At 40.5% G+C, this 144,179-nt stretch overlaps 2 protein-coding genes across 5 annotated transcripts in view; one reads left to right on the forward strand and one right to left on the reverse strand.

Annotated features, from left to right (window-relative positions):
- Positions 1–23,490: 23,490 nt before the first annotated feature.
- On the reverse strand, positions 23,491–90,525 carry IRS1 (insulin receptor substrate 1). Its single transcript, XM_007166732.2, has 2 exons — positions 86,231–90,525; positions 23,491–28,054 (listed from the first exon to the last, which is right to left on the reverse strand). Exon 1 carries the CDS (start codon positions 89,987–89,989, stop codon positions 86,252–86,254), a length of 3,738 nt encoding a protein of 1,245 aa, XP_007166794.2. The 5' UTR covers positions 89,990–90,525; the 3' UTR covers positions 23,491–28,054; positions 86,231–86,251.
- A 32,767-nt stretch (positions 90,526–123,292) lies between these two features.
- Positions 123,293–144,179, forward strand: part of RHBDD1 (rhomboid domain containing 1) — a 115,493-nt gene continuing 94,606 nt past the window's right edge. Inside the window, exon 1 of one of the 4 annotated variants that reach the window (XM_057551687.1) lies at positions 123,293–123,426. The gene's annotated coding sequence lies outside the window, so the exon portion shown is untranslated. Of the gene's footprint in view, positions 123,427–123,582; positions 123,649–144,179 lie in introns of those variants that run through there. The other 3 variants (XM_007166729.3, XM_007166730.2, XM_057551688.1) reach the window with 3 other exon arrangements.

The following is a 144,179-nucleotide window of genomic DNA, read 5'->3' on the forward strand; positions in this document are numbered from 1 at the left end:
GTCTTCTCTGATTGCTGTGGCTAGGACTTCCAGAACTATGTTGAATAATAGTGGTGAGAGTGGGCAACCTTGTCTTGTTCCTGATCTTAGTGGAAATGGTTTCAGTTTTTCACCATTGAGGACAATGTTGGCTGTGGGTTTGTCATATATGGCCTTTATTATGTTGAGGAAAGTTCCCTCTATGCCTACTTTCTGCAGGGCTTTTATCATAAATGGGTGTTGAATTTTGTCAAAAGCTTTCTCTGCATCTATTGAGATGATCATATGGTTTTTCTCCTTCAATTTGTTAATATGGTGTATCACATTGATTGATTTGCGTATATTGAAGAATCCTTGCATTCCTGGGATAAACCCCACCTGATCATGGTGTATGATCCTTTTAATGTGCTGTTGGATTCTGTTTGCTAGTATTTTGTTGAGGATTTTTGCATCTATGTTCATCAGTGATATTGGCCTGTAGTTTTCTTTCTTTGTGACATCTTTGTCTGGTTTTGGTATCAGGGTGATGGTGGCCTCGTAGAATGAGTTTGGGAGTGTTCCTCCCTCTGCAATATTTTGGAAGAGTTTGAGAAGGATAGGTGTTAGCTCTTCTCTAAATGTTTGATAGAATTCGCCTGTGAAGCCATCTGGTCCTGGGCTTTTGTTTGTTGGAAGGTTTTTAATCACAGTTTCAATTTCAGTGCTTGTGATTGGTCTGTTCATATTTTCTATTTCTTCCTGGTTCAGTCTCGGCAGTTTGTGCATTTCTAAGAATCTGTCCATTTCTTCCAGGTTGTCCATTTTATTGGCATAGAGTTGCTTGTAGTAATCTCTCATGATCTTTTGTATTTCTGCAGTGTCAGTGGTTACTTCTCCTTTTTCATTTCTAATTCTATTGATCTGAGTCTTCTCCCTTTTTCTCTTGATGAGTCTGGCTAATGGTTTATCAATTTTGTTTATCTTCTCAAAGAACCAGCTTTTAGTTTCATTGATTTTTGCTATTGTTTCCTTCATTTCTTTTTCATTTATTTATGACCTGATCTTTATAATTTCTTTCCTTCTGCTGGCTTTGGGGTTTTTTTGTTCTTCTTTCTCTAATTGCTTTAGGTGCAAGGTTAGGTTGTTTATTCGAGATGTTTCCTGTTTCTTGAGGTAGGCTTGTATTGCTATAAACTTCCCTCTTAGCACTGCTTTTGCTGTGTCCCATAGGTTTTGGGTCGTCGTGTCTCCATTGTCATTTGTTTCTAGGTATTTTTTGATTTCCCCTTTGATTTCTTCAGTAATCACTTCGTTATTAAGTAATGTATTGTGTAGCCTCCATGTGTTTGTATTTTTTACAGATCTTTTCCTGTAATTGATATCTAGTCTCATAGCGTTGTGGTCGGAAAAGATACTTGATACGATTTCAATTTTCTTAAATTTACCAAGGCTTGATTTGTGACCCAAGATATGATCTATCCTGGAGAATGTTCCATGAGCACTTGAGAAAAATGTGTATTCTGTTGTTTTTGGGTGGAATGTCCTATAAATATCAATTAAGTCCATATTGTTTAATGTATCATTTAAAGCTTGTGTTTCCTTATTTATTTTCATTTTGGATGATCTGTCCATTGGTGAAAGTGGGGTGTTAAAGTCCCCTACTATGATTGTGTTGCTGTCAATTTCCCCTTTCATGGCTGTTAGTATTTGCCTTATGTATTGAGGTGCTCCTATGTTGGGTGCATAAATATTTACAATTGTTATACCTTCCTCTTGGATCGATCCCTTGATCATTATATAGTGTCCTTCTTTGTCTCTTGTAATAGTCTTTATTTTAAAGTCTATTTTGTCTGATATGAGAATTGCTACTCCAGCTTTCTTTTGATTTCCATTTGCATGGAATATCTTTTTCCATCCCCTCACTTTCAGTCTGTATGTGTCCCTAGGTCTGAAGTGGGTCTCTTGTAGACAGCATATGTATGGGTCTTGTTTTTGTATCCATTCAGCCAGCCTGTGTCTTTTGGTGGGAGCATTTAATCCATTTACATTCAAGGTAATTATCGATATGTATGTTCCTATTCCCATTTTCTTAAATGTATTGGGTTTGTTATTGTAGATGTTTTCCTTCTCTTGTGTTTCTTGCCTAGAGAATTTCCTTTAGCATTTGTTGTAAAGCTGGTTTGGTGGTGCTGAACTCTCTCAGCTTTTGCTTGTCTGTAAAGGTTTTAATTTCTCCATCGAATCTGAATGAGATCCTTGCTGGGTAGAGTAACCTTGGTTGTAGGTTTTTCTCCTTCATGACTTTAAGTATATCCTGCCACTCCCTTCTGGCTTGCAGAGTTTCTGCTGAGAGATCAGATGTTAACCTTATGGGGATTCCCTTGTGTGTTATTTGTTTTTTTTCCCTTGCTGCCTTTAATATGTTTTCCTTATATTTAATTTTTGACAGTTTGATTAATATGTGTCTTGGCGTGTTCCTCCTTGGGTTTATCCTGTATGGGACTCTCTGTGCTTCCAGGACTTGATTAACTATTTCCTTTCCCATATTAGGGAAGTTTTCAACTATAATCTCTTCAAAAATTTTCTCAGTCCCTTTCTTTTTCTCTTCTTCTTCTGGTACCCCTATAATTCGAATGTTGGCACGTTTAATGTTGTCCCAGAGGTCCCTGAGACTGTCCTCAGTTCTTTTCATTCTTTTTTCTTTATCCTGCTCTGTAGTAGTTATTTCCACCATTTTATCTTCCAGGTCACTTATCCTTTCTTCTGCCTCAGTTATTCTACTATTGATCCCATCTAGAGTATTTTTAATTTCATTTATTGTGTTTTTCATCATTGCTTGGTTCCTCTTTAGTTCTTCTACATCCTTGTTAAATGTTTCTTGCATTTTGTCTATTCTATTTCCAAGATTTTGGATCATCCTTACTATCATTATTCTGAATTCTTTTTCGGGTAGACTACCTATTTCCTCTTCATTTGTTAAGTCCAGTGTGTTTTGAGCCTGCTCCTTCATCTGCTGTGTGTTTTTCTGTCGTCTCATTTTGCCTATCTTACTGTGTTTGGGGTCTCCTTTTCACAGGCTGCAGGTTCGTAGTTCCCGTTGTTTTTGGTATCTGTCCCCAGCGGCTAAGGTTGGTTCAGTGGGTTGTGTAGGCTTCCTGGTGGAGGGAACTAGTGCCTGAGTTCTGGTGGATGAAGCTAGATCTTGTCTTTCTGGTGGGCACGTCCACGTCTGGTGGTGTATTTTGGGGTGTCTGTGGCCTTATTTTGATTTTAGGCAGCCTCTCTGCTAATGGATGGGGTTGTGTTCCTGTCTAGCTAGTTGTTTGGCATAGGGTGTCCAGCACTGTAGCTTGCTGGTCGTTGAGTGAAGCTGGGTCTTGATGTTGAGATGGAGATCTCTGGGAGATTTTTGCCGTTTGGTATTACGTGGAGCTGGGAGGTCTCTTGTGGACCAGTGTTCTGAAGTTGGCTCTCCCACCTCAGAGGCACGGCCCTGATGCCTGGCTGGAGCACCAAGAGCCTTTCATCCACACGGCTCAGAGTAAAAGGGAGAAAAAGAGAAAGAAAGAAAGAAAGAAAGAGGCTATAATATAGTGAAGTAAAATAAAGCTATTGTAAAGCAAAGCTATACAGACAAAATCTCACCCAGAAGCATATACATATACACTCACAAAAAAAAGGAAAAGGGGAAGAATTAATATCTCCTGCTCCCAGAGTCCCCCTCCTGAACTTGGGATGATTCGTTGTCTGTTCAGGTATTCAGCAGATGCAGGCACATCAAGTTGTCTGTGGAGCTTTAATCCGCTGCTCCCGAGGCTGCTGGGAGAGATTTCCCCTTCTCTTCCCTGTTCGCACAGCTCCTGGGGTTCAGCTTTGGATTTGGACCCTCCTCTGCGTGTAGGTCGCCTGAGGGCGTCTGTTCCCCGCCCAGACAGGACGGGGTTAAAGGAGCAGCTGCTTCGGGGGCTCTGGCTCACCCAGGCCGCGGGGAGGGAGCGGTACGGAGGAGGCGGGGCGAGCCTGCGGCGGCCGAGGCCGGCGTGACGTTGCACCAGCTCGAGGCGCGCAGTGCGTTCTCCCAGGGATGTTGTCCCCGGATCCCGGGACCCTGGCAGTGGCGGGCTGCACAGGCTCCCGGGAGGGGAGGTGTGGAGAGTGACCTGTGCTCACACACAGGCTTTTTGGAGGCGGCAGCAGCAGCCCCAGCGTCTCACGCCCGTCTCTGGGGTCCGCGCTGATCGCCGTGGCTTGCGCCCTTCTCTGGAGTTCGTTTAGGCGGCGCTCTGAATCCCCTCTCCTTGCGCGCAGCGAAACAAAGAGGCAAGAAAAAGTCTCTTGCCTCTTCGGCAGCTGCAGACCTTTTCCCGGTCTCCCTCCCGGCTAGCTGTGGTGCGCCAACCCCTTCAGGCTGTGTTCACGCCGCCAGCCCCAGTCCTCTCCCTGCGATCCGACCGCAGCCCGAGCCTCAGCTCCCAGCCCCGCCCGCCCCGGCGGGGGAGCAGACAAGCCTCTCGGGCTGGTGAGCGCCGCTCGGCGCCGAGCCTCTGTGCGGGAGTCTCTCCGATTTTCCCTCTGCGCCCCTGTTGCTGTGGGATCCGCGCTGATAGCCGCGGCTCGCGCCCTTCTCTGGAGTTCGTTTAGGCGGCGCTCTGAATCCCCTCTCCTTGCCCGCCGCGAAACAAAGAGGCAAGAAAAAGTCTCTTGCCTCTTCGGCAGCTGCAGACTTTTTCCCGGACTCCCTCCCGGCTAGCTGTGGTGCGCTAACCCCTTCAGGCTGTGTTCATGCTGCCAGCCCCAGTCCTCTCCCTGCGATCCGACCGAAGCCCGAGCCTCAGCTCCCAGCCCCGCCCGCCCCGGCGGCTAAGCAGACAAGCCTCTCGGGCTGGTGAGTGCTGCTCGGCGCCGAGCCTCTGTGCGGGAACCTCTCCGCTTTGCCCTCCGCACCTCTGTGGCTGCGCTCTCCTCCGTGGCTCTGAAGCTTCCCCCCTCTGCCCCCCGCAGTCTCCGCCCGCGAAGGGGCTCCTAGTGCGTGGAAACCTTTCCTCCTTCACGGCTCCCTCCCACTGGTGCAGGTGCCGTCCCTATTCTTTTGTCTCTGTTATTTCTTTTTTCTTTTGCCCTACCCAAGTACGGGGGGAGTTTCTTGCCTTTTTGGAGGTCGGACGTTTTCTGCCAGCGTTCAGTGGGTGTTCTGTAGGAGCAGTTCCACGTGTAGATGTATTTCTACTGTATCTGTGGGAAGGAATGTGATCTCCGCGTCTTACTCTTCCGCCATCTTCTCTATCATCTCTCTCCTTTGCCTATGTTTTAATTGGGTAATTTGTATTTTTATTGTTGACTTGTAAGAGTTCTTTACTCTCAATATCAGAGTCTTATCAGATATACGATTTGCAAATATTTTCTCCCATTCGGTGGGCTGTCTTTTCACTTTCTTATTAGTGTTCTTTGAGGCATAAAGGTTTTTAATTTTGACGTGGTCCAATTTATCTATTTTTTTCTTTTGTTGACTTGTGCTTTAGGTGTCATAGCTAAGAAATCATTGCCTAATCCAAGGAAGATTTACACCTATGTTTCCTCTTAAGAGTTTTGTTATTTTATCTGTTACATTAATTTGGTCCATTTTGTATTAATTTTTTTATATGGTGTCAGCATTTGTTGTATCTTGACACTAAAACCTCCAACTCAGCATCCTGTTACATAAGTAAATCAATTATATTTTTGTAAATAGAGGTGGCTAAAAACATCTAAGCCATTAAAGAAAAATATTTTAAGCACTTTAAAATATTTATGTGTTATAAAAATTAAAGTAGTTATTGGTGTATACATTATAAATCATCCTTATGTATTAAAAGAGATCCCCTAAGGTCCTTATTAGGCAACAGATTATTGACTTTATTTGACTTGTTATTTTTACTTAAAAGCAATGCAAGCAGCATTTCTTTAAAAGTCATAATGCATACCTTTTAATGCATTTGAGTTATTTTAACACTCAATAACTAACTTCTTTAAGGAAAAAAATCATTACAAATTAACATATTACTCTTATGGCTATAACCTATCAATACCTTAGGCACACGTTAACAAAATATTATCACTCAAAATTGTTCTTGCTAAAGTGTAGGTGCCTGACAAAAAGAAATAACCTTGTAACATTCTGATTTCTTCTTAAATGAAGTCTTGGATAAGATGAAATGTTAACAAATAGAACTATTGGTAGACTGCCATTGGAACTCACAGCATTCAGAAATTTATGAAAACATAAGTAGAATACCTGTCTAATTCAGTGGATGTGAGAGGAGAAATGGGGAAGGAAACTAGAGACAGAGACATATTTTTTTAAGAAAAACCTTAGGACAGAGGCACCCGAAAAACAATAAAGGATGTAATTTTGGTGTTAGACTTCCTATGTCTGCAACTCAGTTCCACTACTGACCAGTTGTGTGAACTTGAGTGAGTTAACCTTTGTAAAGCCTCTGTTTCTTCCTCTGTAAAATGGGTTTCATGACAGTATCTGTCTTGTAGGATTGCTATGAAGATTGAATTAATGAATGCAGGTATGGCACTTAACTCAGTTCCTTGTTTGTAGAGAGAACCCAATAAATGTTAGTTTTATTATTTGTTATTGTTTTTGTTTTAAAAAATTTTGTACAGGTCCCCAAATTTCTGAAAATTCTTGGCTTCCAGAATTAAATTCCTTTTCGTTGGAGTTGCCATATGATACATAACTTCAGAATAGGACCCCAAGCAAAACATTTCTGTATACAGGTGAGTTTAGTTGTCCTTTAGTCTTTGGCCATGAATTTGAGCGAACTAATTCCCCACTGGGAGAAAACAAGCTTGGAAGGAACATGAAGTAGTTATTACACAATAAATATGAGGAAAGGCCACCTAAGTAAGAACAGGGGAGACAAAATAGCCTAAAATGAATCCTATAAATGATAACTAAAGTTGCCAGAGAATCAATAGGAAAACGCAAGGTGCCTTAGTTTTAGCTTAACTCTCACAGTGGGTAAAACAGACCACTTAACTTCTCTGGGTTTCACTTTTCTCACTTGGCAAACGAGGTTTTGGATTTTATCTGATGATTGTTAAAGTTCACTCCAGGGCTTCCCTGGTGGCGCAGCGGTTGAGAATCCGCCTGCCAATGCAGGGAACAGGGGTTTGAGCCCTGGTCTGGAAAGATCCCCCATGCTGCGGAGCAACTAGGCCCGTGAGCCACAACTACTGAGCCTGCGCATCTGGAGCCTGTGCTCCGCAACAAGAGAGGCCACGATAGTGAGAGGCCCGCGCACCGCGATGAAGAGTGGCCCCCACTTGCCGCAACTAGAGAAAGCCCTCGCACAGAAACGAAGACCCAACACAGCCAAAAATAAATAAACTTATTTATAAAAAAAAAAAAAAGTTCACTCCAGATTAAAAAATCCAATGGTTACACTTCCAAAATAGTTGTGACCATTCATTTATTTTCAGTTTAATCCAAGACTATGTCAGAAAGCATCATTGGAGGGATTCACTCTTATAGTGAGAGCACATATAATCATAGTAACACAAATTTTTCATTTCTTTTTCAAGTTATCTATCTAATATTTTGAATAGGTAATAGATTCATTTAACTCAGACAACAAAAAGTGCAGAAAGGTATACAATAAAAAGCCTTCCTTACCCATTTGGTTCCAATCCTTCCCCTCCAACACACACACATGTGCACACACACCAGTAACCATGATTTCACTTTCTTATTATCCTTCTGGATATTGTTTGTAAATTTATATATGCAAGGCAACACAAACATATGTTTTTTTCTCCTCTTCTACATACCAATAATACATAATACTCTCTTTTACAGGCACCGAACATTTCATCGTGTATATGCATCATAATTTACGTAACTAGTCCCACTGATGACTCTACACTTTTCCAGTCCTTTCTATTTTGTTAAGGAACCTTTTTTCAATTAAAAAAAAAATGAGTATTAAATGTTATCAAATGCCTTTTCCACATATATTGGGACAAATGACCTTCATAGTTTCAGCTACTGCTTTGCTAAATTATGTTAAACTTCCTATCTGAAAATCATCCTTTGTCCCTAAAGTAAACCCTTCATTGGGATGAGTTATTTTGTAATGTGTTGTTGGAGTCTGTCTGCCAATATTTTATTCAGGCTTTTTGTCTTGATAGCTGTGTCATACTATTCATGGCTTTCTTGTCGTGCTATCTTTGTTGCGTTGTGAGGACAATACTATCCTGGTTTCATAAAGTTCATTTTGAAGCTTTCCCCTTTTCTGCTCTGAAACAGCCATTGGAGTTATCTGTTCTTGAACGATTTGGTAGAACCTCTCTGAGAAACCATCTGGGCCTGGGGCTTTCCAAGGTTTCGCTTTCACAAACTTCTCTATTTTGTTTGTATCATATGTCTAGTTTATATTTCAGTTTTGTTTTGCTTTTTAAGCCTCAGGAACAGAAAGTTAGATTTATCAGACTCTGCTGTTCTGATAATAATGTTCATGGCACATTATTATCACTGGTTTCACAAGGCCCCTCTTATTTATTCTCTCAAAGTATCTCTTCCTTTTCATCCCCACATTCCCTCCCCTTCCCTTCTCCCTCATAGGAGACCATTCTAACATGTTTTATGTATTTCTTTTTTTTTTACTATAATACTGTTTATCAAAGTATTAGATTTTATACATTTAAACCTTTTTACCACTTCATATATATTATTATATTATACACTCAGAATTGTCGATCTTTTATCTTAAGACACACATTTTTCTTTTACCTTCTTTTTTTAGTACTCTTATTTTTATCTATTTATTTAATTTTTTTTTTACATTAGATCCTTGTTGGTTATCTATTTTAAATACAGCAGTGTGTACGTGTCAATCCCAAACTCCCAATCTATCCCTCTCCCCTAACCCTTCCCCCCACCCCCCGCAACCATAAGTTCATTGTCTAAGTCTGCGAGTCTGTTTCTGTTTTGTAAATAAGTTCTTTTTTTTTAGATTCCACATATAAGCGATATCATATGATATTTGTCTTTCTCTGTCTGACTTACTTCACTTAGTATGACAACCTCTTATGTATTTCTTTATAAAAAAATATATCCTTGCAAACTGTGCATTGTTTTTCTGTGTGCGTGCATTCTTTGATTTACATAAATGCTATTGGGCTACAGTCATCCCACCGGATCCACAGGGTATTGGTTTCAGGACCCCCATGGATACCAAGATCCGATGATGCTCAAGTCCTTTGCATAAAACGGCACAGTACAGTCAGCCTTGCACATCCACGGATTCAGAACCCATGGATACAGAGGGCTGACTTCTATGTTTCATTCCATTTGTTACCTTTTTTCTCAAGCACTGTGTTTAAGACCCATCCATGTCACTGTGCAAACATGGAACCCACTGCTTCTAACTGGTGCAATAAACTCCAAGGTGTGCACCCACTAATTGTACATCTCTACTCTTCCAGTGATGGGCACCCAGGACCCCTGCCACCACAAGAGGCTCAGGAATTAATATCATTGTACCTAGCCCCTTAGGAACCTATGTGAGAATTCATCTGGTGAAATTAAGTTAAACTAAAATATTAGTCCTTGGCTTAGCCATTGCAAATATCTTCTCTCATGCTGTCATTGATTTAGTCATGACAAACATCATGTTTAGTCAAACATCATCACTTTAGTCATGATGATGTTTGTTAAACAGAAATCCTTATTTCTGATGTAATTAAATATCTCAGATTTTTAGTTTATGCTCTCACTTTTGATGAATAATTTTAAAAATCTTTCTCTGTTCTAGGTAACAAAAATATTCTTCTGTATTTTTTCTATTAAATTTTTCTTTGAAATTTAATTATCTAATTAAATCCATTTAATATTCACCTTTATTTGAGATGCCTGGAATGGATCTACATGTATTTTTCTCCAAGATTTTCTAAAAACACCTTAACTGGATGTGTAGTGGTGAGGGTTAACTTTATGTTTCAGTTTGGCTGGCCATGATGCTCAGATATGTGGTCAGACATTATCCTGGATATTTTTGTGAGGGTGTTTTAGCACGAGATTAACATTTAAATTGGTGGATTTGAGGAAAGCAGACTACCCTCCATCTTGTGGGTGGGCCTCATCCAATCAGGTGAAGGCTCAAGTAGAACTAAAGATGGACCCCTGCTGAGCGAGAGGGAATTCTGCAGCAAATAGTTTTCAGGCTTAAACTACAGCACAGGAAGCTCTTTTGTGATCTCCAGTTTACCAGCTCGCCCTGCAGAGTTTGGATATGCCAGCCTCTGTAATCATGTGTTATGACTGTTAAATTAACTTTTGTTAACTAGAGCCCCAGGGTGCTGGATGGTGAGCCACAATTCAACAAAAGACCAGGAGAAATTGAAATAGAGATGTTTATTACTCATAGGTCCTGGAGGAAGTACACAGCAGACCCCACAGGGCCACATAGAGAGGTCAAGGCAGGGTAAAATATTCTGTAATTTTGGTTTTGTATTCCTCTTTGACTCAAGTGTTAACTAAGAAACTTTTTAAAAAAATTTTCCAGGTGAGTAGTCCTTTTATTGTTGGGTTTTTTTCTTCTAATTTTTTTTTCCATTACAATCAGGACATGATTTTTGTACAGATGCTACTTTTCAGACTTCACTTAGTTTTCTCTGTGTCCTAATATATAGTTATTTTTTGGTGAACATTCCATGTCCACTTGGGGGAAAATGTATGCTTTGTATTCATGGGACAGTGTATAATATATATCAATTGACTTTCTCTTGTTAATTCTGTTATTTATATCTTCTACTGCCTTTATTACTTTTTATTCACTTGATGTGTCATGGACTAAAAGAATGCAGAAAAGTCTCTTCCTATAAAGTATTTCTGCCTACATATTATATTGAAATATTTTTCTTTGTGCATGTTGATACTCTGTTCTTAGGCTTATGTAGACTCAAAACTATTAGATCCTCATTCCTAATTGCACTCTTTGTCATGTTAAACTGTGATATGGTTGTAGTTATAAAGGCAACCAGTAGATCACAATTATTATAGTTGCTTCCTCCCTGTTATTCAATTTTATGTTTATCTTTATACTTTTACTTTAAATATACTTTTACTTCTACTGTTTGCTTTATCAGCTATAAATTATAAATTTTGTGTCTTCACCTGAAAGATCAGGAAATCAGTGGTGTACAATGACCTCCATTTCATCATACTATCACTATCACCTTGACATTATCAGGATTGATGACTTTCACACTCAGTTCCATAACAACATATTGGTATCAATCTAAATGGAATCTATTATGATGCCAGTCCTTTCACTGTGCTTTCGATTCTTATTCCCAGCCCTCCCCCACAGGTCTTAGCCCTCAGAAGAGAGGAGGCCTTTGTCCCTGTCCTGTGAGGCTCCACTGCAAGGAGGACTGAAAGGAATGCAGCCAGTTTGGAAACTAGGGACTCTGGGTTTGGAGTCCTAAGCAGGAAACTTGGTCCAAAACACAGAGTCCAAGAGCCTGTGGAGACTTCAGCATCGAGCAGCAGAGAGAAGGCAAAGCAGTGCCAGCAAGGAGGACTTGTGTGAGCACAGCTGATGTGCCTTCCTGAGGACTCAAGGAAAATCTGGGCAGAGACTTCGCAGGGGACATAAATCCTGCTAGAATAGACGGAGACACTGGATCACAAAAATTCGGATTTAAGTGGTAAAGTGGTCACATGTGACCCCCCGAGACTAGATAGGCCTGGGAACATTCAGCCTACATCTGACATTGAAATGTGACTCAGTAGGAAAATACATTTTTTTGGTAGATAAATAGCAAGGTCTGCTTAAACAGAAATGGGGGATCATAGATGTTTATATGAAGCTCTTACTCTAATAGATACAGATGTGTACTTTTGCCTTGAAAGAAGAATCGAAGTTAGAACTGGATAAAAGAAGGAAATATGCCCTCCTACAGCTACTTACAAGCTTTCTCAGAATAGAATTTAAACTCATATTGTCAGTCTCACCTTTTTACTCTCTGCTGTAATACACACACACACACACACACAGTAGCCTTCTGGTATTTTCCTTCAGCACACTCCAGGATTTCACATTCCACCTCCAACTGTCCAAATCCTCCTACCTCCCTCTCTTGAGTCCTCAGAGGCCGAGGTCCCGAAAAGCAAAACCACCATGTTACAATCCTTTCCTGTTGCCCTCATCCAGAGGCCACGTCTTCCTTCTCTGAATTCCCGTGATAGTTTATCTGTACCTCTCATGGAGCTTATCTCTTTCTGGCTTGTATTATAGTTGTTTACGTGTATGAGACATCATGGTCAAGAGGAAAGAACCACTGCTGGCTTGAGAGTCAGACCTGTCTGAGGATGGATACCAGGTCCTTCACTCACAAGGTGGGTGGCCTTGGGAAAATACCAACTCTTGGGAGCCTCCTTTTTTTTGGCAAAATATAAAAGTAATACTCTCTCTCTCATAATTGTTTTGAAGATTGGAGATAGTATACATAAAACATAGTGCTTGGTAAAATACCAAAAAGGTCAATGATTATTTCATTATTTTCATTATTTATGATGTTATTTTTGTATTTCTTATGTCCTGTTACTAGAGTGTCTATCTATTTATCCATTCATTCAACAGATATTTATTGAAAACAGACTAACATGTCAGGCACTGGGGGCCACATGGAGAAAAAGATAGAGAGTTTGGGAGTGGGTAAAGGCAGAAAGTAAACAAGCAAACAAATAAACACAGAGATAGTTTCAGATGAAGATTAGTTCTGTGAAAAAACTTAAAAAAGTATGCAAGAGAGCGATAGAGGCTTTGGGAGACAAAGGCTTCTCTGGGAAGGGAGCGTTTGGGCTAAAACCAGGATAAGAGGAAAGCACCTATGAGAAGTGCTAAAGCCAGAGCATTTCAGGAGGAGGGGTCGAATCGGTGTGGAGGCTCTGGGTGAGAATGAGCTGACAGCGGGGTGACCCAAGGAAGGCATGGTGGGGGGTGAATGGGAAGAGATGGCAGGGGCTGGTCCCCTAGGGTCATTGCTGGCTCTGATGAAGAGCAAGGATTTTTTATTTTTCTTCATTATACCCATTTTTATTTTTGCACTATTGATACACTTTGTGAATTTTTTTAAAAAATTTTTGGGGTATAGTTGATTTATTACAATGTAGTGTCAGTTTCAGGTGTACAGCAAAGTGAATCTGTTATACATCTATATTTATTCACTCTTTTTTAGCTTCTTTTCCCATATTACAAAGCACATGAAAAGATGCTCAACATCACTAATTATTAGAGCAACGCAAATCAAAACTACAATGAGGTATCACCTCATACCCATCAGAACGGCCATCATCAAAAAATCTACAAACAATAAATGCTGGAGAGGGTGTGGAGAAAAGGAAACCCTCCTATGCTGTTGGTGGGAAAGAGCATGGATTTTATTCTCATTGTGGCTGGGCGCCTTCTTGAAGGCATGGGCCACTGGCTTGTACTCAGTGTTATATCTGCCATTGTGTTTGCCTACTGGAGAGACATTACCCCACAGGCATCCCGAAGACTTTTGTGGCAGAGATAAAGGGAGGGAAGGATGATGGGAGGGGAGACAGAGGAGAGAGCTGGAAGGAGGGAGGGAGATCAGAGTACAGACTTCCATACAGACGACTCTGATGGTTCTCCCCTTTGTCGGGGGCTCAAGGAGAGACCGAGGCCGGCCTTGGTGGGTGGAGAAATCTTCATCCTCCCGTGAACATTTGGTGTCACACTGGTCCCCTTCCTCGGGTCGTCCCAGATGATGGCGGGGGCTGGGGAGGTGGGCGGTCGGTGAGAGGCACCGCCCATCGCTGCCTCTGGCTCCCAATGCTGGCAGTTCTGTCTCTCAGGTGACAGATAACAATTGTCAGATGGTCTCCCTGTGAAGCAATAAGCTTCCCCAAAACAAAGCGGCCGGCCAAGCTCCAGAAAACTGCAGTCTGGACAAAACACACAAGCCAGGAAAAAACTAAAAGCTCGTGAGCAACTGAACAAAGGACCTCGGGGAAATGCAAGGGGTTAAACATCAGCACACAATGTTCCCGACGCCCTTGAACGTACAAGGAGAAAAATCATCTCACATCCCCGGTCAAGGGAAAAAGAAACCATGGGAGAAACAAGTCAGTGTTTTGGTAGGAGAACTAAAAATAATGCCATGAGAGGTTGGCCCAGCCCAGAAATGAAGGGAAAGAGAAATGATAGGCAGTAGGTGAAGGCTAGAAACGAGACGGGGGGAGGGGGCCAGAGCCCGGCCCTTGCGTCTTCCAGAGAGTGTTCCTTTCACAGCCTCAGTGACAGGTCCCCCTGGACACCCTCCTCTGTAAGAACACTGTGGTGAGGAGAATCTAGACTATATATGAAGCAGAAACAACAGTCTTATCTTAAATATTTTTCTTCATTAATTTTGGTCTTAAATATAAAAAGAAGTGAACTCAACCCCAGGGGCCAAGTGGTGCAGGGGGTATTTGCTACGAGACAAACATCTCCAATAGAAGGCTTATGGAGCAGAACGAAATAGCAGTGTTTGGATGAACAAGAAGTGTGAGAGTGGGAGACTCAGGGACCATATTTGAATCCAACTTAAAGGTGAGCACACCTGGATGGGATGACCATTTCTAACCTCAGCTCAGATCTTAAAGAAAGTAATGCAATAGTTGGAATTAAAGGCAGAACTAGCTAATATGTTCATCATTCATAATGTCCAGTTTCCTCATTGGTGTCAGTTTTGGGCTCAGGAAGCTGCATGAGTGCATTTCCGACAAGGGGCGCCATGATGGCAATATTCCATCTATGGTTTCATCATAAACCTCCTTGCACCACAGGCCTTTTTCACCAGAAAGGTAGGCTGCAGACTTCAAGCAAGGAAGACTCCTTGTGCCTAAGGCCTTTTAAACTTCACAGTTATAAAAAGGTAGACCCAACTGTTTTGGCATGAAGGAAGAGATTTTGTCCAAAAGTTGTAAAAATGTTTAGAATTAAAATTATTCTACAAGGTTTCCAATGTATGGGGTACCAGTTATGGGTGAAGCACTATTTCAAGTGCTCTGCGTATGGTGAGAATGCCTTGAACGCTCTCCAAACCTCTGCAAAGTAAATGTCATCATCCCTACGTTACAGATGGTAAAACTATGGCTCCTAGAAGTTGACCATTTTCCCACAGTCTCCCAGCTAGTCAATGGGATTTCCAGGTTGGCCTAGGACTGTCTGGTTCCAACACTACAGCCTTTTTCTAGAACAAAAACTCATCACTCCTCAACCACATAGAAAAAATTAAATGGCAGATTTCAACTGCATGGTCATCTTTGGTGAAAGTCTTTGATAATCGATTATGTTCTCATTGGAGGCTCAACATTTTAACAGAACACACTCAGTGGGTATAGTCTTCTTACCTGAAATACTGTAGTGTAGTTTCCTAGAGAAGATACTTTGAGTTTATAATTTCCAAAGAGAAATGCTCTTTTTAAATTTTTGGCTGAGGGTTTCTTTGTGTCATGAAGATCAACTCCACTGCTAGGGCACAGAAGAGTAAAAATAGATTTCCCATTAGTAACAACAAGTAGGAGTTGTTGGTCAGCCCGAAGGAAATTCTTTCATTCTTTTCCTGCTTTCGTTCTTTTTCTGCTAACAACTAAGCAATGCTCATCAGAGGGTGGGCCAGAGCCAACTTCATGTACGGGTAGAGTAGGTGGTTACCTACAAGAGGTGACTTCAGAGATGTGAGGACGGGGTGTTAATCCCAGGCAAGTCTTGAGAGCAACAGCCAACCAGGAACCCCATCTCCCAAAAAGAAAGGAGAAAAAGTTTAGCTTTGATGAATGTATCCAGAATTAAAATTTTTCAGAAAATCTAGAAATAAGCTTTCTTCATTGCAAACATGCAAGTTTCATGTCATTGTCAAAGTAAAGTTTTATTTTAATTACATAAAGGGACAAGGGACCAGTTCACCATTTTCCTTTTCAAGACTCAGTGCCTATAAAGCACTAAATCTGCTCCAAGTAAACTAAACATCTCCGACTAAACTTCTCTCCATATGGATACCTAAAACCCCACTATTAGCAATTAGTGTTGTCTCCACTCCAGAGAGACCCTGGGTCCCAAGAAAACATTTGGCAAAGGGGGAATACCCAACCTCAACCCACGTGTAGAGCTGAGGGGAGAAAGAAGTAGGGACAAACTTTACTGACCTACTCTTTTGCCCTAGGCCAGTCCCTAATTCTATAAAATTTGCTAGGGCATCATAAACATTATGAAATTCTGTGATTCTAAGAAACCATCTCTCTGTTTTGAATCTTTAAAGAATCCACTGGAAGTCACAGTGCCCCCTCCCCAGGAATAAAAAATACACACAGCTATACACGGGAAAAACAGTACATTCAATTTTAGAGTGTTGACAAATTTCTGAACCCCAGGGTAAGATCAGATAATTCTCCTATTTTATAAACAAAGAAGGAGCGAGCCAGAGAGAAGTGCTTTGCTCAAAGTCACTCAGTCAGTGGCAAAGCAAAGATGAGAGCTGAAGTATTCCACAGTCACTAAAAGAAACATCCCCTTCGGGTTCCCATCTGTCAAACATTTCAGCAAACACAAATAGTAAGGTTACTCTATTCAGGAAGAAGTTTGTTTAGCTCAGCCAAACTTATTTTCTTTTTCAACAGATGAAGTAAACCAGATTCAGAACTCTACTTTTTTTTTTTTTTTACATATGGGGCATGGGACCCTGCTAACTGGAATAGTTGGTGTGTGGTAGTGATGAAAGGGGGATGTAAAATTAAAGGAACAATTTGAATTTAAACCAGAAACATGCTGCTGATGTAAAAAAACAAGTTAGCTATTTTAGATGCATCATTAACTTTTCCTCCTTGGATTTTATGATGGGATGGGGAAGGAGGGGGGCTGTGGTGTGTGTGTGTGTGTATGAGTGGTATGATACGGTATGTGTGTGTGTGTGTGTGTGTGTGTGAGTGGTATGATATGGGGTGTGTGTGTGTTTGTGTGTGTGTGTGTGTGTGTATTTGGCTGCCATCTTCTGTGAAAAGCAAATGGGAAGCTCTATTTAGTTGAGCTTCAAGAGGTTAATGAGAGAAAGCTGAGGAGCACTTGCATCCCAACTTAACCAGAAACCCCCAAAAGCAAAAGTGTAGAGAAGAAAGTTAGACTGGGGAGGTGGGAGTAGGAGAGGGCTACAGGTTGTGTCCAGCAATGGAACTGCGCCTTGAGAACTTTCCCCGTGGCTGCATAATTAAACATCTAATAATAGCAATGGGAATATGTGGAAGCCAAAAACTTATTTTTAAATAGATTTATCATTCATCTATTAGCACCTGAAGGCCGAATAAAGGGAAGTCAGCAATTTAAAATAAACAAAACAAACAAAAAAAAATACAAAACAAAAAAAAAGAGAGAATTTTCCACATGGCATTTCTGACAACCCAGTGTCACAAAAGTATATCAGGATTTCAATGAACATGGATTTTTAATTTTTCCAATTTCCATGTCTTTGAACTGTTAAACTCTGGAAGTAAAGGTTTGAAGTTGGAGGGAACTGAGTTGGAACCTCAACACTACACTTACCCACTGAGTGACTTAGACAGGTTCCCTTCTAGACCTTAGATTATTTTACTCTCTAAAATGGGGTTATATATAATAGCTACAAACCTTTGGGACAAAGGCACACGAGCTGATCCGTGACCAGCGACAGGCGTGTGGGGAAATGCTTGATAAATGTGAGCCATGAGTGTTACTCGGGTTTTCACTCTACCTGATCCAGGAGGCGTTCTCAATTCATGGGCAGGAGACGGGGGACCTAAGATCCTTGACTTTACGTGAGAACAACGAGTTGTACCATTGATAAGTAAAAGATTCCGGCCAGCAGTAACCCTCTGAGATTCTCTGATGCTCTCTGGTCTCTTTGAAAGCTGGGTACGGGAGACTTTCCACCTGGCCGCTCTGATTCCCTCATTCCAGCTTTCCGGTCCTTACAGCTGTCCCATTTCAACACTGTCCCTGTCTCCTACTCGCCACCTTGTTGACTCTCAAGTCGACCTCAGCAACCCTCCAGGACAGGACTTCCCAATCTGCGCGCACACTTCTCACACTGCATGCTGGGCCACGAGCGCACCTCAAACCTCGCCAGGAGAGGGGGCGTTAAAGCCCTTTTAGAATCTGTTTTAATCAATCTGGTACAGATATAGTTCTAAAATAAAGTCACATTAAATGCGGGTGGAACAGAAATCCAGTTTTCTTACCCATAAAACAAGTGGTCCAGACACACTGAGATCAGCGATCACTTCCAGAACTAATACGGGAGTGCCAAGAACTGGGTCCTTGTTCCACATCATAGCATATAATAGTTCTCAAATAATATCACGGGTGTGGTGAATGAATAAGTAGTGGGATTTTATAATTTAAAAATACCAAGAAATTGTGTTCCTATCTAATGACAATTTATAACAAAGTTTTTTTTTTTTAATCCAACAGTTCTCAGATATGTTATCTTCATCTCATAGGTTATCAGGTATTATCTTCCTGACCTGAATTCATGCTCTTGGCACTGTTTTCATTCTTAGCACTGCAGCTGATGACGAGTTGGAGAAAGACTGGAAGAGGATGCCTGTTTACTGCCTCTCCTATTGGTCGAGGTCCTGCCTGCTGTTCTGGAGACCGACCACAGTCTACTTTGAACTTCTTTTGGAGTCTCTTAGGGAAACCCAACTTCTATTTGAAAACGATAACTTTTAACTAATGATTTCTCCTTTTTTTTTTTTTGGCTGTTAATCTAGAAAAACTGAGGCACCAAAAGGAAAAAGTATCATCCGAGATTTACTCTGCTTCAGCTCTGCGTGCCTAACAGTAAAAGTAGTTTAGTGTTGGTAGACGACACTTAAAGAAGTCCTTTTAGCACTTCAAGGATCAGCTCCACAGGGATTAAGAGACAGTAATAAACTCTGTCCAGAGTGAAGTAAGTAAGTTAGAAAGAGAAAAACAAATACAGTATGCTAACACGTATATATGGAATCCAAGGGGGAAAAAAAAAAAGGTCATGAAGAACCTAGTGGCAAGATGGGAATAAAGACACAGACCTACTAGAGAATGGACTTGAGGATATGGGGAGGGGGAAGGGTAAGCTGTGACAAAGTGAGAGATTGGCATGGACATATATACACTACCAAACGTAAAATAGATAGCTAGTGGGAAGCAGCTGCATAGCACAGGGAGATCAGCTCTGTGCTTTGTGACCACCTAGAGGGGTAGGATAGGGAGGGTGGGAGGGAGGGAGATGCAAGAGGGAAGAGATATGGGAACATATGTATATGTATGACTGATTCACTTTGTTATAAAGCAGAAACTAACACACCATTGTAAAGCAATTATACTCCAATAAAGATGTTAAAAAACAACAACAACAAAAAAAAAACTCTGTCCAACAGCACTGTAATTGTGGCAGGAGCACTCCAGAAAGCCCCTTGTACAGATCCAGGAGAATTTCAGAAGTCCAGGGCAAGGGTCTTTGCCTCATCCCAATTCTCTCTCTTAAAAAACATCTCTTATAGGGCTGGGCAAACATTTTTATAAAGGATCAGATAGGAAGTGTATTACTTTGGGGGCCATTTGGTTTTTGTCACAGTTACTCAGCTCTGCTGTTGTAGTGCCATAGGCAATACATAAATGAATGAGCAGAGCTATGTTCCAATAAAACTTTATTTACAAAAACAGGCAGCTGGATTGGATTTCACTCACAGGCCATAGCTGGCTGACCCCTGACTGATTGATCACAGAGTGTTGAGATGTATGGTAATACCAGCATGTGGGGATTCACTAAGATTCTCACCCAACCTCTCCCTACCCTTTTTTTTCTTTGGCTGCACCGTGCAGCATGTGGGATCTTAGTTCCCCGACCAGGGATGGAAACTGTGCCCCCTGCATTGGGAGTGCTGGTTCCTAACCATTGGAGTGCCAGGGAAGTCCCAGACCCCCTTTTTTTTAACAATATTTTGTTTTCTTTCTCATTATGAAAATGAGACATGATCGTTGTAAAAACTTACAGAAAAATAGAAAAGATAAAATAAAAATGATGCAAGAGGGAGGAGATATGGGGATGTATGTATATGTATAGCTGATTCACTTTGTTATACAGCAGAAACTAACACACCATTGTAAAGCAGTTATACTCCAATAAAGATGTTTAAAAAAAATCATCCATCAAACATACCACTTTTTAATATTTTGAGATATTTTGTTTTGTTTGGGATTTTGTTTGGTAGAGTCAAGATAATGCTGTATTTACGGTAAGTGCAAATTTACCTAATTCTTGCATTTTTATGCTAATTCCTACATAAGTTTAGACTAATTTTACTAATTTCTACTTTATAAATTTTTTTTCAGGAGCCATGAGAAACTCTAGCAATATCACTTCTCTCACATTTACAGTTAGAGGTTGTGGTGCTTGAGATTTGGAGCAACTTACACAGAGAAGGGAGTGGAAAGGATACTGCCTAGTGACTGCCAATAACACATTCCAGCAAGGTCAGGGTGTAGAACAGCCTCGGAGAGAAGGAGTGTGTGTGTGTGTGTGTGTGTGTGTGCGCGCGCGCACACGCGGGCGCGTGCGTGTGTTGCGGAAACAGCTTGTTACTAATATAGTTTCCTGAGGCCCTATTAAAATCTCTATGTTATAATAAGCCTGTCAGGAAATTCTGTATAGGTAGTGTGCAGTCCAAGCTTTGAGAAGCACTGTGGGTTCACGGGTTTCAGGACATGCCACCCCCAAATACAGCCCTTTGGCACACTGAATATTTTAAGCTGAAGGAGTTTGAGAAAACAGCAGCAGCAGGAAGGTCACTCTGACCTTCTCTCGCCGTCTGCCCCTGAGACAGGTCATAAAACCCTCATGTGAGAAGTGCCCTCCCTACACTCAGGAAAGGACCATCCTTATCTCCAAAGACAAAGAGACGCCAAGAAGAATGCAGACAGGCCTTGCAAATTTTCCCCCAGTTCAGCATGCTAACCTCACGCTCCTTAACCTATCATATCCCTCCACGAGGGTCCACGCTCCATCAAACCCAGCACAAAAATACTCAGCTAGCTGTTTCTTCGGGTCCTTAGGAAGGCTCCATGTCATGTAAAAATGCGTACGTATAAATTTGTATGTTTTTCTCTTGTTAATTCGTCTTTGTCAGTTTAATTTTCAGACCCAGCCAGGGACCTTAAGAGAGTCAAGGAAAACCTTTCCCTCCCCTGCAGGGAGGGGATGAGAGAGGGGATTCCTATATTGAGGAAGCTTTGACCATTCTATCACTTCAGGTCAGAACTCTCTCCAGCTCAGATGACCCCACTTTTTTCCTATTGCCCATCTTGGTCATTTATCTAATCATCAGTATCCACACTAGGGAAGGTAAGGAGTTCTGATTTAACGAGTTTACAGGAGGCAATATGTAAAAGCTGATGCCTAAAAACACAGGTGCTTGGATTTTTTTGTGGCTTTCACATCTCACCTACTGTCCTGCTATGTTCCTAAAATAAAGTTATCTCTATTGTGTTGCTGAAGAGGGGTGAACTTCTTGAGGGAACAAATGGGGAAGCACAAAAAGGCTTTGGACAGGAATGAACTAAGCTAGACACAAAGATAAAGAATGGAAATAAGTGTAATAAGGGTCTGTTACTTTGTAGCGTAAAAATTATAAGTTGGAGAGAGGTTTCCTCTCTGGCTTGTGTGAGATCATATTTGCTCAGTAAGTTAGTAATACAAGGAAGCTGTAGTGATAGTGTTTTTAATGTAGAGAATTTAAATTTTTAAAGAATTTGGAAACCAGAGACTTGCAGTGGCATTGATGAGAATACAAGCTTTGCCATCAAGCAGTCCACGGTTGAGAGTCTGCTCCATCCCATAGTATCCCTTGACCATAGTCATGCCCCTTCTCTCTTCTGCTTGCCTGTCTGGGGAATAGAGAAATGATAGATGATAGTACCTACCTCTGGGTTGCTGAAAGGATAAAATGAGATAACCGCTGTACATCCTGGTGGCTAATCTAGAATAAATGCAGAATAAATGCTGCTATTGTTTATAATAGAATCAGTGAGGTAATTACAAATTCTCCTGGCCTGTTCATTCTTGCAGGCATTTTATTGACACTTTACTTGCCATAGTTTGTTTCTGTATATGTGTAAAGGTAATAAGACAATTATGCTATAAATTGCACCATTAATTCACTCCAACTAGACTTCCCTCAAATTAATACTAATTAGTGATGTTTACTTGTAATATCATTAGAAGTTAGAGTGATGTTTGCTTTGCAATACCACTAGCAGGGAAAAAATCAGTTTTTTTGTTTTTGTTTTTTTAAAGAATAAATGGAGAAAGCTAATATAAAGTGAAGATGAAATAATGACTTCAAGCATTTATTCAATCATGTTGCATGCTGCTTCTTAACAATAAAAATTTCATTTACTATGCGTGCCAGGCAGAAGGAAGACTCCTCTGGCCTGGTGCACCAAATAAGGATAGAAAAGACAGAAAAGTCAGCCTTGTTACTCTCATGGAGCGCCATGCTCGTTAAAAGTAAATAAATTAAAAAAATTAATCTCGAATCTGTTTCCAAAATGTTCAATAATTTGAGTCTACCCTAACAACATAAGACATGCCAATCATCTATTTAAATTGTTTAAGCAAGAAAGCTCAATTTGGGAGGAGTGGGGGAGTTGGCTGTTTGTATATTGGCAACATGGTTTATTATTTTCAAAAACCATTGGTGTTCTATCCATTCTAGTGGTGAAACAATCCAAAAGGCTCCCTTTGTACAGAAATCAGGATTTTCCAGACGTGCCAACCACAAGAGTCACCTGTTTATACATACTTTCCCAGACAGCTCCAGGGAATCAGCATGTCGAGTAAGTGGCTCTAGTCATCAGACAAGTTTGGGCAACACTTCCCTGCAGCGGTTCTCAGCCCTGACCTGTACTGGAGTCTCCTGGAGAAGATAAAAAGCAGGCGCAGCAGCAACTGACGCCTAGCCCCCATCCCAGACAAAGTAAATCAGCATCTCTGGAGTTGGCCTGGCCATTGATGAAAATTTTTCAAATGCTACCCAGATGATCCTAACCATCTCAGACCCCGTCCCGAGGTCCCCTCCAAGGCAACCTGCATCAGAACAAGAGCTTCATTGAAGGTTGACAAGGTTGGTCTAGTGCCTCTCAACAGAACACATACCTTTCCACCCCAGGGAGTATAGATTTTTGCTCCCCTCTCTCTCTTCCCATCACACCACCACCAACAAAAGCAACTCACAATCTTTTCAGAGGTCTTTTCTTTATATTCTTGGCCACTGGAAGCCAAGTGAAGAGGGACAGGGTGAGGTAAACCTATCCATTCCAAAATCATTTATTAAAGTATGTTAAACAGTGTCACACTGCTCTTACCCAATCAAATGCCGCAGAAAACTTTAATTGGCAGTTTCTGTTTCATGTCCCATAATCAAAAACATGAAGGATCACTAGCATTCACATCCGTGAATTCATTTAGACAGTTTTCTTTAATTAACGATGAAGACACTACAGTTCTAAGTACCAGACAGAATCAGGGGGGGAAAAAAAAACTGAAAATAAGCATAACACTATAAAGAAAACTTGGAAAAAGTGAATCTAAATAAAAATATATACCTGGCCTGGTATCCATTACATATATACATAATACATATGTTATACACATATATACAATAAATGTTTTGGTAGCAATATAGACCATGCATTGGTCCTCTTGAACACAGATGAAGTAGCACCATAAGCAGCACCACCATCTTAAGATGATAAACCAAACTGCACATACATTAAATGAAAAAATATATATGTATTTAATTTGGCCCACCCTGTAGCCAAGACGTGTAAGGAAAGAACTTTGTAAGAAAAATGGTTCCGGGAACTACATTCTTAAGCCAATAACAAAGTTCTAAAAAGAAAAAAAAAAAAGCACTAAAGATGTCTATACAAATACAGACAAGTTTTCCTGTTTACTGAATTTGTCCTATCATGTGGCATATTGGTTAACACTGGGGAAATCAACAACAAAAACAAAGAGAGAGATTTAAATGCCAGGTGAATAGCCAAAGTCTATAATACCAGATCTCTTGGTGTATACATCGCAGATGCCATAATCAATGAACTAGGAAAGGAAGACAACTCTCCAGCTATGCCCTATGTTTTTCGAATCGTATTAGCTAATTCTAAGCTCTTGATTACTGATAAATTTCATTAAGAGTAGGGTCAAACACCTCCAACATCATTCCACCACTTCCCAGCACCTAATTTGATGCTCTGGTTACAAGTAGGGAAGGAATCCAGTATGCCATCTGACCCACACCTTCTCTATCCATCCTTAGGAGACTGATTTACAGAGCTATAGAAGGACCCTCGTGATCTTCTCTGACTTGGCTTTGGAAATGACCAATGGCACCAAGTGTTTCACCCCTTGATGGTCTACTGACCACAAGGCTCTATTTGCCCTCCATGACCAAGCTCACAGAGTGGAGGTCGTTCTCTTACATCTGGCAAGGTCACATTTCCTCACATCCCTAGAAGTGTATGCTTCTTCCTTTCGAATTTCTCAGCAGCCTATATAAATGCAGCATTCATACTGCAACTAACATACATGAGGTCCTAGGAACACTTACTCCCCTGTCAAGTCCTTGCAAAGGAGCAAGTTTCTATCTGGTCTCTATCCATTCTCCTTCCCATGCCTTCCAGAGGGTCCTGTCTCTCCCCAGTCAAGGTCTTAATTCCTGCAGTGTTTCTGGTTTCCGTGCCTCCTTGTGTGACGGACTGACCTACAGAGCCCTGACAAAGCAGTTGGAACATTGCACATTAATCTCATTTTTCGTGGCTCTGTTATCAATAGATGATGAGCTCCCCTCCCCCATTTTGAAACCATCCGCAGTGAGTAAAAATGAAAGTTTTCAACTACGCGGTGTATTGCATTCAGGATGCAAGATTGAACAAAACAGGGCCTCAGTATTGTCAAATACTGTTTCCTATAGTTTAGTAAAGCTGTTTAATACTTTAAATGTCTCAGATTTAAAAGACAGCTAGGAGGCAAGCGTCAGTGCAAGAAAAGTTAAAAATCTCTACTTCTGGCTAGATGATTTTTAGAAAATCCATTTTTGCAGTCAACGTAGATTAGTCAAGAGAGTCCCTGACCTTTGAAAGTTAGCAAGAAACAGCCACAAATGTAACATCAGTACTGAATTGTCCTTATTGACTCAGGTGGTTGATCATTAATGGATTCTCTTCACTTTTAGCTGGTTCTAGGACTTTTATTTTCTTTTGCTCAGAATAAAGATATCATCAAAGTCATGGAACATATTTGTTCTTTCCACAAAGCAGAATTTCAAAACTCTGCCTAAGTCTCTAAGAAAGAACACTGTAACAGGTTGGTCTCATGAAGAAAAGCCACTAACTTACAGGTTAACCAGAGGCCACTAGAAGTCCCATTAATGTAAGCCTTTGGCTGGCCTACAAATACTTTGAAATGGATAAAAGCCAAGTCTCCTGAATAGGAACTGAACACAAGGACTTAGCAGCTAAAGGTCAACCCCTCATGTAGACAGAGTAAGAGTTTTTGCCTTAAATATCAGCAACTTCCAGTTTTAAATGGGTGAAGTTTGATACCACCAGAAAACCCAGCTCGGGGACCACTAGAAGCAGCTTAAATAAGAATGCCTACCTTGATACTGTTTGACTCAACAAAACGTCGGTGAAACAGAAACCAAGAGATGGCTTTTTCCAGTCTGGTTCATTTCTTGTTCTCACCCAGAATATGTTGATAACCCCACATGCAGAGGTATCTTGGTAATACATAGTCAAAGTTTAGGTTCCTTTGGAAATAATAACTACCTTTACAGGACAATGGGTGGGGCTGACTTCGTTCATTGATTTCTCTTTAATTATTTATGTCTTCAACAGAAGAGAGTGGACAGCTTGTCTCCTTCCTACACAAGCAAGAGTAAGAGTCAAAATACTTGAAAAATGAAAGTTTGACTAAGAAAGTCTTTTTTATAAAGAATAAAAAAAAAACTTTCATATCAAATTTTTAAAATCGGTAGTGTTCTCTCCTAATAGGAAATGATATCATTCAGTAAGTTCCTTGAAAACAATGGATTCTTATGACTACAGACCTATTTATCTTAGAAACTGAAGAGCATACAAACGATTAGAATCTGCAACAATGAACATTGTACAAGAGTCTGCGAGGTACATGCCGTCCGGCTGCGTTAACAGTAGCACAGGTCTCAGCAGGGTGAGGGGTTCCATTGATCTCCACTCCCTTTTGAGTAGAGCAGGGGGTACCTGACCCATTGATGAGCAGCCACTGCAATGGCCCCCAACCCTGGCCCCTTCCTGGCAGCCCCTCTCCCACCCAGGGAGATCAACCCTTCAGTGAAAGAAAATGTTGCTTCTCTCAATAGCAGGGCTGGGACTTCCTGATAGAGAGTTTACATGGACTCCGGGCGAGTCTGATACTAGCTTTAATTTCACTGAACCTTTAGGAAGTTTCCTGGTCAAAGATTCAAAACTCTGTAGGCAATTTCTTGAAGTACGTCCATTGCCATTTCTTTTTCACAAGGAAAAATTCCAAGATGTGTGTACCTTCCAAACAAGAAAAGGATTAACATTTTCACTGCTGGCTAGATGTTTCCATAGCAGGTCATTATGCTTTGATGTGCTCTCTGTGCCCTGGGTTTTATTAACTAATCACGCATAAGCCAGTAGCCACCAGGGCAAATGGACCAAATTACATTCAGTTAAATAATATAACACTGGACATTCTCAGAAAACATGAGATAAGAGTCTTAAGGAAAGTGACATGTAGCCCTGGTCATGATAAAAAAACACGTTCTGGAATTTTAATTTCTGGTTAGAAATGAAAGACAAGTATTCACTTGTCTTACATCTTTCTAGAGACAGTGCAGGAAATGAAAGATCCTAACGTGTGCAACAGAAAAAAAAAATGGTGGCAATGGAACAGGAAGCTTACAGAAGTGGGGGAGGGGAGAAGAAAAGATCAACAGTCTCTAGTTTATTATGAATAGAAAGAAATTTCCAGAATTTACAAACACCCACATTGTTCATTCCAAAGAGAGCTTTTGATTCGAAGGGATCACCCATGTCGCCTCCTCTTTACAGTATATACAATGGAAGACACTGATTGCCTTTTCTTGTAATTTTGCTTCCATTCAATTGCCAATTTTAAGCTGACACTTGAAAATACCCAGTAGAATATATCCTTCTTCAGTTTAATTAACATGGCCTATTGCCTTACAGAAAAAAAAAAAATACAAAATTAAGATCAATTCTTGTAAGGATCTCAGCTCAACATCAGGGCTATATTACAAGAGATAGTATCAGCAAATAGAACTATACAATTGAGAACCATCTATGGCACTATGATTCTTATTATATTACTTTTCTGAATTACAATCTTAAAACAAGGATCGTACCCTATTCTACTCTTGTTAGCCTTGTTTTAAGCATTTGCTCCACTCTTTACAACAGAACATTGTATACCTCAGTTCCACATCCCAAAAAAAGATGTGCTGTAAGAAAAGTTACATTTTAATTAAAAAAATTACACTTATAAATCAAAAACCTATGTTAAATATTTAATACTCTCTCCACCCAAAGCAAACAGTTCCATATGAAATAATTTACAATGATGCTCTGTCGTACACGGTTTCAGCAGCAGATGAAATGTGTCTTGTAAATGCAATGAGCGTAAACCCATTCTCTCGTGGCACGGTGGGGGGTACATCAGCTCATGTGGCCAGCTAAGTCCTTAAGGTTGAAGATGAAGTTTATGCAGACTCATTGTTCTGGTGTCACAGTGCTTTTTTCTTGGCACGATATAGAACGTGCAGTTCAGTCAACAAACTCCTGAGGATTGTGTAAAGTAAACAAACTGAAATGGGTGCATCGTACCATCTACTGAGGAGGAAGATGTGAGGTCCTGGTTGTGAATCATGAAATATTTAGAGTCTGGGGACCCATGAGTTAAAGGAGGATTTGCTGAGGTCATTTAGGTCTTCATTCTGAAAAGGAAAACGAAAGAATTCGTCACCATGGGCATCTCAAAATGCACGTTTGATAGCTTTTTAGGGTTCTTCTTTTAAAAGGGGCAGCACCAGGTAAACTGAAGTTACAGGCACAAGCAGTACTGAGTACTTCAGTACAATCAACAAACTGTACTTAACTTCTTTCTTTCAAAATGCAAGAGTCTAAAGCAATCACAAACTCAAAATAGTCAATATTAAGTCAGTAAACCAATCGATGTGATTTGGAGGTTTCAGAAGTTTTAGCAATACAAAAATGCAAAACACTTTGATGTTCTTATGATCCAAACAAAAATGTCCACTGCAGATTTTGTGTAAAACAACTACAAAATATGGTAAGCAGCTTACAGTCAGGCTAGGCTTAATCTTCTTTTGGTTAAAAGTCAACTACAGATTTTAGAATTTGAAGTTGCAGGGCTTAACATTACAAAATCTGAAATAGGTTTTTAACCTGACATTGGTTGACAGGAGAATTTTAGATGCAAAATGAGATCCAAGCAAAAGAGACCTAGTTAATCATTAGCTAAAGAAAGGGGTTCCGATTTAGGTCTAACAGAAATAAGTTATTCTGGCAGAAATACAACATTTCTTCTATGCAATTTAAAAAGTCAAACCTCAACGGGTGTTACCCATTCCCTTCCAGAGAGGAGACACCTTTTCAACCACATAAAGCCTCTTTTGCTCTCAAGTCTTAACATTAGATAATCCTTCTGAAGTCCCTATTTTTCGTGCATCCAAAAGGTATCTATAAATATCAATATTTATAGAATGTCCTGAGCAGTAGATGGCACAGAGTAGCTAATCAATATACCTGTTGAATGAGTAAATGGTTGCATTAAGTACTATGTAGTATACAAAGGTGAATTCTGCTATAGGCTCTGCTTTCTAAAAATTCTAGCAAGGAAGGTAAGCTTCACTCACAGATAGACGGAATGCAAAGTAGAAACGGGGTGAATACCATGATAGATGCACATAAGCAAAAAGCTCTGGAGGTACGGAGGTGGGAAGAACACTTCTAGCTAGAAGAGTAAAGGAAGCACCTCGTTGACACACTTGGCTTGGTTTGGAAGAAATGGAATAGTTTGGGGATGTGGAAACAGGGATGGTGTTTCAGTGTTGCATCTCCAGAACCCAGCACAAGGGCTGGTACATAGCAGGAACTCACTAAATATGAGCAGAATGAGTGAAAGGGACAAGGCACACTTCCCATCGGGGGCACAGGACAAAACGAGGCCCGGTGGGATGAGAGCCCAGCCCTGGACAAGGCCAAGTGAGGGATGTGGTTTTGTCAGAGCACAAGATACCTGCAAAGGGGTAGGAGGAGTGATGTCTATAAACGCAGGTTGCGGTGGATGGTGAGGAACCTTGAAGGACAGGCCAAGACCTCTTTAAATAAGTGAAGGGACAACAAGGACATGCTTTGTGATATGATCAACATGCAAGCAGTAATGATCCAGGTCAGTCACAAGGACAGCGATAGACTAGAAAATCCACACAAGGTAAATGTTGACCGACGTTAACTTTTTCTTTTCTCTGTCTCTCCTCTTTGAAGGAGAGTATGGCTGGGACCAGCCAGCATTCACCATCTACAGAATGGCTTTCAGGGAAGTTGAATTTACCAGATGAGGACTCAGTTTTACCAGGAGCTTTCTGTTCATTTCACAGTCTTAACCCCGCCCCTAAATGACAGAGAAAGTCTATTTTTCTACTTACAAATAAAGCCTTGACATGGAGACACCAAGGTAAAAAAAACAAACAAAAAAAGCACTCCAGGCTTATCTCTTTAATTGCCAGAGAAACAGGATTTACTGTGAAAGCTACAAGTGAAAGAAAACCTGGCCTTTCAAAAACCCCAGAGATCTTACTTACTTTCAAGTTTCTCCTGAATTCATTTTGCAATCTACCAAAATGTTCCCACCAGGATATCTACATACAGCTTAACACAGCTTCATACATCCGGGCCTAAAATTAAGTAGGAAGGCCATACTTTATTACAAAGGCTTGAGACAAACAAACAAACTGCCAATTTATGTAAAATGGGAGAAAAGTTAAGGATGCACAATGTGCTTTTCATTTTACATCTGGCTCTCATCCAGAACAGCTGAATGAACAGCTTAGCACAGGAACAAACTATATCCAGTTGTGTCATCACATGTGCCAACCTGCATGGATGCAGAAGGGCAGAAATTGGGGGCCCTTCGAGGAGAGAAAAAAAAATATGGCTTCGCCAGATGCTGAAATCTATTGCTTTGGCCCACTCGGAAACCATCCCTGTAATTTTCCACAAGTAGTATGTTCAAAGAGCAGGAAATAAAAGGATATAACAATTCCTTCATATACCTTCCACTCCAAAATCTCGGCATGCTACTTTTCAAAGCCTTTGTCGTAAATCCTGATCAACGTCTGTCTCAGCCACTAATGCTACCTACCAGCACCATCAACTTAGGAGTCTAGAAAAAAGTTAAAGTGGGAAAGTGGTAGGCAAGGCTGACACAGAGGAAATGGGAACAGAAGCTATAAACAGACGATAGAGGCCTGGAAAAATTTAAAGTGAGAGTCTGAAGTTCACAACTGTTTATCTTTGTGCAAGGGTGTGTGTGTGTGTGTGTGTGTCTGTGTCGGTACATAATAGCTACTGAGTAAACGACAAAGATTTTTAACAGACATCCTCAGTGAGGACTCTTCCTTCCTGCAGCCACCTTGGGGTCTGCATACTTATTCCAGTCATGCAGCCATTGTTCGAAGCATTTTTGGAATGCCTTCTTCAAGTCCCATTTCCTTCTTGCAACTGCCTTCTCAGCCTTGGGCATATTCTTTTGAATGGTCTCTATAGCAGCCAGTTTGGCCGTGTGAGGGCACATTTGATCTTTGGAGACAGCCAAAAAGCTTTGAGAGCCAAATATGGTGAGTAAAAGAGCTGATTAAGCTGGATAATGGTTCCCAGCGAGGTATTATCGAAAGCCAAAGAACTCCAAAAACAAAAGTTCCAAAACCATAGCTGTTTATCATTGCTGTAATGAGTTTTGTCAGAAAGGAACTCTCCTAACATTACACACAGACCTTAGCAGACGCCTCATGGGATTTCAGTTCATCTGTCTATATGCCTGCCTCTACACACTTGCAATCAAGAAGGGCTGCGCTTGAATAAAGCAACTTACTTGAAGAAGGGCAACCGTGTATATTTGTTTGCATGCAATATAATCTATATTCATACATCTTTGTAACTTGGGAATATGTAAAAAAAAAAACAAAAAGCAATACTAGCCTCCCACAGTCATTAAATGCAATAAACATCTGTTGAGTGACAAATTTTAAAAAATACAATGATAAAGGCTGTAACGCACGTGCTGAAAAAGAAGACATGGGTAATGTGTGTTTAATGCACTTTATATATACAACTCCAATCGACTCACAACCAACCATACGAGGCAAATATTGCTACAATGTTTTACAAAAACTCATTTGTAGCTCTCATAAACTGGAAACGGAAAAAGCAAAACATATCCTTGGAGAAGAGCTGTGCAAATATCAAATGGTGATGTTCCCGTTATACATTCTCTCTAGTTACATCACTGGGGAATAACTTCTGAACCCAGAAATACGATGCACCTGTCACAAGATTTAGTAGCAGGAAATTACATTTTGACAAAATTTCATCACCACATCAGCATCTACGGTCCGCATGTGTCTTCTCACAGGATAAAACCCACCTAATCCTGCTGCTAGTAATGAAAAATGTAATTTTTAAAGCATTATCAAATAAGTCAACACTTGGGCAATGCTACTTGAGACCTATGGATTATTGCATTATTGTATCCAGTAGGAATTTACATCTTCTGGACTCGACCCACTTAAACTATGCCGGCTAGAGCTGAAAAACAAATAAAGCTTCCGCTTCCTTTCACACTATCTCAGCCTACTGATTAGTCTCCACTGAGTAAGCAGCTGAAAACAGCATAAGGTTATGATATAAGTACAAGAGAAGAATCCGCACCCTTTCAGCAATGCATTTTTAGTCAAACCCATTGGCTAAAAGTTTTTATCTTGTATTTAAATGCCTTGAAACTTCCTACCAATTTGTTAAGCGCAACATACTTAAAATACCTGGTTAGAGCATTACTAGCGGTTTCTGCGTTTACTAAGGAGACAGGAGTATTATATTGTAAGTTGCTTGGCTGTTGTCATGCACTAAAATGTAGCCAGAAAGAAACTCTTCCTTATCCAACTATGCTTGAAAAAAAAAGTAACTATAGTAATGACTTTTCTTCAATGGAGATCATTGTTTGAGATCTTATATTGTAGATTCAACTAGAAAAATTCATATAAAAAAATTCCTCCACTTGAAGAAATGTGTCAAAACTGCACATTTCTCTTTCCCTTAACATAAACAGCTGTGACTTAAAAAAAAAAATCTTGAGCGTAACATAGAAAATTTATGAGACAGTAAATGTAAAGAAGGAATAAACATATAATTCATTATAAACATTGTAATTCCTGTCACCCAAGGAAAACCACTATTCAGCTATGGTTCTGATTTCATTATTTACTTAAAGGATTTGAACTTTTAGTATTCCATATTTAATGTCAAAAATATTTTAAGTAGCGAGGAAATAATGCTTTAATCACATTTAGATCTTTCCCATTCTGAAAAACCTGTGATGAGAAGATAAAATGTTAACCAACATTTTAAACCTTCTTGGTATTCTACCCCTTTCCCATCCTCCCAGTTCATTGTGTATGGGGAGAAGTATGACAATTTGAAAGCAGAAAAAAACCCTCTGGCTTCCTGGGTTTGGCTTCCAAAAGCCTAAGTCCTTAAGGGAACGGCACAGGCAAAGTATTCAGAAGAACCAGGAGGAGGGTGGGGGGAGACTACTCTCAGAGGAGAAAAAGGTTACCTTTGGCTGGGATCAGAGGGAGAAAAAAGGTGGAAGGGATGTGAGAGCAGAGAGGTCGGTAGGGAGCTCTGTACCTTGCAGGATGCTGAACACAGCACCTGTGACATCTTCCTATATCCTGTCTTCCCAGGTCTGTTGATTTCTTATTTCGCACAATTATATTCAACTGCGTACCACTAACCATGACCACAGTTCATTTCTTCAGCTACCTCATTGATGCTAATGTAGTTAATTCATGGTACCGCTAATTTAGAGCTGATCAAGTCTTCCAGAATGCTTACCTATAACACCTTATAACACACTGCAAAAGTACTCTGTTTTTAAGCATACCTGAAACCTGAAAAACAGGCCCAGTAATTTTTTTTTAAATCATCAGTATCGAATACATTTATAGTCCTGGTAGTGTGTAGGTGTTCTTAATTTTACCATTCACCATGCAATCTCCGATAGATAAATGAAAGCATGGATCCATCTGATGGAATGTGAAACCCCTTATGAAAGGAATTTCCTGACTTAGCGCTTGGGTTCTACCATGTGAGTTTGATGGTAGCATCTAGGGAGGAAGCAGCATTACCAGCCCAGCTCTGTTAGCTACGGTAATCACCCAAAGAAAAGAAAGTTAAATCCAGAGAGCTTGAAGTTTGGGCCAAGGGGAACATTTCTCTGCTCTTCACAAGGTACGGCTGGGAGGTATGGGGGCAAGCTGAGACTTTGGGAAAGGACAGATCTAAGTAGTGAAAAAGCCTTCTGTTTTAAAGCCTTCAGACCATAATCACCAAAAAGAAAAAAGAAAAAAATCAAGTTAGGATTGAACTAAAGAAGTCAAGTTAGAGGTAAGACCCAAGATGTTTGCTACTTTATGTTGAAAGGAGAAAGCCGTTTTAGCTAAAGGAAGGAAACCAACATCTTAGGCCAGAATTGAGCTGGAAAAGACTTGGTTTCATGGTCTTAAATGGCAAAGGGTAACCAACAGGCCAAGCCAGGGCTTTTTAATGGAGCTGCTTAAATAGCAGTTTTGCCTGTTGCGAGTCACATGGGGGAGGGCTGGTGAAAATAACAAGGTTGCTGGCCAGCCCTTCCAGAGCGCAGAGTTGCCAAGGAAGGATATTCGGGGACAGTTGCCAACATGTGAGAGGCCATCTCGCTCCAGTTCCCCTTTTGTCCCAGGGAAAGACCTTCTGGCAGGGCTGGTGACTGCAGGAGACCACCAATGAAGAAAGGCACACATATTACGCAAAGGAAAGAAGAGAGGGAGGGCCCAAGGAGCCGACCGTCACGCCTGTGGGCTCCCGATGTGGTCCAGCGGGGGGAAGGCTGTCAGCGCCGTGGATTTCTCCTTCCCCGACAACAAAGGGCAGAGGGAGGAGGGTCTGGAAACTTTTCCAGAGAGTTAGGGATTTATGCAGAAGATAGATTTAAACAACAACAACATATGGTTCTCAACAATGAAAAGTATTCCGTCAACGATCTATTAAGGAAATCTGAATAAACATTCAGAAATCTTTTAAGCCAAAGAATATACACTTCAGTTATTGCCCATTCTTTTTAGTAAAGACAGAGCATGCTGATAAAGCAAAAGGCAATTAAAAGATAAAGCAAGTGGGAGTCAATACCATAACGGTCTCCCCCCAGAATGTAAATCCAAATGTCTCAGATCTCTCTTCTGCCAAAATTCTAACAAGTCCCCACATACATGATCGTCAAGGTAGAGGAACTCAGAAAAACAATCCCTCTAACTTTTCACGTCAGACCACATGTACTGGGAGACAGGAAGCTTTCATTTTAACAGAGCTCAACCAAAATAAACCTGTTGCTTGAAGACATGAAAATAACAGGACATCATCTTCCCTACCTGAGGAGGCAAGTCATAAAAGTCGCTCTTTCTCCTGCCTTCGTGGGAGCTAATTCTGCAGTTTATTCCTGCCTCCCAGGAAGTACAATCCCAGCTCTGAGGTTTATATTGTAATTTCACATTGGTTTTTTTTTTTTGGTTATGTTCAGATATACAGGACATAGGTTTTATTTGTCTGGCTCTGATAACAAACTAGTAGACTTAAATGAAATCACGGCTTCGTTTACAACATGGTGTTTGCAATACCGTTTCCGTAATTAGGCAAAAGGAAAAGCAAGCAGACCTAGTCCCGTTGCCTTTACTTTTTCTGTTAAATACTTCATAGAGGTCGCATTCTTTGCCCACTCCCCGGAGTCATCTCATAAATTGAAGGAAGCAAGTGCCTGACTTTACCTTGGAGTAATTGTCCAGCTGCTCAAGTGTTTCTCATCTACCATCATCAGCTTTTCTGTAACAGCCCAGGAACCAGAGCACAGAACAAGTGTTCTCACAGACAGCCTTATGTCTGCAGAGGGCAGAGGCAAGGATCATTAAGGCCACTGACGTCACTTTTGGCAGCCGGAGAAAAGGGAAAACCCGTGTTTAATCTATTTCCTACTTATTGCAAGTTTTAGTCGGAGTCCCCGATAATACAGGTTGTGGTTGACTTTATGGAAGAACTTGGTAATGCAAGAAAAATGTACTGAACTGAACAAGCATCTTTCAAAGGAACCACGAGGTACCTCAGCCATGTGGCCCTGATCTCCTTCCTGTAGGTGTTTTGGTCATTAAACTGGCCTAACACAGGACAGGGCCATTCCCAGCTGTTCATAAGAAGGTCAAGCTCAGAAGAAAACTTTCCCTACTACACACCTCTAATTAACATCTCCTTAAACGCATCATCATAAATCACAAACAAAAAGGTTTTAGCCTTTGTCTTCCTTCTTGCTTTGAGTATACCAAGGGGGAAAGCTGGGAAGAATTTCATCTGGGATTCTTTGAAGTTAAGTGAGCTGTCCCCATTTTTTTTTTTTTTCTTTTTTCTTAAGCAGTCTAAATAATGAAAGAATGCTCTCTGAAACCAATTGAAACAGATCATAAATATATAAGTATATGGCAGCGTATTTCAAATGTATTCAACCTATAATTCTCATTCATTTTACCTTAAGAATTCTTGTTAAAGACATGCAAGGCATAAAGATCTCTGGGCTATGAGAGCAATAATTAAACAAAAGTCAATGTGAGGGAGGATGGAAAACTGTACCATCCACCTTAGACTACAGAAGGCCAGAGGTTCTAAAATAATTGGGTTACTTTAAAGATGAGCATCGTGTTGCTTACAATAAAGTAACAGAATAAATGTGTTTCCCTTGGGTTGCCACTACCTGAGTGTTACGTGAGTAACCTGTAAGCAATTCTGAATTCTAAAATGTAATTTAGGAAACCCCGTCCAGGCAGGTTATTTTGAGAATAAAGACAGAGCCATTACATGGCTGTTAATGCTTTTTAAAGACTGATCAATTTTAACTCAGGACTTATTTCCAAGTTAAAATTTTTTTTAATTAATTAATTAATTAATATTTTTGGCTGTGTTGGGTCTTCGTTTCTGTGCGAGGGCTTTCTCTAGTTGCGGCAAGCGGGGGCCACTCTTCATCGCGGTGCGCGGGCCTCTCACTATCGCGGCCTCTCATTGCGGAGCACAGGCTCCAGATGCGCAGGCTCAGTAGTTGTGGCTCACGGGCCTAGTTGCTCCGCGGCATGTGGGAACTTCCCAGACCTGGGCTCGAACCCGTGTCCCCTGCATTGGCAGGCAGATTCTCAACCACGGCGCCACCAGGGAAGCCCCCCAAGTTAAAATTTTAAAAAAGACTGACCATGTACATTATCTCTACTCTCGTTACCCTTCTCTCTGTAATTTTGGGAAAGTTACCAACCCTCCTGAATCGTAATATTTTCACCTGTAACATGGGGCTAACAGTGCCCATTCCATAGGGTTATCACTGAGGTTCAATGAGATAATACATGAAAAGGTCTCATCATTGTGTTTCACACATAATAAGCCCTCAATCATTAAATCTTACTGGAACCACTGTCATAAAGAACTAGAAATCCTTGGATCTCATATCCTCTCCGGATACCTGAATACACACCAGCCAAAAACGCCCTGGTGGGAAAAGCAAGCAACAATGAATCCACAGACCAGATGGCAGCCAAGGACCAAAGGTAGAGCCAAGGTTAGGATGTATCTTGGGAAGAGAGACAAAGTTATTTCAGAAAGGAGGTGGGTACGGGGGCAAGGCCAGAACAAAATGTAAAAGTAGTAAAAGTAGTAGTAGTAAAGCTAAAAATATGACCCTGTGACACGATTTTAGACAAAAGACCTGCTTACCTACAATGGGCACAGCTCCAGTTAAATATCGGGACGGAGAGCATTAGCAGATCTTTGAGCAGTTCTTCAGTGAATGCCATCCACATAAATGTCACAGAAAGGCCACTTCTTCTGTTGCTTTCCCGGAAGAAATTAGAAGCTTGAAGTCCCCCCACCCTTTCGAAGTCGGCTAATGAAAGACTTATAATGCTACAGGAAAGAATTTACAAAGAATTCTCATGGGGCTTCCCTGGTGGCGCAGTGGTTGAGAATCTGCCTGCTAATGCAGGGGACACGGGTTCGAGCCCTGGTCTGGGAAGATCCCACATGCCTCGGAGCAGCTGGGCCCGTGAGCCACAATTGCTGAGCCTGCGCGTCTGGAGCCTGTGCCCCGCAACGGGAGGGGCCGCGATGGAGAAAGGCCCGCGCACCGCGATGAAGAGCGGTCCCCGCACCGCGATGAAGAGTGGCCCCCGCTTGCCGCAACTGGAGAAAGCCCTCGCACGAACCGAAGACCCAATACAGACAAAAATAAATAAATAAATAAATTAAAAAGAAAATCCTTAAAAAAAAAAAAAAAGAAAAAAAAGAATTCTCATGAATAGGCTTAAATGGATGTTCAATGAGGTTCTTATGCACGATTTCCAGGTGCCAAAGCATGTTTCTAATTGTCGGGGAAGGAATTGGGCGGCTTTTGTTTCCGAATTCTTTTCCCCAATCTCTCATCTGAAGGAATCGAACAGGAGAGTGGCACAGCCAGCCAATGCTGCCTGAGTAACTTGACGAAAAACTGAAATTGCTGCCAGATGCACGCATCTAATCGTTGGCAGCTGGAAAAGGAGGGGAAGAAATCGGAAAGATAATCTGAAATAATTGATAATGTATACATCGCTCGCATCTCTAAGGTCTTTGAAGCAGACAATGGTGCAGATTTCTAACTAACTGCAAACACTTCTTTTTTGTCTCAGATAAGGAGGCAAATTCTTCCAGTTGACGAAGAGGGGCCGACGTTTCACCCACTGACCCCAAGCTCCTGGTCCTTTGCTTTCACCTTTCAAGTCTCACTTCCGCTGTGCCCTGTTCCTCCCACTTTTCTCCATTATCTGACATCTCGGCCTTGTCCTTTTTGACTTGGACAAATGGCATTTGCTAACAAGTTCCCTCCCAGCATGCTGAACTAAGCGCGTCACGTTAGTGTGGTACTGAGCTGGCTGCCTGGATGAGCCAGAAGCAGCCTGGGGACAGTTGGGCCAAAATCCTAATGAAGAGCTGGTGACAACTCCTAACTAAGGAGCCCTTATGAAGAATACTGATCAGTGACTCTGAGGGGACCACAGTCCCAAGTGAGGTAAACGGGGTCTGTGAAGGCGACCCCCAGGCCCGCTGGAGTGCCAGGCAGGAGTCATCTGGACTTCAGCTGAAATGTGCTCGTGGGGCTAAACCCACTTCTCATAAAAGAGACCCTCTGGGGCTTCCCTCGTGGCGCACTGGTTGAGAGTCTGCCTGCCAATGCAGGGGACACGGGTTCGAGCCCTGGTCTGGGAAGATCCCACATGCCGCGGAGCAACTAAGCCCGTGAGCCACAATTACTGAGCCTGCGCGTCTGGAGCCTGTGCTCCGCAGCAAGAGAGGCCGCGACAGTGAGAGACCCGCGCACCGCGATGAAGAGTGGCCCCCGCTCGCCGCAACTGGAGAATGCCCTCGCACAGAAACGAAGACCCAACACAGCCATAAATAAATAAATTAAAAAAAAAAATGCAAACCTTAAAAAAAAAAAAAAAAAAAAAGAGACCCTCTGGCCTCCAAGCATTCCACAGAGTCTCTAGAGCAATAGTTCTCTGTTTGAGGGGGTGGGGATAATTCCTCCTTTTGATGGGCCCTTAGCAGTGCCTGGAAGCACTTTTGGTTGTCACACATCTGGGGTCGGGGGTAAGGTGAGAGAGATGCTGTTGGCATTCAGTAGGTAGAGGCTAGGAATGCTACCAAACGTCCCACAGTGCACACGGTGGCCACCTACAGCAAAGAATTACCAAAAGGTCAGTAGTGCTGAGGCTGAGAAACCATGTTCCGGAGCTATTGCCTGTAGCTGAGAAAATGGAGGAAGCCATGCACTCGCTCGTCAGCTGTTTCTGGAGTTCACATCAGTTCTAGGGAAGAGTAGGAGGGAAGAAGTGCTCCCGTTCCGAGGCTTGCTTTATTGCTGACTGTCACACCATGACCTCAGAGTCCCAGTGGGTGCCTCCCAATTTCCACTGATGGAAAGTTACCTCTACTGCATCCCCCTCCCTCGTGACCTTTTTACTAGAAGATAGCTGGTTAATCTGATTAACCAGTCCTGCCCCATGTTTTCATATGTCCCTGCTCCAAAGGAAAACAGGAACCTTCTGGATGCAATGCAAAACACTGACTGAAGCGGGGAGAATATCAGGATGACTGAGGCCAAAGCAACAGAATTTGGGGAAGACTAGTAGCAGGGTGTGATGCTTCTCCCCCTATTCTGACCACAGAAAAGAGATCAACCCCACAAGGAAATACATCTGATCACCCCCAGCTCTGTATCTCTGCCCAGCTTAGCCAGGACCTTCTGGATGGTCTTGGACCAGGCATTTGACCTCATTTTGCCTCCACAATGTAATAAAGTGAAGAAAATACCTTGCCCTCACGATCATTTGCAAAACTCAATGAGACAACAAGAGAAGGACACTGTGAACCAGAAGACACCTTCCTTATGTTACTTGTTACAATTAGTCCCGCTCATTGCCCTTCAAATGTCTGGGAGTTAAAACAAACAAACAAAAAAATTAAGGATTAGGTCCCCTCGGTTCCGGAGTTAGTTGACTTTTTAAAATAAATCCACTGACTTTGTTCTCTAAGAGGCTACTCCTAAGTCACAGAACTGTTTCCCACATTTTTTTTTTTTCACTTGATGAAATAAATACCCACCTTGGAAGATGACTTATTACAAAAAAAATAGTCAAAGTACAAGACTGAGATAGAAACAGCAACTGGAATTTCTAAATATAAGATGTGTTCCCAGGAAGACACTTTTAGGTCTGTTTTCCCTAAACTTAAACTTGAAGAAAAATAGCAGGGTCGGGGTGGGGGGTTGTGGTGCAGGGCACTGCACTTGCACCACCATCGATGAGAGGATACAGTGTTCGAAAGCCTAAAATCTAGACAATGAACAGAGAGAACAAGTTCATTTCCAGGTAGTTAGATATGAAGTTTTTCTGAATGAATCCTAAGGTAATGGTGATAAGAACAGATCCTCTTTCAATATAGGCCACAGAAGCTGCTGTGGTCCTAAGGTACACAAAGAAAACAACAGCTTCTCTTCTTTCTAGACTGTAGCCGGAGCCGCTGACAAAATGTCTTCAAAATAAAACCGAACCACAAAATTTCAATATTACTACCCACCAGCGACAGGCTATAATTAACACTTAATTAACAGCTCTATGATGAGCTTTGCTTAATTCTGCTCAAAAACTGCCTTACATTTTTTCTGTAAAACCGTGTCACCAATGGACAATGGCCTACCTGTTTGCTTGGTTTCTCCATGCTTTTTTTTCCTTAACAAGTTAAGGAAGAACGTGACTAGGTCAAGGTCCAGGCCAAGACAGAGTCTTCAGAGATGCTCCTTTCTTCCTGTCTTTCCACTCTCAGCTCTCCTCACTCCCAACCATTACAGTTCCTAACAGGGCCTCTAAACACAGCCACTGACTTACCACACAACATTTCTTCTTGGAGCCTCCCTAGAGAACTTCCAGTAGAAATAAAGGCTCTCCCAGAGTCTTTTAACAGAGGTGCAAGCCTTGAGAGCAACCAGATCCTTGCTAATTTCCCATACTAATGCACAGCTGGAGAAAGTCAATAGGAAGGTGACTTGAGAACCATTGGACATGAGTAAATAAACTGGGACCCTTCCCCATGGTGGCCTTCTGCCCCTGCCTTTGACCATTTAGTGGTTTAGTAGCACTTCTTCCAGGGATAGAGCCAAGAAATAGAAGGAAAACTCAACAAAAATTCAAATAATATGATATCACTTATATGTGGAATCTAAAATATGATACAAATGAACTTTTTTACAAAACAGAAACAGACTCACAGACATAGAAAACAAATTTATGGTTACCAAAGGGAAAAGGGGGGATAAATTAGGAGTTTGGAATTAGCAGATACACACTACTATATATAAAATAAACAAGGTCCTACTGTATAGCACAGGGAACTATATTCAATATCCTGTAATAAACCATAATGGAAAAGAATATATATATATATATGTATTTGAATCACTTTACTGTATACCAGAAACTAACACAATATTGTAAATCAACTATACTTCAATTAAAAAAAAAAAAATCAACTTAGCAAGTTTTTCCCACCTGACAGTTCTATCAAAGTGGTAAGGAGGTTCGTACAATGACTAACCAAAATACACATCTGGATAACAATTATCCCAATTTTTGTTTTAGATGCCCCATTCCTATTTCTATAGGCAACTTCCACTCCATGACCAAGTCACTGTATAAAGGGTTCGTGGATTAATAGGAACAGAACAATCAAAGCAGTCCCAGGCCTAGTATTATCAGGACTTTCTTGATCGTGTGGTTAGAGAAGTGTTAAAATCATCATTAAATGAGTTGCCCAAGCTCATGAAACTGGTTAGTGGCAGCATGGGGGTGAGACCTGGAGTTTCCCCACCCCCAAAGTAGCACTCTTTCTAACCATGAGTCATTAAAATCTCAAGAGCCCAACTCTTTAGAAAAACAAAATGATCCCAATAGAAGAAGAAGACAGGGTGGTATTCAGTATAAGTGCAAAGCAAGATTCCTGGCAGCCAAGTCACTCAACTACAGTGAGGGGTTTCTTTAGTTGATGGATGTCAAGACACAGAAGAAAAGGACCTCCCCCAAAGTCTCTGAAGACTACACATTTATTGTAACTGAAGATTACACACCAATTTAGTTCAAAATATTTTAAAATCTAGTTCAAAATATTTAAATATTTTAACAACATCAGTTCAAAATATTCACGGGAATTGAGATAGACAAACACTTGCTAAAAATATTTCCACTCTTGTAGTATTGATACCATGTCTGACTTTGGCCTCCACTGTTAAGGCGCACTAGAGAAAAGCACAGAGAAAATAATAACCAAATTATGAAGAGATAAAATAAAGTGGTGCTTGTCGCACTTTAATGTGCTTAGGGTCTCCTGAAGATCTGGTTAAAATGCAGATTTTGATTCTCTAGGTTTGCGGTGGGACCCAAGATTCTGCATTTCTAACCAGCTCCCAGGTAACACCAGGGCTGCTGATCTGAGACCACACTTTGAGTAGCAAAGGAGTAAAGAACCTAAAAGAGAAAACATACCATTTAATTGATAGAAAAGAGTAATAAGAGGGCTTAGCTGCGGAGTTATAAGGAGGACTACCCTGTAAGCCATCTGTTCTCCATCTCCATAGGGTAAACGGGCTCAAATTGCAAAAACAGCTTTGAATTGAAACACGAAGGAAAACTTCCAGGTGGAAAAGGTTCTAGAAGAGTTAACTGGAGAAGAATAAGAAAGCTCCGCCTCCAGGGCCCTGGAACAACACAGAGGATCTGGCTGCTTGCAGAGAGGACACTGGGCTTCGAAGATAACAAGAGCTTTGTAGACGTCCTTAAGAGACTCCACATTGATGGGTTCGTACCCTGTCTAGTGTTCAGGCCATCAGAGACTTGGATTGGGAAAAGGGGGATGGAAACTGTGACCCAATACATTCCTATCTCTTTCAAAAATGAATGCTGATTACTTTGATGTCTGGCAGTTTTGGTCAAGAGGAACTGAGGAGGGCCATGTGTATTAGCTCACAGATGACAGAACCAAAATAAACGGGCATTCCCCCAACTCAATGAAATGTATTCATCCTGCCCTCTGCCGTCTTTTACCAAATAAACCACAAGGCATAAATCAGAGGTTAATTCCCAACATTGCATCTTTATTATTTGAGAGGACCCGCAGGTGGTAAAAGCCACCAAATTGCCAACTCAGATTTTATCTCAAATAAATGAGCAGAATCAACATAACAATTCAATGACTATAACAATCTACGGCACCTTTAACTTTGAAATATCAAAAGTACTGATATCAAAATATGCTTCCCATGAGTATTAATTCATCCTCTAAAATCTTTCTTAAGAACAAGGATGATTCCACGTGCAGATATCTCACCCCAGAACCATCAATGTGTGCAGAGGAAGATCTGGGAGCAGCACATTGGATAGTAACAGGGGAAGCAGCAAAGCCATCATGACTTAAAGGTATCAAAATTTGGAAAAGACTGAAAAATAAGCACAAAAAAGACAGTCTACGGGTGCTAATAATTTCCATTCAGGTCAACAGGCGGTAGCAAACTGGTCCCAATCTCTAAAGGAAGGCAAACAGCCCCAAGTCAAGAGCGTGCCCATCAGTCTGACTTATCAGGAAGTCAGTTTACAACATTCTATTTCCCCATCAATAAAGTTTCACAGGAGTGCAAAGGCCTTCATTATTAGATGGTAATTTCATTCACTGGGCAGGACCCTGTGCCCTGACCAGGAGGTACAAGTTTTTGGGTGTGGAACAGAAGCCCAGGCAAGACAAGCACACATTTCTAATGGCTTTAGGAAACAGCAGGAAAATGATGAGGTGGCCAGAGATACTCCCAAAAGCTAATTCCGAAATCACTGCCTGGGCAGTGCAATTCACACGCCGTGCCGTTCACATGAGTTGTTACCCTACCCAGTTGGGACAGAGTGAGAACACATTTCACCAAGATCTCCGGGATACAACAGGAAGTGAAACTGCCTGCAGGACACTCGCTGTTGGACCCATGTGGGCACCGCACAGTGGTAAGACCTTAGCTCCCCCAGTGCCACTTACTGGGACTCAGGCACTTGATCAACCTCAATGAGCTGCAGTTCCTGGTAAAATGGCATTAAAAGTGCCTAACTCACTGGCCTGTATCAAGGATTAAAAGAGATGGTGACTGTAAGACACATGGCACAGACCCTGACAATTGAGCCAACGCAGAACAATTCATTCATTCTACCCAGCAGCTAGAAGCCACCAGAAACCATAATGGGAGGGGGACAGAAGAGGAATGAAAGGGGAAGGAAGGTACTTGACATTGAAGCTCTCTGCTCTCAGTCATGCCGTGGACACGTTTGCAGAGGGGAGTACCTCAAAAAATGCTGTCAAGGACCACCTAGAGGGCTGGGATAGGGAGGGTGGGAGGGAGGGAGACGCAAGAGGGAAGAGATATGGGGACATATGTATATGTATAGCTGATTCACTTTGTTATAAAGCAGAAACTAACACATCATTGTAAAGCAATTATACTCCAATAAAGATGTTAAAAAAAAAAATGTTGTCAAGGAAACACCAGCAATTACACCCATCGTATGATACCACTGGTCTCAAATAAGGAATAGTGACCGAGTTACAATTGTTTTAACATGGGATATGAAGGCACTTCCTATTTTGCTTTGAACTTACAATTTTAAAAGTTGATCCATTATTAAAATGGATTGTCCTTAGCAAGTATAAAGCACCCCTAACTCTTATAACCTGAAGGTTTATACTTCACTAGCTGAAAGGAAAAACTATATCTAGGCATGGTAGAATCATACCATACTCCACGTATGCCATGAAGTTTAATTTTCTGAGACTGTGAAAAGTTCCACTTCATTAATATCCTTTCCCCAGTAGTTCTTGAGGTTTCTTCTCTGCAACTCTCCACTTGATTTATCAGTGTTTGGTACATAATTGGCTCTCAATAACTGTACTGTCTTAAAAAGTATCTACAGAAAATCATATGTACTCACACACATATTCTAAGGTCCGTAAGACTTAATTAAGGGTAATTTCAGCCAAAGAAAAACTGGGCTCTTAAGTTTTTGTGAGGTTTCCCTCACATTTGGCAGTGAGTAAAGCAGGGGTTTGTTAACCCTTTAAAAGTGTTATCCCCTTTTGCTAAAAAAAAAAAAACTCAACCAATTTTTTAATGCTACAAGTTAAGTATGACTAAGAAAATACAGAAATTTTACTATTGATTATAACTGTTTTCAAACAATACAAACAATACAAACTCTTGTATTCTCCTCCCTCCCTAAATATTTCAGTAAACCATTCCTGGGGTGACGGTGTGGTGTATAAACTTACCAAACCCACTAACACATAACAGTCATTTAGCGTCTCCATCAACAACATAGCCAACATTTGTTCCATGTCAGGCACTGTATTAGGGGTTTTAATTATGCATTCTTTCATTTAGTCCTCACGACCATCCTGAGATTGTATTACTATCCCTGTTTAAAAACAAGGAAATCGAGGTTCAAAAAGGACGAGCAAATTCCTCCAGATTTCAAAGCTAGTAAGTGGGGCACTTGGGATTCAAAGCCATGCTCTTGACCACAAATGTATAGACAATGTTATACAAAGCATGGGTGGAAGTGTTGTCAAACCTCTCATCTAAGTAGAGTCCACTGGAATATACAAAGTTGTTTTTATGAAAGGAAATGGGGGGTAAGCTTCGTGTTTACAAAGGGTATTGAGAAATTACACAGTAAATGCCATTCTGATAAGTCTAAACGGAATCAGCTAAAACAACATTTCACATAATAGGCACCTGGATATCAGAAATGCATTCACTTTGGGAAAATAGTTTGCAAAAGAGATTGCCATCATAAAAGCATCTTTTTATCCTTTAATTCGCGCCCTCCTGTAAAAACACTAAATATGAAATCTCTCATTCCTTGAAGACTCTAGACAGTGGTAGACACAAGCAACTGGGTGTGACTAATAGATTCTGATAAACAACACAAACAGAGCCCTAAGGTAAAGAGCAAGGCCTGACATTTATTGTCCCCATAAAATAGAAACGCTTTTTACTCTAGGACTGTAGCTCTTCTGGCCCAACGCTTGTAGCTCAAGATCTAGTAGACACAGGGCTATTTTTATCTGACAACTTTTCCTTCAGTCCTTCCGTCCTTTATTTAGAAAGGCAAAATAAAAACCAGAAAAAGTATATTCCAGAGCCATAAGCCATACACTAGAATAGGTAAAGAGAAGTCCTTTGACATTAGGAGCCACGAGAGAACAGAAGATTAAAAAGTAAATCATAAACAGCTGCATCTCCCCTCCCAATTGTTTACATTCTTAGACATCCACTTTTAAAAAATATTCCCTATGTAGATCAAAACAGCCTGTACTTTGAGAAGGGGCAAAAAATGACGTTAGCTTTAAGATATTACACAGTTTACATATAAACAGACCTGAGTTTATGCGCATTATTCTGGTTGGAGAGAACAGATCTGAAGGGCTCACATGGAGAGCTATCATTGTGTTAATTATCTGTCTACAGAAAACTCTAAAATATATATGTGACCTTTAAAATGCTATCTAGCTTGAGTGTATGCTCCCCATCGTACGGTATAGGATACTACTGGTTTCACTAATCAAAATAATCCTAAAAGCTTTTTCAAGTTGAACTTGGATGGCGCAAGGCCTGGATGACACTGGATGCAGTTATTGGGGGCACTCTGTCCCTTCATCCTCTACACCTCCCTCCCTCCTCCTCCCAACACTTTTTTTTCCCCCTTTCCCCTAACACCTTCTCCCTATCACTCAGTGCCACCCATAAACACTTGTCAGCATTGCTACTGATACTCATCGCTGTGGATACTATTGCCCCATACCAATAACCATTGTTTAAATTCTTGCCTCTGAGCATTACAACACTAATGTATCAATAAAGGAACCTTAAGAGCATGGATCTCCCCCTCCCATCATCACGTATGTACCCAGGAGAGAAGAAGGAGGAGTCGAATCTCTAAAATTCTAGTTAGTTATATTTCAAGATATCAGCAGTGGGCAAAACGGCTTTACAACACGACGTCCATTCACAGACCTCATGGCATTTACTTTCAGCTGTCCGTATCAAGAGAGAGACTTCACATTCTGGTTTTAACTTAACATAAGCCCCCTTCCATCAGAAGCAGCCAATTAACATCAATGGCAAGAGAGCCAATAAACTCAGGGAGATAAAAGATTTGGCCGCCCTGAACTATCATTAAGAAATCATTTATCCTACACCCACGTGTCTGAGGTGCAAGCCAAGGTGAATCACCACCTTCATCCTTCTGAGAAAGTGCTGATGTTAAAATCTGGCATCGATGACCTCGCTGAAATCAAAACATATGCTCCATGGAAGGTGGTGAAACAGCCCTGGATATCCCTGTCATTCACCACTGGCATCCCTGTGGTGAATCACTGTTGCCCAAAAGTTTCCAAGGACTGTTTGTAAACATTAACCCTACAAGAGGTCAATGTCTTGACATCCAAAAAGGTGGCACTGAGTGTTTCACACCCAAAGGTTTAATGATGAAACAATATATTCTACCTTTAGAATATTAATAGGAAAGGTAGTTTCGAAATCAGATGACTCACTGATCAATTATATCCTTATCAATGCATTACAATAGCAATGTGAATTCAGACTCAATGGTCCAAACCACAACTCAGATAGAATTATAGGGAAGCACTGAATTGTCTCCTTTAAGATATGATGGTTCCGAGAAGGCTTTTTATTCATATTTGCTGCCCAGGTTCATTATTAAAAGGGTTGGTTTACGTGTGTAAGTTTGCTAGGGAGGGAAGCGAAAACATCTGCAGAACCATGCAATGCCCTGGAATGAAATTCTTCTAATAAAAGATATATCATTTAAAAAAAAAAAAAGATATAATGGTTCCTCTCCTTAATAGCCTTCAGAGAAGGCAACCCCAAGTAGCCAAAGAGAGGTCTAGATGCTTGTATGCTTGCTTTCAATGATGCAAGGCAGGTGTAAGAAGTACAAATTTGATTATTTATAAAGTGCTGCAATTAATGGGTCATGACAATGACTCCAAGTCATATGACATTTGGGGGACCTATAATATACAGAGTAAGAAGCAATAGTACAGGATGGCTGCAGCCACTTCTGCAGACCCAGTCCTGGGCATGCACTAAGCCCGCAGTTCCAAGATGTGTTCTACAGAACAGGAGCTCCAGGAGAAAGAAGGTTCTGCGGCCAATGACATTTAGACAATATCTCCCTCTTGACATTAGAGCCTTCACATTTTGTTTAACCATGTGTTTCCTAAACTTCTGATCAGAAAATATGTAGATTTTATTTCATACTAACAACCCTTAACATCCTGTGAAACACAGTTTGGAAAAGACTGTGTTAAAAATTTTCCCCCCAAAAAGCATTTTCCCCTGAACTCTGCTATTCAAAAAGTATCTGATAAAATATTAGACAAAATAATATATAGGCATAAACAAAAGAAACATATTTTTGGATGGAAAAGTTGATCAAAATTCACTGAACACAAAAAATATACTTTGCAAATACTGTATTTGTTTTTTATTCCTAAAGTTCTAATATGATTTGCAGTCAATAATGCATCCATCCTTATAATTTGGCATACCATATGTTGAAAGTATTATTTGCTGCTTTGATTTTGAAAGAAAATAAATATATAGAGAGAGATAAAATGAATTGAAGAGTGGAGAGAGCAAACTTCCTTCCCTAATTATTCATAGACTTGATTTGACTTCAGAAAACCATCCTTCAGTTTTCATGGCTCATGTATGAAAGGTGCTTTATATTTACCTTCACGGCATTGCTGGATGAATGTCATATAAATGAAATGGTTTATTACTGCACAAATAATTTTAAATAACACTTGAAGAAATACAGACAAAAGTAAAAATATTTTATATTGCTAGAAAAACCAATTCTACCATTAATCTACCACTATGACCAAACACGCATGATGAGTACTTTCATAAAAAACATCATAAATGAAAAACACCATACTTTTTTTCAAAATACTAAACAGAATATTGTATTATTTTAGCCTAAATATTTTCTCAGTATATACAGTTGTATATATTGGAAAAATGTGAAGTTTGAATGTCTGTGCATATTTAGACTTGGGCAGAAATTATACCTTATGGGGTTAAATTTTGATTAATATAGCAATAATTACAATGAATCAGACTATTACTTTGATCCCTTTCTTGGCCTCCAAAGGGTTGTGATGATATGCATATTTTCTAAGATATTTTATGTGTACAAATTATATACTCCCAGAAATATGGAAATGAAACAGAAAGAGCATAGTGCTTTTGTTTTTGTTTTATATTTTATTTATTTATTTATTTTTCATCTTTATTGGAGTATAATTGCTTTACAATGTTGTGTCAGTTTCTGCTGTATAACAAAGTGAATCAGCTATATGTATACATTTATCCCCGTATCCCCTCCCTGTTGCATCTCCCTCCCACCCTCCCTATCCCTCCCCTCTAGGTCCTCACAGAGCATAGAGCTGATCTCCCTGTGGGGCATAGTGTTTTACAGGAGTAAAGCAAAGAGGAAATGGTGGCAGGGGAGGGAAAGTTAAATTACCATATGCAAATGGTAACAACCCCACAATTAGCCAGATAGGACACAGTCCAATCTAAGATGCCTAAAATGTCCAAGGAAGTGGAATTTTTGAAACTCTTCAGATAGACACAGGGATTATCTTGAAGACGTTTTTGTAAATTCCTTTAGCAAAAATGCTCAGTGCATATTACAAATTATTGTATCCAATAATTGTGGAATAAGAGAGGCTGTGCAATTATATATTTGCTTCTGTTTGTGCCCAGAAGATGACTCATAGAGGCCCAATGGGGGATCATGAAAAAAATAAGCCCTAATATTCCAAAACTGCTTGCTTCATCAGGGGAAAAAAAATATCACACAATGCTCAAGGCACAAATAAAAGTCACAACTAGCAAGTAATATTCATTAGGCAACCATGTGGTTTTGAAAGCCAAATCCAAATGCTTATTCATAAACACGAGATAAATAATTGCTGTATTTTTACAATGCAATGCTGGTAAATGGAAAAGTTCTTTCCACAAAGCAAAACACCTTGTCCAGAGCAAACTTTTACGGAGGTCTGGAACAAATGAACTTCTAAACATGGTACCTGCATTTAATAAAGGGGAAAATAAGTACTGGGTTCTTGAGTCTGAAGTTACAAAGGTTTTGACATCACCAGCAAACCATGGCAGCTGGCAAACATCCTGAACCATTAACCACCAAACAGCAGCTGAAGCAAAGTCACATTCCAAAACTCAGCAGCATTTCCTATAATGTAACAAAACGTCGATGTGCAGGGAAATTTATTTCCTTCACTAAGGCTGAATGAAGATCATGTGAGCAGAGAAGAGCTCATTATGATCAAAGCAGATAGAAATTTTCAAATGTACTTAAAAAGTGAATGAAAAACAACACGGCAACTTATTATTTTCAAAATTCATGCAAAGGCAAATAAAAATCATTTTCCTAATATAATTTAAAACACGCCACTTTCTTTATGCTAGCGAAAACTCGAGCGAATCAAATGTCACAATAAAATGTAAATATGTCACAAATCAGGAAATCACATTGAAATGTTTTGTCTCCTAGAACTCTGTTAGAACATGTACACAGGCTTAGACGAGAGAAAAGTCACTTGCAGAATAAGCTCACCCTCCAAACAAAAAGTCTTTTATGTGCATAAATTAAATTCGGGGTTGGTTTTGTTTGGGTGGTTTTTTTTTTTGCATTGTTTGTTTTGTTGTCTTTTGCCCTAAGACAAGATTAAAAGTTAACTTTAAAACCAAGATTTGATAAGTGGCTTTACTAAAAGGTTATCTGAAATATTAATTCAACAAAAGGTAGCATTAAGAATCTCCTCTCTATTCCTTGGAGCGAGTTGGAATACCCAGTTAGTTTATAAAATGTCAATAGAAGAGGATCTCATGAACAGTAAATCTAATGGTGTCTGGTCCACACTTCCCTACTAAGATAAGCAGTCATCCTTTTGCTTTGCCCTCTTAATCTGCTGCAGCTCCATTAGTAAGCCCCTAAAAATGTAACCTGGCATTTACACTCTTGTCCATCTGGAATGTCCCTACGTCAGAGGAAAACCCTCACCCCCCCTGTGGAAGATGAACAAGTACACAGCTGGCAGAGATCTGGGCACGTAGGAAGGAACCCACTTAAGTGCGTACATCCACATGGCTCAACGGTTAATCCCTCCTGCACCCTCTTCTTCCCACTTTTGGATGAAGCTAGCGAGGAAACGAGTGTTTTTATCACTGAATTCTGTACTATTATCAGACACCAAACAATTCCTTTTCGAAAAGGTATTGCAAGAACAAAGCTTGAAAACTCGCCACCAAAGCTGTCTGAAGTCCAAGGTGCTGTCTTTTACCGTCACTAGAAGCCTTGGAAGCAAACGCGCACAAGGCTGAGGCCAGTCTTGTGAAAGTAGCATTGTGAAATCTAACCCTGCACCTCTGCCCTCGTCCCAGCGACAGACTCACATATGTGCATTGCAGTGGAGATTCGGGAATTGCTGAGGTTTTCCATGCCACTTCCATGAAAACCAACACTTCTAGGTTTCACTGCTGGCTCGTGATGTGAAGCTAAACTTAGAAATAAAGCTGGGCTCTATATCAAGCTACATCACCTCACTAGCTGTGGGCAGGAATGTGAACATACAGACAATTCCAATCCTAAACTATTGGTTTTAATGAGCGAAGGGCAATCAAACCCAACTCTCCAGATAATTTAACTACAACAACAGCGTAATTGCTTTGGAATGCTTTTGGTATTAAATTTGGCTTTTGTTGAAACTGAGGTTTTGACATTGCAACCACGGGGGGTGCTATTTACACCATCATCTGTAGGAAACAGTCCTGAGTTGTGCTCAGGTGGTTGTGAGTTTTATTAAGTCTACCAAGAGCTATACCAGAAAGAGTTGGAAATTATCCATTTTATCTCTGATACTTCTTATGTAATACACATACTTCTTATGTGACTTGCTCCATGCTGGTCAACCGTCATTCACAGTGACAAAGTTTTGCTTCTTATCGAAATTTACACTGAATAAAGAATGGTTGAGGTTTCAAAGAGCTTCCTTCTTTCCACAAAGAATCCTAAATTGCAGATGATACAGGTTCTAAAATTTGAACAGAACTAAGATTTTATAGGTACTTCAATAAATCTGAAATTCTCCAAAGCCAAGGAATCTGCCCAAGGAAGAGGTGTTTGACCTAGTGAAGCTCCAAATTGTCAGCCTCAAAACTTAAATGACTGTTTCGTTAATGTAATTTGGAAATCACGACACAGCCATAAGCATGGTCATGAATAACAGAGGTTGCCAAATGACATTGCTTTCCTTCGTAAACTAAAGAAATATTAAAGTTTCTCATTATTTTTAGCAAACACCCCTAGTTACTGGCTTGTACAGGCACTTCATTCTGATTATCCAAAAAGCATGTAAGGCAGGGCAAAAATGACTAATCTATACAAAGGGCTGATCTGTAGCCCTACATCAATACTATATAATCCTTGCTTACTATAGAAGCACTCTCAACACAAATCAGAAGGCTCCCTAAGGCTCACTTTCTTCCAGCAACTGGCAATCATTATTTTCCAGAACAACACAGATTTGACTTTGGTTTGATTCATTAATTCAGTGAAGGTTTTAAAACCCTTGCTCTTTGTGAATATAAAAATGCACTATCACCATCTGAATGTGGCATCCTGACTCAGAATCAATGAATTCTTTGGGAAGCCGTTACATATTTCATATTACACTAACAATTAAAGACACATAACTCATGCCTGCTGTGATATAACCATCCAAACTGCCATGAGACCATAGAAATGTAAAAAAGAGATAAGGAGCAAAAAATCACAATATAAGTTTTACCTACCATATCTACCTACAACCTCTGTTGCAAGAACTCTACTTTGCTGTTATAGTCGGAAAGCAGCCACAGATAATACATAAGGAAATGGGTATAGCTGTGCCCCCCCCCCCAAACTACAGAAACAGGTGATGGCCAGATTTTGGCCAATAAGGCTAATTTGTTGACTCCTGATCTAGTGTAAAGTCAGCAAAACCACATATTCCACTGTAAATCAGCAATAAGAATACAGGGACCCTGGTGGTCCAGTGGTTAAGACTCCATTCTTCCACTGCAGCGGCTACGGATTTGGTCCCTGGTCAGGGAAGATCCCACATGCTGCGGGGTGTAACCAAAAAATAAAAAAATTAAAAATTAAAAAAAAATTTTTTTTTAAGTAATAAGAATACAAAGGGACTGCACATAGAAACCAAATCAGGGGTGGGGTGATGGGGGAGGGATGGATTCAAAGTTTGGGATTAGTAGATGTAAACTATTATATACAGAATGGATAAACAACAAGGTCCTGCTGTATAGCACGGGAACTATATTCAATATCCTGTGATAAACCATAGTGGAAAAGAATATAAAAAAGAATGTATATATATGTATATATATACTGAATCACTTTGCTATACAGTAGAAATTAACACAGCACTGTCAATCAACTATTCTTCAATAAAATAAATTAAAAAAGAAAAACAAATCAGCTCGGAGTAACAACCTTACAAACAGAAAACACGTTTCTAATGCAAGGAATCAGGTAAGGAAAATAGCTAAAAAGAGGCCTGCCCAAGTATAAATAGGTATTTGCTATTCTTACAAAATACTGTAATACTATTTTGATCACCCAGAAGAGAACAAGACTACTTTCAGAACATTCTGTGCCTTAATCTTCCTTTAAATGCTTTTGTAGTAAAGAAGACACAGAAATTTTCTGAATGGAAAGATAAAAGGAGAAAAGAGACAATACTTTGAAAGGCAAGGGAAGAAGATAATTAGCATGAGGAATAAAGGACCTGCAGAGACTGCATGGCTGAGGGGCTTACACTGGAGGGTCTTGTTAGTTTTAAATTCACCATTCCCTAAACATTCCCCATACCATCCTATTTTCGGCTTCTTTTTATTCAAATTACTACATTTTTGGGGTTTTTCCTTTTATACCATATTGTGGTTTCTTCAGTCCTCAAATTATGCAAGGTTCTGTATTAAGACTCTCTGGGAAGGCTACAATGCACACTTATGACAAAAATATTACAAACAAAATCCACAAAAAGTGCCATAGATGCCACATCTCAGATCCTGGTGGTTTCCCCCCTTTGAATGCCAACAGGACAATGAAATGAGCCATTCAGAGAGCATGACTTTCAAAAGATGCCATCTGCTTTCCAAAGGCAAAACAGCAGTAGAAATAGTTCTCTCCTTCTCTAGCACCAGCAATCCAAAACATTAGATCATAGTGCATTTGATTTCCAATGGCCAAGGTATCAACATTTTTGTGGTCTTTCTTGGTTTCTATAAGTTTTATCTCATCTGGAATTATTCATTATTCTCACAATAAGTCCGAATCAACTTTAAATGCCGTCAGAAAAAAGACCCTACACAAATCCCGCATTCACAAAAAACTTTGACTTCTGAATTGAATTTCTCTTTAGCAACACCCAAGCTACTCTTTTCTTCATTAGCAATACCAAAAATGAACCTCAGGGTATTAACATATCCTACTTATATCCTACTTAATATGATAATCTTTGGGCCAGTCACTTAGTAGTCAGGGCTTCAGAGCTCAGTTGTATCAATGTTGTACGGTAAATGAACTCCAAATACTAATACTAGAATGAAAATCCCTAGACATAACTCTGTAGATGGAGCATGGGTAACCTTTAACAGCACACAATCCAGTATCATTTCTACTCCATTTGAAAATGAGTTTTATGATTTCTCCCCATACCAGATTTTCTAAATAATATTTTGCTTTTGCTTTTACCGCACTAATAAAAGTGTGTGCTCCTTTGGCAATAACAAGGGATCACTAAAGCAATGTGACAAAATAATCAGATTTTAAAATACGGAGTTTTTAAATTGCTATGGAAAGTATTCCATAAACCTGACACATGAAGACCAGAAAAAAGAGAGAGAATGAATGAGGATAATGTTATGAATCCAGAAAGATGTTGAGGCAGATCATGGTGGTGGCATCCCAGCATCATCTCTGTACAAGAATGACCTACAGTCTAACTTTGGTGTTGGAGTTGTCAAGGTCTTATGCTCATCTATATGTGAGCAGATCAGAACCGGGTCAACTGCCTAACTGGTTTTCTTAAAAGATTACATCCCACACACCACTAATGAAGTGCTCCCTAAAAATCTAAAAAATACAACAAACTAGTGAATGTAACAAAAACGAAGCAGACTCACAGATCTAGAGAACAAACTAGTGGTTACCAGTGGGGAGGGGGGAGGGACAATAGAGGGGTAGGGGAGTAAGAGGTACAAACTATTAGGTAGAAAATAAGCTACAAGGATATATTATACCACATGGAGAATATAGCCAATATTTTGTAATAACTATAAATGGAGTATAACCTTTAAAAGTTATGAGTCACGGGACTTCCCTGGTGGTCCAGCGGTTAAGAATCCACCTTCCAATGCATAGGATGGTGGTTCGATCCCTGGTCTGGGAACTAAGATCCCACATGCCGTGGGGCAACTAAGCCTATGCACCACAACTACAGAGAAGCCCGAGCACCGCAACGAAACATCCCATATGCCGCAACTAAGACCTTGACACAGCCAAAAATAAAAAATAAGTAAATATTAAAAAAAAATTTTTTTAAATATAAAAGTTATGAGTCACTATATTGTATATCTATAACATATAATATTATATAGCAACTATACTTCAACAAAAATAATTAATTAAAAAAATAAAGACCTAACAGTGCACAATCACACTGATATCGTGGTTACAGAAATGCCATCAGTATAGTACTCAGAACTCTATTGCCCAAACTTTGTTTCTTGGTAATTCTCTTCAAAGCCAAGAACATCTGCTTCTATTTCCATTTCCTTCCTCTTGGATTATATCCCTATCTATCCCAATCTCACACTAGCACTTCATCAATTCATATTTCTTTCTTAGAAAAAAAATCTGCTCAAACTCACCTCCTTCAGGAAACACAGTGGAGCTGACATGGGAATTAGACACGAGATAATCCCCTTAAAATCTAAAATGTTATTGACTAGCAAGTAGCAAGCCCTTTATGAATAGCTATTTGTTGTCAGACAAACTTCTTTGGAGGGTCCTCTTGATGCAGTTGTCTTCAGAACTGGTCCATATCCAGTTCTAAGGGCCAGAAAGAATTTTTATGGGGGTCCTGTGAGGAATCGATATCTTATTTGTGTTTACTACAAAGTTGGCTAGCATCACTCTGTTCCAGTGAGTTCTTGAAAACAACCCATGAGCACTAATGGTCTTTCTTGGGTTCACAGGAGTGAAATATCCCTGGAGCTTTGCCACCTGCCTGTTTAACAACTGGCCTCAAAGCTCTGGAACAATGAGAAACTCCAATTTCTACTTAGCAAAATTTGGGGAGCAAAAGAAAAGGGCTTCCCGTGACTGTCTGCTGCCACATCTCTAAAAGAAATATGCAGGATGCCTTTATCAGCTGAACATAACTGGTAGCAGAAAAAGGTCATTTTAAAAAGTAAAGTCTAGGGACTTCCCTGGCAGTCCAGTGGTTAGGACTCCGCGCTTCCACTGCAGGGGGCGCAGGTTCAATCCCCGGTTGGGGAACTAAGATCCGCATGCCACACAGAGCAGCCAAAAAAAAAAAAAGAAAAATACAAAAATAAAAAGTAAAGTCTATTTAACACAGGTACCTGATTTTCATAGTGAAAAAAAAGGGAGGGGGGCTTGAATGGAATTTTATACTGGAAAACTAAAATGTTGGACATATTGAAACTAAAATATATGGGGAAAAGCTCTTTCACCCTATTTTAGCAAAAAAGTCTCAGTTGCACCTACTGGCAAAGTCTCAGAATGAACAGAGTGTGATTGAGTGTTCATTTTTTGGATTATTTTTCCATCATGTTTCATCTTTGACTTCTTGTTTGGTTTTTATAGAACAATCACATAAAGGATCATTTCTATAGAAATATTCAAAGGCTTTACCAATTTCCCCAAGGGCCTCTCTTAATCCTATATTTTTACCATGTGCATTAGAAGTACTAAGAGAGTCATTATCTTTGATTTGTTTCTTCAACAGGTGACTCCTCTAATTCTGCTAGACCTTTACTTGTCATTGACTACTTGTGAATCCCAGACCTTCTTTGACATCACTTTCATTGACTTCGTGAAATCCTGCATCTTTTGCAAAATGCATATTTTCAAGGTCGAATTAAACCAATGGAGGCATAGTCCTTGGTATTAAGGATAGTATGATAATAAGCAAGGAGAGAGTTTTAAAGTGGTTCATTCATTAGTGAGTATTTTTACAACTTCTACTTCCCAGCTAAATCCTTCTAATTGCAGGAACTCAGATCATGAAGATCACTCTCCCACCACCAGCCACCCCAGCCACCCCCCTATTTAGGGTTTCATCAACCCACTAGCATGTCCCCATGAAACCACTAGAGCTGGCTGTCCAAAACAAGAATGGTCACAGAATTAACACCTTAAAGCACATGGCATATCCAAACATCATGAAAGTTAACTCGGCCAACATTTTCCAGGAAGTAGGTAAAATCCAGTTTAAAAAAAGCAATAAAAGTCCAAGCTAACTCACTCTACCTGACTGATGCCATATGTTTCCATGATGGGTTTTAAATGTCACAGAAAGAATGCTCTGAAATGTAGGTGTTGGAGCAGACCAGCATCTAGCATACAGAAGATTAAAGGATTAAAATGAACTAATACTGTACTTCCTAAAACATACAGACTTCCACTCAGTCAACTGGCAGCCAAGTGATATCAGCAAGTCTAAATTTGGATCTCATAACCTAAAAACCAGTTAAGATACAAAGAGCGCTGAAATAAGTACAAGTAGTAATAGGGCCAATATGTGAACAGGTCATGTCAGGTAACATGGATTCCAAAACAAAAACGACCGAATGAAGGTATAGAAACACAGGGTTAAATTATTTACAGTTAGTAAGCTTAAATCAATGCTCTTACCCCAGAAGGAAGGGCCTTTGCCATTCTTTACGAAGAACTGGGATCTGGCTTTAAAGAAACCAGATTAGGTGTGTCTTGCAAGGAATGTGTTAACGATCACCAGGTAGGTGGCCAAGCATCCAGACAGGCCTGGAACTAGGACCAAACTGTAGTCATAATATTCACAGGGCCCAGTTTGGCCAGTGGGCATCCCAGGGGCCTGAGCAGGAGGCTGCTGTGGCAAGACTAAAGAGGAAATCTCCTGAATGCACCCCTGGGTGATGCTGGGAACACATCTAGGAAAATCTAGGTCACAGGTGGCTTTAGTTCATATCTAAGAGGTCCCAGCTGATTGGCTCAATCAAAAGAAGAACTCCATACAGAAGAACTCCGTGTCTCTCCAATAGGAAACTTGGTAGGCATGTTGGGTGGTCCTGGCACATATGCTAACCTTCTTCATGGGCTTCCCATCACACTTAGAATGAATCCAAATGACTCATCATGGTCTATCAAGCCCTCCAGGATCTGGCCCTAACCTACTATTCCAGTCACATCCCCCGCCCCTCTCTCTGCTGCTACGGATGTGTGGGAACATGCTGGAATTGTTCCCAGTGTAGGACTCCATCTGCTGCTGCCTTTCCTGAGAACAGTCTTCACCAGCAAACACTTGCCATAACTTTCTCCTTCACCTCATTCGGGTGTTTGCTCAAACACTGCCTACTTTTCTGACTACCCTTATCAAAATCAGCCCACGCTACCTTTCATCTCTATCACTTTACACTACTTGATATTCTCTGTAATGCTTACTCCCTGAAATTATATTACTTTTGTTTGCTTGCTTATCAATTGTCTCTTCCACTGCAATAATATATACTCCATGGGGACAAAAACCTATTACTCTGCCTGAGTCACTAGAGAATCTCCATTTTCCAAAAACATGTCTGGGCACAGAGTAGGGACTCAACAAGTAATTGGACATATACTTGTTGCATTGATATAAATACATTTTATGAAATAATAATGAAAATAAGCAAATAATCAACCAGAGGGCAGATAGCTGAAGCAAGAAGAACTAAAATTTTTCAGTCTGTGGAAGGAAAACCACATTCACAGAAAGACAGACAAAATGAAAAGGCAGAGGACTATGTACCAGATGAAGGAACAAGATAAAACCCCAGAAAAACAACTAAATGAAGTGGAAATAGGCAACCTTCCAGAAAAAGAATTCAAAATAATGATAGCGAAGATGATCCAGGACCTCAGAAGAAGAATGGAGGCAAAGATCGAGAAGACGCAAGAAATGTTTAACAAAGACCCAGAAGAATTAAAGAAAAAACACCTAGAAGAATTAAAGAACAAACAAACAGAGATGAACAAAACAATAACTGAAATGAAAAACGCACTAGAAGGAATCAATAGCAGAGTAACTGAGGCAGAAGAACGGATAAGTGACCTGGAAGACAGAATGGTGGAATTCACTGCCGTGGAACATAATAAAGAAAAAAGAATGAAAAGAAATGAAGACAGCCTAAAAGACCTCTGGGACAACATTAAACGCAACAACATTCGCATTATAGGGGTCCCAGAAGGAGAAGAGAGAGAGAAAGGACCCAAGAAAATATTTGAAGAGATCATAGATGAAAACTTCCCTAACACGGGAAAGGAAATAGCCACCCAAGTCCAGGAAGCGCAGAGAGTCCCAGGCAGGATAAACCCAAGGAGAAACACACCAAGACACATAGTAATCAAATTGACAAAAATTAAAGACAAAGAATTATTGAAAGCAACAAGGGAAAAAAGACAACATACAAGGGAACTCCCATAAGGTTAGCAGCTGATTTCTCAGCAGAAACTCTACAAGCCAGAGGGAGTGGCACAATATATTTAAACTGATGAAAGGGAAGAACCTACAACCAAGATTATTCTACCCAGCAAGGATCTCATTCAGATTCAATGGAATAATCAAAAGCTTTACAGACAAGCAAAAGCTAAGAGAATTCAGCACCACCAAACCAGCTCTACAAGAAATGCTAAAGGAACTTCTCTAAGTGAGAAACACAGGAGAAGAAAAGGACCTACAGAAACAAACCCATAACAATTAAGAAAATGGTAATAGGAACATACATATCGATAAGTCCCTTAAACGTGAATGGATTAAATGTTCCAATCAAAAGACACAGGCTCGCTGAATGGATACAAAAACAAGATCCATCTATATGCTGTCTACAAGAGACCCACTTCAGACCTAGGAACACATACAGACTGAAAGTGAGGGGATGGAAAAAGATAATCCATGCAATGGAAATCAAAAGAAAGCTGGAGTAACAATACTCATAAAGATAAAATCGACTTTAAAATAAAGAATGTTATAAGAGACAAGGAAGGACACTACATAATGATCAAGGGATCAATCCAAGAAGAAGATTTAACAATTATAAATATATATGCATCCAACATAGGAGCACCTCAATACATAAGGCAAATGCTAACAGCTATAAAAGAGGAAATCGACAGTAACACAATAATAGTGAGGGACTTTAACACCTCACTTACACCAATGGACAGATCATCCAGACAGAAAATTAATAAGGAAACACAACCTTTAAACGACACAATAGACCAGATAGATTTAATTGATATTTATAGGACAGTCCATCTGAAAACAGCAGATTACACTTTCTTCTCAAGTGCACACGGAACATTCTCCAGGATAGATCACATCTTGGGTCACAAATCAAGCCTCTGTAAATTTAAGAAAATTGAAATCATATCAAGTATCTTTTCCGACCACAAAGCTATGAGATTAGAAATGAATTACTGGGAAAAAATCGTAAAAAACACAAACACATGGAGGCTAAACAATATGTTACTAAATAACCAAGAGATCACTGAAGAAACCAAAGAGGAAATCAAAAAATACCTAGAGACAAATGACAACAAAAAACCTGATGATCCAAAACCTACGGGATGCAGCAAAAGCAGTTCTAAGAGGGAAGTTTATAGCAATAAAATCCTACCTCAAGGAACAAGAAAAATCTCAAATAAAAACTCTAACCTTACACCTAAAGGAACCAGAGAAAGAAGAACAAACAAAACCTGAAGTTAGTAGAAGGAAAGAAATCAAAAAGATCAGAGCAGAAATAAATGAAATAGAAACAAAACAATAGCAAAGATCAATAAAACTAAAAGCTGGTTCTTTGAGAAGATAAAGAAAATTGATAAACCTTTAGCCAGACTCATCAAGGAAAAGAGGGAGAGGATTCATTTCAAAATTAGAAATGCAAAAGGAGAAGTTACAACAGACACTGCAGAAATACAAAGCATCATAAGAGACTACTACAAGCAACTCTATGCTAATAAAATGGACAACCTGAGAGAAATGGAAAAATTCCTGGAAAGGTATAACCTTCCAAGAGTGAACCAGGAAGAAATAGAAAATATGAACAGAGCAATCACAAGTAATGAAATTGAAACTGTGATTAAGTCTTCCAACAAACAAAAGTCCAGGACCAGATGGCTTCACAGGTGAATTCTATCAAACATTTAGAGAAGAGCTAACACCCATCCTTCTCAAACTCTTCCAAGATATTGCAGAGGAAGAAACATTCCCAAACTCCTTCTACGAGGCCACCATCACCCTGATACCAAAACCAGACAAAGATACTACAAAAGAAGAAAATTACAGACCAATATCACTGATGAACATAGATGCAAAAATCCTCAACAAAATACTAGCAAACAGAATCCAACAACACATTAAAAGGATCATACACTGTGATCAAGTGGGATTTATCCCAGGGATGCAAGGATTCTTCAGTATACACAAATCAATCAATGTGATACATCATATTAACAAATTGAAGAATAAAAACCGTATGATCATCTCAATAGATGCAGAAAAAGCTTTTGACAAAATTCAACACCCATTTATGATAAAAACTCTCCCGAAAGTGGGCATAGAGGGAACCCACCTCAACATAATAAAGGCCGTGTACGACAAACCCACGGCAAACATCATTCTCAATGGTGAAGAACTGAAAGCATTTCCTCTAAGATCAGGAACAAAACAAGGATGTCCACTCTCACCACTATTATTCAACATAGTTTTGGAAGTCCTAGTCATAGCAGTCAGAGAAGGAAAAGAAAGAAAAGGAATACAAATTGGAAAAGAAGAAGTAAAACTGTCACAGTTTGCAGATGACATGATATTATACATAGAAAATCCTAAAGATGCCACCAGAAAACTACTAGAGCTAATCAATGAATTTGGTAAAGTTGAAGGATAACAAAATTAATGCACACAAATCTCTTGCATTCCTATACGCTAACAACAAAAGATCAGAAAGAGAAATTAAGGAAACAATCCCATTCACCATTGCAACAAAAAGAATAAAATACCTAGGAATAAACCTACCTAAGGAGGTAAAAGACCTGTACTCAGAAAACTATAAGACACTGATGAAAGAAATCAAAGATGACACAAACAGATGGAGAGATATACCATGTTTTTGGATTGGAAGAATCAATACTGTGAAAATGACTATACTACCCAAAGCAATCTACAGATTCAATGCAATCCTTATCAAACTACCAATGGCATTTTTCAGAGAACTAGAACAAAAAATTTAACCATTTGTATGGAAACACAAAAGACCCCAAACAGCCAAAGCAATCTTGAGAAAGAAAAACGGAGCTGGAGGAATCAGGCTCCCTGACTTCAGACTATACTACAAAGCTACAGTAATCAAGACAGTATGGTACTGGCAGAAAAACAGAAATATAGATTAATGGAACAGGATAGAAAGCCCAGAGGTAAACCCACACACCTATGGTCAACTAATCTATGACAGAGGAGGCAAGAATACACAATGGAGAAAAGACAGTCTCTTCAATAAGTGGTGCTGGGAAAACTGGACAGCTATGTGTAAAAGAATGAAATTGGAACACTCCCTAACACCATACACAAAAATAAACTCAAAATGGATTAAAGACCTAAATGTAAGACTGAACACTATAAAACTCTTAGAGGATAACATAGGAAGAACACTCTTTGACATAAATCACAGCAAGATCTTTTATGACCCATCCCCTAGAGTAATGGAAATAAAAATTTCCATTATATTAATAAAAATAAAAAATAAAAATTTCCAATAAAAATTGTTTATTTTTGTAAACAAATGGGACCTAATGAAACTTCAAAGCTTTTGCACAGCAAAGGAAACTACAAACAAGACGAAAAGACAACCCTCAGAATGGGAGAAAATATTTGCAAACGAATCAATGGACAAAGGATTAATCTCCAAAATATATAAACAGCTCATGCAGTTCAATATTCAAAAAACAAACAACCCAATCCAAAAATGGGCAGAAGACCTAAATAGACACCTCTCTAAAGAAGACATACAGATTGCCAAGAGGCACTTGAAAAGTTGCTCAACATCACTACTTATTAGAGAAATGCAAATCAAAACTACAATGAGGCATCACCTCACACCGGTTAGAATGGGCATCATCAGAAAATCTACAAACAACAAGTGCTGAAGGGGGTGTGGAGAAAAGGAAACCCTCTTGCACTGTTGGTGGGAATGTAAATTGATACAGCCACTATGGAGAACAGTATGGAGGTTCCTTAAAAAACTAAAAATAGAATTACCATATGACCCAGCAATCCCACTACTGGGCATATACCTAGAGAAAACCATAATTCAAAAAGACACATGGACCCCAATGTTCACTGCAGCACTATTTACAACAGCCAGGTCATGGAAGCAACCTAAATGCCCATCAACAGACAAATGGATAAAGAAGATGTGGTACATATATACAATGGAGTATTAGCCACAAAAAGGAACAAAATTGGGTCATTTGTAGAGATGTGGATGGACCTAGAGACTGTCATACAGTGTGAAGTAAGTCAGAAAGAGAAAATCAAATATTCTATACTAACGCATATATGTGGGATCTAGAAAAATGGTACAGGTGAGCCAATTTGCAAGGCAGAAATAGAGACACAGATGCAGAGAACAAACGTATGGACACCAAGGGGGCAAAGCCGGGGGAAGTGGTGGTGGTGGTGGGATGAATTGGGAGATTGGGATTGACATATATACACTAATATGTATAAAATAGGTAACTAATAAGAACCTGCTGTATAAAAAAATAAATAAAATTAAATTTTTAAAAAAACTGAAGAAAAAAAAGCAAATAATCATTGATAAGATGAAAACAAACTGAACCACAGCCAAAGGGCTAATCAACGGCATAAGTGTTTGTGTACTACATAATATGCCAAGAGTTGATTGGCAAAACTGTCTTGAGCACTCTTCTGTATTTGCTGACCTTAACATCCATTGGAAACTAGGCCTTGCCTATGACCAATTTGTTTTTTTACTTATTTTTTAATTTCTTCTTTTTATTCAAGTATTGTTGATTTACAGTCTTGTACCAATCTCTGCTGTGCAGCAAAGTGACTCAGTTACACACATATAGACATTCTTTTTTTTACATTCTTTTCCATTATGGTTTATCACAGGATACTGAATATAGTTCCCTGTGCTATACAGTAGGGCCTTGTTATTTGGCTATTACCATTTTGGATGCCCTCAGAAGTTCACTAAGATCTTGGTTCTTCTTGAAAGTCATCAGAGCTGCCGGAGGCAGGATAGCTGGTACCTTCTGTGACCCATTCTCCAACAGCGTTGTAAGAGTTGTTTGCATAACAGGACCACTCATATTCTACGTATTTTATGAAACTCTATGCTATATATTTCAAAACTGTTTATGCAACTGAAGAGATGATCAGAACCTAGAAACTGGTACTAGAATTCTCCTAATCCAAGGCTGCCAAATCGCTCTATGACCGCAAGAAGGCTCTTACAGCATTGACGACGTGCCAAAGATTGCAGTAAACTGTACAGAGTCGGAAAAGAGTTATGAACAAACAATGAAACTGAAGACAACTAAGGACACCAGCCCTTGCCCAGCCAAGGATGGACACTGGCAATGCAGAACATGGACCTTAAAATCAGGCCAGTTCAGGTTCATATGATCAGTGACTAACAAGGAAAAGGAAGCTCAATCAAGACTGTCCAGGGTGTCTTCAGGAAGTTCAAACATTAGACCAAAGCACTGCAGGCCTCCAGCACCCCGTGGAACCACAGAGCCACTTCTGGGCCTGGCCATCCAGCCAACCAGTCAATGCACACAAGACCTAGACACGCAGGGTGTGTCATCTCAGGCTTCCTAAGAGTTTCACAGGAGGCTAGAGACTTACCTTCCATTTGAAAAGCAACAACTTATCAACCTATCATTATAACATCAAAGTACTTGAATAAAGTGATCCTTTTATTGGAAAAGGGGGAGATAATAGGGAGGGATTCTTGGTTATTCTCTCTAGAAAACTTTGCATCTATGACTCTGGGAAAACAGGTGCATAAATAAAGTCATAAGCCAATGAAATAGTCTTCCAACTTTTCTGAATGAACTCCGGGTTACACTGATAACAAGCATACACTTATCTTAGTTAAGACATATCATCCATTGATTGCCTTACTATTACGTAAGATATACCCTTTCAAGTTGTGTAAAATATAGCCTCACAGTTTTCACTGCTCTTCTATATGAGAAGCATAGGCACTAGGAAACATATTCCTCTCCCAGAAAGGAAACAGGAGGTTGAAAAAAAGAGCACTAATAAAATCCTAGTAGTCATAAATGCATTTTTAAAACTTTATGGTAACGGTTGACTAAATCATAGATACAGGCAGTTAATTACCAGTGTTCATAAATTATTTTCAAGCAGGGCTAATAATCAAACACTCTACATATAAAAGAGGAAACTTCATTTAACGAGCAATCCTTTAAATCCTTTAATTATTCTCATAAATTACATTTTTTTCCCAACATATCTTTGAAACTTTGAATGCTTCCTGCCCAATAGAATTTTTCAAAACAACCCTCAAAGATAATAAATTAAAACTAAATCTGAGTGTGGTCCACTTAGCTTCTTTGGTAAATTCATGATCATATACTTTGCCCACCAACTCCTCTACTCTGCTTGGTGTTTTCCTAAGAGTACTTACCACTATTTGAAATAACTTTATCTGTTTGTCCCACTAGAATATAAACTCCATGAGGACAGAAACTAAATCTTATTCCCCAGCAATATTCCCAGAACCCAAAACAGTGCCTGGCATTAAAAATATGTGAGGAACAAATGAACGAACAATTAAATCTGTAATACACACACACACACACACACACACACACACACACACACACAGAGCCTCCATATAAAGGTGAATATGTAACATATGTGTAACATATTTTATATGTATGTAAATTAAAATAGACAAAGCATTATACACACGCACATCTGTATGTAGTACAGCATGGGGAAAAGCATCAAGCTGGAGATGATACATTGGAGTTCTTGGCTGATGCTACCACAAAACAGCTGTGTCATCTTGAGCAAGTTACTCACCTTTTCTGGGCCTGAGTTTATCTATAAAATGAACATTTTCAGCTTTATCATCTTTAAGGTCACTTAACAGCCCTAATATTTTTCTTAATAAATTCTAGAGACTCATACAACAGTTTACATAATCCACTCTACATAGAAAACAAAATAGCAAAATAACTAAAATTCTAACTCCTGACCCCTGGTTAATTATAAATCATTAACTAACTATGGCCAATGACTAGCTCCAAAAGTGTCATACAATTTTACATCTCCTCCAACTTACCCCTTTGTTCTCATTTTTTCTCTATTTACTTTTTCCTTGACCAATGGAGCCATATGCTCTGAATTTTGGACTACAAATGCGCCTACTGAGCCCCTGAAATTATCATTCTGGATAGCTAACTAATGCTTTGCACTTGAGCATTGGAAAGGGCACCCTGCTGGAAACTCCTCTACAGCTACGTGTACCCTATCGCCATTATCCCTCCACAAAACCCGTGACCTTGACAAAAGCAAGTCAGGACCAAGAATGAGCTCACACCTGAATACTCACTCTCCCCTGTGGCAGGGGTTGGGGGGAAGGGGGTACTTTCAAAATCACAACACAGCCAACACCACCAAAGCCATTTTATCCCATCAAGAGTAAAATAGCACTCTTTCAGCTATTGGAGCTTTCATTCTCCAAAGCTTCCTTTCTTTAGCACTGGTAAACTGTACCATTGAGATTCTAGGACCAACCTTCAAGAGCTAATCTAGTTCCTTCACTAAGTGGGTGACTCATTCTTTCCTTTCCCTGTCACTTCAAGATGGTCACCCTTCAGCCCAGCACAGCAAGGAACACCAGGTCTCTCTGGCAAAGGGTGCTGAGACTCCAGAGTAGAGATATTTATCAACAAGAATTTTGGGGAAGAAAACATTCATCACCACCCAGTAATACTTTTATTTTCCATATTTAGTATATAATTAAATCCACAGAAACTATAAAATGCATGCACATACCTCCTTTTTAAATTTAATAAATACATTTCCATCTTTAATCCTGATTTATACTTTCAGCTTATAAAATAATTTAGCCCACGTGTAGAACTTTATTTTTTCTATGCCCAGCTAACAAATGCAACCCAGTTTCCTAGAATTTCACTGTACAACACATTCAAGCTTCATGAAACAAATAGAACTAGAGAGTCAGAGTCGATGCATCTTTTCAGGCACTCAATCACAATATACCCGTCCAGCCAAGATGTCTAAGAAGCTCACTGAATTTGAAAAATATTTTTAATAAGGAAAGAACATAAACCAAAAGCACCCTTGTGTTCTAAGGGCGAAAGGGGAGTGGTGGGATTTAAACTCAAACCACTGCAAACCTTAGGCTCGAAAGGCAATTCATCGTTTACAACTGCACTTTTACTTGATCCAAACAAAACTGTAAGATAGACTGGGGAAATTATCACTGCATCCAATTTTATGGACCAGAAAATTAGGTCAAAGAATGCTGGATCCCAGGAAGTGGCCGAATCAGGAATAAAATTTACATCTCCTCTTTTCCTGCCCATGCTGGTTCTGTCATATCATTCAACCTTTCACGTATGATAGGCAACCTAGCCTTGCATTACACTATATACAGAAGCAATCCTATAGGCATAAACACAGTAGATGAGCCAATGGGATGAGTGAACCACAGTACACGGTTCTTCTTTTAGCAGAGTAAATACCATTGAGTGGTAGGAAATGAAAGAGTCTTATCAAGACAGGAAAAATGATGCTGGTAAATTCTCTCCAGACCCCTGAACACACCCCCCTCCGCCGCCCCCCCTTTTTAATCCTCTTATAGAAGCTGATTACAGGAAAAGAAATCAGGAAAGCAGAACTGAAACCAAAAGCTTATCAGACTGATAAGGATACTTATACAGGATGCAGTAAATTACCATTGCTTCCTGTTTTAAGTATTCTTATCTGTAGGACACTAAATTTTTTTTCACCACAGAACCTCACATTTAGGACACGTCCCAAAATAGAATCTTCTGATCTTCAGCTGTCAGCTGAAGTTGTTTCATAAATAGCCCAGCATATGTACTCTGGAGGCTTGCTAACACTCTAAATGCAAATATAGTCCAGTCACACCAATTCCTCTTAGGCTTTGGTGACAATCGAGAACGTGCAAAATCCAGCAGCCCCAGGAATTCTATGGAGGATCCCATGAATGTCCCTAGTCAATGACCTATGGCACTCTATTTGGATATTTCTGGAAATTTTGAAACAAAAGCCATTAGCAGATATAGATCCCTATTTTTAATATATAGTTCACAAAAGAACATAAGATTTATTTCAGGTCAGTTAATTTTTAAACAGTCTTAAAAATAGCTTTTGTTCAGAGAGTCATTTTTGTGAAAAGTATGTGTTTCAAGAAACCCCTAGGTCTTTTAAAACAACTCTTCCAGGGGCTTTCATAGTCAACAAGTACAGACAACAAAACTGATTATACAGGAATGTGTTTGAAAAATTACTCATGTAACCCAAGGATAAAATACATGGAGACACACACATGCACACAGGTATAAAAGACACCTAGCTATAATCTTTATGATCTAGTATGTCAGGAATTCTATTGCCAGAATCACACAACAAGCTGAGACCATTTCAGAGAAAGAGAGAAAAAAAATCAACGTCTGTGTTTTTAAAGAAAAAAAAAAAAAAAAAAAAGACTATGTGGAATGGGACTATGGCACAGAACATAACCGATAAACGGCCTGGGATTTTATGGTATTTGAACAAAACATCTGTGCCTTTATGGCCCTCTTATCACTCCCTCCTCTAGTTACCTGCCCCAGAGCACATCCACCCCAGCTGGGTAAGAAGGGGTTTTACCTTGGTCAATGGAAGTCACCCTAGGAGAGTAGCCTTAAGGTTGACTTCACCTTGAATTATAGTAAATGCTCAAACATTTTTGTTAAGTGTTGAAAGATTCTATAAATAGGCTCTTCATGCCCCTTTTAGCCAATTGCTAAGTAGCTGCCTTTTTTCACACCAGGGTGATAAGCACAGATTCTGGCAGAATGGCTCCTTTATGAGCCAGGAACAATTCTGCAGTCCAGGAAGGAAAGCCCTGTCCCCAGACTACAAGTCCAGACAGAGATGAACCTTGTGGCTGCCTTGTGTGAACCACCCAGAACCCAGATCAGACGGGAATGCCTGGCCAGTTCCAGATTCCTACTGGATGTCCAGAATCGATGATGACCAAGCTCACATGAAGTGGATTAACTTGATCCCCTGAGACCTGGGAAACAATTACTGTAAGAGAAAAATGGATTTTGTAAATATCTATAGTGAGGCAATATTATAAAATATTTTTTAAAAGACTACTAGTAGAAGGATTCATGTAATTGTTTAAAAAAATCCAACTAGCTAGGTCCTTGAAGCAAGAGAGCTTAAGAAGGTGATCACAGTGGCTCCAACGTGATACAAAAATCTAAAACATTCTGCTGCCATTGAACAAATAAACACTGACACAAGCAGACTAAAATGGGGGAGAACTGGAGAAATCAGAAAGCAAATCTCCAACTGTAGCCTGGGTTGGTCTGAAACACTCTACTCCAGAATGTTGGCCAATTCTGTGCAGGAAAAAGATGCAGAATATTTTATAGGTTTTGGAAAGAACCACAAAACTGACTGAAGGTTTGAGAAATCCGAACGCCAACTAAAACTTAATAATGGTGAATATGAAGGGAAAACTGAGAGATGACTTCACAAAGGTCTTCAAACACATGTAGGAAAACATCCCATAAAAAGTCAATGGTCTGGATAAACAAACTGTGGTACATCCATACAATGGAATATTATTCCCCAATAAAAAGAAATGAAACTGTCAAGCCATAAAAAAGGACATGGATGAATCTTAAGAGCATACTGCTACGTATAAGAAGCCAGTCTGGTAAATGTACGTACTGTGTGATTCCAATTATATAACATTCTGGAAGAGGCAAAACTACAGAGATGATAAACAGATCAGTGGTTTATCCCCAGAGGTTGGGGAGAGGGAGGAGGTTTAAACAGGGAAGCACAGGTAATTTTTAGGATAGTGAAACTATTCTGCATGATACTGTAACGGTAAACACAAGACATTAAGCATCTGTCAAAACTTAGAACTTGATAGCAAAAAGAGTAAGCCTTAAGTGTATGCAAAATTTTTTTTTTAAATTTGAGAGATCAGTGATTACGGGTGGAATGTAGAATGTGACCGAAGCATCTAGATGTATTACAGATGCATGAAGCAACCTCACTGAAGCATGTGGAGATTATCAGGTGCTGACCTAGGTAACTGGAAACCAGGCAAATCTACAAAACTAAAGGCAAAAGAAACTGCACTCTAGTTGATCAAGTCATTTCCTATAGGGCATGGGTTGACAATTCTGACACTTCTTTGTACATATATGTAGTGGAATTGAACAAATAAGTAAATGGATGAAGGATGGTGACAGCCAGGTTTCTCACTTTTGGGGTGGGAGGTGCAGATAAGCAAGGGAAGGAGGCGAGAATAATCCATACAGAAATTTATTAGAGTTTATACATTAGTATGAACTCATGCTTAGCTTAGTATAGTTACAGATGGTTACATGCAGAAATTTTTATAGATATGTGTATATATATATGAGTTAGTATACACACATACATTTCCTTACTCTGACAGCTGAGAGGGCAAAAAAGAAATAACATCCCAGTAGGAACAAACACATCTAGTGCCAAGATCTTGGTTTCTAATACAATTCTCCAATAAAAGGAATCAGGGCTCCTTGGAGAAACCGATGATTCTAGGACTGGGGCAGGAAACAAATAAGATGATCATGGAGTATCTTATAGTAACAGAAAGTAAGGAAATGCTTTAAAAAAATACTACTGAGTTAAAAATGAGCAATAAAACAAGTTTAGTTAGCTATAAAAATATTCATGTATTCTGCTCTCTAAATGGTTTTCAAACACCTTTAAATTTCCTGGCCACTTTAAAGAACCCCAAATTGTAAACTGTATTTGATATAATTATTGATTTTTTTATAGAAAAGTTGGATGATGCAAAATTTCTTTCAGAGGCAACTGGCTCTACAATTAAATTTCAGCAATTAAATATTGATATATATTATATTTGAAACCCAGAAAGTCATATTCAGTTTCATGAGCATTGTCCAATCACTTATGAAATATTTTATGTTTATGGCCTATTTTCTTCTATGAATTTCTGTTTAAATTCATTTCCAGTCTTACTTCCTCTTTTAGCAAACTGATTAATAACAGTACCAATGTTGTTATGATTTCTTGTTTTATCTTCTGCACGTTTAAATGTATTCATTGTTTTATCTTAGTTTTTAGAACCTTATTGTACCTTACAGAAGTTTTTTTTTACTACATAAAGTTAAATCTCCTGATAAAAATATAATTTATATATTCAATTTACAAAAAAAAAAGGACAAGGGTCATCACTTGTCACCACAACTAAAATCAGAATGAGGGAAATACTCTCAGATTTCGTCACCGTAAAAGCTGGTAACCACTAGAAAAGTCACCTCAAAATGGTGGAATTTACTCTCGTGATGTATGGATGTGACAGGAACATACCTGAAGATCCTTATTAGTAAATTACACAGTAATATCAAAATAAAAGCATTTTTTAAAGAGTAGTTTCAAGATATTGGTCTTTCCTCACATTTTGTATAAGTAATAAATGTAGAGAAAAGCAAACATATTAAATAATTGTCCAACAGAATTTTCAACCAAAACTTCAGAAAAGAATTGGTATGACAAATTTCCAGTTTTGCATAATAGTCTTCAAAAGGAACCTCTTAATACGCAGTGAAAACTATCAATACTACCATCTAAAACTACGACATAAGCTGTGGTTCATGACACCAGCACACACATGTGGCCCAACACACAGCGGTGGCCACAGCTGTGGCCAGTCTTTTCCAGGGCCTCCTGGAGACACCACACACCCCGCACACCCTTCCCATGGTGTCATCTGTTCTAGATCTTGTCTTTCACATAAGACAATCTTCTCTCAAGCAGACACACACCAATTTCAAGTCTTACTTCCCTCTCTTTCAAATCCTGCCCTTTGACGTCAGGAAAATCTGACTTTGCTTCATTTGTGAGTCACAAGGCAACCTTACCCATGACTGAAAAACCACAAGGAGTAAAAATGACGTACTTAGATCCAGGCAAAAGGACATGATGAGTTTTAAAGTAAAAGTACATGAACAAATCAACGTCAACCCCTCAAGTCCAGAAAAAGGGCCAGTAGTCCCTATTCCTTCTCTCAGTGGATGTTATTTGTCCCCCGAGAAGGCTGATCCTTTCTAGCCTCTCCCTCAACCAGTCCTCATGAAAAAAAGCTCTATGAGGGTCTGAATTTTCATGTGTTTTCTTTACAGTTGTAACTCAAAAACTTAGGGATACGCCTGACACTCAGTAGTATCTCACTAACTCCTTGTTGCATTAATTAACCAGAACTACAAACATTTGAGTCTTTGGCGATTCCCCAAAACTATCTTCAAGACCAGTTATGATTTCTTCAAACTTCCAGGTTCAGTAATTACAACAGTTTAATTATGGAATGAATGGAAACATGTAAGACAAGAAGTACCACCAAGTGTCAGACAGTGGTAATGTAGCTAAGAAAAACTCTCTGTCCTCCTGAATAGAATAGGATTCTGCTCTCCAGATAAATGAGGTGTTGGCACCTTTCCCATACTGTGGTTTAAAAACATATGGTCCCACATTCATTCATTCAGTATCTACAACAAATAGTGTCAACCAAATGCCAGACACATTGCACTAAGCATGTAAACCCAGTCAACCACCCTGGCAGAGAGAGAAATAGCCTAGCTCAATACCCGACACATACCCGCTGGAAACACTTTCAAGTTTTAGAAAGTAGCCTGAATGCCAATGTGACTGTGCAGGACCAAGAAAACTGAAGTCCTATTTAAAATAAAATAGAACACATTTATGTTACAGATCCTGGGGACTTGTGGAGTTTTATATGAAAGGATGACAAATGTTTTGCTATATGTAAAATTGCTTGGATGCTAATTGTTAGCGTAATACTTAAAATTTCAAGCAATGTTTAAGAAGAATTGTTATAATAGCTGAATAGCTAGTTTAGAACATACATTCTACTCCTTTGGTCATCAAACTAGCCCAGCCTTAATCAAGAGCGGAAACAGGGGAAAAGTCTCATATCTTGGCAATTAGGGTCAACTGCTGAGACCAAGGTAACTTTTTAGCAGAGTAGTAAGAAGTACCACACTTGCAAAATGGACTCGTTTAAATTTAATTCCTTTTCCCAGACCTTACCTATATTTTAGTAGAAGGGCTAATTAGCAACAATATACTCAAGAGGAAGAAAAAGAACGAGCATAGGGACAAATTAGAAGGCTACTCTATGAATCAAATACTTAACAACTGGCCTCTTTTTAAAAATAGAGGTAACTATGATACAATAATTATTTTTCAAATACTTTTCTCATTGCTTTTGATATCTTAAACCTCAGTGAAAATGCTATGCTCTGACCTAGATCAGTAGGCTACAATTAACATCAGAAGAACTCTTAGCAGAATAAAAGTTGATGAACTACTGTTGGAAGCAAAGAAATAAATCTTGTCAAAACAAAGCAAAGTTTCTGTCAATCTTTAAAAGAATGGTTTGGGGGAACAGAGGAAGTTTCCAAGGATTTCAGACACAGCAATGAGGCAGCTGTAATTAATTTTCCCCAAGTTTTCATATCCGGTCATATCAGATTGCAAAGACTCCTGTAATTTTGCTTGACTATTTTTTTTAATATATTGTTAAATCTGAATATGATTTTTAAAATATTTGGCAAATGAAATGGCTTGAGGTACTCAAAATATATCCACAGTATTGTTTTTGTTTGGGATTTTTCTAAAGCCGTCTTCTCCTTCGTTCAACAACTCTCTCCAGAACTGTTTGTTGATACACAAATTTTTAAGTCGGCAAGCATTTTGTGTGCGCCTCCACAGATACTGGAGTCATGAAGCAATTAGTGACACTACTCTCAAACAGCTTACAATTTTTAGTAGGAAGGAGTAGCATTAAACCAGTAATTAGAGCCAGGACAGGGGTTTCCAGCATCTCTCAGGAAGGGGTAAGCTTTCTAAAAGAAAGGAAAGAGACTGGGTGCTAGGTACACTGGAACCCAGCAAATCGAATACTCTGAATGTTTTCTTTGATCATTTAAATGTATTGATTTTACATTGCAAATGCAATTTTACAGATGGTGAAATCCATTCTGAACTCATCAGAGCTAAGAACTCTTTATTTATGTCCCTAAATACCTCCTGCCACTATTTTTTAAAATAATATTCCCCAAGCCAAAAAAAAGCCTGAAGTTTCTTTATCTCATGAGTAACCATAAATCATCTCAGTTGGGGTGGTGAGGAAGCCACAGAATGGGGTTCTATTCTTAGAGAAGAGACATTCATTTAAAATCCACCAAAAAGTAGCTAATGAATTAGATCGAATTGGGTGGCATGGGTTTTGGTTGTTTTTGTTTTTGTTTACACACACACACACACACACACACACACACACACTGTATTTTATTTTTACAAGAGATAAATTAACTGACACCAAGCATTGTAAATGGATGACCACAACAAAAGCAACAATGACTGCAATTACCAAACACGAAACACACTCATACTATGTCATAATATTAACATTCAGTCCAGTATGTGGCATGGGTTTTTGTTGAGGACTTCATCCTGCAAAGATGCTTTCCAAGAGCCCAGGTGGTTGGAAAGCAGGCTCTGAAGGGACAATAACATTCCTCCAGCGAGTTTCAAGGTGGAGGCTAAAAGCACCAATCATTCATTCTTCCGTCTTGAGATACATTCCTCACCCGGTTCAAAGGCCCGAGAAACAACAAGCCGGCACACTTCCTGAAGGTCGTCCCTTGCAGGGACTCGCGAGGGACCAAGGCTCAGGCTGCAAGATACTTTTAAAGACCTAGTTTTAGGAATAGAACCCTTTTTACTGGACTGTAGTTTCCATATCCTAACCCTCTGGCCCACCTCCCCACTTCCCCCCCGCACAACGCGCGCGCACACACACACACGCAGTAAAGTTTAGGCAAAAGGGAAAGTTTTAACTATAATCCCAATGATGTCCAGGGTACCCTACTAGTGGAGGTAAAATATTTTCAGAAATTAAGTCATTACCCATTCTTTTTAAAAAAATGTAATATTTACATTCCTTAATCTAACCAGAGGGATGGGATCAACTTTGAAAGAAAATTATTGTTTAGCTGTGGTTTAAAGCAGGCACTGGAATTGGGAAAGGGGGCAAAAACAGCAGTCAAGGGAGGAGTTGAGCGGGGTAGGTAGGAGTTGCCAAGACTAGGCTGTAAATACCCTCACTCAGCCAGCCCCTCAAAACACTTTAGGGATCTCCCTCCCCTCCTTCTACCATGACATACTTCATACAGTGGCCCCATTTTGCTTTGTTCCGTAACCTCAGGAACATTTAAGACATTGGGGATCCTGGTAAAAGAAAAAAGTAAATACGGCCTGGTAGAAGATCTGGGGCAAAGAGTTAAAAGTCCTGCTTTGGCTTTGAGTGGGATGTTGCCAACCCTTTGGGTTTGCTTTCCAATAATTAGCAACTCTGCATTACCCAGATCTGGGCTTGTGCTCAGGTGGGAAAACCTCTTTCAACCCATTTAAAAGTCTTCGACTCCATTTCAGTCATTGCTCCCCATCTCTCCCCACTCAAGTTTAAGTTCTCATCCGGTCCAGCTTCCTGTGTCCATGGGAAAAGGGCAGTCCTGGTGAAGAGGCAGAGGGAGGATGGTTCAAGATGCCTCATGTCCTCAGGCTCTGGGTGCCTTTCCAGGACAACATTTCATTTCCAGTCCTGTGTGAGCCGCCTGAGGACTGTTAGAAAGTATAATTCTCTACTCTAGGAAAACAGCATGAATATTTGCACCAACCACCAATGGCATTAAGAATATAGACAACAGCCTCTGGTACTAGAAGCTCCAAGCAGTCACTTTTTATGTTTTTCTCAGAGGTGAGCTTCTAGCTCTCAGTCATCCAGCAAGAGGCATTAATTCGTTTGAACTCTCAAAACTGAGACCCTAGTGTCCAGAAAGTCTTCACAAAGATCCTTAACCTTTATACTTAATCTTACTATACTATATTAAGAACTAGTTATTCATTCAGTCTTGGGGTGGGGGGCTAAGGGGGTTGGGTGCCGAATGCTTGAGTAATACCATGAAAATTTGAAAATTTAGACACCTTCCCCTTCTCCATCAATCAGCACAAACACCTCAAAGTTAGAAAAGGTGACCATTTCTTAACTAATGCTTTTCCTCCTTCGTGGGTTATGTACTTCTTTTAACCTGAGTATTCAAAAGAGGCATGGAAAATAAAGAGTACTCTTCTTTTTCCCTTTAACAAAAACAAAGCAGTGAGTCTATTGTAAGAGGTATATTGTCTGCTGTGATCCTTTCGTGCAGAAATGTGGGGTCTGAGTGTGCTCTTCCATGGAAGACTCTGAGCTGCTGGGCATTTACCCAACTTTCTGTTACTAAGCTTCAAATTTTATGAGCAGCTCAGCTCTGGAAAGATAAACAAAAAACGAGCATTGGTGGTGGCCTCTGAGAAGAGAAGCTGGGGAACTGGAGTGGGAGGAAGGCTTCATTTTCACGCTATACCTTTAAAAAAATGTTTAAACCACTTGAAACTTACAGCACATGCATGCGTTGCCTATACCAAAATATTAAAGAAAAAAATAGTGTGAATAGATACAGCAAACTATCACAAAACTTGGTGGTCTTTAAAAAAATGCTTTTTAATGTTTCTGGAAGAAACTACCATAAGCTTAAAAACAAGTATGACTGCACACCATCAAAACAAATAGAGAGAGAGAGAGAGAGAGAGAGAAAGCTTAAAAAAGAGAAATGACAAAATCTCAAAGAAGATTATACTTCCCGCCAGAAGCAAGCACAGGAACCAGACAGAGGTCAGAGGCTTAGAGGTTTTCACTACTAAAAATAAAAACCACCTACCCAAACGGGGAGAAAAAGTCCTTGAATAATAATGCTTCTAAGACCAAAAGAAAAGATTTTACAATTTCTTTTGCAGCCCTCATCTTCACCCCATGTTTCCTAACACTGACCAACCCGTGACAAGTACTCACAAAACTCCTGCACATTTAACACCTGGACCCCTCTCCTGGCTGCTTCACTTAGACCAAAGATATCTTTTTCTTGCTTCTTGTAAATATTATGTTTGCTAGCAGAATGGCCGAAAATGCACCATTCTCCCAAAGGAGAGTTTCAACAGCCTTATAAACTATTTAAGTATGCTTGTGTTATGGTGAGGCGGGAAGCCATGGTTAGATGGCTGCAAAACTTTAAGACAGATGGGCACTTTAGCCCTGTAAGTATAGGAAAAATGCAGATTTTCATGGACTGCACCTTCTGAATCTCAATTTTTCCCCCCAAGTAAGCTGTGCCGTAAGAAACTTGGTAATTACTTGGATGAATCCTCCTCGCTCCCATTTTTGTCCCCGTTTCCATGTCTTCATCCCCATCCTCTTAACAAAATACGTGCTATTTGGAATACCACAGGTGCTCAGTGGTGTTTATTGAGGCAAAGTGGGGGAGGGGAATCATAGTTTAGGGCCTGTCTGGCCAAAGGCAGATCAGTTATTTTGGGGTTGGGAGGTGCGTGGCCTCCATTATTGTAATGGAGATGGAAAGTTCTTCTGATTATTCCCACAATCCCTAAAATTCAAGGCTAAGTATGATTATGTTTCATATCCCATAGAGCCCTTTTAATAATCTTTAAAAGAACAGGGAAATCATCATTGGAGAATACTGAATAGTAGTTAAATACATAGTAATTACTGAATATTTCAGAGACCTTCAACTGCTCTATTTTTAGCAAATGTCTTTTTTTTTTAAATTTTGCCTGTCTCATTTAGATCATAACCTTCCTAAAAGAATCACGACTTTCTGTGTAAAATATAACTTGTTTGCCACACTAGATATATATGAAGGAAAACAACAACAACCAAAAGAATGCCTCTTTGATCATTTCAACAAACATAACACAACTATCAATTTCTCAAGATTAACTGATACTGTTCAGTACCATGACCTAAATATGTCAGGGAGGATCAGAGAACTCACATCAAAGTATTTTTTGGTCAACAGAAAAAAAAGGGGGGAGGGAAGTTTATCAACATCTTTTTTCTTTACTACAACTTGGGTTATACTGGCATCTTCTTCAGCCCGACCAATTAGCAACCAGTGTATATGGGTTTGGCTCCAACAGGGTCAGGGGTGATGATGGACAGTGTGACACAGACTGGAAAACAGCAACAACAAAAAACAGGGAATGGCAAAGGAAGACAATGAAGGCAACACAGCTTAACACAATATTCAAGGTAGGGTAATAAAACCACAAAAATCTCCTCTCTGCTTGAAGATAAATGCAATTAAAATTATAGTCTGACCCACGTATTTAATTCCACCGCTATCATTCATGAAAATGCAGAAAGGGGGTTGAAAAAGAAGAGCAGCCTTTTCAACATAAACACATCATTTGTAAAAGCTCTGTTATTCAAAGATCACTGACTCGTTGAAGAAGCACAAATAACATTTATCCAACCAAATTTGCTTTAATAAATAGATTATGGTAGAGCCTGCAGCAAGATTATTAAAATGGAAAACTTTCCTCTTCCCATAGATGACAGTACCTTATATTTATCTGATCTATCTTCCGCCTATACCCATAAATTAAGAATGGGAGAAAATACTACCATTTCTCTACTGGAAGATAAGAATAGAACCAAAAAGATGATATTTACTAGTCTATCATTTTAAAAAGCTTTACAACAACTTTTTTTGCAACATTTCACAATAGTTTGAAATGAGTATACAATTATACCATACCAACATCAAAATTTAATTCTGTTAAGTTAAAATTCAATGTGATTACAACTTCTGAGCCTGTTTCAATAAAAGAACTTTTAAAGTTTGCCATATAGCTATGGACTCACAAGGTAATGAAATAATAAGTCAATTACATAATTATAAATGTGGTAGAGTATCTATTATTTTAAACGCAAGAAAAGTATTAGGGGACTTCCCTGGTGGCGCAGTGGTTAAGAATCCACCTGCCAATGCAGGGGAAACGGGTTCGATCCCTAGTCCAGGAAGATCCCACGTGCCGCGGAGCGGCTAAGCCCGTGCGCCACAACTACTGAGCCTGAGCTCTAGAGCCCACGAGCCACAACTAGTGAAGTCCGCGTGCCTAGAGCCCGTGCTCCGCAACAAGAGAAGCCACTGCAATGAGAAGCCCGCGCACCGCAACGAAGAGTAGCCCCCGCTCATCACAACTAGAGAAAGCCCATGCACAGCAATGAAGACCCAACGCAGCCAAAAAAAAAAAAAAGTATTAGTATGAAAAAAAGTTACAGAATCTTTAGTGTGAAACTGACTTCAAACTAATCCACAAGAAGCTATTTTCCTTGAATACAATTTCCAGTAACTCCGTAACATGAGGAAATAATTGAGGAAATGGTTTTCTTTAAAACAAAGCAAAACAAAACCTTAAAATTGTGAAATGTTCCATTATACTAAAACTACCAACCCACCAAAATAAAAGGAACCATTCATATACTATACAGCTAAGAAATATATATGATTGTAGCAGGAGGATTGGAAAAGCATTAGGTCAAAGAAGTTTTGATTGAAAGAGTCAATAAACTATTCTAATGATTTATGAAATCCACATGGAGGTGCCCAAAGGGTAGGAACCTCTGAATACATTGGCAACTGAACAGTCAGGATTACACTGGGTCAGCAAAGCACTGTACAGCTCAAACGACCAATCAAAAATCCTGAAGCACAAAGTCGGACAACACTGATTTCTGCCAGCAAGAACTTTTCCACACATCTAACAGAGAAAAATAAAACTAAACAAAAAATTGTGCACAAATTCCTATAGTTTCCAATTGCCCTCTCAGATTTCCTCTCCATTCACTCAAGTGGATACCTCACTGAAGGATTCTGATGGAACAAATGAGAAACATTGTCCATAAACAGACCACCAGCGCAAGAAGAGGTGATTTCCAACATAATAAACAGAGTAATGTCATAGACATGGATTGGTTAAAGCCTGACCTATACTGTCAGGTGGGGAGGGATGCTTCCAACAGGTGACCTTAGGGAGGAGGGAGAGGAACCGAATCCAGTCTAGAGAAGGTTCCAAAAATTTAGACTGGTGTAGTCAGGAAGGTTTGTCTTCAGGTCTGTTAAAACCTGCAAATGCCCCCTCCAAACAAGAAAGGTTAAAAATCAGTCCTGAATCAAACCATAAAGAGTGATCCAGAAGTTAGAACAGGACAGAACAGTATATTCTAATGCACTTCATTACAACCCCATCAATAGCTTCTTCAGAAAGAATCTTCATGACAACTGACCCATTAAAGAATATCAGTCATTTTCTCCAAAATATCCCTACGTTTAGAGCTGCAAAGGAAGTTAGAATAATTTAGAACAAAATTCTCCAGTTACTGATGAGGAAATATGTACAGAGAAATTAAGTGACTTTCTCAAGGTCGCTCAGCTTAGTTAAGGGCACAGGCTGTGCTACAACCCAAGATCTCTGGCTCCCAGAAGCTGTTTTTTCCATTGTATCATTCAAGATAGCATTAAACTACTTTCCGGGAATTCTGATAAACAAACAAACAAAAAAAAAAAAAAAAAAAAAGGAGGGGGGAGGGAAGTATGCCCTTTTGGAGTCCAAGTCTCTTACTTGTAAGACAATCTTGGAGATAGTGTGTTTATCTGGGGGGCAATCAGATAAATGACTCTAATATATGAAATTTTTTATGGATTTATTTTTAACACAAAAAGCTACCCAAACAATGGCAGAAATTAAGAAGATTGTTAGATGATCAAGGTTTTCTGGAACAGCAGAGAAGCTCACTCCCACCGGCTCAGAAGCAGTATTGGGGCATAGAATTACTCAGGGGCATAGAATTACTTCCTTACATTTTCACCTGTGATGTTTCAATCAACACCTAAGGAAAAATGCTGCCTTTGGGGCTTATGATTCAGTGATTGCAACAGGGATTGCTGGCTGGTGAGAAATGCTTATTTGAGAGGGATGGGGAGAAGAAAATACTTCCATGGTATTTCTCTTTGTTATTTCCCCTCTTTATTGTACAAAAGACAAATCTGAACAAATTTCCGATCTCATTTGGTACTACACTTCACACAATTTTGGTTATGTGAGGGAGCACAATACAAATCTAGCAAACTTTCAAAATCAGTTCGCCCAGCCTGCCCTGATGAGCTGCCACTAGGGCTGTCACTGGTCAAAAGACAAATCTGTTTCTGAGAAGCAAGCAGCATTACCTCCAAGCTCAGTAAGGAGCCCTACCCAAGCCCTTGTAACGAATTTCTAGATTCTCACGATTTGCAAGCAGGCTACATCAGACGTTTTCATTTCTCAGTGAGCTCCCATGGGCCGAGGATGGTCAGTTTTTGTTGATCTTATCTAGCTTGGTGCTTTGCAAACTGCAAGCACTCAGTAAAGGGTTGACCCTAACGTAATTTCAAGCCAAATGTGTTTTCTGAATGATCCCCACACGGTGCCAGCCACAGCACTTGTATTTCCTACTCCGTTTTTTTTCTCTCCTCCCTCCCAGTAGTAAGAGAAGTAAATGTACAAATCTTGAGCCAACCCAATCAATCCTACAACCACGTGCTGTAGAGCTCCCTCCTGCTTGCAGATTTCAAGACAGGAAGGTGAAGGAACAGGAACGTGGCGTAGTAGTAAACCGTAGTAAAGAGAGGAGGGAAACAAAATGGGGCACGTCACATGGTCACGGCCTGGATTTTTCTCAATTAAATATAAGAGGAAGCGTGTGTTTCCGGCCTCTGTCAGTGGGCTGGTTGGACTTTCTCATTCTTAGGATTCTGGTCTAGATGGACAAGAATAAGGCCGAGTGCATAACATCCTCTGGGAGGGGGGTGGAGGGGGCGTGTACTTGGCTCAGTTCTGTGGGCTCCAGAGGGAAGGGGTGGAGGGAGAAGGGTGGGCGACGGATGCCCGGCCCGCCGCCACCCCCAGACTCCGGACCAAGGCCCCCTATCAACCCTCGCCCGAGGCCCCTCCCCACCCCTGCTGCGGCTCGGCCTAAGCTCGCGCTGATTGGCTCCGGCGGGGCCAATCAGAGCCTGGCTGCCCCGCCCGCTTGGGGCCAGACTCTGTACTGCTCTGCAGGGGCCGCGGCTCGCCCGCCAGCGCCGTCAGCCACCGCCGCCACCTCACACCACGCGCCGGGGAAGGGACCCGGCCGCCCCCGCGCCCCCAGGCGATCGGAGGAGGGCCGGGCTGGAGTCTTCTTAGGGTGGCCTCAGCCTCGCTGCAGATCCCTCGACCCCAGGCCAAAGGGGGCTTGCAGGAGGCAGGGGGCGCCAAGCCCCAAATAAACAGGGAGGAATGCAGGAAGCAGAGGTGACCGAGGAAACGGGAAAGTGCCAGAGCCCAGAGGGTGTGCGCCAGACAAAAAGGCCACACAGCGAGGGGACAGGAGGGAGGGAGAGGGAAGGAGAGATGGGAGGTAGTCGTGGAGGTAGGCATCCTGGAAATCACAACTAGGAAATGCAGTGAAAGGAAGAAAAATGGCCCATTTTGTTTTTCAAGGGGATGGAACAAAATGACCAAAAAAAAAAAAGGAACCTTAAAGCAATGGCTGGAGTCTGCGTCTTTGCCAAAGCCTGCTCTATCTGCCCAGCTGCAGTTACAAAACTAACACACAAATTTGCGGTAAATGCTGGTTGAAGATAGCTGGGCTGCCATGCCCTTTCTGCCCTCTCTTTTGGACTCTCAATGTACTCTCTGCGGAGAGTAGGCCACAAGTACTGCGAAATTATGAAATGGAGCCAAAAAGAAAAAAAAAGACAATGGCAGGAACATGAAATAAGAGGTGGGAAACAAGGGGCATAGGAGAGGGGGATAAACAATCCAGCAGGTCAGAACCCAGAGGAGACACGGACGGACAAGAGAGAGAAGAGAAACAGAAAAGGTGGTCAGACAGAAGGTGAATCAAGGGCAACCAGCAGTCCTGGGGCACCTGCACTAAATGCCTCAGAAATGTTCCAGTGAAAAACATTCAACAAGCAGAGCTGTTTAAAATGAGGGGTTAGGAGAAAGAGCACACATCTCTGAGCCCCTCATTCCTTTCCTATTTCAAGTTTTACCTGAGAAACAGGAAAGACAGGCAAAGATAGCAATTGCTGAGGAAGTTAGGAAAACAAGGTTTTCACAAACTAACACACTCATTCCCAGGCAAAGTGGTTTGCCACAGACAGGTTTGATTTCTTTTTGTTTCAGGTGATAGTTGCCTATCGTATCACATCTTTAAACTCAACAGGGCAAAGGCAGACAAGCAGAATTCAGGATGTAAATGTGCCAAGTAGCATTTGGTACCTCACTTAAAACACACACATACACACACACACCCTCAACTCTCTCCATTTACATCTTACAAATACACATTTTAGAATTTTTATTGCATGGTGCTATCAAAGCATGGGCTATTGCTACTCCAGGATTATTAAGGATATGCTTATATGGTTGTTCCAGAATATTATATTTTCCCTCAGAAAGCTAAGAATAGAAGATTGTTTTGTTTTGGTTGGTTCGTTTTTAATGGATCCTCCATATGAGGAGGATTTTATTTTAAAGCCCTTTTGAAAAACAAAAACTTTATTTGGTCATCAATTTCCTTCAGAACAAAATAGTATTTATTCTACTCTCTTAAAAAACAAAACCTGTTCAAATTAAGAAAACAGGTGAGGAAAACTTATTGTTTGTTAGCCTCATCTTTCATCTCCTTTAAAAGCAAAATCTTAGTTCTGCTGGGGTTTTTTCCCTTCAAATTCTCATTCTTTTATAAATGAAACATTTTGCAACACAAACAGTTGAAGTGTTAGAGAGATTCACATTTCCAAAAACATCATTTGAAATAACCAAAATTTTTACTGTTGAGGTACACAAATCTCTCTTCTAGAGAACGAATCATGAAAATAAATCTTGAATACTAATCAAATAAATGCTTTGGGTAATATATCAGCTAAAATCTTAGTTTGAATGTCTGTATACCTATACCTTGTTCTACGAAACAGAAAATGATATGGGTCAAATATTAGAAACTGTTAGAATCAAGGAGACTGTGACCACATAAAAAAATACCTATCAATAGGAACCCAATACACACATGAATTTCTTATGAATGGACACACATTAGGAAGAAAAATGCTTTTAAAAGCTCATTCGGTGAAGCATATATAAAAAGACTATCACAAGATTATCAGTTTGTCAGAATAAAGTGTTTCCAAATGCTGGAAATTTCTACATTGCCAACTCATCTCATTATTTGCAAACTATACTCCTCTCCTCCTCCCACAATCATGACCCCCAGAAAACAGTCTCAACAGAACCAAGGGCAGGCTAATTTCCTATTACAAATGTTTTTCGTTTTCAGTACAGCCTTAGCCGCAGACCACCTGAAGCCAACTTTCAACAGTTACTGAGGCATCTACTCTAGAACTTAAAAGGCAAACAATAAATATCCTACAAACGAAGAGTACAAGGGTTAGCCCTTACATTCAGTGCAGATGAAAACCAAACTCTTCCATTTCCCTGACTTAATATTCCTTCTCTTCAGTGTAAAAATGTTAGGTAATTTTACAGAAGATGTACAGTAGCCCCAATATGATCTGTGTGGTGTCTCTGTGCGGGCCTTTGCAAGAAAAGACAATTGTAAGGCACACAAGCTGAGATGAATTTTCGTAACTCTTAACTCAGTAATGGGTCCCAGACGGACGCAGCCTTAACTGTACAAAAGCAGCCACGCCTGTGAGGTTGTGGGTCGGTGTGTGAGTAATATTTCATAAATCTTCATGCAGGAACAAGAACAAATGTCACCAATAATTACGTTCTAAAGAGAGTCATAGACAGGTATTTCTTTAAATACGTAAGCCTAAGCAAGCTCTTACTTCTGAATCTTTTTAGGGCAACAGGAATAAAAATTGATGCTTCCCACTGCTATTTATGTTGCCTTGGTATTGTGAAATCACAGAACCAAAGTACACAGAGCAACTTGATAAAATCACCCTTAAGAGCTCTGAGAAATTACCTTTACATGAAGGGCTTAGCCCCTGTATTAATAAATATTTTTATAGAACTGTCCCTTCCAGAGACTGACCTAATTGTATAGTCAAAAGAAAACTTCGATAAAGAGATCAAGGTTCTTATATATGAACTTCACAAACCTCAGAACTGGTATTGTAGGATACATGTCTTGGAAAAACCAAAGTACTTCGCTTGGGAACCTCAAAGGAAAAAGCCCTCCTGTGGCTGTTCCTACAGATTTATCGGGCCATCAGCCAGGTGTCATCTCCTGTGCCCTGACCCCTCCCTCCTAGGAGTGCACTCCCTAAAGAAGCCGTGGGGAGGAGAGGGAAGAAGGGGCGGGGGCAGGGGAACCGAATTCGAGCACAAGGTTAAAAGCAATTTTGTCTTCTGACTTTTGTCACCATGAAACGCACCTGCTGTGATGTCCAGTTGAGCTACTGGAGGTCCTCTGGCGGCTTCTGGAAACTGATGCTGGCATAGGCGCTTAAATCCTCGCTGGAGCGGCTGGTGGAGCCGCTCTCGCTGCGTCCCAGAGACTGATGAGGGGGCGGGGGAGGAGGAGGCTGCGGCTGAGCGGGGCGCTCTTGAGGGCTCTGTTTGAAGTCCTTGACCAAATCCAGGTCTATGTAGTTAAGCCCATTCTCCAAACCCCCGGCGGCCCCGCACACTTGGGCCAGCTCCTTGGGGGCTCCCCCGAGCTCCCCAGGCCGCAGCCACACGTTCTCAAAGGAAGCAGAGCTGTGGCGTTTCACATCCTCCGTGCTGCTGCTGCCACCACCGCCGCCCCCGGCTGCAGCCCCCCCTCCGAAGGGCACCGTGTTGCCTGCCCGGGTGGCACTGGGCGTCGAGGAGAAGGTCTCGGAGCTGTGCCGCCTCCTGCACCCTTGCGGGTCGGCACGGATCACTTTGGCACTCTGGTTGCGGTTGGGACTGAGGTTCACCCGCGTGAAGGCACTCGGGCCCCCGGGTCCCTGCGGGCCCCCCAGCAGGGAAGAGCGGGCCGCCAGCTCCTCTGCTCCTTGAGGCGCAGCGGGGGAAGCAGAGGCCGTCGAGGATGAGGAGGGCGTGGCCGCGGCGGCCCCAGGCAGGCTGGCCTCCTCCACGACGACGCCGGTCCGCATGTCCGCATAGCTGATGGGAGCGACCGGCGAGGTGTCCACGTAGCTCTGCCGGGGACAGCCCATCTGCATGGTCATGTAGTCACCCCGGCTGCTGGGCACTGCCCTGGTGGGCCTGCACACGCTAGCAGCTCCAGGGGGCGCCGGGCCCATGCTGCCCGGCTGGACCCCAGCGCTCTCCCGCCAGGCGGCCCTCCGGCCCGGCCCCAGGTCCATGTTCATGTACTCTTCCGCGCCCGTCTCCTCCTCTCTGGGAGCCGGCTGGAGCTGGGATGGACACCGGACAGAAGGAGAGCTGTGGGACGCCCCCGGGCCTGATAAGTAGCCCGGCTGATCGCTCCCAAATTCAATATTCACATACTCCCCTGGGCTCTTGGGCTCCGGAGGGGGCAGCAGGGGCGGCGGCGGCTGCGGCTGTGGCTGCGGCTGCTCCCGGGCCCGAGGTAAGGTGCTGGCCTTGGGATCCCCCAGGGACAGCCTCGTGGGCCGAGCCAGGCGGCTGTTGGTCTGGGCAGCTGTGTCCACCTTTCGAGGCAGATGGGGCTGCAGGACCTGATGGTGGAGATGCGGCAGGCCGGGCTCGGGCCTAGCCGCGCAGTATCCCCCGCCCAGGCTGTCGCTGCTGGTGGACGAGGAGGAATCTTCCACGGCCGCAGCATAGAGGAGTCGACCCGAGCTGGAGGAAAGGCGGAGGTGCTGATGCCGGGCGCCCTCCTCCAGCTCCCCCGGACGCTGGGTGTGCTTAAAGGACCTTGGCAATGAGTAGTAGGAGAGGACTGGCTTGTGCTGGGGGTCCTCAGGGCCATAGTAGCAGTCGGAAGGGCTGCTGGTGTTGGAGTCCCCCACCGGCGACATGTTCATGTAGTCACCCGTACAAGACAACAGCTTGCCGCTACTGCTCTCCACAGGGAGTTTGGGGTGTGGCAGGGCGTGAGAGTGGTGGCCCCCTACCCCATTCGTCCAGAGCTTGCCATAGCTGCTCCCAGAAGGGGCGGCACCGCTGCTGCCGCCGCTGCTGGGCCCACCTCCAATGTCAGGAGAGCAGCTGCCGCTTGGGGACATCATCATGTAGCCATTGGGGTCCACTCTCTGGGGATGGCGTCTGATGGGGTTGATGATCTGCTGAGGGGCAGACACGCTCTTGGGGCTCATGGGCATGTAGTCCCCACTGCCCTTTCGGCTCCCGGGCACTGGGGCCACCCCTGGGGACATGGGCATGTAGCCGTCATCGGTGTGGAGGTTGGAGGTGTCTGGGCGGTGGTGGCCCACACGCCGCTCCAAGGGGTGCATTTCCAGACCCTCTTCTGGGTAGGAGTGGGTGGGCACGAAGGCGGAGTGCCGGTAGCTGGGCACTCGGCCTCCACTGCCACCTCCTGGTGGGTAGGCAGGCATCATCTCGGTATATTCCTCAATGGAGGCCACAGAGGACTGGGATGGGGTCTTCTGGTGGGAAATGGTAGGCGACGTGCCAGCAGAGTGAGTCCGCTTTCGGAACCGATTATCCAGATCTGCAGCACTGGCTGCTTCATCCCCTGTCAGGGCTGGGCTCGTGCCCAAGCCAGCTGCCGGGATGTAGCGGTGACCGTTGCCACTCCGAGGCAAAATGTAGTGACCATTGGGGGCCGTGAGGGTGGAGGCCCCCTTGCCTCCCATGCAGATGTAGTTGCTCAGCTCCTCCTCACCGCGGGCCGGCGGGGTGTGGCCCAGGGAATCCGGGGTGACGCTGCGGAAGGAACTTCGGAAATCGCAGGGACTGGAGCCATACTCATCAGAGGAGATGAAACCGCCATCACTGGGGGAACCGGACACGGAAGCACTAGACCGCCGCGGGAAGAGACAGTCCGAGGTGGAGCCGTGGCCACTGGTGCTACTGGACGACAGACTGACCGGGCTGGTGGCGGAAGGCGAGCAGCGAGAAGAAGGCATGGGGATGGAGCGGCTGTGGTTGAGAGGCGGGTGCAGCCGGGAACTGCCTCGATGCCGGTGGGCATGGGTCCTGTTGGTGCTGGGACTCACAGGACTGCCGTCCACAGAGGCAGGGCGAGACATGGTGCCTTCGCCATCACTAGAGGCACGGACCCGGAAGGAGCCCTGCTTCCCGCCCACCAAGCTGGCCGGGGAGGTGGCAGTGATGCTCTCTGTGCGCGAGCGGCGGGTCAGCCCCACCTGGCTGGGCGGAGGGTTGTTGAGGTGGTGCCTGCGCAGGGGGACGCTGATGGGGTTGGAGCAGTTGGAGGAGGACTGGCTCTTGCTTCGAGGCCGGAACTCATCGCTCATGGCCCGCATGGCCTCCAGGATTGTCTCGTGCATGTTCTGGGCCACCACAGAGTCATCCACCTGCATCCAGAACTCCCCGGGTCCCGTCACTGCGGAACGGCCCACTTCGATGAAGAAGAAGTTCTCTGAGTGGCCACAGCGCCTGATGTTCATCAGCTGCAGCACCACCGCGGCAGCCTCCGAGTTCAGCTTCACGAAGCTGATGGTCTTGCTGGTCAGGCAGAGGCGGTAGATGCCAATCAGGTTCTTTGTCTGACCCAGGCCCTTGGGTTTCAGGATCACCTGCCAGACTTCCTTGAAGGCGGGTCCTGGGGGCACGTCCCCGTAGCTCAAGTCCTCCCCAGCCTCGCCAAGGCCGGAGCTGCCACTGCAGCTGCCCCCGCCGCCTCCCGCCCCGGGGGCCGCGGCCCCGTCGTGGTGGCCCTTGGCACGGTTGTGCAGCTGCAGAAGGGCCTGGTACCAGCTGTCCTGCTCGGCCTCGCTGTCCGCCGCGATGGCAAAGTGCTCGTCCCGGGTATAGAGGGCCACCAGGTGCTTGTTCTTGGAGTCGGCCCGCTTGTTGATGTTGAAGCAGCTCTCGAGGGGGATCGAGCGTTTGGGGGCGCTCGACTTGTGCCGCCACTTCTTCTCGTTCTCGTAGTACTCGAGGCGCGCCGGGCCCCCAGCCTCGCTGGCTGCCCGCAGCACGAAGAATCGCTTGTGCATGCTCTTGGGCTTGCGCAGGTAGCCCACCTTGCGCACGTCGGAGAAGCCGTCCGTCTCGGGAGGGCTCGCCATGCTGCCGCCGCCGCCGCCGCCACCGCGCGGAGGGAGGCGCCGAAAAACAACCGGGCGGGGGGCGGAGGCTCCTCGCCGCGGCCCCGCACATGCAAACAGGGCTGGAGGCGGCAGAAACCCTGACTCCGAAATCCACGCCGCCCTCCGCGCCGGGGAGGGGCAGTAGAGGAGGACGCAGCAGCTGCGCCAAGGAGATAGCCCCGACCGGAGTTTACTGGCGTTTCATGCCCTGCGGGGAGGTTGCGCGTCCGGCGCGAGTGCAGCCCGGATACCCCGAGAGCCAAGTCTCCTCTCAGCCGCCGCGGCCGGGAAGAAGCATCTCTCGCCGCCGGGGCCAGAGTCCGGCGCAGGCAGGCGGCGGCCGGGGGTCCTGGCGTTGCCCCTCCAGACGCGCGCGCCTTCCCTCCTGAGTTCCCCTCTGGAAGTAACGATTCCCGAGGCAAATTAAATATCCTTGGGCAGGGGGAGGCGAGCTGCCAAGTCCCAACGTTGCACGGGGTTCTCCCTCCTCCTCCTCCTTCGCCTCTTCCTCCGCCTCCTCCCACCCCCACCCCCCCAACCGTCCCCGCCGCCACCAGCCGCCCAAATACCAGCTCAATCGCAGAGACCGCGGCGCTGTGGCCGTTGCTGCTGCTGCTGCCGCTGCCCGCGGACGCGTCCTCTGCAGCCCCCGTTCGGGCCCATCTCGGCAGGCGGAGAAAGTGGCTTTTCCACGCGAAACGCTACTAGGCAGCCTGGGGAGCTGGGGACTCGCCAGAGGGACAGGCTCATCCCTGCCCCTCGCTCCAGTCGGCAGGGGAGGAGGGGGGAGGACGAGGGCGGGAGGCGAAACGGGGGGAGGTTGGGGAAGGAGTCGGGGAAGACGTATCTTCCCCGGGAGGCGCTGCCGCTGCAGTTACTTCTCCCCTCCTCCCTCCTCCTCGGAGAGTTGCCGAGAGCCCCAACCAAAACAAGCGGCGGCGTCTGGCTCTGCGCGCCGGCCCCCTCCGACCGCGCCGCCGTCTCACTCGGAGGAGAAAAACACGTGACGGAGCCTCTGCGCTCCGCAGCCTGGCCGCCGCCGCCGCCGGGAGGCTCCCGCCCGGGTCTCTACATTCCCGGCCGAGCCCGCCCCGCGCCCGCCCCTCTCCGCCCCGCGGCCGTGCCGCAGCGGCGCCCGCGCCCGGCCTCTGCGCAGCGCTCGGGCAGCGCCCCTATGCGGCCGCCCGCCCTGGCGCAAAGCCTTCCTCCTCGCGCGCCACCCAGGGCGCCCCCGGCCCGCAGGAATCCCCGCCGCGGGCGCAGGCGGGGGTGTTTGGGTGGCTACCCGAAAGCACGAGGGGAGTCTGGGAAAACGCGGGGGGGCGAACTCGGGAAGACGCAGGAGCGAGGGTGGGGGGCGACGGGGGGGCACTGCGGCTTCAGAGCCCAGCGTAGGAGGGCCCGGGGAGGAGGGGGCGCGAGAGCTGGGCTGGATCTTACCTAACAGGTAAGATCAACCCCTCCGGAGGGAGGTTTCTAGTCAAGGCTTTTTCTCCCTGGAAATACAAAGGCTGGATTTCAGTTTCAGGGTGATAGGCCATGGTGAGATCTGTATTTTGTGTGAGGTTTTCTAAAGGACTTCTGGGCCTGCCTTCCACCTTGGAATCCCCGCATTTGCTGCAGTGAAGTACCACGAAAAAGCTGAGGGACGCCCAAGGGCAGTGATTGGGAGGTTTATGGTCACTCCAAAACAAGAAGAGGGATCCCTGGGAAGCGTCGTATGTCTGGCGCGGTGGGGTTAGCTGCTGAGGAACTGAGGGAGAAAATGTCAATATCACTGCTTCTCCCCCCGCCCCATCCTAGAGAGAGGGCGGGGATTCACACCTTGGGATGAAGGCTTGGGGAGAAAGTGAGACGCCCGCCCCTTATCATATTCTGAAATCTAGTTGTGATTTTAAAAAGATGTTAGGGACCTACAGAGGGTTCATAAGGCCAGAACTCTACTGTGTAAATATTGGCTGAAGTGTTTGTTTCACACACAGCTTCCACACCCATTGAACCACCCCATAAAGTTTTTACCCTTGACCACAAGGATAATCGGGAGAAAACAAGGATGGTGCCAGCTCAACTGTACAGGAAAAGGCTCCACTTCATGAGTAGAACAGGTCAGCAGCTCGGGTCTACTTGCAGAGACTCTTACACTGTTAGCTTGCGGTATCAGTCTCACCACAAGCAAATGCTCCCCAAAGTTTTTGTTTGTTTGTTTGTTAAACTGACTTGTAAACAAGCAGTTTGTCCCCTGCTGGTCCAGGTGGCATTAAGGACCCTTAATAAAATGACGCTTCTCACTCTTTTTAACGCTATCTTATTTTCCCACCCCATTGCTGGCCCGTTTTGGGGTCGCCAGCTCTCAAGCACTGCAAGACGCTCGCCGGGAAACGCAGCAGTGGAGGCGCCGGGCATGCTCAGTGACGGGACCCGCTGGGCAGCCGAGGAGCGCGCCTGGGCCTAATACCGGGCTGAGGGGCGGGGGGAGTTTCTTGGGGAAGCCTGCTGATTGGTGGGGCTGCCTGTCTTTCAAGCCTTGCATTGCAGGAGGGAGGTGGGGAGAGAGGGTGAGGGTACCAAGGTAGGTTGCAAAGCGTAGTTAAAAAAGAAGAAGAAGAAGAACCAAAGGCGCCATTCAGCAGCGTGTGATACGTGAAGTGGGGGAGCCGGTATCTGTAAGGCGCCTACTCCCCACCGAAGCCTGGGAGCTCCTCCTTTCTTCCCTCACCTTCTTATTCCGTGCCATCGTTCAGCCTCATCTCAACCTGGTTAATCTATAATTTGTGTACGCGCTGTTGAATTGAAAGCCCGCCCTTCTCCACCTCTGACAGCTTGGTGATGTGGGCACACGTGCCCACTACAGCAAAGCTATAAATAGCAGATATGATCTGGTAACAAGGCGGCAATAACAGTGACCGGGATTCTGGGGGAAGAGCGTGCTTTACGGGGAGCAGAGGAGGGAGAAGCGAAGCAGGGAAGTCTGAAGTTAGTAGTAAAGTAATTGTGGGGTTTTACCCTTGGAGAGGAAAAAAATAAAAGGTAAAAGTGTTGTTTACTAGTAACAATGTAATCTAAGGCCAAAGGGCTTTTTAGAGGTTGGATGTTTAGCGCGGGGCGGGGGTGGAGAATATTTCAAATTTTGTAGAAAAAACAATCCCAATCCATTTACTTTTGAAATGATCCCCCCCCCCAAAAAAAGCTAAATAAAAGAAATACACCTATATGGAAAACAAAATACTCCTTTCTAGAAGAAAGAGTCGTCTGGAAGATCAACTTAATTTGCAAATATTCTAGAATAATCTTCACAGAAAGGTTAGAATTGTGATCATATAAAACTAATTGTTATTATAAAAGCTTTTTAAAAAAAATCTCAGCGGGAAAGGATTTCTGCTTTAAAAACACAACTTCAGTGGCTAATATATTCATTAGAAATCATGAAATAAGCCAGATTGCTGTGACATTTTGTTCCAAACCAATGGATTTCACGTGGTAGATAATCACTGATCATCGGATGTTCTTGTCCTTTCTTCCTACTTGCTGATGTTTTACTACCAACATTAAAGGTGGTTAATATTTAATTATAATTATACTATAGCAATTTCATATTTTCTCTACTTCTTTATTAATGGGTTGAGATAACTCTGGAAATCTGGTTCATATACAGAATAGAAAGAGATGCTTTTGTGGAAACTAACTGAAGTAACTTTGAGCAGGTACACGTATTACCTTGCCACCGTATGCTAAATTAGTCTTGAGGTGTACTGTAATGAAATATGCTGTATGAAAAATTCACTCCCAACTGAAAATTCACAGAAACCAAAAAATCAATCTTACCAAATATATTGCTCAATGCTGCCATCTATAGGACAGTTAGAGATGATTTACGTAACAGGCTAAAGTGCGTTTTAAAACTACAAGAGCTGAAATAATGATACATCAAAACAGTGGGACAGCTATGTTGATGTTGACAAATGCAGTGATGATTCCAGGAGTTAAAACTTTACATGCCATGGGTGCACTATGGGGCAATATGTCTACAATTAGCTTTAAAACGGAAATATCCGTCTGTGTGTGACACTCTCAGGGACATCATATAAACTTTACAAATTATTACATAATTTCCCTAAAGTGATCTCTAGCTATAAATTTATTTTAGTTATGAATTAATCTGTTATAAATCAAACATTTTATATATGCTCAACATAGAGAAGTATAAGTTACTGGCATAAATAACAGAAATGAGAATTGAGTTGGCTGGACAACCAAAGAGTTGGACAACCAACCATTTGAAAATTAGAAAATATTTCTTATATCAAAGTACATGTTTTACCTAAGTTAAATAGGTCAAAACTGGAGGAGCTGTTTAAATATTGTCAACTCTAGAATTAATTTTGACAATTTAGAATGATGCTTGAAGGAAAATCAAAACTTGTAGATTTTCTCACTTTAGTGGTTTTTTAAAATTTTAAGAGAGCTCTCAATAGTAAGCAATATTTGAATGCCTACTCTGCAAGGCAGTATGAAAAGTATAAAAAGAAGCAGCTTCTTACACCTTTGGTAGGGTAGTAAGAGAGAGAGAAAATAAAGATAATTGATAACTAAAGTCGTGTGTGTGTTAAATGTCAAATAAGTGGTATTTACTTAGAGCAGGTGGATGGTAGGTGAAATAACCAAAGAAATCTTCTGGAGGAAAGGAGCCTTAAGCTTGAACTTGAAGAGTGGATCTAACTCGTAAGCAACTGGCAATTTTTTCCCAGCCAGGCGTTTTGGAGCACCTCCTTGCATTAGGCATTAGCCACTGAAGATATAAATATCTCAGACATTATCCTGCCCACAGGAAACTTACAGTGAAGATGAGAGACGAATACAATTACAAGGTACTGGGATCTTAGAGCACTGTGATCTACAGAGCACTGTGATCTCAGATACCATAAAAACCAACTGCCTTCTGATTTAAAAGTCATCAATCACAGACATAATTTGGGACCCTCCTGATGTCTCTCTCCTTAATAACCTTATTTTCTCTTGTAATTAAAATCTTTCATCCTTTTGGATTGAAAATGTGACGTAGTGAAATTAAAATAGTGAGCTGAAAAGTCACATTTAGCTGGAGAGTCTGCTAGATCAATGCATCTCAAACCTAAGGATCTTGTTAAAATGCAGGTTCTGATTTAGAAGGTCTAGGGCAGGCTGAGGTCTGCATTTTTATCACGCTCCAGGGGACGCTGATTCTGCTGGGTGGGTGGGTGTGGGCACCACACTTTCAGTAGCACAGTTGTAGGTGACTGATGATTGGTTTAAAGGCACAGTAATATGGTTCTGTGAAAGGCAAGGGGGATACTTACATTTTAAGATTGTATACATACCAAGAACTACAGCAATAAAAACTCTACTTAACTGAGACATTATGGCATTGAGGTTTCTCTCTTTTCAATCACAAGTATTAAATTTTCTGACAAGTGTGAAGAGTTATTCTCTCTCAAACATTTGTGTTAGTGTTTTCCAAAGTGTGATGAAAAATGCAGAGTTCTGGCTATATCCAAATCCTATTGAACCAGGATCTCTCAGAGAACGCTGGACCCCCCCCCCCCACCAAATGCATTCTAAGAAGTATTACAGGAGAATGTTATTTATGCTAAAATTTAAGAATCACTGGTTTAGGCACACAGGAAAATTAAATACCTTGGAAACAGGATTTCAGAAAGACACTAATACTTTCAAAAGACAATTTCAAAACAGTTGTTGGTTTTGGTTAAATAAAGCATGAAATAAACAGATGGATGAGGTTGAAGGAGAGGGAGAAGGTGAAAACTCTATGCCACTATTTAATTTTTCCATTCCAGAAATTTTACTGATTGGTGATTTTTTTAGATTAGTCCCTAATAACTGACACTTACCTAAGAGACTTGCTTTTTCTTTTTAAAAATTTTCTTGATTTCTTTAATTATTCTATTTTCATTTTCTTTTGCATTCTTTGATGAGGATTGGGGGTTTGTCAGTCAAGTTAACTGAGACATTACTGCATTGAGGTTTCTCTCTTTTCAATCACAAGTGTCAAATCTTCCTGACAGGTGTGAAGAGTTATTCCCTCTCAAATATTTGTGTTAGTGTTTTCAGTGGTGATCTGCCTGCTCCCCTAGGTGACCTTGCTTATGCATGTGGACATTTGCATAGATGACAATACTTCCCACAGATTTGCTTACTCTCTTTCAGTTTGGCCAAGGTTAATTGTGGTTTCTTTGACAGTAACAAAATTGACAAAACAAAAATATCTTCTTTCTCCCTAACAGCTTCAATTTCTCTACTCCCTAATTCCCCTCCTATCACATTTCAGCTGACTCTAAAAGGGAGCATTGTTCAGGACCACCAACGGGTGATTCAGGACCACGGAGAGCGTGAGGAAGGGGCACTTCCAAAATAGTCTAGTCATGCAGGTGGGAGAAAAGATGACCCTGGAATTGTTGCTGGACAACCTTCACTTAAAGAATAGCAGTGGAATTCTGATTTCTGATATTTGGGAGGAATTATTTTTCGGAACATTAAAATGTTCCATCAGTGTTTTCTCAACTTCTTTATCGAATTCTATCTAATGACAGATGAGAAGACACCAAGAGTAGGCAGAGCTAGAAGCTGCCAGTGCAAAACGTCTTTTGAAGTTTCATGTTTATGATGTGCTACCTTTTGTGTAAATTTTCACATTTTTTCAGTTATGAGACCCACCCGTCTACCATAGAAGAGAATGGAAATCATTCAGAGATACATGAAGTTGGAAACGGATAATTAGAGGAGTGTGTGAGGGCTCCAGTCCTAGGTTTCTAGAACTGCCCTGGGAACTTGCAGCTCATCTTTCAGTTCTGTGAACTACCTAGAATCCTTTCAGTAGTTTTCCTCCCCTCTACTTTTAATTTTACTTAAGCTACTTTCATTTGAGTTCTGTTACTTGCAACTGAGTGTGTCCTACTAATGCAGATAGGTAGGATTTAGATAGACAAATGAGAAGAAAGGTAATTCTAAGCTAGCAGCAAAACAAGATCACAGACAAGGAGGCAGGAGTGTAACTTGGGGTTTTCTGGGACAGTGAGAAAATTGGCTTAAGAAAATTGGAGTGGTTTATAAGGAATATATTTAAATAACTTCTCTGTACTACAACTGAGTAGGAATATAAATTCTTTCAGCCTCTTCAGAAGGCAGTTGAACAAGAGCTATAAAAATTTCAAATGCATATGCCATTTGACCCAGCAATTCCACTTACAGAAATGAATTTTATGGAAATCATCATACAAGGATTCATTGAAATTTATTTTGTAATAGAAAATGACTGAAAGCAACATACATGTCCATCAATAGAGAACTTATTAAATAAGTTATTCCATATTTACTTGTTGAAATACTTCATGGTCATTAAAAATAATTTAGTAAACTTATTTGTGTCACTGTGGAACAATCCTTACAGGAAAAAAAGGCAAAGTCCAAAACTGTATTAAAAGTGCTATCATTTATGTTTTTTTTTTTTTTAAAGCACAAGTATATTTTTAAATACATAGAAAAAAATCTAGAAGGGCAAATAAGAAATCTTAGCAATGGTTTTCTCTGGGAAAGGGATTCTTTTTTCCCATATTCTCTTATAGTGCTTGTTTGTTTTTTCAAATACATTCCTGTACTACTACTTGAATTAAACTACTATAATTATATATAACAAGTACAGAACAATGAAACCTTTAATGATGTGTAATAGCTATCACTTGCTTAGGAATTTCTATGTAGCCATTGTTTTAAACCCTTTTATATATTGGGTTGGCCAAAAAGTTCGTTCGGTCTTAAGTAAAAATAAGACATTTTTCATTTTCACAAAGAACTTTACTGAACAATGTATTCACTAACCGAACGAACTTTTTGGCTAACCCAATATTTTCTCATTCAGTCCTCAAAGCAGCCCTATGAGAAAGATGTTATCCTCAAATTGCACTTGAGGCTGCTGCAAATAAGGCTCAAAGAGTCAGTGTCATAATTTCCAACTCTGACTCCAAAGCTTCTGTCTTTAACCATTCCACCCTTTTGACTCCATGAGTTGCTCCTGACTTTGCTGTGATACCACCAAGGACAGATTTCTGTGGATAAAAACTAAATTTCCTTGCAGACAGTCAATGACATCCAATAAGGATTCTCTTCATAATGGCTAACAAAACAAAACAAACTTGTCCTTCTGTACCAGGTGCTTAGATTTGGTGCAGCGGTTTTCTTAAACTGACAGTTAAGGTACACACCACCTTGTCAATTTCATTAGCAAGCAATGAATAATAATAGTTTCTCTCTCCAGCAGTGAGAGCCATTAAATTGTTTAATCAGGATAACGACAAAGTTGGCCTTTCACGTTGGATAAATCAGTCTTGGAGTTTTGGAGGATGGATTTAGAAGACAGAAGGTTGGAGGCAGAGAGGTAATCGACATGGAAATTCACTGGGCATCTACCCAGCATTCACCTTCTCCATCTTTTCCCCAGAGCACCCTGATACCCTGTGGATTAATTCATCAAAGGTGACTAATTTAGGCCTTAGAACTGAATCGTCTTGGTTCAATGGGCTCTGCCGCTTACCATCATTGAAAATGTTGATGACTTATCTAACCCACCTCATGTCTCAAGTATTAATAACATGGGAATAATGATAGTATCTCACTGGATCATTGTGAGATTTTAAACAGATAGTTCTTGTGTTATCAGTGATCAATAAATATTAGTCATCATCATTATTGTTGTCTTTAACCACGTGTCTTGAATGGGATTAGTCCCACCACTCATCATCTCTCCCACCTTCAATCCCTCACCCCAAGCAGAACAGGGCCTACGATGTAGTGGTGAGGTCACAGAAATCTTATTGTTAAAGAAGTGGCAAGAGTTTGCCAGGTTGACTCTCGCCTTAACTTTATTTTTTCTTAAGTATCACCAGTTATATGTGTTAAATATATCACCAGACAAATATGTGTTAAATAAAGATGGCTGAAAGAAGCACTCCAGGTATGGGACTCTCTGAACAATGGTGGGAAAGTCGTGAAGAAAAGCAGGCATCCTGTGTGGGCTGGAAGAAAAGGAACACACGGCCTGTCTATAATTGAGATCATGCATGTAAGGGATTAAGCACCTGGTAACCATCATGGTTCCATTATAAGAAGTGGAGACTACAAACTCTTTGAGGAGTCCTCTTCATTTGAGAATCATTCATAGCAGGCACTCAATACTCCATTGTAGAACTGAATGTTATTACATTAACCTTGAGGGCCCACACAGATGACTTTGAATGCAGATCAAAGAGCTTGGAATTATTTGGCAAATAATAAGGAGCACTTGGTATGATAAACAGGAGAAGTAACATGAGCAGATCTGAAAAACAGAATAAAATGGAAATCTTGGGCAGGGCAGGCTAGTTAGAAGCCTGTTTCAAAAGACCAAATGAGATAATGAGGGTCTGGGTTAGGTTTGTGGTGGTGGAAATGAGGAGGAAGGAACACGTGTAAGAGAAAATTCAGAGGTGGGGACGACGGGCTTTGAAAACAGATTGACTAGGACAATCATAAGAGAGAAGTCAAAGATGACTGGGATTTTAATCCTGAGCAATTGGGAGGATGGTGGGACATCTGACCACCTTTTTTTTTTTTTTCAAGAAATGAAAGAGTATATTATGCACAGAAATAGTAGTCAGAAGTCAGCATGTTTGTGCCAGTTCCCAATCCCCCTAAGTCCACCAGGGTGACAGAGTTGGCCGATACGAATTTGCACAGAGTGGAGAGGAGTTCAGGGCCACAGGCCTCACAAGCAGCAAACAAGCCACCCTCCATCCTTGCCATCCCCCAGGACGTGGGCAGTTACTGGCAGTCACACCGTGTGCACCTTGACCTATTTGGTTGCCTATATGACTAGTTACAGAAACTTCTCTGCCTCAGAAGACAGATCCACCTACAGGCTGGCCACTCAGCAAGAATTTTCAAGACTGCTTTGGACCCACTTTGGGAGGGTCCTTGAATGGGACCCAGCAAGAATTTTCAAGACTGCTTTGAGAGGTCCTTGCCCTTCCCAACACCATTTTGTTGAGGTGCACGCATATGATCAATTTTAGTTTTATTTTTTTGAATTGTATTTTATTTATTTTTTATACAGCAGGTTCTTATTAGTTATTTCATACATATTAGTGTATGTGTGTCAATCCCAATCTCCCAATTCATCACACCACCCGCCCTCACCCCCAGCTTTCCCCCCTTGGTGTCCATACGTTTTTTCCCTACATCTGTGTCTCTATTTTTGCCTTGCAAATCAGCTCATCTGTACCATTTTTCTAGATTCCACATATATGCATTAATATACGATATTTGTTTTTCTCTTTCTGACTTACTTCACTCTGTATGACAGTCTCTAGGTCCATCCACGTCTCTACAAATGACCCAATTTCGTTCCTTTTTATGGCTGGGTAATACTCCATTGTATATATGTACCACATCTTATTTATCCATTCGTCTGTCAATAGGCATTTAGGTTGCTTCCATGACCTGGCTATTGTAAACAGTGTTGCAATGAACATTGGGGTGCATGTGTCTTTTTGAATTATGGTTTTCTCTGGGTATATGCCCAGTAGTGGGATTGCTGGGTCATATGGTAATTCTATTTTTAGTTTTTTAGGAACCTCCATACTGTTCTCCATAGTGGCTGTATCAATTTGCATTCCCACAACAGTGCAAGAGGGTTTCCTTTTCTCCACACCTTCTCCAGCATTTGTTGTTTGTACATTTTCTGATGATGCCCATTCTAACTGGTGTGAGGTGATAATTCATTGTAGTTTTGATTTGTATTTCTCTAATAATTAAAGATGTTGAGCAGCTTTTCATGTGCCTCTTGGCCATCTGTATGTCTTCTTTGGAGAAATGTCTATTTAGGTCTTCTGCCCATTTTTTTGATTGGATTGTTTGTTTTTTAAATATTGAGCTTAATGAGCTGTTTATATATTTTGGAGATTAATCCTTTGTCCATTGATTCATTTGCAAATATTTTCTCCCATTCTGAGGGCCGTCTTTTCATCTTGTTTATGGTTTCCTTTGCTGTGCAAAAGATTTGAAGTTTCATTAGGTCCCAATTGTTTATTTTTGTTTTTATTTCCATTACTCTAGGAGGTAGGCCAAAAAAGATCTTGCTGTGATTTATGTCAAAGAGTGTTCTTCCTATGTTTTCCTCCAAGAGTTTTATAGTGTCCTGTCTTACATTTAGGTCTTTAATCCATTTTCAGCTTATTTTTGTGTATAGTGTTAGGGAGTGTTCTAATTTCATTCTTTTACATGTAGCTGTCCAGTTTTCACAGCACCACTTATTGAAGAGACTGTCTTTTCTCCATTGTATATTTTTGCCTCCTCTGTCATAGATTAGTTGACCATAGGTGCATGGGTTTATCTCTGGGCTTTCTATCCTGTTCCATTGATCTATATTTCTGTTTTTCTGCCAGTACCATATTGTCTGGATTACTGTAGCTTTGTAGTATAGTCTGAAGTCAGGGAGTCTGATTCCTCCAGTTCTGCTTTCTTCCCTCAGTACTGCTTTGGCTATTCAGGGTCTTTTGTGTCTCCATAGAAATTTGAAGATTTTTTTTGTTCTAGCTCTGTAAAAAATGCCACTGGTAATTTGATAGGGATTGCATTCAATCTGTAGATTGCTTTGGGTAGTATAGTCATTTTCACAATATTGATTCTTCCAGTCCAAGAACATGGTGTATCTCTCCATCTGTTTGTGTCATCTTTGATTTCTTTCATTAGTGTCTTATTATAGTTTTCTGAGTACAGGTCTTTTACCTCCTTAGGTAAGTTTACTCCTAGGTATTTTATTCTTTTTGTTGCAATGGTGAATGGGATTGTTTCCTTAATTTCTCTTTCTGATGTTTTGTTGTTAGTGTATAGGAATGCAAGAGATTTCTGTGCATTAATTTTGTATCCTGCAACTTTACCAAATTCATTGATTAGCTCTAGTAGTTTTCTGGTGGCATCTTTAGGATTTTCTGTTTATAGTGTTATGTCAGCTGCAAACAGTGAAAGTTTTACTTCTTCTTTTCCAGTTTGTATTCCTTTTATTTCTTTTCCTTCTCTGATTGCCGTGGCTAGGACTTCCAAAACTATGTTGAATAATAGTGGTGAGAGTGGACATCCTTGTCTTCTTCCTGATCTTAGAGGAAATGCTTTCAGTTCTTCACCATTGAGAATGATGTTTGCCGTGGGTTTGTCATACATGGCCTTTATTATGTTGAGGTAGGTTCCCTCTATGCCCACTTTCTGGAGAGTTTTTTTAATCATAAATGGGTGTTGAATTTTGTCAGAAGCTTTTTCTGCATCTATTGAGAGGATCATATGGTTTTTATTCTTCAGTTTGTTAATATGGTGTATCACATTGATTGATTTGTGTATACTGAAGAATCCTTGCATCCCTGGGATAAATCCCACTTGATCATGGTGTATGATCCTTTTAATGTGTTGTTGGATTCCGTTTGCTAGTATACTGTTGAGGATTTTTGCATCTATATTCATCAGTAATACTGGTCTGTAATTTTCTTTTTTTGTAGTATCTTTGTCTGGTTTTGGTATCAGGGTGATGGTGGCCTGGTAGAAGGAGTTTGGAGTGTTTCTTCCTCTGCAATTTTCTGGAAGAGTTTGAGAAGCATGGGTGTTAGCTCTTCTCTAAATGTTTGATAGAATTCACCTGTGAAGCCATCTGGTCCTGGACTTTTGTTTGTTGGAAGATTTTTAATCACAGTTTCAATTTCATTACTTGTGATTGGTCTGTTCATGTTTTCTATTTCTTCCTGGTTCAGGCTTGGAAGGTTATACCTTTCTAAGAATTTGTCCATTTCTTCCAGGTTGTCCATTTTATTGGCATAGAGTTGCCTGTAGTAGTCTCTTATGATGCTTTGTATTTCTGCAGTGTCCGTTGTAACTTCTCCTTTTTCATTTCTAATTTTATTGATTTGAGTCCTCTAACTCTTTTTTGTGATGAGTCTGGCTAAAGGTATATCAGTTTTGCTTATCCTCTCAAAGAACCAGCTTTTAGTTTTATTGATCTTTGCTATTGTTTTCTTTGTTTCTATTTCATTTATTTCTGCTCTGATTTTTATGATTTCTTTCCTTCTACTAACTTCGGGTTTTGTTTGTCCTTCTTTCTCTGGTTCCTTTAGGTGTAAGGTTAGAGTTTTTATTTGAGACTTATTTTGTTCCTTGAGGTAGGATTTTATTGCTATAAACTTCCCTCTTAGAACTGCTTTTGCTGCATCCCGTAGGTTTTGGATCGTTGGGTTTTTGGTTGTCATTTGTCTCTAGGTATTTTTTGATTTCCTCTTTGATTTCTTCAGTGATCTCTTGGTTATTTAGTAACATATGGTTTAGCTTCCATGTGTTTGTGTTTTTTACATTTTTTTCTCTGTAATTTATTTCTAATCTCATAGCGTTGTGGTCAGAAAAGATACTTGATATGATTTCAAATTTCTTACATTTACCGAGGCTTGATTTGTAACCCAAGATGTGATCTATCCTGGAGAATGTTCCGTGTGCACTTGAGAAGAAAGTGTAACCTGCTGTTTTCAGATGGACTGTCCTATAAATATCAATTAAATCCATCTGGTCTATTGTGTCATTTAAAGCGGTGTTTCCTTATTAATTTTCTGCCTGGATGATCTGTCCATTGGTGTAAGCGAGGTGTTGAAGTCCCCCACTATTATTGTGTTACTGTCAATTTTCTCTTTTATAGCTGTTAGCATTTGTGCTATGTATTGAGGTGCTCCTATGTTGGATGCATAAATATATACAATTGTTATATCTTCTTGGATTGATCCCTTGATCATTATGTAGTGTCCTTCTTTGTCTCTTGTAATAGTCTTTATGTTAAAGTCTCTTTTGTCTGATATGAGAATTGCTACTCCAGCTTTCTTTTGATTTCCATTTTCATGGATTATCTTTTTCCATCCCCTCACTTTCAGTCTGTATGTGTCCCTAGGTCTGAAGTGGGTCTCTTGTAGACAGCATATAGGTGGGTCTTGCTTTTGTATCCATTCAACAAGCCTGTGTCTTTTGGTTGGAGCATTTAATCCATTCACGTTTAAGGTAATTATCGATATGTATGTTCCTATTACCATTTTCTTAATTGTTATGGGTTTGTTTTTGTACGTCCTTTTCTTCTCTTGTGTTTCTCACTTAGAGAAGTTCCTTTAGCATTTGTTGTAGAGCTGGTTTGGTGGTGCTGAATTCTCTTAGGTTTTGCTTGTCTGCAAAGCTTGTGATTTCTCCATTAAATCTGAATGAGATCCTTGCTGGGTAGAAAATCTTGGTTGTAAGTTCTTCCCTTTCATCAGTTTAAATATATCATGCCTCTCCCTTTTGGTATGTAGAATTTCGGCTGAGAAATCAGTGGTTAACCTTATGTGAGTTCCCTTGTATGTTACTTGTCATTTTTCCCTTGTTACTTTTAATAATTTTTCTTAGTCTTTAATTTTTGTCAATTTGATTACTATGTATCTCAGCGTGTTTCTCCTTGGGTTTATCCTGCCTGGGACTCTCTGAGCTTCCTGGACTTGGGTGGCTATTTCCTTTCCCATGTTAGGGAAGTTTTGTACTATAATCTCTTCAAATATTTTCTCGGGTCCTTTCTCTCTGTCTTCTCCTTCTGGGACCCTTATAATGTGAATGTTGTTGCATTTAATGTTGTCCCAGAGGTCTTTCAGGCTGTCTTCATTTATTTTCATTCTTTTTTCTTTATTCTGTTCCATGACAGTGAATTCCACCATTCTGTTTTCCAGGTCACTTATCCGTTCTTCTGCCTCAGTCACTCTGCTTTTGATTCCTTCTAGTGTATTTTTCATTTCAGTTATTGTATTGTTCATCTCTGCTTGTTTGTTTTTTAATTCTTCTAGGTGTTTGTTCTTTAATTCTTCTAGGTCTTTGTTAAACACTTCTTGCATCTTCTCAATCTTTGCCTCCATTCTTTTTCTGAGGTCCTGGATCATCTTCACTATCATTACTCTGAATTCTTTTTCTGGAAGGTTGCCTACATCCACGTCATTTAGTTGTTTTTCTGGGGTTTTATTTTTTCCTTTATGTGGTACATAATCCTCTGCCTTTTCATTTTGTCTGTCTTTCTGTGAATGTGGTTTTCCTTCCACAGGCTCCAGGATTGTAGTTCTTCTTGCTTCCTGTCAATTTTAGGTAAAACTAGCTTGAAGTTGTTTTCTTTTCTTTGCCTAAACCTAACCTTATTAAGTTTTCTTCTCTTAATCCTTATTCATTAACTGTTGGTAACTGACATTGATCGTCATCATGAAATTTCCCATCAGTAATTATATAAGCTAATTTCTGCAATAAGCATAGTTGAAATTATTTTTCTAAGTTCTAAAATAATATTTCATCATAAACGATTCCTTAGAGTCTGCCTTTTGGAATCCCTCTTCTCATCTAGTTTGTAGATTAGTTTCTAAAATAGGGATCATGAGTTATTTGTAGTGAGGTGGATGGACCTAGAAACTGTCATACAGAGTGAAGTCAGAAAGAGAAAAATAAATACCGTATGCTAACACGTATATATGGAATCTAAAAAAAAATGTTTCTGAAGAACCTAGGGGCAGGACAGGTATAAAGACGCAGACGTAGAGAATGGACTTGAGGACATGGGGAGGGGGAAGGGTAAGTTGGGACGAAGTGAGTGAGTGGCATGGACATATATACACTACCAAATGTAAAATAGATAGCTAGTGGGAAGCAGCCACATAGCACAGGGAGATCAGCTCAGTGTTTTGTGACCACCTAGAGGGGTGGGATAGGGAGGGTGCGAGGGAGACGCAAGAAGGAGGAGATATGGGGATATATGTATATGTATAGCTGATTCACTTTGTTATAAAGCAGAAACTAACACACCATTGTAAAGCAATCATATTCCAATAAAGATGTTAAAAAAATAAAAATTAAACCATGCCCACAGTTGCTTGAGAAAAAAAATAAATAAATAAAATAAAATAGGGATCAGCACATCAGATAATACAGTTACTATACATTTCATCCAAGCTTTAAAAATGCATTGAATAGGATAGAGAAGATGTGATACATATATACAATGGAATATTACTCAACCATAAAAAGGAACACAATTGGATCATTTGTAGAGACGTGGATGGACCTAGAGACTGTCATACAGAGTGAAGTAAGTCAGAAAGAGAAAAACAAATATTGTATATTAACGCATATATGTGGGATCTAGAAAAATGACAGATGATCTTATTTGCAAAGCAGAAATAGAGACACAAACATAGAGAACAAACATGTGGATACCAAGGGGGAAAGGGGGGGTGGTGGTGGGATGAATTGGGAGATTGGGATTGACATATATACACTACTGATACTATGTATAAAATAGATAACTAATGAGAACCTACTGTATAGCTCAGAGAACTCTACTCAGTGCTCTGTGGTGACCTAAATGGGAAGGAAATCCAAAAAAAGAGGGGCTATATCTATACATATAGCTGATTCACTTTGCTGTACAGTCAAAATTAACACAACAGTGTAAAGCAACTATACTCCCAATAAAAATTAATTTGAAAAAATTCATTGAATATTTTACTGTTTAAATCCTCTAGGTAATATAGAAATCTTTGGGGAATTTTTATATTGTATTAATTGAAGCATATCAAGGTCGACTGATTCTAAAGACCATGAATTCTACCTACATAACAGGAGACAAAAGTAAAAATTAGTAATTGCAATTTCTATTCCACTTCATTAATTCTAGTTTAAGCTACTTTTGGTGTGTTCTATGGAGGAAAAGGGTTATTTGAAGAGTTGTCGCTGTATTTGTCTCTAGCAAAACTAAAGTTTGTTCGTTTGTTTTTTTTTATTCTAGTTGCTCACCAATTGGAAGACAGAGTTTTCCAGGAATTCTTCAAAGTATAATTTTCAGGACTCTGGCTACCAAAGGCTAATTCTTATTGTTCTCTAAGTTATAATACATTCATGGGTTCTTCAGACATTAAAATAAAGGTCAACCCTTTAGGGTGAAGGGAGTAGAAAATAAAAGAGGCCATTTATAGCTTTAAGTTCTTTCTTTATAAAAAGAACTGCTCTGTGTGCCTGGTTTGTGAGGTGATGCTGACGGCCCATGTCTCAGCGGGCAGGTGGGGCCACCTTTGTCACCGTGTCTGGCTTCAGCTAGGACGTGGATTCAATAACATTATGCTGACTCGCAGGCTACAAAGCCTCTGACGCAGGGTCATCACATCTAAAGCTTGATTTTATGTCAGTAGCTGACCTTCTTTTCACCTTCTTCCCCATGGACTTCTTAACTTAGTATTTCTAAAGATATTATACAGTGCCACCTTGCTGACTTAGACGAGGCAGTGACAAATTTAATGTTACTTCACCTCTGCGAGAGAGAATTTAAGACCCATCACTGTGTCCAGAACCCAAGTAGCATATTTGAATATTCTGAACTGCAAAACTGGTTGCATTAACTAGACTGGAATGGAAATGATGAAAAAAGACAAGCTGTGCAAGGAATTATCAGTTTATCTTCTGGAGAAGGTTATCTCAGAGGTCAAACATTTCTTTTGTCTAACAATGCTTGGAATAAAGAAACATCCTTACTTATAGTCAAGGCTAAGGGATGAATAATCTCTTAAACTGTGCCCCATATCCAAGATGCTGTTATTTACAGGGTGTGAGCACAAGACAGAAAACACAGGTCTAATGCCTTTTCCTGATCTCAATGTTTTTAAAAAGCAATTTGCATTTTGGTTCACTTTTCACTGAAGCAAAATGACAATTTACATTTCAATTGTGGTTTTCCCTAGGCACGGTGTAGTTCACTGAACATGTCAGTCTATCAGCATTTTCTACAGCTAATGTTTCAGTGTCTAAAATGGTGTGACGATACCACTTTCATGATACTATTTTTCTCCTGTGTTAAGAGTGCATAATGAGTTATATACCCCTAATAATATGTTTGCCCCCTGAATGTAAAAGCAGGCAAGGTCAGAAGTTACATTAATCATTTGGCGATGGGCTCATTTGGTCAAATGTCATCAAGTAATTTTCTGAGAGCGAAAAATTAGTCAAATTATTGGCTTAACTAAAATGCCTAGTGGGTTAAAGTAAATGATTATTCAGTTCAGTCACAGACAGTTGATCTGGTAGGCCTAGTTGATGATGTTCTAATTAATGCATTATAATATCAATCAAAAATTACTTACTGGGCACCGATCAGGTACATTACACTGATATTCAGTAGGGAGCCACGAGGAAATAACCCACTAAGACATTAGCTAAATGAAGACATATACTGAGCAACCATAAACTGCAAGCTAATGGGCTAGACATGTGTCATTATGAAGTATCAACCTGTAACTATGGGATTGAATGACCTGAAAGCACAGATGTGCTCTGGATCACCCAACCAAGCAGGGATCCAAAGGATCCAAAACTTAACCCTCTTTAAATCACAGTTGTCTCTGCCTGGGAGAATAGAGAAGATACAGAAGTTAAGGCTGGCAGTAAAATGACCACAGAGCCTGCAAATTCTCAAAGGGAGGAACTCCATTAATAACTATTAGAATCATCTGGGGTTCGGGGTGTTTGTACAAAGTCAGACTGCTAGAAGCCACCTGAGACCTAATTAATGCAAACCCAGCATGCACATTTTAAATAAGTTCTTTAGTTAATTGTAAAGTAGGTGGTGTATAGTTCACATATTGACAAATACACTTTATGGTTTCACATAGAACCCTAGGTCTATACCATCGTTCCCGTTTGTTTTGGGAAGGTACAACTTAAGTGTATTTTTAATGTATATAAAGTCTAGTGTACGGGTATAAGAATTCAGAACCATGATAACATTTTCAGGTATTATTTCTATTACTATTTGTCTTATTTCCTTAAATCTGAATTTGCGAACCGGTAGCCTACTGGCCAGATGTGGTCCATAGGCAGTTTTTTAAATTGGCCCAAATAGCATTTTTAAAATTAATTTTCAACATTACAGATTAGAAGATGATACATCAAAATTTGAAATTCTAATTTCTCTTTAAAAATCAGACGATCTGAGAGCATTGGCCCTCGATTCCCAAATGGCCTCAGTCAGCCAAAACTGAAAAGCAGCTGCCCCTTTTGATGGCCAGTCTGCCATAATCCCATGGCTCCAGATCATCTCCCTGACACCATGGCCAAGTGTCAGGTGCCATTTGTCACCACGATATTTCAGATGCTGTCTTCCACCCCGCCCACCTGACTCATTTATATCACCTGCCTACCTCCTCAAGGCACTGGAGTTTGTGACCCTGTCTTAAGGGTACTTCAAAACCAATTGCTTTTCAACAGTATTTGATGATGAAGACAGATATTCCATGTTCAGACTTGTTCGACTGTATCCCCCTGGGATGCCCGTACTATGCTCCTAGACAGAATCTGGGCTAATTCATTTAAAGAATGCCCATTAATCAAAAGAAGGTCCAATCTAACTCAAGCCTTTCTAAGAGGCTACACAATTTGCCATGTCTAATTGATGTGCATATTTTATTTTGTGAGTTTTCTTTTTTTTTTTACAGCAAAAGGAAAGATACTGCTATAGAGACTGTTGTTTTACAGAAAACACAGTTGGTTACAGTATTTTACCAAAAATAAAAATAAATAATGTTTTTTAAAAAACACTCTAAAAACTCACCTTAAATCAATCACATGTGATTAATAGGCCAAGAATATTCAATGGGCAATTCACGTCCTAAATTTCCTTCATTCCATAAAAAAATATAGTTAAAATATTTTATATTATTTCTCAGCAGGACCTTGAAAATCAAACATGTTGCCTTTTCCCAAGACCAAATATAACCTGGCAATGGAAAAATAAGCATTTTCCTTCATTATTTTTACTCCCTTGATTATGTTCACTGAAAATAACTCTCAAGAAAATTCAAGGTAAAAATCTGTTAATGAAATATTGCCTGGGTTTAAGTTTGAAAACTACATGTCATGATATTATTTCTCTCCTGCAGTTCAGGTCTCCCTTTTACCTAGGGCAGCAGAAGCTCTGTGGATTAATTCATGGTGATTTAGGTTTGGGTTCCAAGTCTCTCATTTTTTGTCTCTGTGAACTTAATACTAGTTATTTTGCTTCTGTAAAATGCGATAATAATCCTACTTCATAGACTCATTAGGAGGATAAATGTACTTTGATTAATAAAATACATGGCATAGGTTCAATAAGTGATAGCCTTATTTTAATCAGTGAGGGTGACTCTTTTTCTGATACTGACTAAAGAATATTTTATAGGACCTAAGAAAAACTCATGAAAAAGTAAGTAGTAAACCCTTGTTTCAATTTTCCTTTTAAAGAGATTTGTTCACCCAACAAAAGAAAAGGCAAATGAATATGTTATTCATGACAAAGCACTGTTTAGGCTAATAGCTAGTCATCACTCCTACCTAAGACTCTTTCTCAGTCTCTCAAAATTAAAGTCTACAGAAAAGTAAATGTTTCTTTTAAAAATTAACTTTTATTTTTGAAAATAAGATCAGAAGAGCTATTAACACAGATCCAAAAGGGAGTTACCAGCAAGTCAGCTGGTCTTCCAAAGAATCGCGCTGAAGAAATGGGGCCTCTTAACTGGTCCAGGAAGGTGGGCAAGCAGCACCCCCAGAGCATCAGTCAGACCTTTTCTGCTCTTCCTCTAGATCTCTGGTACCCCCATCCTCTTTTATCCCTGCTACTCAAGCTCTTGTTTTTCCTCCTCAAACCGGAAGATCGAATATGAATGATGGAAAGGTTGATATGACAGTTAACATCTTTTTGAACCCTTACTACGCGTCATTCACTAAGATATACATTTTGTATGTATATATCAATCAATCCTGACAAGAAGCCACAGAGGAAGGAATTATTACTCCATTTAAGAGGTTGGCCAGATCACACAGTCTCTGGGTTGGCCTGGGACCCAAGCCTGGTTTGCCTGAATTCAAGCCAGTTATAAATGCAATAATGATTAGTAGTGTTTTCTATATATTTTTTAAAAGCAGTGAATTAATATTTATGTTTTTCTATTAAATTTAAAATAAGCAACTTATTCTTCGCTTGAGTTTGTTCCAGATTTGCTGACTTTGTTGAGTTATATTTTTTCTTTATTTTTTTCCTATGACTTACTGGCTCTCAGTAGGTAGAAAGTTTTAAACTTAAATTGTTTTTTGAGTCATGCATTATTTTATAATTTAGGAATTTTTTTTGTATAAAGCTGTAATTGCCTCTCATGGACATCACAGCACAAGACATATTTATTAAGTAATTGTCAGCTATATTTAGTTTATTGACTACTTCTTGATTCTATTTTCTTCATTCCGAAATATAACAAAACTGTATATTCTCTCCATTTTTCTATACCATCAAAGTTGTACTTCAACTTAAGTGAATTTTTAAATGTTAAAAATTATGGTGATTCTTTATATCTCAAAACTTTGTCTCCCCTTTGGCTCAGCAACTCTTCTAGTCACATTTTAATATCTTATTGTCTTCAGTGTTTTTCTAATGTGCCATTTATTTTCTTCTTCTAGATCTTGGAATCTTAAAATGCTTAAGCTGAAGGAGACCTTGGAAATAATTTCATGTGATTCTCTCATCTTACATTTGAGAAAATTAAGTTTCGGAGGGTTTGAATGGCTTACTCAAGACCACATAGCTAGTGCTACAGCTGAAAATCACATTCTGTGCACTTTCCAAGTCTCCTATGCTTTCCTGCTCATTGTAAGTAAAAAACATTAGAAACGAAAACCTCTCTTAGCCTCCACAAATAGCTTGAAAGTTCTGTGTAACAATAATTTCTACCATAGCCTATTAGACCCATACTCCCATCCTGACCTTGCCTCTTTGGTATCTTCTTCTTTTATAGCTTACATTATTTTATTCAATCAATTAATTTTAAGGTTCTGGGCTATTATTTAGTCAAATGAATTTAATTTCGTTGGGATGCTTGTTCTTTGGTGCACATGAAGAGAGAAATATTTAAGAGTCATGTTAGCAGTTCAGCTCAATGGGTCATTTGCATTTTATTTTTTTAAAACAAGTTTGTGCTCTACTTAATATTTGGATGTATGGTCTTGAATAGATGTCAACATTTTCTCACAGCTGAGCCCAATGGCACTTGGATGTCAGCAACTTAAAATGGGTAGAATAGTGTACTAGATTTACCCTGGAAATTGTGAAATAAAATTCATATTTTATGGCAAGACAAAAAAACTTAAACATAAACAATTTTCTCTGCCCTTTGGCCTCCTCTCTCCCCTCTACTGTGTATTATATATCTGCATTATGCGCCAACCAAACCTCCCCTATTGGGAGAAATACCTGCTCAACCATAAGGAGCAACATTCTCCTAGCACCAAGACAACTCCTTAAAAGATAACATTCCTTCTTGACTTTGTAAGGGGTCACAATGGCCCATCACCTTGCACTTACAGATGTGGATTGTGCAAACTATGTCACTTAATGTACAGCTCTCTGTCTCAAAAACCTATGTAACTATGCTTTGATCTCTAACAGGCAGAATAGTTCTTGGAGCTTTCTGAGAGGCTATTCCTGAGCTATAATCCGCAATTTGGCATGAATACAATTTTCCATTTCTTTTTTAGATTGACTGATTAATTTTTTGTGGACAAAATTTAAGGTTAATAACCCTTTTCTTAAAAAACATTTTTTTGTTCTTTTAGGAAATGCATACTGAAGCTCAACACCCATCAAGAGGCGACCCCAGTTTTTAGGTAACAACACCATCCTGTTACCTCACCACTGACCAATCAGAGGAAGGTCACACACCCTACAGACCGTCCCCCCCTCCCCCTGAAATTTTGCCTATAAAAACGTTTCCCTGAAAACCATCAGGGAGTTGGAGTCTTTCGAGCATGAGCCACCTATTCTCTTTGCATGGCCCTTGCAATAAACTTTTCTCTGCTCCAAACTCTGATGTTTTGGTTTGTTTGGCCTCACTGTGCATCAGGCACACAAACTTGGGTTTGACAACAATATGATTCAGAAAAATGGTGTGTGTATACATATAATATATATCAATTAATATATTAATATTAATATAACATACATATATAGAGAAAGGGAGAGAGAAAGAGAAACAAATGTTAACATTTAGGATATTTTGTGAATATGCAGAAATTCTCTGTACTATTTTTGCAACTTTTCAATAAAGTCTACAATTATTTCAAAATAAATTAAAAACATAATTGGCAGCATGAAAACTTATATGATATGCCATTCACTTAAGACTGGCATGCTGATAACTTAAGAAAAATAAACAGTGAACTGTAAAAAAGCTCTTTCACTTATATATACTTAACATTCTCAGATAAATGGCAGCCTTTACTTATATAGTTAGCGCTTGGATAACAAATCCCCTGGGAAAGGGATGCTGTTGTTAGAAGTCAGGTGTGTTAAATTAAAACAGAAAAAGAAAAATCTAAATTATGTGAAGTGGAGCTATCTGTGATTATAGTTGATGTCAAAAATTCCCACCTCTTCTGCTCTGCCCATAGCTTCTACTTTTCCTAGTCCTATTGTAGTAAACCGGGCAAAACCTTAGCAATAATTCTGCAAATTTGTCTACTGTGTCTTTTGTCCCAGTTTCTCTCCCTCCACTCAAGATCCCTCTGCCTCTGGTCCCCTCTAGTCAGGACTGCCACATGCTGGGAGACAGGTGGATTCATTGACCTTTAATAAATTCAGTCTCTCCTAAGTGTTCCCTCAACAGCCCTACATTTTAAACATGTTATGTCTAATTGTGGATGGAAGGGCATTTTTGAAGAGATTTTAACTATTAGCAAACAGTGGTGGAGATACAGCTGTGTGTATGCGTGTGTGGATATGCTCCCATGAGTCCAAAGAAGGTCTTAAAATCACCGTGGACCACCTGCAGACAGGAAAGGTAGCCAGAATGCCTGCAGCATCTACTGCTACTGTCATCGCAGCCTCATTTCCCATATTTTGATGCAAGTTCCTTTTTGATTATTTTTTCCTAGCAAGAACATCCACAGATCTTCCTTTGCTAAGCATTCATGATCTGAATTGTTTTTTCATAAAGGACACATACAGTCTTCATGATATATTCTGCCAGATGTGAGGAGATGTGGTTTAGGAAGGCTCCTATGAGGTCTCATACGGCACATAGAAAATGTGACGTGGCAGTTTGGAGTGAAATTATTCATTGTAGTCATAGAAGCATTAGAATTTTAGTTGATATGAAAACAGAAGTGGCAGTCACAGATGTAAAAGAAAAATGCTGTTAAAGGATGATTATTAAAATAAGCTGCTTATTTAGGATTTATTATTTGAAAGAAAAAGGAACTCTCACACAATATTCTACTATTATCCTGTAAACATAAGGACAATGGGATATCTGTAAACCCAATTTAATTTTTAGATCATAATCATGATGAGTCAAAATAAGATTAAGGAAGATTTATCCAAAACACTCAATAGGAAAAAATACTTCCTAAAATAGAAAAATGTAGAAAATTGAAAGACACACAATCATTCAAAATAATTCTGAAATGGATAGTAAGTTGTCATTTTCACTTTTTATAGTTTAATTAATGAAACAATGAAAACTTTATGTAAACATGTACGTGAATAAAAACAAAATTACCTCTTATGTGGACAGTGATGCATCCAGTGCCAAGCAGTACTAGACATTTAACATTCAGAAGCAGAAATAGTGGGGACTTCCCTGGTGGTCCAGTTGCTGAGACTCTGTGCTTCTGATGCAGGGGGGCCATCAGAAGGGGGGATTTGATCCCTGGCCAGGGAACTAGGATCCCACATGCTGTGAGGCCAAAAACGAAACAAAACAAAACCAAGAAGTAGAAATAGTGTATTAGAAAGTTTGAACCATTAATCCCTCTGTCCACTAGCTTTGTGAGCTTTGGTAAATTACTTAGACTCTCTGACCCCGTTTCCTCATTTACAAAATGGAGGTGAAGTGCCTGGCACATAGTAGACACTCAACAAATGGTGGCTAATAGTAGTTATAGAAACAGTTGATTTGTACTGAGTGTTTATTGAGTGCCAGGCACTTTGATAAGAGGTCTCAATGCGTTACCTTACTTATCAAGTAGAGGTCACAGTAGTGGTAATAGTGAGATCTTACAGGATGTTAGAGGACTGAGACAACAATTTTAAAATTTACTAAAATGATACTGAGTTGTTAGAAAATAAAATCTGTATCTGAAGGTCTTAGCAGTAGAGAGTCAAGGGTTGTGTTAAAGTTCAGGGAATCCTAAGGTGGTCAAGCTAACACCCTTCCCTTCTATGAGAGCTTTGAGGGGTACTCAGCCTCCAGCTCTCCCACTGAAGCACCGTCATTTCTGATGCTGAGATGACTATGGCCTCACCTTCTCCAGATCCTCCCAAGAATCCAAGTCCCAAGAGAGAGCCTTTGACTGACAGCTTCCTACTTATATTTCTGCTCCATTAGACTGACTGAGAGTTGATTAGTGACAATTGATATGCAATTATAATAATGGCCATAATAATGTCAGGATAATTAACCATCACAGGTCTACTGCAAGTGCATTGCTCCTATTTGTAGTTTTAGTAATACCTTATTATTTCCAGGACTTCTATTGGCTGTAGAAGGAACTCAATCATGATAGATTCTTAATTCTATATTCTTCATTTAAACCAATGAAAAGCCACTGAAGTTCTAAAGTACACATTTCCATATAAAGACTCAAAGACAAGATCATTGGAAGAATTTCTAAAACATGTTAATTGATTGCATTTTTATTATTAATTTTTTTCAAGTGGTATTTAGTATTCTCTGTATTTTACATCCATAATCTATGGCTAAGCTTACCCACTATTCTTCTAAAACTTTTTCCCATTCCTTTTAGTCCAGTATCTACATTATAATGCTCATACACCAAAAATATTGGACATAATGGCATACCCTTTTCACTCCTTATTCTTGATCAAAATAATAACTGTTCACATGCTACACAAAACACAAATCACCCTAATGATTGATTCCTCATAATACTGTTCTCACTTCCCTATTTTTTTGGTTTTTGGTTTTTTTGGTCTGGAATTCTCTTCCATTCACCTCAGTAGGTCCAATCCCACTTACTCCTCAAGGAAACTATCCAAATTTCAACTCCACAAAGCATTCACTCATGTCTCCAGTTCCGGTCAATATTATCTTCCTTTAAAGTCTCAAGTTAATTTAACTAAAACTCATTAGAGCAGTTAGTTCTTTCTATCTGGTTTCACTGAAATTTATGTATATCTCTCCACTCCAAGACTAGAAGTTCCTAGAGTATGGCATCCATAAACAACTTTGAGGTAGAATTTACATACCATAAAGTTCACCCAATGTCTGTGTATAGTGTGTCTTTGTGATTTTTAGTAAATTTATAGAGTTGGGTAACCATCTTCACAAACCAGTTTTAAACATTTCTATCAGCCCCAAAAGTTTTCTCATGTCCATTTACAGTTAACTCGGCTTTCACCCCCAGTTCCAAGCAAACACTGATCTGTTTTCTGCCTCTATAGATCTGCGTTTCCTGGACGCTTCATATGATTGGAATTATGCAACATGAAGTCTTTTGGGTCTGGTTTCTCTCAATTAGCATACTGTTTTTGAGGTTCATCCATGTCGTAGGACTAATCAGTAGTTTGTGTCTTTCTTATTGATTTATCTATTCAACACTTGATAAGCATTTGGATTGTTTGCAGTTTGGGGCTATTATAAATAATACTGCTTTGAAATTGGCACACAAGTCTTTTATGGACATGTGTTTTATTTTTCTTGGGTAGATTCCTAAGAGTGGAATTGCTGGGTTGTATCGTATGTTTAACTTTTTTAAAAAGCCACCTATTTTCCAAAGTGGCCACACCATTTTACATCTCCACCAGTAATTCCAGTTTCTCCACATTCTTGCCATTACTCAGTGTTTTTTTTATTATAGTCACTGGGCGGGGGAGGGGTGTTGTGTATCTCATTTTGGTTTTAATTGGCACCTTCCTAGTGACTAATGATGTTGGTGATATTTTAAATATGTTTATTAGTTATTCATGTATCTTCTTTGGTGAAGTTTCTATTCAACTCTTTTGCCCACTTTTTAATTGAATAGTTTATCTTTTTCTTGAGTTGTAAGAGTACTTTAAATATCCCAGATACAAATCCTATATCAAATATAAAATTTGCAAATATTTTCTTCCAATCTGTGGCTTGATTTTCATTTCCTTAGTGATGTTTTTAAAAAAGCAAATGTTGTTTTAATTTTGAGAAGGTCCAATTTATCATTTTTCTTTTGTGCCAGAGCTAAGAAGCCTTTGCCTAATCTGACAAAGATTTTCTCTTGTGTCTTCTAGAAGTTTTATAGCTTTAGCTGTTATATTTAGGCCTATGTTCCATTTGGAGTTAATTTTTGTGTATTGTGTGAAGTATGAGTCCAAATTAATAGTCTTTTTTCATATAGATGTCCAATTTTCCCAGCATTATTTGTTGAAAAGACTATTTTGCCTTGGCAATTTTGTTGAAAATCAACTGACCATATATAGGTTTATTTAAATTCCATTCCATTGATCTCTATGCCTACTCTCACACCAATAATTACCTGTCTTGATTTTTGTAACTTTATAGTACTTTTGAAATTGAGTAGTGTCATTCCTCCAATTTTATTCTTTTTCAAAATTGTTTTGGCTATTATAGACCTTTTATTCTAAGTTACAAAAATCAGCTTGTCAATTTCTATCAAAAAAACTCCTGCTGAGATTTTGAGAGAGACTGTGTTGAATCCATAGATCAACTTAGGAGAACTGCCGTCTTAGCAACATTGAGCCTTCCAGTCCATGAACATGGAGGGTCAGTTTCTCTCGGCCATTTTAAATAGTTTTCAGTGTATGAGTCTTGCACCTCTTTTATTACATTTATTTCCAGGCATTTTACTCTTTGTGATGCTATTTGGAATGAAATTATATTCTTAATGCTATTTTTGGAGTTTTAATTTGTAGTATATAGAGATACATTTTTAAAATTTGGATCTTGTACTCAAAGACTGTGCTACCTCATTTATTAATTCTGGTAGTGTTTGTGTGTGTGTTTTCTTCAAGATTTTTACACACAGCATCAGGTCATCTGTGAATAAAAACCATCTTACTTCTTCATATTCAATTTGATGCCTTTTATTTCTTTTGTTTCCTTTACTGCACTGGCTAAAACTTTGAGTAACATTTTTTTTTTTTTTGTCTGAGTTGGGTCTTCATTGCTGTGCATGGGCTTTCTCTAGTTGTGGCGAGCGGGGGCTACTCCTCATTCCGGTGCACAGGCTTCTCATTGCTGTGGCTTCTCTTGTTGCAGAGCACAGGCTCTAGGCGTGCAGGCTTCAGCAGTCATGGCTCACGGGCTTAGTTGCTCCACGGCACGTGGGATCCTCCCAGACCAGGGCTCGAACCCATGTCCCCTGCATTGGCAGGTGGACTCAACCATGGCGCCACCAGGGAAGTCCCACTTCTATAGTTTTTAGTATATTCACAGAGTTGTGCAACCATCACCACAATAAATTTTAGAATATAAGTGGTGAGAACAGACATCCTTCTCTTGCTCTTGATCTTAAGGGGAAAGCATTCACTGTTTTACCACTAAGTATGATGTCAGCTGTAGGTTTTTTACAGATGCCCTTTATTAGGAAGGAAGTTCTTTTTTAATCCTACTTTTTTGAGAGTTTTTAATCATAAATGTATTTCATTTCATCAAATGCTTTTCTGTATCTACAGAGCTGATATATGATTTTTGTCCTTTAATCCAGAGGTCCCCAACCCCCGGGCCGGTACCAGTCCGCGGCCTGTCAGGAAGCGGGCCGCACAGCAGGAGGTGAGTGGCCGGTGAGTGAGTGAAGCTTCATCTGCTGCTCCCCATCGCTTGCATTACCGCCTGAACTATCCTCACCCCCTGCCCCCCGATGCCGTCTGTGGAAAAATTTGTCTTCCACAAAACCGGTCCCTGATGCCCAAAAGGCTGGGGATTGCTGCTCTAGTCTATTAATATGGTGTTTTACTTTTTTTCCCCCATGTTAAACCAACCTTGCATTCATGTTATATAGTCCTTCTTATGCACTGCTAGATTTGGTTTGCTAACCCTTTTTAGGAAATTTTTTTTACGCTCAAAATACTAATCTTTAGCTTTCTTTTCTTGTAATGTTATCTGATTTAATATCTTCAGTGAATGAGTTGAGAAGTGTTCTCTATTTTATAAAGAGTTTGAGAATGATTTTATCATTTCTTCTTTAAATATTTGATTGAATTCACCAGTGAATCCATCTGGGCCTGGGTTTTTCTTTGTGGGAATATTTGAAAGTATTAACTTAATTTCTTTACTTGTTATAGGACTGTTATGGGTTGAATAGTACCACACAAAAAGATATGTTGAAGTCCTAACCCCCAGTACCTCAGACTGTGTTCTTTAGCAATAGGGTCATTGCAGATGTAATTAGTCTAGATGAGGTCATATTGGATTAGGCTGGGCTCTTAGTCCCCTATGACTGGTGTCCTAAGAAGAAGAGGCAGACACATGACGGGAGAAGACCATGTCATGACAAAGGCAGAGACTGAAGTTGATGCAGCTGCAAGCCAAAGGATTGCTGACAAACCACCAGAAGTTAGAAAAGGTTAAGGAAGGATCCTCTAGGTCCTGCCAACACCTTGATCTTGTACTTCTAGCCTCCAGAACTGTGAGATACAAATTTCTATTGTTTTAAGCCACTCAGTTTGTGGTACTTTGTTATGGTTGCCCTAGGAAATGAATACAAACTCTTCAGATTTTCTGTTGTGTTGATTCAGTTTTGGCAATTTGTGTCTTTCTAGGAATTTGTCCAACTCATCTACATTGCCTAATCTGTTGGCATAAAGTTATTCATAGCCCCTGTTAATTTTGGTAGGGTGGGTAGTGATATCCTGCTTTCCTGATTTTAGTAATTTGTGTCTTTTTTTTTGGTCAGCCTAATAAAGGCTCATCAACTTTACTGGCCTTTTCAAAGAACCAACTTTTATTTTCATTGACTTTATTTTTCCTCTTATGTACTTCATTAGTTTCCAGTATGACTGCTATTTCCTCCCTTTTGCTTGCTTAGTTTTAAGTTGCTATTATTTTTCTAGTTTTTAAAAGTGGAAGCCTAGAATATTACAACCCTTTTTCTTTTCTAATGTAAGTGTTTAAAGCAGCAAATACCCTTCAGATCACTCTTTTAGTTGCAACCTATAATTTTCAGTGTTTTCACTTTCATGCAGTTCAAAATATTTTGATTTCCTTTGTTACTTCCTTCAGACCATGAGTAATTTAATTTGCAAATATTTGGGTGATTTCCCAAATTTCTATTATCTATTCCTAATGTAATTCCATTGTAACCAGAGAACATAATTTGCATGGTGCCAATACTCTTAACATTTATTGAGGCTTGTTTTACGGCCTAGCATACAAACTATCCTGGAGAATGTACTTCTTAAAAAGAATATAAATTCTGCTGTCACTAAGGACAGTGGTCTATACATATCTGTCAGGTTGATAGTGTTGTTCAAGGCATCTATAGCCTTAGTGGTTTTCTGTCTAGTTGTTCTACCCATTATTGAGAATGTGATATTAAAATATCAAATTATTGTCTATTTCTACACTCACATCTATCAATTTTTGCTTCATGTATTTAGGACTGTTTTGGGTGCACGTACATTTCTAATTATTATAGCTCCTTGATGTATTGACCTTTTTATTACAAAATGTCTGTTTCTAGAAATATGTCTTAAAGTCCGTTTTGTCTGACATCATTATTGCCACTGCAAATCTCTTACGTTTGCCATTTGCATGGTCTATCACTGTTAAGTACTATTAGTGTTTTCATCATCATAATACAAAATGCAACTTTGTACTTACTTTTATAGTCGTTCTTGTATTAATTTTCAAGTTTTTTCGTAACAATAAAGCTATAAATTCTTTGATGAGTTTCACACATCTTTCTGTACAGTGTTGGGTATAATAAATACTTGCTCCATTACAAGGAATTAGATACCAAACAAGCTCCTCTTTAAAATAATAATCCAGTTGTGTTATTTGCTCATGGTGTTGTTGACTCATGTTTTCCCACCTTCAGTCCAGGTTTTGAAAGCTGCGAATGATACTCACCTGCCTTTCTGCCAGTTCCAATCCTAGATTTATGAAATGTACAAAGATTTTTACCACAACTCCTCTGTACTCAAGAATCACATTTTAGAAACACTCACTTAAATCAGATGGCTTAATCTCAGGTATTTTTGCTCTCCTGCAAAACTTTGATAAAAATAGAAAATTGTCCAGACCATTACACAGGTCTCAAATATCATACATCATGGGCATAATCCTGCTTTTTCTCACAATAAAGATATGAGTACTTTTGAGCTTTTAGGAATCATTATCTTACAAGATAATTTAAGAATTGCATAACTTTTGTGTTAAAGGACTTCTTCAGGCATTGTTTTTTTTTTTGGTATTTTGAAGCCTTGCCTCAGTAAAAGGATCTTGCTGATTGCCACATATGTTAATGTTTAAGATACACAATTATTATCTAAGTGATCTGTTTGTCAATTTAAATGGGGATTGAGTATGATACATGTTGATTTCAATAGGCTTAAAAAAATTCTTGTCTGATCAATGAATCATATAGGACAAAAAAGGTCATTTTTTAAAACCTAGACTTTTTCTTTCCTCTTAGATGGCTATGAAATTTTTCACTGATGTCTGAAATTGAACAAAATTGCTTAAGTATCATCTTAATCCCCATATATAGACATTTTTATGAGATTACTGTACTGAGACTTGATTTGTGGCTCCCTTAAAATCACGTCTGTATTTGATATATTCATATAAGGACAAGAAAAATGATGCAGTTATAGAAAGGTGTAAATGGTGTTAGAGAATGGAAGATAAAGATTAGCATTAATTAAACTGATGCATAATATCATGGATCAGGATAAAAGGGAATCCCTTCTTTTTGAAAAATTACTTTTATTTTTTCTAGAGAAATACACAAAATACTTCTATTGGCAATTCACCTCCACCCTTCAGTTGAATTTCTGTTTCCAGAAATGCAGTTTCTCATTGTCAGCCAAACTTTCGTATCAGCATATTGTTTTTAGAAGAAAGGGATAACTTGTAAGGCTCAAGGAACATAGTTGCAAATTGCTAAAATTCTTCTTTATCACTTGAACGTCTGTTACATACCCTGCACGTGAGCCAAATCTTCATTTAAATTCCAAACTCCAAAATAAACATTTCCATGAAGAATTCTTGCAATACACAATAACAAAAGATAGTCAAAACTCTTCTGATTTAGGCAGTTTTTGTTTAAGTAGACTATCTAAACACACCTGCCACAACTTCCAATAAATACAGAGCAGAATAAAACCACCTGCACTTGGTTTCGTCCTCGGAAAAGACGCATCTTCCCCCTAGTTATTAGAAAATTCCGTACCAAATAAGATAGTTTTCTCATATTGTATGAAATACAGCATTTAACTTAACCTGACTCCTACAACCCAACATAAAACCTGTTCCAGAGCAGAAACAGACCCATAATTAAAATTGCATCAAATGATACGTTAACAAAAAAACTTTAACACCTAAAGCCTTACATGGACAAACAGACACAGAAATGCAGCCTCAGACTGAGGCTTTAGGTTGTGAAATGTACACCCACGACCTTGTTTTGCTGGTCTGCTTTGTAACCGCGGGTTCCGCCCTGAGATAGGTGATGGGCCGCTCTCCAGCCGTCTGATAACTCATGAAGATTTCTGTCTCTTCCGCCATCCACTTCACAGGTAGTATGTGACTCCTCCACGCAGCAGGTCCTGAGCCTGCGGCAGGGCTGGGGCCCGGTAGGGCAGCTTCTCAGTCGCCACATCTCCATCCCGCGTCCGGTCCCTCGAAGGTAGGCCAGGCCGTTCGGTTGCTTTACCCGTGGTGGGCAGCCAATAGTTACTTATGGCATAAAGAATATTATTATCTACATGTCACTCGGAGGCTGGAGGACGAGTAGAAAGTACAAGCCCTCCACACCGCGCTCGGCCACGGTCCTTTCCCCGTCGAGCCTCCTCCAAGCCACCGCCACCGCACGCGGTCCTGAGGGCCAGCCCACGGGGAAAAAAGAGCGCGGACGTGCGCAACTGAGCATGCGCCGCTGCCCGCCCGCCCCGCTTTACGGCCCTCCCCACCCCCCCACGGGGGCCGTGGGAGCTGCGTCGCGAAATCAACCACGCTCTCTCCCCGCCCCTCAGGCCGCTGGGACCAGGAGCTTCCGGGAGCGGGCGCCCGTGCGTGATGACGCACGTGGTCGCGAAGACGTGGGGACGCAGGCGGGCCGTAGAGAGCGTGAGTTACCGCGTCTGTTCGGCGCTGCTCCCGTCGTCCGTTGTGCGCCGCGTCTCTCGCCTTTTCCCAGGGCCGCGGGCGCTGGCGGCGGCGGCGGCGGGGGCGGCGGGGGCGGCGGAGGCGGCGGGGGCAGCGGGGGCTGCTGGAGGCCGGGGGCTTCCCTGGGGCCCGGCGGGGGCGGGGTTGAAGGCGCAGCCTCCGCTTCGTGGGAGCTCTCAACAGGTCCGAGAACGGGGAGGGAGTTTCCCGGAGCGAGTCTAGCGGGGGTCCCTTCATCTTCACTCCCGTCTCTGCTGGAGGCTGATCGCACAGGGAATGACGTGCCCAGGCCCTGGGTGGATGGCGTTGGCTCTGGGGGGCGCGGGGGGTGGTTTAAAGGGACGTTGCATCAGCGACAGCTTGCACTTTCAGTTTCTCTTGGAAGAGTAACTCTGTTCCTCAGAACAAGTGTGTGGCAAACACAATCCTAATCCTAATCTAAGTAGTGGTATTTCTCCTAATACGGGACAGAAGATACACTAAGTGTATTTAATCCTTTTCTGTCCAGGCTTTAAAAACCTTTTCAAAAACGGATCACATGCTTATATGATTTTCCAAACCGAGCATAAACTCAGTGTTACTGTCAAAATAAATTATTGCATAGTCATGATTGAGTCATCGAGGTGGGTTGGTCCCTTTGCAGTGACAGCTGGACTTTGCTGTTTTCTTCTTTTTTTCTTTGGAATTGCTCCTTAAAAATCTGTCTTATGTCTCACATTTATATGCCACTTTTTGCTGTTCTAATAACCTTTAAATCTAAAAACTTCTAATTTGCTGCTGGTGTGGCAGGGGTTGGGAAAGCAAATGATCTTAGAAGAAGGCAGTGCATTGGGTTCCCAAATTGTTCCAGGACTACCAGTATCAATGTCAGCGGGGAACTTGTTGGAAATGCAAATTTAGGAGTCTTACCCCAGATTTAGTGAATCAGATCTATTTTAACAAGACTTCGAATTGATCCCAAGGCACCTGTGTGCTAAAGCTTGGGAATTACTGGCCATAGTGATAAAGAACAGCCATTGTGAAGTCACAGAATGGAATTTGAATCCAGGTGAAGCCTTTCTTAGGTGTAGGACCTGGGACAAGTGAGTTAAAGGTTACTTCATAGGGCTGAAAGTATTAAGTGTAAAAATGCAGGAAAAGAGTTTAATACAGGCGGAAAACACTCAAAGATGACATGTTATTAAGGAACGTGTTAGAACTGTCTAAAATAAGTACATAGATTGTGCTGAAAGGATTCTTCCTTGATTTAGATATGAGTTGTGCACAAATATTGTGCCTCTTCTGCTGCTTAGAGGGCAGTTTATTTTTATGGATTCTCATTATATTGTATACGATTGAGGTTGTCGAATGTAGGATATTCAGTTAATACCAATGCTGTAGTATTTTTAAGAACCACATTAGTAATTGTGTTAAAGAGCAGTTTTTAATTCTTTGGCCTTTTGGTTTTTTCAGCTTCATTGTACCTTCTTCTGACCCAGAATTTGGTAAAGAAAGTAGAGTGGTTAACTGATCAGAGATCAGCCTTAGCCTTAGAGTTGAGAAGTATTATAGAGCAGTGACTTGGAAACGAGAGACAAGACTGAAGATGTTTCCGTCCTTTTTTCCCCATGTGTCGTACAGCTCCACGATAGCAAAGAAGTTCTCATCATATCCACTTACCTCTGTTTTCTGGAAGCATCACAGGAATTAAGTTAGATGTGCCCTCCGTCTGCTGTTTTTACAGAATGTCAGCTGCAGTGTTACAGCATTTTCCTTCCCCTTTTCAAGGGGTCGGTGTTGGGGGGATAAAGAGAAATATTCGGGATTTGAAGCAGCTGACCTAAAGCCTAGGCTCATTGTGATGTTGAGAAGAGTCTGTAGCCCCGTGGCTGAAACAGCAGGTCACTTTGATTAGAGCCCACTGCTCCCGAGGCCACACCGTGGCTTCTGGGTATTGTGGGTGAGTTTTCAGATGACTATGAGTCAGTTTGGATATCAGCCCCTATAAATAATTTTGTTAATGCTAAATTAACACTGTCCCATCATGAAGTATTCACTTTTCAAAGTCCCCATTTTTCTTGTTCTCTGTGTCAGAGAAGCTGATCTTTAGCGGTGGTTTTGGGTCAGGCAGACCCTGCTTTGAACCCCACCTCTGCTACATACTGATCGTGTCCAGTAGACAAGTTCACATCCTCCCAGCCTGAATTTCCTCTCCTATAGAGTAGGACTCGTGGTGTGTGACTACCTCAGGACAGTGAATAAAATGAAATCAAGTGGAAAGCATGTCTGTTACACCGAGAGGCTCAGTAACTGGTACATGTTGGACAGGGGAGAAAAGGTAGTTATTACCTCAAACCTAGCTTGATCTCATTCATTTCCTCATAATATTTTTATAAATGAGGTAATTTTATTAATTACTTGACTGCGCTGCTTTTCTTTTTAAACAAAATGCTGAAGAGCTTTCACAGTATTGTGAATGAGAGAAAGCAAACACTTCGGAGAAAGTTAAAACTCTAAACCTGGTAGCAAGACAGAATTTTCCGTTCTATCACCATAACAGAGCAACTTTCATAAATTGTTTTGAGTGTTTACTGGAAGGTCAAGGTCAGCGGGTGATTACTATTTAAGTATCTACAGTTAGTTAATGGGGACAGTCAGCCACAGAAAGGGGCACTTTGTTACAGGAGATGAGACTTCCCTGAAGACATGCACCAAAGACTAAGAAAATGCTATTATAGCTCTGAAATCATTATTTTTCAATATGGATGCTTAATGATAGGAAAGTGAAGTGTTTTATGTTCCATTTTAAAAAATGATCAAAAAATCTCATGGATTTCTGTATATAATGCATATGAATATGTGAGCATGGAAACTACTTGAAAGGTGTCATACTAGGTCATAATTTCGTTCACTTGGCAATGTATTATACTAGGTCATAATTTCGTTCACTTGGCAATGTATTATAATATGGAGGTAGGGACAAATAATCTGTACGTTTAAGTAAAATTAGGTAAGTGCATGTGTATGTAAAAATTCTTCTAAAAAACCATTACAAAGATAGAAATGCCTTAGAAAGATAGATTGCCTTCTATGCTGTAGCTCTAGTCATCTAAGCAGGGGCCCTCAGATTTTTTAGCAGGGGACCCTCTTTAGCAGCATCTTACCTGTAAAGCTCAGGAGCTGAGAGGTTTTAAGAGAAGAGGGGTTGAAGGGCATAGGCCCCGCCTGCTGGTGCTCATCCTGGGCCTCCTGCAGTGACACTCCAAGGAGTCCGTGTGACGGGGTGTGAAACCCTTCATCTGGGGGGTAGAAATCCTCAGGAGATGAGCGGTACCGAAAAAGTCAGGGCGTTGAGAGTTCCTGAGCAGGAGCCATGAACTTGTTCTGAAGACAACTCCCAGGGTTATCAGCAATGTCAGACATATGTATGTATAGCTTCTCATGTAGAGAAGTGAGAGATTATTTAAAAAAAAAAAAATCCAACCTTCAATCCAACCCATATTATATAAAAATAGGGAGGAATCTATGCACATTTTTTTGAGAAATCATCTAAGTTTTTTTTTTTTAAAATCCCTCTAAGCTGTGACAGCTGTTACCACGGTGGTTAAAACTTTAATATTTTAACTGGCTGTTGTTCAGCATTACAAATGACTCAAGGAAAAAGAAACAAGGAGTCAATGGAAATATATTACTTGTGTTTACTGTCCTTTAGTATTTTGTTGTATGAAAGCAGCTGGTTTGCATTTATATGGTAAAGGGTTTTTCTTAAAGAGTTAATTTTTAGTTAATAGTGAGCTTTCATAAGAAAAACAATTTCAGATGCTAAGTATTTGTTAGATCGTTTTTAATAGCGATAGTAGTAATATCACATTGTCCTTTTTCACACATTGAGGAGGGTTTCCTGGTGACAGCTGGAGCGTGGGGGAGGGGGAGTCACTTTCAATCAACCAGCTGCTCTGTGCAACATCATGATGGTGATATTTCAAAGCCTGTGGATAATCCTGGCTGCATTCAGAAGAGAAAATGTATCAGATTTCTGGGAAGCAATAGATAGTATGCAAGAGCCCTTTGGGATCTAGCTGGTAGCCAACTAACAATGTGTACATTCAGGTTTGCATGTTGGTATTATTTACCATCTCGTTTCTTGGACATTGTTACATGCGCATCATAATTATAAAGCAGTAAAGTCTAGTTCCCTGGGGGCAAAAGGCTCATTAGTTTATGGAGAGGAAGGGAGAATGGAAAACAAACTTTGGGGATGTGCTGTGTGCTTTTACATAATATGCTATTTCATTTCTTCTTCCCGATGACTCCAGGAAGTAAGTGGAGTTCTCATCATCCATGGATAAGGAAACCGAAGCTCAGCAGGATTGATTATGTGATTTGCCCAAGGCCACGTGCTAGTAAGCGATGGCATCTAGACTTGACCCCGTATCTAGCTTCAGATCCAGGAATGTTGTCATTACACCAACAGCTGTTTCTCCACAGTGTTCACTTGCTTATGCATTTTTAATCCAAAGTCACAATATCAGGATAGTATGAATGAAATTTAGATACATATTACAATGACTTCAGTTTTATACAAATAATATATAAGGGTGTGTGTGTGTGTGTGTGTGTTGGCAGCCACTTCTAATTTTGGAATTTTTTCCCTTGAGGAAAGTCCCTTGGGCAACACTATTAAAGAAATTTTGCTATGTTTTTTTATATTACAGATACCAGACATTTTCAGGGATGTGTATTTTAATGAGTCAGTTGTGATGCTGAGTTTGAACAGATGTAGGAATAAATATTGTGCATGCTGCCCATGTAGTAGAAGTTCCTTCACACGGAAGTATTCAGGGCTTCCTCTTTCTCATTCCAAGGAATGTTAATTTTGTATTGATAAGGGACCTTTATGCTTTCTAGATGTTCAGCCTGTGGCAGACCTTTGAGATGCTGTTTGTATACCCTCCACATTTTGGTTCTCGTATCAGCTAGAGTGTTGCATGAAAAATGAGAGTTGATGATGCTTGAAATACACTAGGATCTGCTGCCAGCCCTTGGCAAATTCCCTAGTATCTGTGTAGGGTTCTTTGACTACAAACAACAGAGATTAAGTTAACTAAGTTATCCAGATAACTTATTCAAGAACAAGAGGTTTATTGGAAGTATATGGATAAGCTCAGAAAATCTACAGAAAAACCAAACCACAGGACTGCAGCTAGATGAGCTCTTGAGGCTTAGGTAGATTTTGATAGATCTGGAAAATTCTTTAAGTTAATGTTCTGAGTATCAGATCCAGAAGTTGTTGGTCTTAGTGTCTTAGTGTCTTAGTGTCAAAAAGTGTTAGATTCCAGGAAGAGAGTTATTATTCCAGTCTTGGTCACTGTTACCCTTGAATCAGTGTAGGAAAGGCATCCTGGATTTCTGGTCCCCCCCAGGACTACATCCAATGGGGGTGAGAGGCATCTCTTACCTGTTACTGAAAGAATGAGGTGTTAATGCTGGGCAGAGAAAAAGAAGGAAAACAAACCCGAAGCTGTCCCCACCACCTGGTAATTAGTGGACGTCCTGTGTGCTTGTGGAATGTGAACATCTCTGAAGTCTGGCATGCTTCTCCCCTCTTGGCTAGTTCTTGTGTTGGGAGGATTTCAGTTACATAAATAATTCACTAACATTTCTCACATGAGTTAATTTAAATGGGGTTATGGCTATCACTTTTTCATTGACTTTAGGTAGACAAACAAAGAAATCTGGTGTGGAGCGAACCTGAGGATAGAATTACTTAAATCCTCTTGAAGGGGGTGATGGTGGGATGCTGGCATTGCTGCTCCCTATGTGCCTCCTGGTTTAAGGACCTACGTCTGCAGGGCTGTCAGTCGGAGAACTTTAATGAGCCCTCATTAAACTAAAACTTGTAGTCCGTGAGAGAAGGAACCAGCTTATGATTGATATTGGAAATCATAAGCGGTGATGGATCAGAATTGGAGTTGGCACTAATTCACCTCACTGTGGAGCAAAACTCAAGATTATATACAAAATCCAGTATTTCATTTTTCACGTATAAAGATAATCTAATCATTTCTGTTAGGACTATAACCCTTTAAAAAGGAGGGAAAAATAAAAATTTTGCCATCTGACATATAGAGTTTTTTTTAATCCTAAAATAGAGGCTCATTAAATTCTCAAATGTAATGGTAATTTAAAGATAATGTTGACAAAAACTCTGGTTTGAGATTTTATTACAAAATTTATCTTAGTTGAAAAAATCGTTTCTATTTTCATATGCCTTCCACACACTCCATCATACTGTTTTTTATTTTTTTTAAATATATGTGTAATTGAATCACATGATGCAGTTTAAAAATGTAGGATCATAGCCCAGAAAAATGCTAATTGGTTACTAAGTTATAAAGACACTTTAAAGCTATTTAAAATTTTTAATCTTAAGCCTTATTTTAATTTATGTGTTGATGTGCATTAAAAACAGTATCATTTCCCAATTTATGATTTTATATATATAATCTCATTTAATCCTCACAACACCAAATATGGCTGCATTATCGCCTTGTACAGGTGAGGAACCAGTAGTTAAATAAATTTCCTAAGGTTACATGGCTGGCGTATTGTGGAGCTCTTACCAAAGTCCATGACCTTAACTACCGTCCTCTACCGCAAACGTTAATATTGCTACTAGCCCTGTGTATCATTTTGACAAAAAGCACTGTGATGTTTCTTTTTCCAGAATCTGTCTGTTTACCCCAAGTTCCCTGACAACTTCTTTATGTTTGGAAACTGTTCAAATGTGTTGTGTTATCCATCATCTTGTGCTTCTGTTTGCTGTGAGTATGGCAATAGCTCTTATATTGCACAGTGTGCCCTGTGAAGCCTTTTGTCCTTTATGTCTTAGAGCAGTCTGACAGCCTCTCATGTTGAATTCAGCCAGGTTGCTTTTCATTTAACAAAGCTAAGTGTTGCTTTCTAGGTGAAAAATAATTAAACGCTTTTAAAGATGTATTTGATTAACAGGAGGCTGATCTGCGTAAATTAATTATAGCTGTAATGATGTCATAGCCTTGTCTTTTGTTATAAACCAGGTAATTGACGAGAAGTTTGGAAGCTTATTGTAACTGACAGCGGTTTGACCTTGTATGCTGTCTAGAAGTGAAACATGCACAATGCATGTAAATGCAGTTGGTTCACTGAGCTTCATGTGTTGTCAGAGCATGTGATCTTGGGTTCTTACTTCACTCTTCCCTGACTTCTTTGCTGAAATTGTTACACTCGAACTGAATATTGTACTGATATCTCTTACTAAAAGCATCTGGCCAAACACAGATGTTGTCTGTGTCCTTGAATAACTATAATCAGACACGAAACCTTGGCACATTTAGGACATACAGTCAAGTAAACAAATGCCAAAATTAAATGAACCTTGGTTTTAAATTCCACGTGAAGGAAAGTAAAACAACTTTTGGTAGAGAAGACATAAAGGGAAAAATAGTGGGCCTATTTGCTAGGTTGAAAGAGAATTTTTCCCTTTTATTCTAATTTACCCAAGAAAGTTCAGAGTATGTGGTGTTTAAATACTTGAGTGATGAGAGCCTCTAACTTGGGTGATCTTGGTTAAAGGATGGGATGGTAGGAATAAAGCACAAAGTGGATGTGGGATAACAATGGCTAACGAGCAGCAGTCCCCGGGTGCAGGCTGTCCTCCCTCCCATGTGCTTTAGACTAGGGAAGCGTCAGCTCTGCCAGAAGTGACGTAGGCATTCCTAAAACCACCATACTATGCGAAATCACGCAATAAAAGCCATAGAGCTTATGGTGCAAAGGGTGTTAGGAGCAAAACACTCAAAAACGTTGTCAGTGGCACATTACAAAAAAAAAAGATAGGAACCTAATAAAATGGCAGCACGATTTTACACCTGTTAAATGATTAAGAAATGCAGAAGTACATAAGAAATATGGCACTGTTCCTTCAAAAAGTCCTGAACTTTGCTTTCAGAAGTGATTGTCAAAAGGATTGCAGCTTGTGAATTATTGTCAAGTGGTGGAAGAAGGGTTATCTGGATTGGATGTCAAGTCATAATTGCAGATGTGGTTGGGTGTAGCTCATAAAATACTCAGCGAACTGAGGTAGCTGGTAGATGTTTGAGGTGTGCAAATGTGTACATTTGGTGAATTTCTATGCAGCTGACTTTAGTTGGGTGCAGTTTCCTGCCTTCACCTAGGGCTTCTTGCTGATGAAATTGTGTACAATCAGATGCAAAATTTGCATTGTGCTCAAATTGTTCCTTGATATATATTGATTGCATTTGAACAAATTTGCTTGTTTCAAAACAAGCACTATAGCAGAACTGGCCGGCCTAATGAACTTAAACTTCCCTAAGCATATTTCACATATTTCCTGTCTCTTGTGCTAGCAGCACATGCATGCTATTTCCTCTCTTTAAAATACGTTTCCTCCTTTTATTTACTTTCTTTCAAAGTCTGGTGCAGGTGAGGAAGCTTCTCTGAGGTATTCTGTGAATTGAATTAACTTAACACTTTTTATATTGGCACATATTTGTACATTATTTGCCCATTTCCAGGTAGTGTCGGTTCTAGAAATGACTTAAGACAGAAGTTAGTAGTAAAGGGGGAAAAAGTAGCAACCAAATGGCTGAGTAGCTCTCAGAAGAAGAAAGCATACGTGTTTATTAGGTGAAATTAAGTTTTTCTAGCACTGATGGGATTTTGCACAAGGAACAGTAAGTCGGAACAGTGTTTTACAACAATGTGAAAATGATTACTCTGTGGCAGTCCCTTGGGTGAGTGAGACCTATGTCAAGGCCTCGAATAATATGAAGGTGCATTTCTGCAAAAGTCATTCTTCAAAGGCAAAGTGACATGATCTGACCATGCAGCATTTGGAGATTTGGCAAAACACAGGGCTAAAAGTTGGGAAAGTGTTCCTTTATACCAGTAGTTCTTAAAAGGTAGAAAAGATGTTTTTGCGTCTCTGTGGCTTCCTTCTCAGATTAAACCTTACTTTGCAGGATAGGGCCTGGGGGTGAAAGCATGCCAAGCAGGGCACACTTCACATCCCCCCGCCCCATCCCTTTCTTTCCAGAGTTCTTGCCAGGCAGATGCCTGGTCCTGGTGGGAAAAAGTCAGAGAAGGCACAGGGGCTTTTGTTCCTCAGCTTCTCTATTTGTATAGAGTATATCCCCAAATGAGAAAAGTGATGTTTGGATTATTTTTACTTTTTTTGTTTTTAATTTGATTTTAAAAACAGATTTTTGTTGTTGTTTTTTAAGCTATGACTGTGATAACAATTACCAAAAGAAGCTGGGTATTTGAACATTACTTTGTACTACTCTCTTAAATATAGATCTACAAGTTAAGTTGTATCAAGAAACAGTTACATTTGGTAGAATAAAAGTTTTATGTTCTGAGATTTTCTACATTTGAAATATTTCAAAATGCATATACATTTTGATGTGTTTAATGGAAGTCACCAACTACACTTTCTTAGGAAAGACAATTCTTTATGCTCAAATAATGTCTTTCCTAATTCTTCTGGTGGTTGAAGTGTCATATCTCTTGTTAAAAGACCGTAGGAGTGACTTCCTGTTTCACCTCTGACATGTAAAGAACTTGGAGGTCATCACCCCTGTCCTCACAACAAGAAGAACCCTGAACAAACTGAAAAATCAGTGACTTTTCTTAGATCCATCAGAGAATTGAGGTCACAGGGCAAACTGTCACGCCCAAATCTGGAGATACAGGCTCATTTTGAGAATCACAGCCCAAAATTGTGCACACAGTGGCAGTGCCCAGTGATGAGTAACTCAAAGAGATGGTTAGAACTTGGGCTTATATAGCATCTTAACAAAAGAACAATACTTTTTTTTTTTTTTTCTGGCTATGTTGGGTCTTCGTTGCTGCACGCAGGCTTTCTCTAGTTGTGGTGAGCAGGGGCTGCTCTTCATTGCAGTGCGTGGGCTTCTCATTGCGGTGGCTTCTCTTGTTTCGGAGCACGGGCTCTAGAGCACGGGCTCTAGAGCGCAGGCTCAGTAGTTGTGGCGCATGGGCTTAGCTGCTCCATGGCATGTGGGATATTCCTGGACCAGGGCTCGAACCCGTGTCCCCTGCATTGGCAGGCAGATTCTTAGCCACTGCGCCACCAGGGAAGCCCAAACAATACATTTTTAGAGAAGTGACACGGCAAAGGAAAAGGACTTTGAGTTTCTAAGGCAGCAAATGGTAGGAAGGCAAATAGGAGGGGGAACTAATGGAAGATTAGGGCTAGTTAGTAAAGTTTGTTGTGTAGATTTTTTTTGGAGCCAGTTGTAAGGTTGTCTCTGGTGATTAACTTTGGTCATACCTGGTAGAGAGGGGGAGGGGGGAACACCTTCACAAATTCATGTCCTGCTTTTAAGCAGATGGGGGGAAGCAGAGAGCTTTAGTTGTATCTGCTTTTTCATAATTGCATTCAGCTCAAGATAATCCTTATGCCAAGTGGCATATTTGGTGTTGCGCATTCTGCTACTCTACAGTCAGCTTAGCTGGAACTGAACCACTCACTGCAGTTACTCTTTGGAACACTTTAACAGTAGTTTTGACAAACTGCTGGAGTATGCGTGTAGGCTATCTTGAGAGTTGAAAACTCACAGCTTTTCTGCAGACAGACCTGATTCACAACTTCATTTTAAGGAACAAGGACTCTGGAGCCAGATTATCTTGGTTAAAATCCCCTCTCATCTGTAAAATGAGGAAATAATACCTGCCTCATAAAGTCCAGAGGATTGAATGGGATATGCCAGATGACAAAACTAAAGCGATTTAGTAATGAGTTTGATATCCTTTATTCAAAGGAAAGCAGTCCATAGATTGGGGGAGTAGAGCACCTCACAGGCAGTGGAGCATTCTTCCCAGGGGGTTCTGGGCCAGAGTGAGTTTTATAGAATGTTAGAAAAGGCAACGAAAAAAACAGGGTGTGGTTGGCTAGGGGGTGGGGGGGTTTCCTTTCGAGGCCAGCAGGTCCTGCTTTCCAGGGTAAGGTGAGCTGGCTGAAGCTGCGCTGGAGGATGGTGATTGGCGTTAGCTTTTCTGGACAGTGAGACGGTTCCCGTAAAGGCAGGCTGACTTAGGTTTAGACTTGCGACATGGGCTGGACCACTGGGACGGCCTTCATTCTGTGGGTCCCAGTATATGCATTAACTTTGTCAGGTAATGGCACACGTGTAAAGTTTGAGAACAGTACTACCAAAGATGAACTAGTACTATATACGTGTGTAACTTTAGCCAATGATTTGACGTTTTTATTTCACCTGTATTGAGGAAAACTTTAAATCAGTAGTGAATGAGTATTTCTGTTTCATTAAAACAATAGCTGAGATTTAATGTGTTTACTGTGTGCTTGGCATTATTCTAAGCACTTGGTGTTTTTTGTTTGTTTTTTTAAATTTTATTTATTTATTTTTTGGCTGTGTTGGGTCTTCGTTACTGTGTGTGGGCTTTCTCTAGTTGCAGCGAGTAGGGGCTACTCTTTGTTGTGGTGCACGGACTTCTCATTGCCGTGACTTCTCTTGTTGCGGAGCATGGGCTCTAGGCACGCGGGCTTCAGTAGTTGTGACTTGCAGGCTCTAGAGCACAGGCTCAGTAGTTGTGGCGCACAGGCTTAGTTGCTCCATGACGTGTGGGATCTTCCCAGACCAGGGCTCGAACCCGTGTCCCCTGCATTGGCAGGTTGATTCTTAACCACTGCGCCACCAGGGAAGCCCCTCACTTGGTGTTTTAAGTCGTTTAATCCTTACAAGAGTTCTAGGATCAGATTAGCTATTATTACTATTCCATTTTCATAGCAGGAAACTGAGGCTTAGGTTAAGTGACTTGCACAAGTTAACACAGCTCTTAACGCTAAAGCCAGTCATTGGGACCAGTTTAGACTCCAGAGTATGTGCTCTCAAACCCCAAGGTACCCTGAAAACACAGTTTGGTAGAGATGATAAAAGGCCTCTGGTGATGTTCTGTTGGCACTGGTGGACAGTACATGTGGAAGGCACTGTGGAGGTTGGTGAGCAGTGACGTGGTCAGGGAACCCGACATTAAGGATGCAAGTCAGGAGCTGGGCTTTGAAGGTTGGGGAGAAATTGAATGGGTTGGGAGGACTAGGAGGGAGTGTGTCTCGGGTCAGGGAGTGATGCTGGCAATGCTGTCAGGACCCTGCCCACATCCGCATGCCCTTAATGTACGCTGATGGACTCCCAGCCTCCAGCCCCTGCAGTTCTTCACCTGAGTGTTTTCTCTGACCCCCTGAGGCCCACTTTTCCTGCTGTGGCAAGTCACAGGTGACAGGGAGTTAAGGCAGACCCCTAGCCCTTTGGCAGTTAATACTGAGGCATATCTAGGCTAGCTCCCAGAGTTCCCAGTGAGATTAAGCCTGTCTCCCACAGAGATAGCTCACTTGATAATGCATGCATTTTAGTGGCTCTCATTATTGCCAAAAGCAATACCTAACTTAAAATGTGTGGCTCTACCTTATCTCTTTGGTAAGATCTTATTTTTCATAAAAGGAAGCCTTTCTAAATGAAAAGTGTTGAAATCATCACGATTTTAATCACTTTTTTTCTCATGTTATTACTTAAAATAGTTCTAATTAAATTTTACACCATATAAGTAGAAGTTGAACTAAAAATGAAACATTGTTTCAGTCTTTTTAGCACTAAAAAAAATTCTCTTAAACTTGAGTTTACCCACCAAGAAGCAGTTTTGTGAAAGAAAACTAGCTGACATCTTGTTTAAGGGTTTCTACTGAGTTAAAAAGGATTGGCTGTGAAGCAGAAGTTTGAACTATTTCCTGGTCTGCCTCTAGATCACAGCCTAGAATTTCAAAAGATTTTTATTTAACCCCTTATAGACAATCAAGGAATTTGTTATGTGCTGTGGAAGTGTGGACGTTCGCTTCCTGAGTGATGGGCAGGCAGGGCCATGGAGGCCTCTCAAAGGTATAGACAGTAGCAGCAAGGCTTGCATTTGTGAGAGGCAGAAGGTTGAAGGGCTTGCTAGAGAAGCAGCACCGTCTGGTGAGAAGAGCTGGCTTGAGTCCTGATAGTCCAGTTTAAGAGCATTGTCATCTTGGGTTCTTTTTTTAATAAATTTATTTATTTATTTATTTATTTGTCTTTGGCTGTGTTGGGTCTTCGTTTCTGTATGAGGGCTTTCTCTAGTTGCGGCAAGCGGGGGCCACTCTTCATCACGGTGCGCGGGCCTCTCACTGTCGCAGCCTCTCTTGTTGCGGAGCACAGGCTCCAGACGCGCAGGCTCAGTAGCTGTGGCTCACGGGCCTAGTTGCTCCGCGGCATGTGGGATCTTCCCAGACCAGGGCTCAAACCCTTGTGCCCTGCATTGGCAGGCAGATTCTCAACCACTGCGCCACCAGGGAAGCCCGTCTTGGGTTCTTTATATCAGAAAGAAATGGAATTTCTATCTCTCTTTGATGGTTTTACACCAAAATTGCTGAAAGGATTTCCATTAAATTGGGCAGTTACGTTTGGAATGGTCAGACTTAAAATAAAAGCTATGGGATGCATGTGAAATTCACTTTGGTGACCTCTGGTGGTGAGAGAGCCCCATGGGACTGCCCATCTGTGGAGATAGCCACACTTATCTAGCACCTTGGACAGAGAAGTTTAACATCCCCAGAAAGTCTCAGGTCTTCACTGAGCTCCTTCTTATCCAGACAGCTCTACAGAACAGGCTTCAGAATGGCTAAAAGGACAGTAAAGTGATTTTTTTGGTAAGTGCTGGTTAGACCAGCTAGTAGGTAACATGGAACTAACTTTGTCTTCACCAGATTGTGAGAATTAAGTGAAGTGAAGCAAGTATACTTAACTACTTTGTAAACTATAAATAATTGTATAAATATTAGTTATTATTGGGAAAGGCATATAAATATTACAAGACTAAAGTATAGGCTGAAATGCTTGAAGTTGATCAGATGATGATTTTATTTCAGCTAATACCTATGAAGTCCTTATTATGTTTTAGGCATTCTTCTATGTGTTTTACATACACTAACTCATCAACAACTCTATGAGGCAGGTCTTATTATTGTTAGTGTCTGTTTTATAAGTGGGGAAACTTAGGTAAGCTTATATTGATTAAGAAATTGCCCAAGGTCATACAATTCCAAGCAGTTGAGCCAGGATTTGAACTCAAGCCATTAGGCTTCGAAGTCCGTTCTGGTAACTGTGATACAATTCAGTCTTACAATGATGAAGTACAGAAGGCTGATCTAGGTAAGAAAGCATGGTGGATTGGGGGTGGGGATAACATGATGAGATTGGATTTTAAGCAAACCAAGTCAGGCATTATATAAGTAAGACTGGGGGAAATGTGTCAGGTGATAAGGGTCTGACCTTTGGTTAGGTCTGCCACCACATAACATATGACCTTATTGATGGCTGCTTACTTGTCTGGAACATTCTTCAACTTCTTAGGTTGTTTTAGTGGTCTTAAATCCTAACTCCCTAGAGGTCAGGTATTTTGCCTTCCACGTGGATGGCATTGATACTTAAGACAGGCCTTGTAAAAGACAGTCGGATATTGTTCCACTAAGATATGGGAAATTTTGTATTTGTTTTCATTTTGAGAGATGGTATATGAGGGGAAAAAAGGAAGGAGGAGCTCTTGTGTGTTAAAAGCTAGGTCTTGTGTGTTTAAGCTAGGTCTGGTAGCTGAAAATCAGAAAGATTTAGCCCATTGGTATTTGAGAGAGAATTTAATGGTTGTCTCTAGCTGGGTAAGACGATTTCTTATATGGTTATGATGATGATGTCTATGAGGTTGGAGAACCGTCATATAAATGGAGATCTCAGCAGCCTTCAAAAGGGGGAAGTGCTCTCAATTCCCAATTTCTTCTGGAACAGAGTCCAAGTTGTAGATATTTCCATGAATAGATACTGGAATGTAATTACTGAGTGTCACAATATTCATGAGGACTAGATTCCCATTAGCTTCTTAATATAATTTGATTCCAGTTTTCATTTTTTATTCATGGAGTCAGTTTTCATTCGATTGACCTCATTTCTTTGTATCTCTCTGTCTTTAATGTGAAATAAGAAAACAGAATCCTACGCTGATTCTCTTTGATTTTTATCATTAATGTAGCTCATGAAGCCATGTAACAGATTTCAATGGCCAGAAAAAATTTGTCATTTATGTGCTACTTGTCATTAAATGATGATGGTGCTCTGACACAGATTTCATACTGAACCCCCAGAGCTCCCCATTTACTAATCAACTCAGGTAGATGATGCATTCTGGTGAATTGAACAGAGTGCAGTGGTGTGAAGCCAGACCATCTGCTATTACATTTAATATTTAAATACTAAGTTTTAAAAGTATAATTCATGTTATTGATATAACTGTGTATTGCATTTAACAACTGTGATCACATTGAAGCTATGTAAGCTTTTTGAAATGCATTCATATATTTGAAAAGAGGAACAAATTACTTCACAAGCATTCAGTTAGTAAATTCTTGTTTTCCACTAAATGCAAATACATATTATACTGTACCATTTTCTTATTTTCAAAAATATCTTGAAAATCTGCATTTTGTAATTGGGTTTTCTTGGGGCCTAAGGAAGCTAATACCTTTTAGGAAAAATAAAATTATGCTAAGATATGTTATTGGAAGAACAAAGGATTTTATTACTGTGCTAGACTAAAGCGTTCTCATCTATTGGCCCTATAGTAACAGGTGGTGAAAACAGTCTCTTATGTTTGGATTAGAAGAGCCATGAATGAAAAGATTCCTGAGAGAGTTATGGGAGTGAGAAGAAATGATCCAGTTCATTTCATTCCTAAAGAAGGTAGACTGTACTAAAACAGTAAGAGAGAGAAAAAAATGCATCTAGTTGTTTTGTGAATATTTTGCCCAAGTCAATGTGGTATTTATTATGCTCTAATTTGTTGTTCAGCTCTTGTAATTTAAAAAGCAGAGGAAGTTTTCATGTTTAGCATATCCAATCTGCTTTTTCCATAGCTTTTTTGCTTTGTTTGAAGCGATAAATCATATTAACCCTCTGCGTCTTTCAAAAAGATTTTACAGGGTTTAGAGTCAAATGTGTTGGCCTAAGCCCTGCCCCTGCTACTGAAGTACATTCACATTCACTTTTAACCCATCACACTGCAGGGGGATGGTAGTGCTAAAATCCTGGCAGTTTAACCTGGGTGATTTCTTCATGGTTTCATCTTTCTTTCTGAAGCTTTCTTCTGAAGAGCTTGTTAAACTATTTCTTGGAAGGGGATGGCATGGGGGGAGGTTGGGAGAAGGGACATGTTTGTCTTTATGGTTACGTGTACCTATGAACATGCATATTTATATTTTAAGCACTGAAAATTTAAGCATTTGCTCAACATCATTAGTCACTAGGGAAATGCAAATCAGTACCGCTTCACACCCATTAAGATGTTTATAATAAAAAAGATGGATAAAAGCAAGTATTGTTGAGTATATATGAGTATGGAGAAATTGAAACCCTCATATACTGCTGGAGGGAATGAAAAATGGACAAAAATTTGGAAAACAGTTTAGTAGTTCCTCACAAAGTTAAGCATAGAGTTACCGTATGACCCAGCAGTTCTATTCCTAGGTATATGTCCAAGAGAACTGAAAACATATGCTTCTACAAAGAAATTGTACATGAATGTTCATAGCAGCATTATTCATTATAGCCAAAAAAGTGGGAACAACGCAAGTGTCCATCAACTGATAAATGGATAAAAACACAGTGTGGTGTATCTATATAATAAAATATTATTGGACCATAAAAAGGAACTAAGTACGGATACTTCCTACGATGTGGATGAACCTTGAAAAACAGTATTAAGTGAATGAAGCCAGACACAAAAGCCACATATTGTATGATTCCATTTAGATGAAATGTTCAGAATAGGCAAATTCGTTGAGATGAAAAGTAGATTGGTGGTTGCCAGGCATTGGGTGGGATGGGGAGATAAGTGGGGAGAGTTTCATTTGGGGGTAATGAAAATGTTCTGGAATTAGATGGTGGTGCTGATTGTGCAGCCTTGTGAATATACAAAAACCACCGAATTGTGACGTTTAAGACAGTGAGTTTTATGGTGTGTGAATTATATCTCAATTTTAAAAAATCAATGCTTAAGCATCTGGAAAGTCAGGCATTAGCAAAATATTCAACCTGAGTGATAGCAGGCCTCTGATAAATACTTGCCAAGTGACTTGAACAAACCTACATTCTCCTCTATGATTCTTTTTTTAAGAGAATATGCTTAAAATATATGGAACCTAAATGAAATTTTCCAAAGGCATGAAAATAGTAATAATGACATATCATTAATCTACCTCATGTAAGTATTGATAAACCTTTTCTTGATTCTTAACTAAAAATCTCACACAATTTTAAAAGATCTCAATGAATAATTTTAAGATTTGTTGCACTTTTAGTGACCTGGAAGGCTGTTTTCAGAAAAGCGTTCGATTACTCCTATTAAGACTGTAGTTTCTTTCTTTCATGTGAAATTAATTTGGTTACTGTCAGATGCCGGACTGGGAATATAATTTATAACTGGTACATATTCTTGAAGTTTAATGGCCTGAGTTCTTCTTGAACATTTAAACTGAAAATTGATATATAATGTCACCATGGTAAATGATAATGATGAAATATTTCCTGCTTTGTAAGTAGAACTGAGAATCATCATAGTAAGTTTCTTTTCCCTTTTGGTAAAATTCCTTTCTTTACCCCGTGAGACACGTTGATTTCCCAAGTTATGAATTCAGTTTCTTTTGTTTGTTCTAGCGACTTAGTTTTTCTTATTACAACCTGTTTAATTTTTAATTTCTCATTAAAAGTAAATATGGCTAATTTTCCTATCCATATTTCAGGAGGTCTTCCATTTCTCTCTGTCACAACCTTGATATAGCACTGTCTGGTGTGTATTACTACATAATTAAAATGCCATGTTGTTTTTGTTTTGTTTTGTTTTTTTTCCTCATAAACAGAGCACTTCCAGGACAAGGTAACTGTTTAACAAACCACTACAGTACGAATTTAAAGAAGTTTGGTTTCTTACTTTTTCTCATCACCCTGCCCCTCCCTCTGTTTTACTTGCTCTCTCCACGTTTTCAGAAGAGCAGTCTTTGGTAAAGATTTTAACCGACAGCAGATCTTCTAGGTAGTTTTAATCCTTGTGGCTCGCACTGGAGGTAGCACTGAAACTTGTAAATTGTCGTGAACCTTGTAATGTTCATGGAACCTACTGACACCAGAGTGACAACGCCGTTGAAGCTCTTATCAACAGAGCCCTTGCGGAAGTAGAAGTCAAAACAGCTGTCTGGTCAGGGTTAAAATGCCATGTTTTTTTAATCAAATAGTTCTGGCAAAGCAACCTATTAATACGTTTTAAATGGATCAGAGGTTTATTCCTGTAAAGTTGAGATAAATGTCACAACACTCTTCTGGAACTAACTGATAAGTGGAATAATATGTACAGTGCTATGGGGAAGGTTGCAGCAATTGTAGGAAAAATGCTTAGGGATAAATGTATCATAGACCTTTTAAGTCAGTCTTGTTTATTTTATAATATAGATACATTTAACATGCTCATCTTGAGTCATTGGACAAACACTTATTAAGCACTGACTGTATACCAGTCACTATGCTAGGCCTCTGGGTATTCAGTGGTGATCAAAATAGATAGTTCTGCCCTCAGCACTTATGCTATAATCGTGGAGCTCCCGGTGTGGGAGCACCCGGGTGGTTGGATCATAGTGATCAAAGGCAGAGACCAGTGTGAGGTGAGTCCAGAGGGGTAGGCAAGACAGTGGTAATCACGAGTGTGTAGTTACGGTCAAGAGTTTGGACTTCATTCCAACTGTAACGATAAGCCATTGAAGGCTTACTGCAGGGGAATCCAACTTTAGTTTTATAAAAATTACCCAGAGCAGTAGTGAATAATGGTTGTTGGGTATAAGAGGAGAAGCAGAGTTTGTTGTAATCCAGGCAAGTTACAATGGTGGCTTAGACTAGAGTAGTGGCTCTAGAGCTAGAAAGAGGTAGATGATACAGATAGTTTGGAAGAGTTAGCAAAGTGTGGTGGATGGGATTTGGGGGAAGCAGAGTGAAGAGGGAGAAGGATGTGTCGAGGATGTTGTCTGTATCTCCAACCTGAACAACTGGGTAGCTGGAGATTCTGTGTCCTGAGATCTGGCACATGGGAGGAGGGGTAGACTTGGAAGGGACTGTCCAGTGTTCAGTTTGGGGCATGTTGAGTGTGAGGGGGAGGATATGTTTATAAGGCGGGGGGGTGGGGATGGAGTGCAAGGACCAGCCTGCTCTTCCTTGCGCTGGTGTAACTGGTTATGGTCTGAGTACAGGTTAGAATAAACAAGTCACTTTCAAAACCAAACACATTGCACTGGTTTCCAGCTTATGAATCATGCCTCTATGTTCTCTGCTACAGCTCAGCTCTCTAAAAATATCTATGTGATTATGGGCAGGATGAAACAATATTCATCTTACAGTGAGACGTGTGCCTGCCTGGCCCACGAAGTCAGGTTACAGATTTGATCTCCACATGAACCAGTTAGATTTTCTGTTATCTTGCTACAAACAGGCTACATCCCTCACCTTGGATGGCTGACTTGATTACTTATTAGGAAGGAAACTGGGCCATAGAGCTGGTTTGAAATAGTGTCGATTTATCTTCGCTACTTAAAACTACGGTCTAGTGGCCCTTTGGAAAACAGAGCCCAACATATATTATGCACTTCTCACGTTGGTTATGGCTCCATCGGCCTTTACATTAAGCATACCACATCATTTTATTCATCTTGTGATTTTCTGCAGCAAGTATTTTTATTTCCTTCAACAAACAGAAATGATAGAAATGGGCCATTTAGGGGCCGGGATTGCAAGTGTTTGGGTCTTTGCTGTACCTCTAATGCCTGGCACAGGGACTGGCCTGCATTTGGCACTTGATATTTATTTTAAAAACTGAGTGATTGAGGAATGGCTGAATAGTCATTCTGTAAGAAGGAGGGGTAATTCAGTTTTGGGAAATCAAGAGATTAGGTGGACTATATTCTTCCTACAAGGTTATGTCCCTGAAATCTGAGAAGTCAAAGCTGTAAAATATAAATTTGGGAACCATCCTGATAAAAAGAATTATAGAGAAACCATGAGAGTGGAATTCCATAAGTGTATGAGAAATAGTGTAGAATAAGAATAGAGCGAAACTGAAAAGCAGAGGAAGGGGAGTTGGGAGGAGGCAGGAACCTGCGGGAGAGCACAGCGTCCCAGGGAAGAAGGAGCAGTCAGCAGTGGGGAGATAGAGCCGAGAGGTGAGAAGGGATGCGAACAAAAAGGGGCCTTTGGGTTTGGGCAGAAGTCAAGCAAGTTAATGTGAGCCTGGGTGCACAGTGTGAGACAAGCTTGGGGAAATTCCACTGTCCTTTTGTTTATACTCTCCACCACTAATGATTCCAATCGAGAGGGGACTTTTTCTTAAGCAAAGACATAATTATTTTTGATTTTCTGCTGTGCATAGCCTGGCATCATAGGACACTGTACTGATATTGAAGGGTTTATTTTGTGATTTCTTATAAGCTGGTTACTTAATGATCAGGACCATATTTTTCCATTGCTCCTGTTACAGGTAATGATGTTTGATATATATAATTATTTAGGGGAATTGAAAACATGTCACCGTAGTTG

Source organism: Balaenoptera acutorostrata, chromosome 8 (assembly GCF_949987535.1).
Source record: "Balaenoptera acutorostrata chromosome 8, mBalAcu1.1, whole genome shotgun sequence".
NCBI lineage: Eukaryota > Metazoa > Chordata > Mammalia > Artiodactyla > Balaenopteridae > Balaenoptera > Balaenoptera acutorostrata.

Excerpts from the sequence above, each read along its gene's own strand:
- IRS1 (XM_007166732.2), bottom strand. The coding sequence starts at position 89,989 with ATGGCGAGCCCTCCCGAGACGGACGGCTTCTCCGACGTGCGCAAGGTG.